This window comes from Salmo salar, chromosome ssa09 (assembly GCF_905237065.1).
Source record: "Salmo salar chromosome ssa09, Ssal_v3.1, whole genome shotgun sequence".
NCBI lineage: Eukaryota > Metazoa > Chordata > Actinopteri > Salmoniformes > Salmonidae > Salmo > Salmo salar.
In genome coordinates, this window is record NC_059450.1 from 4,300,616 (window position 1) to 4,422,511 (window position 121,896).

The 121,896-nt window shown below is 41.3% G+C and overlaps 2 protein-coding genes across 2 annotated transcripts in view; one reads left to right on the forward strand and one right to left on the reverse strand.

Annotated features, from left to right (window-relative positions):
- The window catches only part of pcare1 (photoreceptor cilium actin regulator 1), a 15,966-nt gene extending 7,445 nt beyond the window's left edge, over positions 1–8,521 (reverse strand). Inside the window, exon 1 of the mRNA XM_014209997.2 lies at positions 4,813–8,521. Within this exon, the coding sequence (XP_014065472.2) occupies positions 4,813–8,138 (3,326 nt within the window). The 5' untranslated portion in view covers positions 8,139–8,521. The remainder of the gene's footprint in view (positions 1–4,812) is intronic.
- A 22,678-nt stretch (positions 8,522–31,199) lies between these two features.
- LOC106610599 (CAP-Gly domain-containing linker protein 4-like) lies at positions 31,200–121,678 on the forward strand. The gene is given in 16 exon segments (XM_014209995.2): positions 31,200–31,736; positions 44,167–44,319; positions 49,430–49,569; positions 50,563–50,656; positions 50,848–51,009; positions 51,742–51,860; positions 58,634–58,876; positions 59,731–59,866; positions 60,171–60,302; positions 75,754–75,924; positions 76,326–76,460; positions 96,670–96,793; positions 111,527–111,591; positions 111,843–111,918; positions 119,106–119,159; positions 119,161–121,678. Coding segments are annotated over 15 exon segments (2,118 nt in total). The 5' UTR covers positions 31,200–31,736; positions 44,167–44,180; the 3' UTR covers positions 119,489–121,678.
- Positions 121,679–121,896: the final 218 nt, after the last annotated feature.

Genomic DNA, 121,896 nt, shown 5'->3' on the forward strand with positions numbered 1-121,896 from the left:
GGTTAAATACACTGCTCATTTTTATATATATGTTTTGTTACGGTATTATACAATACAACTAATAGCAATGTACTAAATTGTTGTAAATCGCAATGCACTCTTGGTGATTTTTGCCGTAATTTGTAAATGATACCGTAAATTCCAATTAAATGTTGGTTTAACAGTACATTCATGTATTTGAAATGGTACTGCAATTCCACCCCACAGAATACAGTACCTTACCATATTTTTGTAGCGGCAAAAACCTTTTTACCACATGGTGCATGGTATTGTTGTTTCTGTCTCATCTACATATTTTGAGGCGTGCCTTGTAAGACACTGCATTTGTTGCATCCGTAAGTGAGACTACTGTACCAATTGATATGTGGTTGTAGGTCCCCAACAATAAAATGTGTATAGGGGACGGATTGAAGTGGCAGCAAGCCTACAACCTTTAATGGTTGAGTATTTCCCATGTCCTTGGTCTATTTTACCCTGTACTCACTGCAAGTTTGGAAACCTTTGCCAGGGCCTCCATAAGAGCAAGAGATATTAAAGAACACCTTCCTAATATTGAGTTGCAGCTCTTTCTGCCCTCAGAAAAGCTTCAATTTGTAGGGGCATGGACTAGAAGTTGTCAAAAGTGTTCTGCAGGGATGCAGGCCCATGTTGACTCCAATGTTTCACACAGATGTGTCAAGATAACTGGCGGTCCTTTGGGTGGTGGACCATTCTTGATATACACGGGAAACTGTTGAGTGTGCAAAACCCAGCAGCTTGGCAGTTCTTGACACACTCAAACTGATGTGCCTGGCACCTACTACTGTAAAATACCCTGTTCAAAGGCACTTAACTCTTTTGACTTGCCCATTCACCCTCTGAATGGCACACATACACAATCCATGTCTCAATTGTCTCAAGGCTTAAAAATACTTATTTAAGCTATCTCCTCCCCTTCATCTACACTGATTGGATTTAACAGGATCATAGTTTTCACATGGATTCACTTGGTCATTCTATGTCATGGAAAGACCAAGTGTTCCTAATGTTTTGTACACTCAGTATACATATTTGATATGCTGTAATATGAAAATGTATTACCTAGCAGCCAACCTGCTTGCACCAATCCCATGCAGTTACAGGTAAATACTGTAAAATACAAAGTCCACCTTCTCTCAATGAATTTCATTCATTCATTTATTCATTACAATTACCGTTAAAACATTACAGTTCGAGTTTTGATACCATACAACGATTACAGTAACATGCTGTAAATGTATGTACTGTAAATATTGTAAATTACTGTACATTTTCAGCATTATACTGGCAGCAGAGTTGCAAGCAAATTACTGTAATTATATAATACAGCTGTGTTGCTGTAATGATTACAGTAGGCTCATTAACTAACTAATAATGCAGCACTCTTTCTTACTGTAAAACATTTTACAACATCCCTGCTGTAAAGCAAAATTACAGTATTTACCTGGTAACTCAGTTGGCAGTTTAACACTGTAAATTTACAGGGAAAGTTTTACAGTGTAGGGACAGTGTAAGTTGAGACATAGTTGTATTTTTTTGTCAATGTACTTCTTCAGTGTCATTCTGCCAATTTTTTCCATCCCTTGCTGGTGCTCGAATGGACTTCCCTTCTCACTTCTTTGACTGCTCTTTCAAGAACCTCCAGGGGGACTAGACCCCTGCTTGTTTTATCATCAGATAAATGAACACAATTTTAGTCTCTAAGGCATGATGATGTCTGCTCTGTAACAATAAAAATGCACTTGAGGTCATTTGTATGACAAATTGCAAAACAAAGTCTAAGCATATTTTGCATAAAACTGACTAAATGTAATCACCATTTGTGTGGAATATGAAGGAGCCATTGGTTCAACTTGCCCCTGGCCAAATGGCACAATTAACCCAAAGCAAACATTTTGACTCCAGTATATTAGCAAACACAGCTACAGTACAAGGATACACTTTCATGCTAAGTTTAGGACCAAATATTGTAGCTTATAGAGACCCCAACTGGTGTATAAAACAATCTACTTTGGTTTAGATTCAAGCTTCATGAAATGAATAACACAAATTCATTTGACTTTGTAAAAATATTTTTGGGGACCTAACTTGCTTACCACTTTTCCATGTGGTTTCTTCCTTCAGACTCCATGAAATGATGACCTCTTCCTAAATATTTGGTCACATAATTAATTTTGTTTCCTAGAAACAAGGGGTGGCTCCAGGGCTGGCACTAGCCTTTAGGCAGCCCTAAGCAAGATTTGGTTGGGAGGCTCCTCCACCTCATGGGCAAAACATATTAGTGCCCCATCTCTTGACGGCGGAGATACGTTTTAAAGTACATTTCCTGCAATCCTACACATTTTGCCATGGGGAGTAGAGAAAATGTTGCAGCCCAAATGAAAAAACTGCTTACTATAGAACACTACAGTACTTACTATACAATTTTGTAGTAAACTATAGTATACTGTAGAATACTCTACTACACACTGTAATATCCTCGATCATGTGTAATACTTGAATGTTGTAGTATACTGTAGAATATTATAGTAAATACTACACTATTATCCGATAAAAATATCACTGTCGCAATTACTACAGTAATGTCCTCTAAAACACAACACTTTTTTAACTATAGTAAATACTGCAGAATTTAATTTCCATATACCATGCCCGCTCCTCTTGTGCCACCCATAAGTGAGAAACCTACAGTATAGACCATATTTTGTGTCTCCTACAGGTTATAGAAAGAGCAGAAGCTCGGAATTATCCGTTCAGACCCCAATCCTACCTACATACCTACAAGTTATGGAAAATGTGCTCTTTAGTATTTCTCAATTGGGTTTCCTCAAGGAGAAAGCCTCCACTTCTATGTCAAAAATATTAAAAACAAAAACACTATAGTAAATTACATCAGTCTGAAAAACACTACAGTAAATACTACAGTATACTCTTATCATCAGAAACACTATATTAATTACTATAGTATATATACTAACTATAGTATACTATAGTTTTCATTTCATGCGATGCTACTCATTTTGCCATGGGGCAGAGAAAAATCTTTGAAGTTTTAAAGCAAATTTCCTACAATTCTACACATTTTGCCAAGACGTGTTAATGATATCTGAGTGTGAATGACTAACAATATCAATGGGGCCCCCTGGAGGTTAGGGAGCCTGGGCACCTAACTTGCATGCCCGGTTGGTATTCGGCCATAATTACTAAAAGTTTAGTTAGCTGCCGAGCTGACATTTTAATTTAGTGACTGTCGGTGATTGACACAACAAGAGAAAAAGTGCTGATGCACAACCCCATTTAAAAATGGCATCTTGTGTATTCTACTATTCTAACTCTCAACAGTAAGTTGAGACCTCGACTAAGTTCCTAAAAATAAATAATTTTTGCCCGGGGGCCCTGTGCGACCGCTTATGTCGTTTATGCCTGGAGCCGGCCCTGGGTGGCTCAACTAACCCTTGGCATGACTTACCCCACTCTCCCCTACAAATTTATGTCAGTTATTTTAGTAAAATTAACTAATCTAACTTCTTCAAGCCTGAAAACACAAAACACTGCACTTTGGAGAAGTGTAGATAGTTGTTTTCCAACTATTTATAAATTTTATGATTTGGTTACCAAAAGGAGAAGACTGATGTGACCTGAAACCTTGGCAGTAGTTTTCAAGTGTCTTGTAATTGTATCACCTATATTGGTCATAGATTTCAAATGACGTTCATGCTGGTAGTCAAACCATAATGGTTATGTATAATCTTATCAAGCATAATTTCCTCTCAAGTGGTTTTATATCAATAGCTCAACAAAACCATCAGGCTTCAAAAAAATGAAATATGTGCTCAAAGGTTTACATTTACGTCATTTTGCAGACGCTCTTATCCAGAGCGACTTACAAATTGGTGCATACAATAGTACATCTATATCTTTTTTTGGGGGGGGGGTTAGAAGGATTACTATATCCTATCCCAGGTATTCCTTAAAGAGGTGGGGTTTCAGGTGTTTACACCATGACAAGTGTGTGAATCCATTACATTTTTCCACTAATATTCGTCTCTGAATCTGGGTGACATTAAACACCAAAAAAGTACAAATTGATTTCATAAAAAGAGAAAATACCATTGAGATTATTAAATAATTTCTCCAATAGTATTTTCAACTTCAGTGATAAGATAAAAGAATGTTACATTTCAAGCATGAATGCAGTTGTCATTTTATGTAACCCATAACAACTTGTGTTGATGAAAACCCGAAAGTAGAAACCTGTCTAACATGCCCCACAATTAGTGAACTTAATTTCAGAGGTCATGCATTTTAATATTTGTGATTTGTAATAATAGATTTAGTCAAGCATAGAGCACATAGTCTTATGGCTATTGTGAAATGAATCAAGTCAATATAATACTTGAATGGAGCTGACTATTTTTAAATAGAGGGCTACATGATGCACATGCCTTGTTCTTTCATTTGCAGTTTTTACTAAAACAGGATGATAATTGCCTCATGAAGACAGCCAATTCTTGGTTCATATTGTTTCTCTATTAGCGATCCATTACTGTGCCACAGCAGAGAGGGAGTTTTGACTACAAGGAGAGTGACGGGGCTTTTTCCTTCATTGAGGAAAACAAATACTCATTGCAATATCCTAAATCATAGACATATCCTTCCTTCGATAAATATGCCTGTGAACACATCAATTCATGAATTGAAAGATATTAGAGCATACGACTAGTGGGAGCATACAACTTTATTATTGGACTTTGAAAGAGAGAGATTTAGTTAGAGGGAAACATTGACACTCACCCTTGTGTGCTGATGGCTGGCTCACTCCCACAAGTCTCTGCGAATGAGACGATGGTTGCCCTAGTCGGCAGGCTTAGACTGGGCCTCTGGTCTGAGTGGCTGCGTCGGATGAAAGGCTGTGGCCCTCGCACGGACATAGGGAGCCTGCCACGATCTCCCCAAGGACGTGGGACAACATGGCCACCGGTGGAGGCCCAAGTCTGTGGGGGGCGGGGTACGGGACAAGGATGGGCCTTAAACATTGAGGGCGAGGCCGGGCAGAAAACAGAGCGAGCGTTACTGATTAACTGAGAGATAGCTGAAGCCCCTGGGGTGGAGTCCTCGCTGTTGTTCTCTCGTCTCCATCTTTGTACCCTAGGGGACGTTGGTGGTGAGGGTGCCTTGAAAGAATGTGTGGAGCCAGAAGAGCTGGAGTTTGCTGGAGTTACTTGTCTTGAGGCAGGTGGGCTTGGGAGTCTTCTCTGAAGTGGTGGTGGGGTGGGAAGTTTGCGAATGACCGGAGGGCTAGTTGAAGATGGAAGCGTAGACAGCGTTCTGAAGGTGGGGGGACTGGGGAATCTTCGATGCAAGCCGGTTGGGGTTGAAGGTGTGGAAGGCAGTATTCGAGCTCTAGATACAGGCAGGGTGGCAGGAGGTTGGATACTGACGGTTGAAGTGGGAGGCACTGTCTTAAAGGGGCTGTCATCGCTTTGTCTACATCCCGATGCAGCTCGATTGGAAGAGGGCCCCCTGGGCACAGCCTGACCTTTCTCCATCGGAGACTCTGAGGAGTGCCGCAAGTGGATTACTTTTCTGGCTTGCTTGTAGAGAGTGGCCTCCTCTGTCTCTGGGTTTACCTCCAGCTGAGGCTCATGGTGGCTAACCCTGGAACTAGCAGAGGTATCCTGCCGTACAGTCTGGGCAGGGGGCATGTTGCTCGAGCCCTGGGGCAGGTTGCCTCTGCTGGGTAGCAATGTCACAGACTGCATGGAAGCACGCAGCTTCTGAGATGCCATAGCCCTCTTGGGAATAGGGGATCGGCCCCTACTTGCAACCCCATCATCTACGTCGCTTACTGTGAGGCTTTGTGCACCTTCAAAGGAATTGTCCATCAGGACCTCAAGAGGAGGGGGTGGCAGACTTTGTACGTCTATGTCATCTGTCCTACAACTGCTGACCCCACTGCTCAGTATGGCCTCGATGTCACCTACTCCAGGCATAACAGGGACCCCACACTTTCGAACACTTTTGATTGGCCCTAACATTTTGGAGGCCTCTTGTTTGGGCTCTTCCACCCCCTGGCTGAAGGTGTCAATCAGCCTTTTGACAGAATTCCTTCCCCGGTACAACCCTGAGGACAGACGAGGTGACAGTGGAGGGCTAGGAGGTGGAGTGGCTTTCAACAGCCCCTTGGTGGTTTTCTTGTCTTTCTTTTCTTTTTCCTCCGCCATGTCCTTTCTTGCCCCCTGTTTCCAGGAGCTACGCTTAGTAAGCCCTGCCTTGTCCTGAATTGGAAAAGTGTTGTTGTTCTTCCGCAGGGTGGATTGTAGACATTTGGATGCCAGGGACTTTGTAGTATATCCTGGGTTCTGTTTAGTGGGACCTGTCTTGGCATTCCCTTCCATCCTGCCTTTGCTCATCCTCTCTAGCCTCTGACTCAGATCCCTCTGTGTCCTCTCTAGTTCAAGCAATGTTGGATCTTCACCTTTGCTGCGGAGGGATTCTACAGACTGTGAACGGCCCTCTTTGGAAACAGGGGTCTTTTTAATTGCTGCTGTTTGGGGCCTTTTTGGTGATCGTTCCTCCCCCTCTGTCCACTGGCGCCTGCTGGTCTTGGGGCTGTCTGTTGGTTTAGTTTTGGCACTGTCACATTGTGAGTGAACAAATCTAATCCGACCACTTATGGCATCTTTCATTTTCAGGGTCATTTCCACATTTTGAGGGTTCTCTATGCGCCTGGGTGCCAGGCGACTAGGTTGCTGGTTAGGATGAGATGGTGAGGAGCTAGATTGCTTCCTGTTACCTTCTCCCTCCTCATCATCATTGTCATCCTCCTCACCATCATCTAAAAAGGAAGATCCTAATAGTGACTCTGTGTCTTTCTGCTCTTTACCCATTCTGGTGCAGGCCGAGTCTATGGAGTTTAGGGAGTTGCTTGGACTCACTTTCTTGGTAAACATTCGCCTTGGTGCCCCTTGCCGGACTAGGGTAGCATTGCTGCCAATAGGACTGTAAGGAGTGGTATGGTTGGTCGCAGTGTACTCACAACTTTCACGGTGAATTCTTTCAGACCCAGCTAGAGACTCGCTCTCGGCCCCAATTCCACTGTCCTCACTGAACAATGCAGAGTCCTCTGGTCCGGTCGTACGGAGTGAGGCAGCCTCAATGCGAGTCAGCAACTGCATCAGTCTTGTCTCCACATTACGCTTAGCTTTTAATTTCTCCTCCAGCAGCTCAGAGACAGAGATGAAGTACTCAGCCGCCTCCTCTAAGGCAGAGTCCCCAATGCCACCCACAGACTGGCCCACATTTTGCATCCTTTGAGTGGTATACTGAAGTAGCTGCTGCAAGAGGTCTGGTGATGACCCAGCATTGGTGGATCCAGACGTGAGGCGGGGGAAACTGGATAGGTTTTTCATTGGGTTTGGCCAGGCGAGATGCTCCCCATTGTCCTTCAGAAGCCTTTCACCCTCGTCTGCCATTTCCTCCAGCCCTCGGTTGATTTCCTCGTAGCGCATAGCCATGAAGGTCACCATTGGCTGCACAGACACCTGGGTTTGGGTCGCCTGGTCCAGGAGCCGCAGCAGAATCTCATATTTGCTGATGCTTGGGTTTAAATAGGCATACACAGCCTGGTGGGCTTTCACTAAAGGTTCCGGAAAATCAACTTTCTGCTCCACAAGGGGAGATTTGTTCTCCTTCTCTTTCTTTTTGGTCGGTTTGATTCCTTTGCCATTTTTCTTTGGTTTTCGTCCACCCTTTTTGTCAGCCATGTCTTGCCTATCTCCTTGTTTCTCTTTTACATGTGACCCTGCCTCTTGAGTCCCCACTTTTTTGTCAAGGATGACCCCCTCTGGAACCAACTCGGTAAGGGAGGGTCTCTTTTTCTGTGGGGTTGAAGGTGCTTCCTTCTGAACAGAGTAGTTCTGACCAGCCAGTCTACTCTCCCCACTTCCCCTCTCCCAAGTCTCTCCATCTGTGTCTCCTGTTCCGGAGGAGCCTCCACTCCCTCCATCATCAGACTGGGACTTCCCTTGACTCTCTTGGCCCCCTGGTAGTAGTGTCCTTCCCCTCCTAAAGGTGGCCTGACCCGGAAAATTGTTACCTTTAGACGGGGAACAGCCCATTGCGGCAGCTCAATTTAAGTTGATTTCCTCAGTGAACAAGAGCGCTGTGAAACTCCCACAAAGACGGAGGGGAAATAACCTCCACAAATGAAAGAGAAAAATAGCCAAGGTCCTTAGCTATCAGCTGCACCTGTCATCTTCAGATGGCTCCAATCCGTGACAGAGTTGTTGATACTGGCAGGTTCTTTATCCTTGCAAAAAAGAAGACAAACAACACAAAACAGAGACAAATCCATTCAAAAGTGTCCTATTTTCTTGCCTATCGTATGATAGGCAAAAACAAAATATCTGCATATCCATTTTCATGTTTTCTGTTAATACCCTTTGCATAACATCAACATCTTACAGCTTGTCCTATGGAACAACATCCCTGTGTACTTGTAGAGGACAAGGAGCTGAAAGGATTAGAGAGGCTTTCAGTGAACTCCTCAGTGTGCACATGGTACGTTAAAGCAAAGAAAAAAATCACACTTGTAAGACCTTAAGCTCATTACGCTAATCAGGGCTGCTTTCAGGTGGCTTTTTATAGAACAGACAACAATATCTCACTGTTTAGTGCCCTAGCCAAACCCAAAGGATACTGTAAATACAGTATACTGCTCAAGTAAAATGGACTGGATGCTCAAAATCAACTCATATATTAATATTGTTATTTCAATACAACAGATGAACAAATGTCACGACTTCTACCGAGGTTGATGCCCCTCCTTGTTCGGGTGGTGTTCGGCGATCGACGTCACCGGTCTTCTAGCCACCATTGATCAGTTTTTCATTTTCCATTGGTTTTGTCTGGTCTCTTTACACACCTGTTTCATATCCCAGTAATTATATGTTGTGTATTTAACCCTCTGCTTCCCCTCATTTCTCTGTCGGTGATTGCTTGTTATGTTATCTACGTGTTGTTTATGTATCTGTGTGCGGCGGGGTATTGTTTACCCGGATTATTTTCTACGTGGGTTTTGGAGTTAGTTTTGAAAATAAATACTCCATTTTTTAACCACTCTGTTTTCTCCTGCGCCTGACTTCCCTGCCACCTACATACACAGACTATGACAACAAATAGTGGGTTTTTCAACTGAACTCAACCTGAACGGCTTTGCTCATGCACATTATGTAATCCAAAGTATACTTGCAATCAATAGCTGGTTATTCTACACTCTCAGAAAAAAAAGTTGTGGTTAGGGTACAGCATTGTTCTCTGGGGTACAAAAATATCATTTTACCTTCAGTGGTACACACAATGATATCACATGGTACTGTTTGGGACCTTTTAGGGTACATGCGCAGATAATCTAGTATAATAATTTTTATATAAAGGTACACTCATCATACACTCGCAACAAAATGGGAATGGTGACGCTACATTTCTGTTTAACAGGGTAGATGTATGGATTAGTGGGGGAGTGACTTTCAGTTAGTTCTTTCTGGCCACCCGTTAGTTGAAGTGTTGTACCAGTTTAAGTGATCTATGGTTATGTTAATATTTTTTTTGCATGTCTGCTTTATAAGCAGGTTGGTATTTAATGAGCTTACTATTGTACTAGAGCAGTGGTTCCCAAACTTTTTATAGTCCCGTACCCCTTCAAACATTCAACCTCCAGCTGCATACCCCCTCTAGCATCAGGGTTAGCGCACTCTCAAATGTTGTTTTTTGCCATCATTGTAAGCCTGCCACACACACACACTATTCAATACATTTATTGAACATAATGAGTGTGAGTTTTTGTCACAACCAGGCTCGTGGGAAGTGACAAAGAGCTCTTAAAGGACCAGGGCACCAATAATAATAATCAATAATTTTGCTCTTTATTTAACCATCTTACATATAAAACCTTATTGTTCATCGAAAATTGTGAATAACTCACCACAGGTTAATGAGAAGGGTGTGCTTGAAAGGATGCACATAACGCCGCAATGTTGGGTTGTATTGGAGAAAGTCTCAGTCTTAAATCATTTTCTAGTGAGGGCAGAGAATCTACTCTCACGTAGGTACATGGTTGCAAAGGGCATCAGTGTCTTAACAGCGCGATTTGCCAAGGCAGGATACTCTGAGCGCAGCCCAATCCAGAAATCTGGCAATGGCTTCTGCTTAAATTCCATTTTCACAGAACCGCTTGTTGCAATTTCGATGAGGCTCTCTTGTTCAGATATCGGTAAGTGGACTGGAGGCAGGGCATGAAAGGAATAATGAATCCAGTTGTTTGTGTCATCCGTTTCGGGAAAGTACCTGCGTAATTGCGCACCCAACTCATTCAGGTGCTTCGCTATATCACGTTTGACATTGTCTATAAGTTTTTGTTCATTTGCACACAAAAGAATTATGCAATGATGGAAAGACCTGTGTGTTGTCCTTGTTAATGCAGACAGAGAAGAGCTCCAACTTTTTAATCATAGCCTCAATGTTGTCCCGCAAATTGAATATAGTTGCGGAGAGTCCCTGTAATCCTAGATTCAGATTATTCAGGCGAGAAAAAACATCACCCAGATAGGCCAGTCGTGTGAGAAACTGAAGTGAAAATTATGGTCAGTAAAGAAAACTTTAATCTCGTCTCTCAATTTAAAAAAAAACGTGTCAAAACTTTTCCCCTTGATAACCAGCGCACTTCTGTATGTTGTAAAAGCGTTACATGGTCGCTGCCCATATCATTGCATAGTGCAGAAAATACACGAGACTTCAGGGGCCTTGCTTTAACAAAGTTAACCATTTTCACTGTGGTGTCCAAAACGTCTTTCAAGCTGTCAGGCTGTCAGGCATTCCCTTGGCAGCAAGAGCCTCTCGGTGGATGCTGCAGTGTACCCAAGTGGTGTCGGGAGCAACTGCTTGCACGCGCGTTAATACTCCACTACGTCTCCCTGTCATGGCTTTTGCGCGATCTGTACAGATATCAACATGAGCAGCAGCTGCGTTTGGCTACATATGATCAGCAGCTGCGTTTGGCTACATATGGACCGTTGGTGGAATTCCCGCGAGAGAGTAACGGTTAATGTGATTGGATGTTCATTATTTGACTGGGCTACCTGTGTTTGACATTGTGTTGTTATTTCGCTGAACACTAGATGGTTGAATTTTATTTTTGGCAGTGAAATGAGGCTACTCAGGTGAGAAAAAAACCTCACCCAAATGTATAGCCCCATTGGAAAATATAAATGGACTGTTTGAAAATATGAAGAAAATACACACACTACCGTTCAAACGTTTGGGGTTACTTAGACATTTCCATGTTTTTGAAAGAAAAGTAAAAAAATGTGTCCATTGAAATAACATCAAATTGATCAGAAATACAGTGTAGGCATTGTTAATGTTGTAAGTGACTATTGTAGTTGGAAGCCTCACACAGGAAGCGGCGCAGGTCCTAATCCAGGCACTTGTCATCTCCCGTCTGGATTACTGCAACTCGCTGTTGGCTGGGCTCCCTGCCTGTGCCATTAAACCCCTACAACTCATCCAGAACGCCGCAGCCCGTCTGGTGTTCAACCTTCCCAAGTTCTCTCACGTCACCCCGCTCCTCCGCTTTCTCCACTGGCTTCCAGTTGAAGCTCGCATCCGCTACAAGACCATGGTGATTGCCTACGGAGCTGTGAAGGGAACGGCACCTCCATACCTTCAGGCTCTGATCAGGCCCTACACCCAAACAAGGGCACTGCGTTCATCCACCTCTGGCCTGCTGGCCCCCCTACCTCTGAGGAAGCACAGTTCCTGCTCAGCCCAGTCAAAACTGTTCGCTGCTCTGGCACCCCAATGGTGGAACAAGCTCCCTCACGACGCCAGGACAGCGGAGTCAGTCACCACCTTCCGGAGACACCTGAAACCCCACCTCTTTAAGGAATACCTAGGATAGGATAAAGTAATCCTTCTAACCCCCCCTTAAAAGATTTGATGCACTATTGTAAAGTGGTTGTTCCACTAGATATCATAAGGTGAATGCACCAATTTGTAAGTCGCTCTGGATAAGAGCGTCTGCTAAATGACTTAAATGTAAATGTAAATGAAACGGCAGATTTTTTATGGAATATCTACATAGGCATTCGGAAGCCCATTATCAGCAACCATCATTCCTGTGTTCCAATGGCACGTTGTGTTAGCTAATCCAAGTTTATTATTTTAAAAGGCTAATTGATCATTAGAAAAACATTTTGCAATTATGTAAGCACAGCTGAAAACTGTTGTCCTGATTAAAGAAGCAATAAAACTGGCCTTTATTTGTGGGTTCGATTACAGGCTAAAAATGGCCAAAAACAAAGACTTTCTTCTGAAACTCATCAGTCTATTCTTATTCTGAGAAATGAAGGCTATTCTATGTGAGAAATTGCCAAAAAAACTGAAGATCTCGTACAATGCTGTGTACTACTCCCATCACAAAACAGCGCAAACTGTCTCTAATCAGAATAGAAAGAGGAGTGGGAGGCCCCAGTGCACAACTGAGCAAGAGGACAAGTACATTAGTGTCTAGTTTGAGAAACAGACACCTCATAAGTCCTCAACTGGCAGCTTCATTAAATAGTACCCGCAAAACACCAGTCTCAACGTCAACAGTGAAGAGGCGACTCCGGGATGCTGGCCTTCTTTTGCCCATCTTAGTCTTTTCTTTTTATTGGCCAGTCTGAGACATGGCTTTTTCTTTGCAACTCTGCCTAGAAGGCCAGCATCCCAGAGTCGCCTCTTCACTGTTGACGTTGAGACTGGTGTTTTGCGGGTACTATTTAATGAAGCTGCCAGTTGAGGACTTGTGAGGTGTCTGTGACCCCAAACTTTTGAACAGTAGTGTGTGTGTGTGTATATATATATATACACACACACACACACATTTGTGTTTTTAAATGTGAATCATATTTTTATTTGGCGTACCCCCGACGGAATTTCCAGTTTGGGAATACCTGTACTAGAGGAAGCTCTGCAGAGTGGTCACTAGCTGGCACAGCCACAAGGTCATACAATCTTTTGATTTTAAACCTAACCTTAACCAGACTGCTAACCCAAATGCCTAACCCTAACCTTAAATTATGACTAAATTATGTTGATCATTTTAGTTCATATACATGTTTACGGTCAGTTCTGCCTCCAGGGCAAGACTTTTGAAAATAAACGTCAACCTGCTCTTTATAATGCCTTACATAAGAATGTGACAATGAAGAGCTGTAAATAATATTGTAGTGAGCTTTGGTGTGGACCTCTTGGTGTAATGGTTAAGGTGGTGGCTTGACAATTGCTGGACCCAGGTTCAATTCCTGGTCGGGGTTCCCCTTGAATTTGCTCCACTGGTGTCAGAAGAGGGATGGCAGAGAGATTGGTAAGTGTTAGGGACCTGATTTTGAGAAGAGATATATTTTTGCCACTTACAAGGGACCTACGGCTTTGTCACTGTGATGGTACTATAAAAAGGCCAATTTGTACCTTTTCTAAAGGTACGCTTTTGTACCTGTGGACTCTATGATACACTATTGACTATTTTAAGGTACGAAACGCAAGAGGACACCTATGTATCGATACTTAATGGTACAATGCACATACCTTACAGGGCACCACTACAGTGACCCCACTATCACAGCCAATAAACTGTTTTAAAGTCACCATTGGCCTCTGAATGGTTTCGTTCCTCTCCGGCAACTGAGTTAGCAAGGACGCCTGTACCTTTGTATAATAACCTAAAGTGATACTGGCAAGAGCAGTGTGCGGGTCTTTATTTTCTTTAAGATTTCATCTAATTATTCCCACGCAAGCTGACTCAGATGTTCGAGTGCTTTTCCTATTTTGAAATACAATTATCAGATCAAATGTATATCTACTACGTAAAAGGCCCAAATCCATGGGTGAAGTCATTGTGCTTGCTGAAGTTAGGGACTTTGTTATTAAGGATGTCGATGCTGAAGACATGTATGGCCATGATCTGGTGTTACATGCAGTTTTCTTATTACTTCTTGTTTACAGTTTTCACCAGCCTTGTCATTAGGCGTACCTCTTGTTTTACCTTACATAATAAACATAAAGAAGCCACCAAATATATATTGTTATCCTAGCTTAAGTTCAAGTTTAAGTCTTTTAAATCTTTGTTGAAGACCATTTTAGTTCACCTTCAGAGGGTCACCTTACCAAACCTCTTAATGATCAGACACTTTTTTTCAATTTTCACCTAAAATGACATACCCAAATCTAACTGCCTGTAGCTCAGACCCTGAATCTTAAAACCATTTGAAAGGACTTTGAAACACTTTGAAGTTTGTGGAAATGTGAAAGGAATGTAGGAAAATATAACACATTAGATCTGGTAAAAGATAAGAAAAAATCCACTTTTTTGTATTTTTTTGATACCATCATCTTTGAAATACAAGAGAAAAGCCATAATGTATTATTCCAGCCAGGTGAAATTTAGATTTTGGCCACTAGATGGCAGCAGTGTATGTGCAAAGTTTTAGACTGATCCAATTAATCATTTCATTTCTGTTCAAATCTGCCTAATTTGTTTATTAATAACTGTTCATGTTCAAAACTGTGCACGCGCCTCAAACAAAAGCATGGTATTCTTTCACTGTAATCGCTACTGTAAATTGGACAGTGAGGTTAGATTAACAAGAATTTAAGCTTTCTGCCAATATCAGATATGTCTATGTCCTGGGAAATGTTCTTGTTACTTACAACCTCATGCTAATCGCATTAGCCTATGTTAGCTCAAACCTCCCGTGGGGGACCCACCGATCCTAAAGAAGCTTTTTTAGGCTCACTGCAGTAAATATACCCACACTTCCCAAGAAGCTCTATTAATAGTGGGCCAGAAAGGGGAACACCTTTCAATTTTATTCTCTTCTATTGCCTGGTCGACTGTACTTCAGCCTCACTTGGATCAATATATTACACAAAAGGTAACAGGAGAAGAGATAAGAGGGTAGAAAAAAGTGATGAAAAAGCGTGTGCGCGCAAGGAAGCCTACAAACCTGACTCAGTTACACCAGCTCTGTCAGGAGGAATGGGCCACAATTCACCCAACTTATTGTAAGAAGCTTATGAAAGGCTACCCAAAATGTTTGACCCAAGTTAACCTCTTACATCTAGACGTTCCGCTAGCGGAACACCTGCTCCAATATCCAATGATAGGCGTGGCGCGAATTACAAATTCCTCAAAAAACCCAAAACTTCAATTTTTCAAACATATGACTATTTTACACCATTTTAAAGACAAGACTCTCCTTTATCTAACCACATTGTCCGATTTCAAAAAGGCTTTACAGCGAAAGCAAAACATTAGATTATGTCAGCAGAGTACCCAGCCAGAAATAATCAGACACCCATTTTTCAAGCTAGCATATAATGTCACAAAAAACAAAACCACAGCTAAATGCAGCACTAACCTTTGATGATCTTCATCAGATGACACGCCTAGGACATTATGTTATACAATACATGCATGTTTTGTTCAATCAAGTTCATATTTATATCAAAAACCAGCTTTTTACATTAGCATGTGACGTTCAGAACTAGCATTCCCACCGAACACTTCCGGTGAATTTACTAAATTACTCACGATAAACGTTCACAAAAAACATAATTATTTTAAGAATTATAGATACAGAACTCCTTTGTGCAATCGAGGTGTCCGATTTTAAAATAGCTTTTCGGTGAAAGCACATTTTGCAATATTCTGAGTAGATAGCCCAGCCATCACGGCTAGCTATTTTGACACCCACCAAGTTTGACCCTCACCAAACTCCGATTTACTATTAGAAAAGTTTGATTACCGTTGCTGTTCTTCGTCAGAATGCACTCCCAGGACTTCTACTTCAATAACAAATGTTGGTTTGGTTCAAAATAATCCATAGTTATATCCAAATAGCGCCGTTTTGTTCGTGCGTTCAAGACACTATCCAAGGGTGACGAAGGGTTACGCGCCCGACGCGTTTCGTGACAAAAAAATTGTAAATATTACATTACCGTACTTCGAAGCACGTCAACCGCTGTTTAAAAACAATTTTTATGCCATTTTCTCGTAAAAAAAGCGATAATATTCCGACCGGGAGTGGTTGTTTTCGTTCAAAGAGAGAGAAAGTAAACATGGAGTCGACTCCTGCACGAGCCTCAGTCTCATAGTACTCTGACCGGCCACTATCCAAACGCGCTAATGTTTTTCAGCCAGGGCCTGCAAAGCCACGATTCAGCTTTTTGCCACCTTCTGAGAGCCCATGGGAGTCGTAGGAAGTGTCACGTAACAGCAGAGATCCCCTGTTTTGGAAAGAGATAATCAAGAAGGCCAAGAAATGGTCAGACTGGGTACTTCCTGTACAGAATCTTCTCAGGTTTTGGCCTGCCAAATGAGTTCTGTTATACTCACAGACACCATTCAAACAGTTTTAGAAACTTTGGAGTGTTTTCTATCCAAAGCTAATAATTATATACATATTCTAGTTTCTGGGCAGGAGTAATAATCAGATTAAATCGGGTACGTTTTTTTATCCGGCCGTGAAAATACTGCCCCCTATCCATAACAGGTTAAACAATTTAACGGCAATGCTACCAAATACTAATTGAGTGTATGTAAACTTCTGACCCACTGGGAATGTGATGAAAGAAATAAAAGCTGAAATAAATCACTCTACTATTATTCTGACATTTGACATTCTTAAAATAAAGTGGTGATCCTAACTGACCTAAGACAGGGAATTTTTACGAGGATAAATGTCAGGAATTGTGAAAAACTGAGTTTAAATGTATTTGGCTACGGTGTATCTAAACTTCTGACTTCAACTGTAATATGAATACCATTGTAAAGCACAATTTCTCACGTTTCCAGCAAAATCAATGACGAGACCTTCATGCTGCCTGTCTCTGCATGATTGAAGAAGGCAGTGAGCTCCATCGGGTCTTTTTAAAAATGGCAGATGGGGAAGCGAAACCTACTGCGTGATATGGAAAGGGGGAGATAAGCCGTGTTGGGCTCTGTCCAACTTATCACCTCTAAAATGTAAATAAAACACTATAAAGAGATTATATAATGTTTCATTACATACCTATTTGAAGGTTTGTGTTGAATTTGAATCGGGTTTTTAGGGCGGCGCTAAAGTTAACAGCGGCTGATGATGTCTTGCAGTGATGATGCAAAAAATGAATGCATTCAGTTGTACAATTGACAAGGTAACCCCCTTACCCTGTCCTTTTCTTGTTTGTAACCTGCGAGAGAAGCGCTACACCTGGTGGAGAGGCTGTACCACACAGAATTAGTTGCATAATGCATGCTGTACGTTACGGCATGACACGTCACAATTTAACCTGTTATGGCTAGGGGGCAGTATTTTCACGGCTGGATAAAAAACGTACCCGATTTAATCTGGTTACCACTCCTACCCAGTAACTAGAATATGCATATACTTATTACATATGGATAGAAAACACCCTAAAGTTTCTAAAACTGTTTGAATGGTGTCTGTGAGTATAACAGAACTCATATGGCAATCAAAAACCTGAGAAGATTTCATGCAGGAAGTGGCCTGTCTGACAAGGTGTCGTTCTTCTTGTCTCTGTTTATTGAAGAGTGAGGATCTTAGCTGTCCCGTGACACTTCCTACGGCTGCCATAGGGTCTCAGAAGGCGGCAAAAAGCTGAATCGTGGCTTTGCAGGCTCTGGCTGAAACAAAGTAGCGCGTTTGGGTAGTGGCTGGTTTACAGTACTGTGAGACTCAGGCTCGTGCCCGCGTCGACCGAAAGCTCTGTTTACTTTTCTCTGTTTAGCTAAAAGGAGATTCCCGGTCGGAGTATTATCGCTTTTTTACATGAAAAATGGCATAAAAATGGATTTTAAACAGCGGTTGACATGCTTCGAAGTACGGTAATGGAATATTTAGATTTTTTTTGTCACGAATTGCGCCATGCGCGCGACCCTGATTTACCATTTCAGATAGTGTCTGGGACGCACGAACAAAACGCCGCTATTCGGATATAACGATGGATTATTTTGGACCAAACCAACATTTGTTATTGAAGTAGCAGTCCTGGGAGTGCATTCTGACGAAGACAACAAAAGGTAATCAAACTTTTATAATAGTAAACCTGATATTGGTGAGTGCTAAACTTGCCGGGTGTCTAAATAGCTAGCCCGTGATGCCTGGGCTATGTACTTAGAATATTGCAAAATGTGCTTTCACCAAAAAGCTATTTTAAAATCGGACATATCGAGTGCATAGAGGAGTTCTGTATCTATAATTCTTAAAATAATTGTTATGCTTTTTGTGAACGTTTATCGTGAGTAATTTAGTAAAATGTTAGCAAATTCCTCCGGAAGTATGCTAGTTCTGAACGTCACATGCTAATGTAAAAAGCTGGTTTTTGATATAAATATGAACTTGATTGAACAAAACATGCATGTATTGTATAACATAATGTCCTAGGTGTGTTATCTGATGAAGATCATCAAAGGTTAGTGCTGCATTTAGCTGTCTTCTGGGTTTTTGTGACATTATATGCTAGCTTGAAAAATGGGTGTCTGATTATTTCTGGCTTGGTACTCTGCTGACATAATCTAATGTTTTGCTTTCGCTGTAAAGCCTTTTTGAAATCGGAGAGTGTGGTTAGATAAAGGAGAGTCTTGTCTTTAAAATGCTGTGAAATAGTCATATGTTTGAAAAATGGAAGTTTTTGTATTTTTGAGGAGTTTGTATTTCGCGCCACGCCCATCATTGGATATTGGAGCAGGTGTTCCGCTAGCGGAACGTCTAGATGTAAGAGGATAACGTATATCGTCAGAGGGGTGAGTTTTAAAAAAAACTTTTCTCCAATACTATTGGGCCATTACCATGTCAATCAACGCTTGAATAGAAACATAGTTCATGTCGTGGAAATATTCGGTCAATCATATTTCACAAATACCGGAGCATGTGAGTTCAAATAGACTTTTTATTACTTCATAACAAAAGCCGAGCTGGTTCATGAATACAACTGCCTTCCAGTCTTGGCACACACGTTTTATACATTATTCCACCTTACGTCATACTCATAGTAACTCCTCTTAATGGCTCATCCCCTCTGGCATTTAGCCACCGTTATCATATTGCCTTGCACTAAGTTTCATATTAGGGCATGGAACCCATAGAGCTACAGAAATAGGTTCATGCATGTAGGACAACAGTAACAGACCATGGCACTCTACAGGAATAACCAGACATGTCATCCTGCTAACTCCTCTGAAAGGGACACCCCTGTTCTGGAAAAGACCCAGGTGCATGTCTAATGGTGTCTAATGACCCAGAGCACATATAGAGTGCACTAGTCTTGCTGGCTCCTTCTGAAATAAATAATTGCCACATATGTATTAAAAAAGTCACAATATTCACACCCCGGATTTTTATGCCAACACAGTCGTTACAGTCCCATTAGTTTTCATTACAGCCTCATTTGAAGGCCGCGGTTGTGCAAATTTGTACAGAATGGGGTTAGTCACTGTGAGCTAACTTGCTAGCTAACTGTCAGGTTTGTCTGTCAGGCTAGCTAGAAAAGTTGTGTGGCTGCACTGGTGAAACGTCAAGCTGTCACTTTCACTACCGAACATTAGCCATACAGTCAACCAGCTAACTAGCCACGAAATAGAGATTAGAGGAATTTGTATATATCTGTCGGAATATATTAAACACTAAACTATTCCACCTTTTTGTGAGACATGATGTCCTCTAGAAACCATGAAAAAACAGGTATGTGAATCCTAGGACGAAGAATGGGAATGAAAAAGCTAGAGTAAGAAATACCATTTATTTACAAAAATAGACTTGATTTACAAAACAGATTTTTAAAGAGTTGATTGTCTGTTTTTTGGTACATATAATAATATTATTATTATTATTATAGGAAAATTGTGTATGACTGATTTAATATTTTGGAATGGCCCACGCCTGTGTCTGACAGACCATGTAGGCGCAATTAGCCAAACTTTGTTAGACACTGAAACCATTAATTTCCACTCTGATTCCTGATCATGCCGACAACACCAAATGGGAATTATGTGATAACTATGCCATGTTTTTGTATGAGGTGAGGTCAAGTAACTAATGCACAGTATGCACTTTCAGAAGGGGAGCGTGGTATAGAGAAAGCTAGTTGAATAATAGAGCTTCTTTTCACATCAGTCAAAGTAATAACATTAGCATCATCAGATACACTTGCAGTTTTCAGGGCTGTGCTTGTACAATAAATGCCTATAAGAATACTTAAATAATAGCATAATAGTAGAAAAGTAGAAAATTGCAAACAAATAGAAGTAGAAAAAGTGCAGCATTTCAGGGATGTGTGCCCATGGCTGTTCCTGGCAGTTCAAACTTTGCTAATGACATATACACTCTCAATAAAAAGGTTTAAAATTGTACTTCAGAGTACAAACGTACAGTATGTCACTGTGGTGGTACCCTGTAGGTATGCCCATTGTACCTTTTAGTTATAGGTACTTAACTGTACCTTTGCAGTTCGTACCTTAAAAGAGCCAATAGTGTACATTCGTGGACGAGATAGTACCTTTCTTTCATGTAGCCCACAGGTACAAAAGCACACCTTTTAGAAAAGGTACACATTTGCCTTTTTAAGGTACCACCACAGTGACAAATCCATTTGTTCCTTTTAAGTGGCAAAAATGTACCTCTAAAAAGGTTTTGGGGTGTTGTTTTAACACCGTGAACTGTAAAGTCTTATTTGAATATTTCCCAGGGTGCCTTTCAAGTGAATTTTAGAGTTACCAGTACCAACCATGACTGTGTTTGCTAGTGACAGAGACATGGTTGGTGCATTCAATGGCTTTCAGTCCTATAGCCTTCACCAGGTAGGTGAATAAGTGAGTACTATCATTGAAACTCTTTATGACAATAAATTACATATATCATAAGGCCATAATTTTACAGCCTAGTTTTACCATAACACAGTGGTCTGAAACTTCTGGTTTGCAGGTTACATCAGGCAAGTCACATTATGCTGGCTTGCAAAGTAATATGTCATTCTTATTGGAATCCAGACAGTTAGGCTATCCAAAAATTATAACTTTTAATCACCCACAACCTGCATTCAGAATGACTGCCAATGTAGGGACTATGTATAAATGACTACCAAACATAGGTGGAAATCCCAGGGGACCCCCCCCCCATCCTGGGAAAAATATGGTTTGTCCCCCCCCAATATATCACTGTAAACATAACTATGTAATTTCAATAATATTAATAATACGCAATGAAAGCACTTGTGCTGATTAGAGACACTTAATAGCGCGTTTTTAAGTTTCAAAAGATTGTGACCCCCGCCCTTTGCCTCACAATGGTTTGATCCACTGCCAGCTCCTTAGCTGGCAAGGTAACAGAGGCTTCGTATCTACTGTCTGAAAGGCACTCAATGCACGTAACTGACGTGAGGTTCATCCAGTCAATCGCGCCATAGCAATGTTTTGTTTTATGTTGGCAGGGTTCACACACACACTAGCTGAATTTGCCGAGCTAGCGCGCAAACTAAAGCAAACATTAACTATCAAGCTAGCTAGTACCTATTCCATTTATGTGGCCGTCATCAAAGATGGAATCTTTGCTATCGTCAGTTTATTCCAAGATCAGCATGCAGCTGTAGTGCTTCAAAGTCCCTGTGATAAGGTTAGCGATAAACTGAAGTCCAAACTGAACAGAACTGGGTTAGCGATAAGGTTAGCGATAAACTGAAGTCCAAACTGAACAGAACTGCACTCGCTTCTACCATTGTCTTAAATATATTTAATGGTCTCGTTGCAAAAGCTAAATTGTCGCTAGGGAACTTTATTTTATTTTATTTCACCTTTATTTAACCAGGTAGCAAAGATTATAGCAAACACCACAGAAACGGAATTGGTGCTTGCTAGCTTTGCAAATTCAGCTATTGGTGGAAGCCAGCCAATATGAAACAAACTATTAAAATTACAAAAGGTTGCAGCATATGTTGTGTAAATGGTGAATTCATACAGCTGTCAACTCTTGTCACTGCAATCCGTTTCACATTTGCTAGCTACCTTTTAGATCGAAGCCCATATAGAATGATAGAAGACAAGATGATAGAAGCCCATCTCCTACTGTAAATAACCTACACACTACGTGTGTGTGTAGCCAGCCAGCCAGGAAGAAAAATGGCAGAAAAAAGACGGACAGCAGAGTATTTTTCACTACACCAAAACGCAAAGTAAGAACCCCAGTGGCCTAATATCTCAAAGACTAGTTGATAAAATGTTCATAAGAAAGAAGTGAAATGCTAATGGAAGTGTTTCACAATGATGTCATTAGGCAGAGCAGGCAACAGATGGCACACAGGCAGCAGAGTTGGGGGCAGGGACAGGGAGTCTCAGGTAAGTTTGTTGTGTCTTTGTTTGGCAACATTATGAAAGGTTCTCAATTTGTTTAACTTGTAAAATAGGGACATAATTGGAAAATGCCATGGATACCCCCACTCTCAACTTAAACTGGTGACTGAACTAAGATTTGTTTATGGCAATGGTATTGCTGTTGTGATTAATTGTGTAGTTTTGGGTACCGGTAGTTAGGAGTACGGCAAACACCTTATTTATTTGATAGGAGACAGACTGTGAGTCAGTGAGGGTGGTGAAAGGGAAAGAGCCAGGGAGAGAGACTTCAGAGGACAGTGTCACAGCCACGGCAGGACCAGGTGTCACCCTTGTTGCCAGCAGCACAAGTATAGAGGACAGTGGCACAGCATTGTCCAGTTACCTCAGTGATGGCACAAACCATATCAGCCACACCCACAATTTATAGAACTGCAAACTCTTGCCAACAGAGTGTTGACGTTTCAAGAGAGATGGTTTCACGATTTCCCCTGGCTACATTATAATCCATCAATAAAAGGAGTGTTGTGTTTTCACTGTAGCCAAGGGTTTTCAAGCCAGCCATCTTTTGGCCAAAGAGCAGATGCTGCCTTCATTGGAACTGGAGAAAAGCCATTGAAAAATTCACAGCACATCAAACTGCCAAACCCACCGCCACTTTGTAACTGTAACAGCTCACCAGCTAAATCCAATCGGTGTCCAGTTATCCAGCTCGTGTGGTAAACAGCAGGAGGCATTGCTTGATGAAAATTGTTAGTTCTGTGCGGCATGTAGGATGACAGTGGGAATTTATACCAGCTTTTGAAACTTAGGGCAGAAGAGGTTGATCCCATTTTACTGAAGAGGTTAACAGAGCGTACCACAATGTACACAGGCCCCAAAGCACAGAATGAAATTCTGAACATCATGGCCAATACAGTCATTCGAGGCATTGCAGCTGAGATTAGGTCTCTTCCGACTGTACAATTTTCAGTAATTGTCGATGGTACTCAAGATGTCTCTGGTGCTGAACAGGAGAGTGTTAGCCTGCGTTATGTTGACCATGACCTTGTCCCTCACGAGGAGTTTATTGGGCTATACGGGGCGTCGGAGACAACAGGCGAGGGCATTGCGAAAGTGGCAACTGATGTGTTGTTGAGGCTCAATTTGCCCATGTCTGGCTTACGTGGGCAGAGTTACAATGGTGCCTCAAACATGGCAGGAAAATACACAGGTGCACAGGCAATTGTGAGGAGGCAGCAGCCATTAGCCCTCTATGTGCATTGTGGAGCACACTGTGTAAATCTGATTTCACAGGCTGGCTGCACAGCCTCCCCACTGATCCGGGATTCCCTTTCTTGGGTCCATCAGTTAGGTGTCCTCTATGGCCAATCAGGAAAGTTTAAGAGCATGTTTGAATCAATTGCCACGTCCAAAGATACAAATCTGACCACCCTGAAACCCCTATGTCCAACAAGGTGGACTGTGCGGAATACTGCTATTAGAGCTGTGCTAGGGCAGTATGAGCGGGTACTAAGTAGCCTAGAGGAGATGGCAAAAACTGCATCCAAGACAGCTTCAACTGCCAGTGGCTTATTCGAGCACTTCAGCAAAAGTACGACTGTGTTGGGCCTCACACTTGCCTCTGCTGTTCTTGGAGAGCTTGAACGTTTAAACATTTCACTGCAGAAGAAAACTCAGGCTGTCTCTGGTATGCAGGCTGCAGTCGAGTGTGTGCGGTCATCTCTTACGGGCAAGAGAAATGACGAAAGCTACCTTGCACTGTATGAGAAAGCAACAACATTGATTGACTCTATTGAATCCATTAAGACGCACTCAAGACGATTTGCTGGCAAAGCAGTGGATCACTATAGGGCAGAATTTTTTTAAGTGTTGAATGGTGTGGAGGTTTAGTTTGGTGACCGTTTTGACCAGGACAGTCTAAACGTCCTGCAAAAGTTGGAACGAGCGCTTCTCACGGGGGAGTTGGATGAGTCTCTAGATCAGTACCCAGAGTTGAACATAGAGAGGGATCTGCACAGAAAGAGAATCTTTCACAGCAAATACCCCTGTAGCAGCAGTGGAGAGGCAGCAGAGGTCCTCAGGAGGCTTCCAGTGGAGGTGCGGGGGTTGTTTGACCAAGTTGAGGTGCTGATCAGAATTTTGTTTGTGGTGCCTGTGTCTTCATGTGAGGCTGAGAGGAGTTTCAGTGCAGGTTAAAGACTTGGCTACGGGCTCGTATGGGCCAAGAGAGACTGAACGGCGTAGTTGTCTGTTATGTACATAAAGACAGGCTGGACAGTCTCAAGAGGGAAAATATCTGCCAGCAATTTGCTGGATCCATTGAAACCCGCAAACATATGTTTGGTTCTTTTGTTCAGTAGTGTGTATAGCAGTGGTTCTCAACCTTTTTTGGGGTACTGGAACCCATGCATATTTTGAGGCAAGGCAGGCAAGGTTTTGAGCGGTCCTCAGAGACCTCCACCCCCTCTATATTATATGTAAAGTTACTGGAAACCTTGTGGTACTGAATACGTTTATTACACTTTTTTATTTCACGGACCACTTGCAATTACACCATGGACCCCTAGGGGTCCATGGACCCCTGTTTGAGAACCCCTGGTGTATAGTATGATATTTGTTATTTTGTTTAGTAGTTTTCAGTTTTTAGTACATGACAGTACACTTACTGATTATTTATTTCATGTTATTTTATTTAAAATTGCATACTTTGTCTGACGTACTTGTCCATAGCTGCTGTTTGAAGAGTTGAGACACTGACTGAAGGATATTTTGGTTGATTTATTTGGGTTATTCATTGAAGTAGTTATTTTGCTTTTAGAACTGTACTTATTTTTAGCTTTTTGTTCTTGTAAAGCTATTGTAGTAGACTCAGGCAAGTGGCACATATTTAATGACTATATAAACGTATCAGAAAAAGTCAAATGAAAATGTCAATTCAATACGGAGACCAACTTTGTGATGGTTCTCAATGGAGATTATTTTAGACGAGATCACACCATGTTCATTGTATTTACCAAAACTGCACCCATACAGTGTACAGTACCATTTCCACTTACTGGCCTTTCTAGGTATTGCTGGTTGTAAATACAAATACCTACATACATACTAGACTGATAAAGAACACTGCTATAACTATTATTAGTGGTATTATTATAATGATTTAAACAAGTTGGGACAACCCTTCAGTTAACTACTGTACCTATCAATTATCCAGTAGTAGTGATTATGGTTCCTCAATATACATTTAACATATTACAACGTAGGCTATGTGTCACAGCACTACTTTTGGTGTAGTCCCCCTCAGGAATTGCTCTTGAGAAAATGTCATGTAATTGTCCCCTCCAAAGTTGATATCAGATTTTCACCCCTGCTACCAAAACCATCTATACGGGAAGAACCACAACCATCGCTGTAATGGGTACAATAAATCCAACTACTAACAGATTTGACATATATGTACAGTTGAAGTCGGAAGTTTACATACAGCTTAGCCAAATACATTTAATATCAGTTTTCACAATTCCTGACATTTAATCAGAGTAAAAATTCCCTGTTTTAGGTCAGTTTGGATCAACACTTTATTTTAAGAATGTGAAATGTCAGAATAATAGTAGAGAGAATTATTTATTTCAGCTTTTATTTCTTTCATCACATTCCCAGTGGGTCAAAAGTTACATACTCAATTAGTATTTGGTAGCATTGCCATTAAATTGTTTAACTTGGGTCAAACATTTTGGGTAGCCTTCCACAAACTTCCCACAATAAGTTGGGTGAATTTTGGCCCCTTTCTCCTGACAGAGCTGGTGAAACTGAGTCAGGTTGTAGGCCTCCTTGCACGCACACACCTTTTCAGTCCTGCCCACAAATGTTCTATAGGATTGAGGTCAGGGCTTTGTTGGGATGGTGTTATTCGGCTTGCAAGCCTCCCCCTTTATCCTCCAAACACAACGATGGTTATTATGGCCAAATAGTTCTATTTTTGTTTCATCAGACCAGAGGACATTTCTCCAAAAAGTACAATCTTTGTCCTCATGTGAAGTTGCAAACCATAGTCTGGCTTTTTTTATGGCAGTTTTGGAGCATCCTTGCTGAGCGGCCTTTCAGGTTATGTCGCTATAGGACTCGTTTTACTGTGGATATAGAAACTATTGTACCAGTTTCCTCCAGCATCTTCACAAGGTCCTTTGCTGTTGTTCTGGGATTGATTTGCACTTTTCGCACGTCAGAACGCGTCTCCTTCCTGAGCGGTATGACGGCTGTGTGGGTCCATGGTGTTTATACTTGCGTACTTTTGTTTGTACAGATGAACGTGGTACCTTCAGGCATTTGGAAATTGCTCCTAAGGATGAACCAGACTTGTGGAGGTTGTCGTGGAAATGCAGTACTGAGAGAGACTTAGTCTTGGTAATTTCTTCAAACAATCATCTTCATTTTATATCGATTAATTATTGCAATAATGAGACCGTCAGCCCACCAGTCTTGACTGTTAGGCTGAGAGTCTAGCCTTTACAGACGATGCACAGTTTTTATATAGCTGATACCAAGATTGCTTATTCAGTAATTTCTAAATTTCCCATAAGCCACCTTGGTTATCTACACAGGATGGTCTTTTACTTAGTTTCCCAGATGCCAGGAAGATGAGACAATGAGGCATTGTTCTTATCTCTTCCAGGCTCTCTCTATCTCGAGTCACACACACCACATCTTGTCTATAGAATGCTATCTTTTAGGTTTTTATCACCAACACAAATCAATTGTCAGCTTCAAGCTATCTCTAGTAGAAGCCATGTCCTCAACATCCAGACAAGCTGCAGGGTTCTAGAGTGGAGACCATAAAACACAGCATTAGCAGGACAGAAATATCTTACTGTTCGTTAAGTAAATAATTGTTAAATATCCAACAAATAAGGTGAATACATCATTTTTCCCTCACAATGTCTACAATTTCTTTCCTGAGGTCTGGGCTGATTTCTTTGGATTTTCCCATGATGTCAAGCAAAGAGGCACTGAGTTTGAAGGTAGGCCTTGAAATACATCCACAGGTACACCTCCAATTGACTCAAATGATGTCTAATAGCCTATCAGAAGCTTCTAAAGCCATGACATCAGTTTCTGGAATTTTCCAAGCTGTTTAAAGGCACAGTCAACTTAGTGTATGTAAACCTCTGACCCACTGGAATTGTGATGCAGTGAATTATAAGTGAAATAATCTGTCTGTAAACAATTGTTGGAAAAATTACTTGTGTCATGCACAAAGTAGATGTCCTAACCGACTTACCAAAAACTATAGTTTGTTAACAAGAAATTGGTGGAGTGGTTGAAAAACGAGTTTTAATGACTCCAACCTAAGTGTATGTAAACTTCCGACTTCAACTGTATATATTCTTAATCCATTCCTTACTTAGATTTATGTGTATTTTGAGTATATGTTGTGAAACTGTTAGTTATTACTTGTTAGATATTACTGCACTGTCGGAGCTAGAAGCACAAGCATTTCGCTACACCCGCAATAACATCTGCTAAATACGTGTGAACATAAAGTATTTCTTTACTTTATGAAAAGCCATCTGACCATAACTGTTCTGGTAGTTTTGTTAATTGTTTTGAGTGCATGGGATTTCCCCACAATTTGCCAAACCAAATGAGAAGATTGTAACAAATTTGCATTTAACCACATTCAGGCTCCCTTTTTCATTTCTTTTGTGTGTGGCGTGTTTTGTAAACTACCAGAAAGCCTTTGGTTTAGGTCCACCAGGTTTTTTTTAAGGAATTGTGTGATGTTGGTTTCTTATTTTAATCACATGGACCTCAACCTTTTTATCCCCTTTTACTGGGGTTTCGTCCAACACCGTCTTCTTGATGAATTCTGCCATACTGGTACTGGCGTCTGCCTGCAAAACAAAATAACATTACAATGCAATGTTCCAATGCATTAACCCCATACAGAAACCAGCTACCTGCATTACCCCCTGGACCGAAACTAACCCTGACAACCTGTACCTCCCTACTCCCTGTGAAGGGAGGCCTTCCCGAGGTGTGAGCCTTGTCTGAAAGAGTGAATTAGAACAGAAAGGGGTGGAACTGGCACAGAGGGTAAATTCATGTAATTTTTTAAATTGATGGTATTAACAATCTTGGGGAATACATAACCCGTTTAACAACTCATCTATGGAAATGTACCTGGACTTCACAAGTATAGACAACTGAAAAACTTGACTTGAGCCTATGTTGTCATTGATGTGGATACTAACCCATAGACCCTTTTATCTTTCCATTACTTCAGAATACATTTGTTAAAACAGTAGAATGTTATAAGGAGATAAAAACTTAATGGTATAATGATATATTTTTTTAAGGATTTAAAAAACTTACCACATAGGAATGTTTTGTCTTGGGGTACTCTCTGTATGTGCAGGTTTCTCTTTGAGTCCTTGCCACAAAGACTGGATCACCTAGTCATCTAGGTGATCACTGAGAGGTGGAGCCTTTGCCTACTTTACCACAGGGCCTGTGGTGAAGTAAGCAAAGGCTTCACCCCTCAGATCATAAAATGTGTTCTGTGCCACAGGTGCCCACGAAGAGGGACTCCAGGCTGCTAAATGAGAATAAACTGGGAAGTTCTGATGTGCTTATTTCTAGAAAGTGAATTGAACTCTCAAATGAATACACAAAACACTGAACACTGGTTTTCTTTTTAAAAAACAGTGGACAAGACAATAGTCTGTAGACTATGGGCTATTCATGTTACATTTGCAACAGGTTGGATCGGAGGCTTGAGTATAAAACGGATTATACACTAAACACATTCAGTCTCAGTAGCAAGTTGACAGAAGTTTGCTACGACGGGTTTGTGTCACATCACACGTATAGTATTTTTTTTCTTTGGTTACGCGCTGCTAATTTATGTGATAGCGTCTCGGAAAACATTCTGCGGTTTGATTGGTTTGACGCTGAAAATAATGCTGCGCAGTGCTAGGCTTGAATGTACAACGACCCAGGGTAGCTTAAAGGAACAGCTACAATCGGTACGTTCAGACTTTACCATCTTCCATGGAGCCTGAAAGAACCGGAGAACGCAAAACGGAAGTGCGCATTTTGGAACTTAAGTTGCCTGTGAACAACAATAGCGGAATCAGCGGTTCGCCTTCAAAATAAAAGTCTCAATTGAAACTGATACAAACGGGAAAAAGTATCGAATGTTATTTCTCGCTGTTAAAGTCCCGTAATTAAAGCTACGACACTAATATTTGTGAAACATCTTTACAGTTGTATTCTCTGAGTGTCAGTGAGTAAGCTGATCCCTCATTTAATGGACCCCAAATCAGCTTTAAACATTAAAATATGAATGTCCAATACGCACAATAGGCTGAATAGTGAGGGGATTTCGCACAGTTGAAGTTCCGCAATAAGAGCTACAACGCTAATATTTGTGTAAACTCTTTAGAATTGTTATCTGTGGGTGTCACAGAGTAAAACGATACTCCATTTCATGGACCCAAGATCCATACCTAAGGTTGTACATTGCAATATAATTATGCCCCAATGCAATTCTGAAGTCTAATACATCCACAGTGTGATTTCAACAGATTTTCAAAAAAAAAAATGGTGTGAAATCAAGTAATTATTGTCTTTTGTTGAATTTATATAAAGTAAAATAAAGAGGTTGTTTGTTTAATTCCCCTGTCCCGTAGCCCAGGCAAGTAATTCATAAACTTAATCTCACTCAGAAAAAAACATCACACAATATTTGTCCATGCTACTATTTCGTTTGCAAAAGTTGGGGGTTGTATAAACCTACCTGTGCAACAATGAATCATTTTACAAATGCCATATCTCCCGTGCCATTAGACTAGCTAGCCAAAGAATGAACGTGAAACTAATCATTTACCATGGAAACACTTAAAATTATATTCATTCATTAAAACCCCATAGAGCTGTCAATTTAATCTAGAGACGTCTCAATCCGCCTATGGCAACCTTCTGCATCTGCGGTGGAAGGTGGCCGAGCTACCATGGTGCTTGTCAGATCATGAGACATCTTTCTCACGAAAACATCTGTTGCGTCCGAACGGTTTGGCCTACAAACTAATATGACCACTCTATGAAAAAATTAGACTCATGAACACAACTCCTCTGAAGGTAAACTGTACAGTTTTAAACAATTTATGGAAGTATGGAGGTAGTTTTGTGCCTATCCAAAAAGGGGTTAAATATGTGTAAAAAAAAAAACGATATATATTTCCTGAGCTTTCTTATATCTCCTAGATATAGGACAGACACTTCAAAACCTTATTCCTTATTATCTATTTTTTTAATGTCTTTTTTGACTGAATGAATGAATGTGTTATTCAGTGCTTTTCTATGGGCTATAGTAGTAAAGGCCAAATTCAATATTTTATCAAATATTTTATTTATATAAATTTTTATACCTAAAGGGGTCCTACATTTCAAAATCAAATAGATACATGATCCATCGCCTCCTGAGTGGCGCAGTGTGCCACTAGAGATTCTGAGTTCGAGTCCAGGCTCTGTTGCAGCCGGCCGCGACCGGGAGACCCATGGGGCGGTGCACAATTGGCCCAGCGTGTCCTTGTCCCATTACGCACTAGCGAATCCTGTGGCGGCCAGGCGCAGTGCATGCTGACACGGTAGCCAGGTGCACGGTGTTTCCTCTGACACATTGGTGCAGCTGGTTTCCGGGTTAAGGGGGCATTGTGTCAAGAAGCAGTGTGGCTTGGTTGGGTTGGGTTGTGTTTCGGAGGGCGCACAGCTCTCGATCTTCACCTCTCCTTAGTCTGTACGGGAGTTGCAGCAATGAGACAAGACTGTAACTACCAATTGGATACCACAAAATTGGGGAGAAAACAGGTTAAAAAACAAAAATAAATAAAAATGATACATGATCCATTGTATGACCATCTTAAAACAATTCCATATGTCAGTTTAAGGCCCTCAAATCTGGGGATTATCATGTAATAAATCTCCTAGCTGTTGTTAGGCACGAGGTGGAGTTATCATGATAAATCCTGGGTTCTCATGCCTTATTGCTGAAACAAATCTTGTTTTAGCCTTATCAAGTACAATTGTTGCTTGATTCCATAATTTGTATCGGTTTGCATTCGTTTCAATGGGGGACTTTTATTTGGAAGCCGAATCGCAGATTCCACTATTGTTTCTCACAACACGTCAACATTAACATCGAGTTGAGGAATTTTGTTTCATCATCATGAGCATCCTGGACCAAACACAGAGACAGATTGCTCACCGGTTACTTTTTCCATAGGAAGACCAGGTACTGTAAGTCGTTCTCTCTAAAGTGTTTGACATTGCACCAATAGCTAGAGTGGCAAATTGGTACGAGGTTGTGGTTTGTTGTTGTTTTTATGCGCAGCAAGCTTGGCCTGATCAGCTCTGGCCATTCATGCAGGTGTGTAGCTAGCTGAGCGTAAGTTAACGTTACCCTTTCATATCATTGTCATCCATTTAACATTTTGAGTAAGTTTCATAATTTACTCGTGAATGACACCGTAGCTAGTATCTGCGAAAATGAACAGCAGTGTATGTGAATGGGTAACTCTTGTGTAGTTAGCGTCAACTACTGATGCAGAGCTTGTCTGCATGAAATTGACTTATTAAGCTAGCAACCCGGTCTAGTCGAAATATTGTTTTCGATTAGACCGGGTTGAATCTGACTATTGAGTCTTCTAGTTGATAAAATGCATATGATATTTACAGCTCACGCTTCAGCAGGATCCCTTGTGCTGGTTTGTGATAGTAAATTAACAAGATTATCATGTCTCTTGCTGCTGCTAGCTAACTAGCGGGAAATGACAAAACACCCAAATAGGCTATACAGGGCTTTTGGTAATTGTATAGATGGCCTGGTTAATAGTCAAAAAGCTATCCCACTTTGGAGTCCCTATTGCTAACTGCTGCCACAATGACATGTTAATTTCTGAGGGACAGATATAGAGTTCAGATATGGGCTCCCGAATGGCACAGCGGTCTAAGGCACTGCAACTCAGTGGTAGAGGCATCACTACAGACCCTGGTTCGATTCCAGGCTGTATCACAACTGGCTGTGATTGGGAGTTCCATAGGGCGGCGCACAATTGCCCCAGCGTCGTTATGGTTTGGCCGAGGTAGGCCGTATTGTAAATAAGAATTTGTTCTTAACTGACTTGCCTAGTGAACTTAAGATACAATAATAAAATTCCGAAAGGACAATGTAGTGCAGGACCATGTGACCTGGAATGTTTTATTTACTGGCCATTTGAAAAATGTAAAGACCCATATGCATTGGGGAGTCCACCCACGTTGCTCAGAATGACATAAATCATATTTAGATTATGGTAATTCATTTGAACAGAACACAACTCCTGTTATGAAGCAACCAATAAATGTAATTTTCAAGCATTTAACAAAATGCAATTCAGGGGAAAACTCCATTCTAAACATTGCACCTGGTGAGAGTTGTTTAATATGTGACAGAACAGAGAATCTCATTTAGAAACCTCGAAAGAGGGGGAATCTAAAGATGCAACAACTAGGATGGGTTGCTAATATGATGAGGATTGTGCCTTTGGTTTCTTCTGGACAATGAAAGAAATGTGATGAAAACCAATAGAACAGGAGAGAAATGGCATATGAGGAGTAAATAGAAAAACATTTGGCATATGAGGAGTAAATAGAAAAACATTTGGCATATGAGGAGTAAATAGAAAAACATTTGGCATATGAGGAGTAAATAGAAAAACATTTGGCATATGAGGAGTAAATACAAATACATTTGGCATATGAGGAGTAAATAGAAATACATTTGCCAAAACAATATAATTACTCCTGTCTATACATAAATAAAATATTTCACCAGAAAGCATGACTTGGCCACAGAGGAGTCCATTTTTATTTTATATAGCTGTGGATTGTTTCATATCATGCCAATGTGGGAAGCCCACAATTTGGGCAGCAATAGGCCTAGCTGATTGAGTTGCAGCTGTCAGTGAAAAGCATCTAAAATATGTGTGAAGATAATGTCTTAAGTATACTTAAAAATGTTGAGACAAGAAGGAGGGGAGTTTGGCGAAAATATAGGCTAGTCTCTCTCCAGAATGGCTCAGCTGTCAATCAATCAATCAAAGTGATTTATAAATCCCATTTTACATCAGCCGTTGTCTCAAAGTGCTATACAGAAACTCAGCCGAAAACCCCAAACAGCAAGCAATGCAGATGTAGAAGCACGGGCGCTAGGAAAAACTCCCTAGAAAGGCAGGAACCTAGGAAGAAACCTACAGAGGAACCAGGCCCTGAGGGGTGGCCAGTCCTCTGTGCCGGGTGGAGATAACAGTATATGGCCAAGATGTTCAAACGTTCATAGATGACCTGCAGGGTCAAATAATAATAATAATAATAATAATAATAATAATAATAATCACAGTGGTTGTAGAGGGTACAACAGGTCAGCACCTCAGGAGTAAATGTCAGTTGGTTTTTCATAGCCGAGCATTCAGAGTTGGAGACAGCAGGTGTGGTAGAGAGAGCGAGTTGAAAACAGCAGGTCCAGGACAAGGTAGCACGTCCGGTGAACAGGCCGCAGGCAGAACAGTTGAAACTGGAGCAGCAGCACGACCAGGTGGACTGGGGACAGCAAGGAGTCATCAGGCCAGGTAGTCCTGAGGCATGGTCCTAGGGCTCAGGTCCTCAGAGAGAGAGAAAGAAAGAGAGAGAATCAGAGAACACATACTTAAATTCACACAGGACACCGGATAAGAATGGATTAATACTCCAGATATAACAGACTGATCCAAGCATAAATACTGCATAAATAAATACTGGAGGCTGAGACAGGAGGGGTCGGGAGACACTGTGGCCCCCGTCCGACGATATCCCTGGACAGGGCCAACCAGGCAGGATATAACCCCACCCACTTTGCCAAAGCACAGACCCCACCACTAGAGGGATATTTTCAAACCACCAACTTACTACCCTGGGACAAGGCCGAAGATCTCCCCGTGCGGGGCGCAAACCCGGACAGGAAGATCATGTCAGTGACTCAACCCACTCAAGTGACGCACCCCTCCTAGGGACGGCATGGAAGAGCACCAGTATTTATTTAACTTTTATTTAACTAGGCAAGTCAGTTAAGAACAAATTCTTATTTACAATGACAGCCTACCGGGGAACAGTGGACTCTCAGAGGACTGGCCACCCCTCAGAGCCTGGTTCCTCTCTAGGTTTCTTCCTAGGTTCCTGCCTTGTTCAGGGGCAGAACGACAGATTTCTACCTTGTCAGCTCAGGGATTCAATTTAGCAACTTTTCAGTTACTGGCCCAACGCTCTAACCACTAGGCTACCTGCCACCCAGTAAGCCAGTGATTCAGCCCCCGTAATAGGGTTAGAGGCAGAGACAGCAAGGGCGGTTCGTTCCTCCTGTGCCTTTCCGTTCACCTTCACACCCCTGGGCCAGACTACACTCAATCATAGGACCTACTGAAGAGACGAGTCTTCAATAAAGACTTAAAGGTTGAGACAGCGTCTGCTTCTCTCACATGGATAGGCAGACCATTCCATGAAAATGGAGTTCTATAGGAGAAACCCCTGCCTCCAGCTGTTTAGAAATTCTAGGGACAATAAGGAGGCCTGCGTCTTGTGACCGTAGCGTACGTGTAGGTATGTACGGTAGGACCAAATCAGAAAGATAGGTAGGAGCAAGCCCGTGTCATGCTTTGTAGGTTAGCAGTAAAACCTTGAAATCAGCCCTAGCCTTAACAGGAAGCCAATTTAGAGAGGCTAGCACTGGAGTAATATAATAAAAGAAAATGCCAATTCTTTCACATTCATTGTTTTCATTGTGTGAATTGTGTTCCCTTTGATTGTTTATTTTTATTAGTTCCCCATGAGATATATCATCGATACTAAACAAATGTAATGGGGAAAAGAGTAGCTCAAGTGAAGACACATAGAAAGGGAGGCGGACAGGCTGAGTAGAGAGAGAAATGCAATTGAAAGAAACTGAATTTTCATATTTTTTACAGTTTTTATTTTTGTCGGCTTTATGTATTTTGACTTATTTGAAGATGGAAGTTATAGGTCTACTGCTGCATTGGCCTATGAGTTCCATGCGCTCATTTCTTTAGCCGCCAATGGATCACAGTTTATCAATGTGTCCATATGGCAGAGGCTGGTGCTCTCGCATTAGTTTAATTTTAACTTGTAGATTTTTATCATTTTAATTCAGATTTTTATGATTAACCATGTGACAATGATTTTGAGAAACAAAAACATTATTATTGAAATAAAACTGTTCCACGAAAGTGTGCATATGAAAATCATAACTGGCATGCAGATCGGTAGAAATCGTATGATAAATTGTAACCTTTCCCAAACTTGAAACTTACGCTCCGCCTTTGAAGTCTTTATAAAAGAATTGCCTCCACGTTTAAATGGTGGGATTTGCCTATAGGCTACTTTGAAGCAAGGTAAGACATGCCTCATAATATGAAGTAAAACAGTCAGGTTTCAAACAATTAAGTAGGGCTGTGTTTTCAAAATGCATACTGCCTCCAGCTCACATTGTAAAGTGGTGGTGACGCTCCGATAGCCTGTTGCCTGCACTTTAATTGTGAATGGGAGGCGCTCTTCAATTAGTCTACCGGTTGAGAAAAAAAATATTAGGCCAAGCTCTTTTTAAGTGTGCACCAAAAATGTTTTTAACATGGGATTGCATTTAGAATTGTTTGTCAATGAATGGGCTTATAAAAGCACATATTTTACTCTAACTGCAACCAGCTGAGGAGCTGCAGGAGAAATCCAGCTCAAAAGGCTCTGTATGCTGTGCGTGTGATTAGTTGTGTTAGATATTCATCATGTAGCTTAACAAAAATACACACACACCAATTTAATTTCACTTTATTATGCAACTTAACCTATAGACCGTTAATCATGATGGTCAAATGTATTTCCATCAATGAATAAAAAGCATTATTTTGAAATGGGATTTTTTTTCTCTCAGTAATTTTTTGGGGCAACAGTTTTATCAACTTAAATTTTTTTTCTAATCAGCCAAAAGCCGGGAATCCCAGTTTTGTGTTTGTGTGTGTGTAACCGCTCTTTTGTTGGTTTTGACCTAGCCCATCAGTGTTTCTGTGTGTAGTCTATCTCCCTAGGCAGAGGGGTGGCCTCCCTCATTAACAATGATCTGACCTAGGGCTTTCTGAGACTAGTGTGTGGTTGTGTGTGTCTTTATTTACCTGGCATCAAAGAGGACAGGTGGCAGTGGAAAAGGTCTCCCTTTCTCTCTCAGTAGGGCTAGGCAGGATGTGTGGTTACCCAGGTGGTGCCACCTGGCTGTTGTAGGCATTTCCATTGGCACCAATAAAGAACCTATACTAGGAGAGTAGTTGAGTTAAACTCGTGTGTGTTGATATGTAGCCTTTTATAGCTTTTAAGTAGATTCTACCTGAAACAATACAACAAAGACCTCTTAACCTCTGTGACGCAGGCGTTGCGCTAGCGACCCAATTTCACCGGACAACATCCGGTGAAATTGCAGAGTGCCAAATTCAAAATACAGAAATAGTCATAATAAACATTCATAAAAAATACAAGTCTTATACTTCAGTTTAAAGATGAACTTCTTGTTAATCCAGCCGCTTTGTCAGATTTCAAAAAGGCTTCACGGCGAAAGCATACCATGCAATTATCTGAGGACAGCACCCCGTTTACAAAAGCATACAAACATTTTACAACCAAGTAAAGGAATTCCAAAAGTCAGAAATAGCGATAAAATTAATCACTTACCTTTGAAGATTTTCATATGGTTGCAGTCACAAGAGTCCCAGCTACACAATAAATGTTTGTTTTGTTTATATCCCAAAACCTCTATTTTGTTGGCACGTTTTGTTTAGTAATCCACTGGCTCAAAGGCAGTCAAAACATGCAGACGAATACATCCTAATAGTACCGGTAATTAATCCTCAGGTTGTCAATTGTCTAAATAATCGATAATATTTCAACCGGACAATAGCGTAAACTATTGAGATTACAGTAAACCGATAATCTCATAGATAACCTCACCTGAATACCATATTCATAATGTATCAAATATTATAGAAATATTATAGAAATAGAAAGGAAAAACAACGAAGGGCGCGCACTCGGACACGTGCGCAAACCAGCTCTGCTTGATTCTACAGTCCACTGACAGAAAGGTCTCATTCTTCTTCATTTTTCAGAAAACAAGCCTGAAACAATGTCTAAAGACTGTTGACATCTAGTGGAAGCCATAGGAACTGCAATCTGGGTCCTAACCCATTATATAATCTACAGGCATTCAATTGAAAACTACCCACATCAAAAAAATCCCACTTCCTGGATGGATTTTCCTCAGGTTTTTCCTGTCATGTCAGTTCTGTTATACTCACAGACATTATTTTTAACAGTTTTGGAAACCTTATAGTGTTTTCTACCCAAATCTACCAATTATATGCATATCCTAGCTTCTGGGTCTGAGTAACAGGCAGTTTACTTTGGGCACGCCATAAGAAGTTTTAAGCCACTGGGCCCCTGAGCTGAATGTGAAATGGGGCTTTACACCTTTATGTAATATGTTGGCTAAATAGGTGACGCTTAGGCTACTCCAATGGAGAACGTGCATAAAGATGGCAGAATTCAGATATGATGTCATAGTTTTAGCACTGTCCACTGAGTTTGTAAACTAATAAATCAGCACAATCTACCTTTTTCGGTTTTTCAAATTGCCGGCCTCTTGAAGCAAAAATGTTGAACATATAACATATACATATAAAAATAACAAAATTGTAATGGAGAGCAATGTTCAATACACTGAAGTTAGCAAAACAAGGAATTTGTGGTAAGTGCACGGGGGCCGTCATCTTTATGCACCTCCGCTATTATTCCAACCTTTTTTGGCAGTCAGTGTGGATGATGTTGGTCAACAATAATTGTTTCCAAAAAGGCTCAAACGTAAGCCTGAACCTGAATAATGTCTCTAGTAAATAACTTATTGGACATTGACTTGTACTTGTTTCATGGAGTGTGCAGTGTGTGTTCATGTTAACAAGCAAATCCACATGTATGTCTGTTTGAAAAATCCACTTATGAATTTGCATGCTCGTAATATGTTTCATAATCTTTGGCCCCAATAGCAGTCTGTCTGTGAAATGAGCACTTAATGTAATTGCAAGCTAAAGCTATCTCCTAGGCCTAATGGATAGCTTCAACAGTGCAGTAGAACGTCATGCAAATTAACAAGAAATGACATAAACGTCCAATTAACAATCCAGGGCCTTCAGAAAGTGCCTTCAGAAAGTATTTACACCCCTTGAGTTTTTACACATTTTGTTGTTACAGCCTGAATTAAATATTTATTACATTGCGCTAATACTCCATAATGTCAAAGTGGAATTGTATTTTTCAAAATGTTTACAAATTAATAAAAAATGAAAAGCTGAAATGTCTTGAGTCAAGTATTCAACCCATTTCTTATGGCAAGCCTAAATAAGTTCAGGAGTTAAACATGTGCTTATCAAGTCATAAGATGTGTAGACTCACTATGTTGGTTTGCAATAATAGTATTTAAACATTATTCTTTTTTATGACTATCTCATCTCTGTACCCCACACATACAATTATCTGGAAGGTTCCTCAGTCAAGCAGTGAATTTTAAACACAGATTCATCCACAAAGATCAGCAATGTTTTCCAATGCCTCTCAAAGAAGGGCACCTATTGGTAGATGGTTAAAAACATAAAAGCAGACATCTCTTGTGGAAATTCTTACAGGGACACTGTCAATATCTTATTATCCTAATATCCAAATTTCAACTTACTCAAAGTCCATCTTAAATTAATAATTGTTTGTTATCAGCGCGCTGGAGAGGTTCCAACCAACTCAATGCACCAAGTACACATGTCGATCAGGAGTTCCTGATATGACACAGAAAGTAATATTTGCATGATTTAGCTTATTCATTATTTGTTTGCTATAATTCATGTGACTGACCAATACTGGTTCATGCATGTGGCAGACCAATACCTCACGAGGCTTCTTCTCTCCAAGCTGAGACCTTGAAACTGAGATCATTCTCAAAACAAGGGTTTGGGCATACTGCCAAATTGCAGATACTACAGTGAGGATTTCTTCCAGGTGTTCAATCAGTCACTTCCATGAACACAAATGGGTTATTAGAAAAGCACAAACAGAACACATTGTTTTTTTGAAAAGCACAAACATAAACATTTCCATCACACACCCCTTTGAGCAAGATCAAGTAATTTATTAGACTTGGGATGGTGTATCAATACACCCAGTCGCTACAAAGATACAGGTGTCCTTCCTAACTCAGTTGCCGGAGAGGAAGGAAACCCCTCAGGGATTTCACCATGAGGCCAATGGTGACTTTAACGCTTTAGAACCCATAGCGGCCGTCAATGGCCTGTCTTTACATTACTATAGCGGCCGCAAACAGCCTTGTTTTACTCACAATAATATGTTTGTTAAAATCGCAAAATTAACTTGCTAACAACCTGTTGTCATATTCACGTGGCTGTTGTCATCAACCATTAACCAGAAACGGGGTATGCTGTCATTTGACTAAAAATGACGGCGCCAAAGCGGCTATGACTTTTCACTGTGGAAAAGTGATACCGTTTCGGGCACGTTCTTGCACTTTTAAAAGCGATGATGTCGAGGTGAGTGAACACCTACTCGTGGAATAGAAACACCATAATATTAATCACGTTAATTAAGCAGGTAATAGTCAAAAGTTTGGACACACCTACTCATTCAAGGGTTTTTCTTTATTTGTACTATTTTCTACATTGTAGAATAATAGAATACATTGACACTTTGAAATAACACAGGGAATCATGTTGTAACCAAAAAAGTGTTAAACAAATCAAAATAATATTTCATAATTGAGATTCTTCAAATTGCCATCCTTTGCCTTGCACACACTTGGCATTCTCTCAACCAGCTTCACCTGGAATGTTTTCCAATAGTTTTGCAGGAGTTCCTACATGCTGAGCACTTGTTGACTGCTTTTCCTTCGCTCTGCTGTCCAACTCATCCCAAACCATCTCAATTGGGTTGAGGTCGGGTGATTGTGGAGGCCAGGTCATCTGATGCAGCACTCCATCACTCTCCTTCTTTGTCAAATAACTTTAATGCAGGGAAACTTAATTCAGTTTTACCTCATTTCTATCAGCATGTTAAATGCGCAACCAGAGGGAAAACAGAAGCTCACCCTCCATTTGGCAAATCTGACCATAATTCTATCCGCTGATTCCGCTTACAAGCAAAAATTAAAGCAGGAAGAACCAGTGACTCGGTCTATTAAAAAAAGTGGTCAGATGAAGCACGTTATAAACTACAGGACTGTTTTGCTAGCACAGACTGGAATATGTTCCGGGATTCTTCCGATGGCATTGAGGAGTACACCACATCAGTCACTGGCTTTATCAATAAGTACATCGATCCGACAGTGACTGTACGTACATACCCCAACCAGAAGTCATGGATTACAGGCAACATTCGCACTGAGCTAAAGGGTAGAGCTACCGCTTTCAGGGTGCGGGACTTTAACCCGGAAGCTTATAAGAAATCCTGCTATGCCCTCCGACAAACCATCAAACAGGCAAAGCGCCAATAAGGACTAAGATCGAATCGTACTACACTCCTGCTACGACGCTCGTCGGATGTGGCAGGGCCTGCAAACTATTACAGACTACAAAGGGAAGGAGAGCAGCGAGCTGCCCAGTGACACAAGCCTAGCAGATGAGCTAAATCACTTCTATGCTTGCTTCGAGGTAAGCAACGAGCATCAGCTGTTCGGGCGACTGTGTGACCACGCTCTCCGTAGCTGATGTGAGTGAGACCTTTAAACAGATCAACATTCACAAGCCGCTGGGCCAGATGGATTACCAGGACGTGTGCTGAACAACTGGCAGGTAGCCACGTCCGTAGCCATGAAGTGCTTTGAAAGGCTGGTAATGGCTCACATTAACACCATTATCCCAGAAACCCTAGACCCACTCCAATTTGCATCCTGCTCAAACAGATCCACAGATGATGCAGTCTCTATTGCACTCCACACTGCCTTTTCCCACCTGGACAAAAGGAACACCTATGTGAGAATGCTATTTATTGACTACAGCTCAGCATTCAACACCATAGTGCCCTCATCACTAAGCTAAGGATCCTGGGACTAAACACCTCCCTCTGCAACTGGATCCTGGACTTCCTGACTGGCTGCCCCCAGGTGGTGAGGGTAGGTAGCAACACATCTGCCACGCTGATCCTCAACACGGGAGCCCCTCAGGGGTGCGTGCTCAGTCCCCTCCTGTACTCCCTTGTTCACCCACGACTGCATGGCCAGGCACGACTCCAACACCATCATTAAGTTTGCAGACGACACAACGGTGGCCTGATCAACGACAAGACAGCCTATAGGGAGGAGGTCAGAGACCTGGCCGGGTGGTGCCAGAATAACAACCTATCCCTCAACATAATCAAGACAAAGGAGATGATTGTGGACTGCAAGAGAAGGACCGAGCACGACCCATTCTCATCGACAGGGCTTTAGTGGAGCAGGTTGAGCTTCAAGTTCCTTGCTGTCCACATCACCAACAAATTAGAATGGTCCAAACACAAGACAGTCGAAGAGGGCACGACAAACCTATTCTCACTCAGGAGACTGAAAAGAGTTGGCATGGGTCCTCAGATCCTCAAAAGTTTCTACGGCTGCAACATTGAGAGCGTCCTGACTTGTTGCATCACTGCCTGGTACTGGAACTGCTCGGCCTCCGACCGCAAGGCACTACAGAGGGTGGTGCGTACGGCCCAGTACATCACTGGGGCTAAGCTGCCTGCCATCCAAGACCTCTACACCAGGCGGTGTCAGAGGAAGGTCCTAAAATTGTCAAAGACCTCAGCCACACCAGTCATAGACTGTTCTCTCTGCTACCGCATGGCAAGCGGTACCGGAGCGCCGAGTCTAGGACCAAAATGCTTCTCAACAGCTTTTACCTCCAAGCCATAAGACCCGAGAACAGGTAATCAAATGGCTACCCGGACTATTTGCTTTGTCCCCCCCACCCCACGCCAACCCCTTTCTTTTACGCTGCCTCTACTCTCTGTTTATCATCTATGCATAGTCACTTTTAACTGTACATTCATGTACATTTTACCTCAATTAGCATGACTAACCGGTGCCCCCGCACATTGACTCTGTACCAGTACCACCTGTATATATCCTCGCTACTGTTATTTTCACTGTCATTTTACTGTTTTTTATTTTTATTTCTTTACTTATCTATTGTTTACCTAATACCTATTTATTTTTTTAACTTAAATTTCACTGTTGGTTACGGCTTGTAAGTAAGCATTTCACTGTAACCTGTTGTATTTGCCGCACGTGACAAGTAAACGTATATTTCATATCAAATTATACCATGCCAGGTTGGACAGGATTGGTGCATTGTCCATTTTCAATGTGGATGCTACAATGATTATGGATAGTCAAATCAAATTTTATTTGTCACATGCGCCGAATACAATAGTTGTTGGCCTTACCGTGAAATGCTTACTTACAAGGCCTAAACCAACAATGCAGTTCAAGAAAGGGTTAATAAAATAATTCCAAAATAAACCTCAAGTGAAAAAAACCAAATCAATCAAAAACTAACACAATACATAACAATAACGAGGCTACAGGGGGTACTGGTACCGAGTCAATGTGCGGGGGTACAGGTTAATCAAGGTAATTTGTAAAGTGCCCTTGTAAAGTAGTCCTGAAATGAGTCATGATGAGTAAGAAAATTACAGAAGGACACATCATACCCCCAAGACATGCTAACCTCCCCTGTTATTGTAATGGTGAGAGGTTAGCATGTCTTGGGGGTATGCTAACTTTCTCACATGTGATTATTCCCCATTCATTCAGTACTATCTGTAATTCATGAATCAAGCATCCTCATTAATCTAAGAACATAGATTAACAGCTACTTGGAGCTCACAGTATGTGCAGTTGGTTGGAGACAGCACTAATAAATGGGTCTGCTCTACACCAGGGCTTACATATCCCTATTTTACACAATTAATTCTGTTGAAACCGGAATTGTTGTATGATAGTACACAGTACCTCTTTTTTTATTTTAGTCAGTTGGAAAATACACTGTAGTTATACAACCACATTTTCTAACATGGTTTTTAATCCAACACAACAACCACAGAATGTGTAGTGGTTGAACATTTCCGCTAAGTAATTTTTTTAGAAGACAGGTGTGGCCCAAAATCCATGCAGTGGTGTTGGACTTGGACCAAGTGACCTTTTAAAACCTTTAAGAATGCCTGTTAGAAAAGTAATTGTGCATATGAGACCTTTTTATTTGCATGCCGTTGCCATCCATTTTCTCATTTATGTTCTGCTTTGATAGCAATGATGATGAAATGGTACTAGGCTAGATGGATTCTGATGGTAAGATCTGAGCTAATGTCTGGGCTTTAGCTCAGGGGGCTATCAGTTTTATCACAATCAGTCACAATGTAGCATGTAGGCCAATGGTGTTTTTTCTTCTGGTCTGACAAGTCATCTGTACTGTAAAGCACATGTGGTAACTGCTGATGTAGCCTAAAACTTTTGATTGATTGGTAGATTATCATGACCTGTATTTATTACTCTGCTCTTGTCTGTGTGTCTATAGGCCCTGGGCGGGAGATGACCAAAGAGGATGTCCCAGTGCCAGAGTCTTCAGAGGGGGACTCTGACCTGGGCCGTCACAGCACATTGTCCCACAGTGGTGTAGCACGCCCCACCATCCACCAGGTGGCCTCGGCCCCCATGCCCACTGACTGCGGTAAGGAAACACAACATCACATGAAACTCAGATCTATGTGTATTGAAAGATTAAAGTGCATTTGAAACATTTCATTAGGCCTACACGTAAAAAAAAATGTAATGCACACACTCAAGGCATACAAATGTCAGACACACACACACACACACACACACACACACACACACACACACTACATACATCCTTTGATTGTTAATATAATCCTTAAAATCTACTGAGCTGACAAATATGAATGGATCCATTAAAACAAAAACTATAAGTCTGACATATACTGTACATCTGAAAAATGGCTGGATTCAGCTTGCTGTGGTGATTTCAATGGTGTGTAATATACTGCCATCCAGGTGACATAAGTGGTACTACACCACCTTGTTTCATAAGTGTGCTTTGTAAATTTTCATTGGCTCAGAGAGGCTCATGTGATGTCAACAGCTATAGACAAACTTCTGTGTGAGGTAGAGTGAACTGCAAGGTACCATTGAATGAGTCTCGACCGGTGCAATCCAAAATATGTATTTTGTCTCTAGGGCTCTCCAGACTTCTTAAAAGGCAAAATCAAAGAAAATGTTTCTATAAATATATATTTTTACAATAACTCAACTTCATACAGCGGTTTCTCCTTTAAAAGTTGCAGTGTACTGTGTACTGCGGTGCAGCTTGCATGGTGCCGCAGAATTCTATGGCACGTTATTTAAGTGTGAACCGCTAGTACCATTAACCTCTCTGGGCTAGGCGGGACGAAATCGTCCCACCTACGCAACAGCCAGTGTAATCCCGTGGCGCGATTTTCAAATACCTTAGAAATGCTATTACTTCAATTTCTCAAACATATGACTATTTTACAGCATTTTAAAGACAAGACTCTCGTTAATCTAACCACACTGTCCGATTTCAAAAAGGGTTTACAACGAAAGCAAAACATTAGATTATGTCAGCAGAGTACCCAGCCAGAAATAATCAGACACCCATTTTTCAAGCTAGCATATAATGTCACAAAAACCCAGAAGACAGCTAAATGCAGCACTAACCTTTGATGATCTTCATCAGATGACACACCTAGGACATTATGTTATACAATACATGCATGTTTTGTTCAATCAAGTTCATATTTATATCAAAAACCAGCTTTTCACATTAGCATGTGACATTCAGAACTAGCAAACCTCCGGTGAATATACTAAATTACTCACGATAAACGTTCACAAAAAACAATTATAACAATTATTTTAAGAATTATAGATACAGAACTCCTTTGTGCAATCGAGGTGTCCGATTTTAAAATAGCTTTTCGGTGAAAGCACATTTTGCAATATTCTGAGTACATAGCCCAGCCATCAAGGCTAGCTATTTAGACACCCGCCAAGTTTAGCCCTGACCAAACTCCGATTTACTATTACAAAAGTTTGATTACCTTTTGATGTTCTTCGTCAGAATGCACTCCCAGGACTGCTACTTCAATAACAAATGTTGGTTTGGTCCAAAATAATCCATCGTTATATCCAAATAGCGGCGTTTTGTTCGTGCGTTCAAGACACTATCCGAAGTGTAAATAAGGGTCACGAGCATGGCGCAATTTGTGACAAAAAAATTCTAAATATTCCATTACCGTACTTCGAAGCATGTCAACCGCTGTTTAAAATCAATTATTATGCAATTTTTCTCGTAAAAAAGCGATAATATTCCGACCGGGAATCTGCGTTTAGGTAAACAGAGGAAAGAAAACAAAGCATTCGGTCGACGCGGGAACGCGCCTGAGTCTCACAGTACTGTGACCAGCCACTACCCAAACGCGCTACTTTTTTTCAACCAGAGCCTGCAAAGCCACGATTCAGCTTTTTGCCGCCTTCTGAGAGCCCATGGGAGCCGTAGGAAGTGTCACGTAACAGCAGAGATCCTCTGTAATGGATAGAGATAATCAAGAAGGGGAAGAAATTGTCAGACAGGCCACTTCCTGCATGGAATCTTCTCAGGTTTTGGCCTGCCATATGAGTTCTGTTATACTCACAGACACCATTCAAACAGTTTTAGAAACTTTAGGGTGTTTTCTATCCAGTTACTGGGCAGGAGTAGTAACCAGATTAAATCGGGTACGTTTTTTATCCAGCCGTGTCAATAAACCCAAAACACAGTGAAATGAAGCACGAACGTTTGACGATCTTCATCAGATGACACTCCTAGGACATTATGTTACACAATACATGTATGTTTTGTTCGATAAAGTTCATATTTATATCCAAAAACAGCATTTTACATTGGCGCATGATATTCAGAAAATGCATTCCCACCAAAACGGCCGGTGAATGTGCACATCAATTTACCAAAATACTCATCATAAACGTTGACGAAAAACATAACAATTTTTTAAAGAATTATAGATAGACTACTCCTTTATGCAACCGCTGTGTCAGATTTTAAAATAGCTTTACGGAGAAAGCACATTTTTCATAATTCTGAGTACATAGCTCAGCCATCACGGCGAGCTATTCAGACACCCGCCAAATTCGGGGAAACCTAAACTCAGAATTAGTAATAGAAATATTGTATTACCCTTGCTGATCTTCGTCAGAATGCACTCCCAGGACTGCTACTTCCACAAGAAATGTTGTTTTTGTTCGAAATAATCCATATTTATGTCCAAATACCTACGTTTTGTTCATGCGTACAGATCACTTATCCAAAGGCATAACGCGCAGAACGAGAGACGAAAAGTCAAAATGTTCCATTACTTAGAAGCATGTCAAACGTTGCTTAAAATCAATCTTTATGGTATCTTTAACGTAAAATTGCAATAATATTCCAACTGGACAATAGCATATTCATTCAAGAAGAAAAAGGAGGGGCGCTCGCGGGACCGAGCATATCCAATCCCTTTGTTTCCAGGCAGACCACTCAGTAACTGAGCTCCTATTATCTGCCCAGTGACAGGAAAATGCTCAAACCACTTTCTAAAGGCTTTAGACAGCCAATGGAAGCCTTAGGAAGTGCAACGTCACCCCACAGACACTGGAGCTTCGATAGAGAATCAAAAGAAGAACTACTATTCTCAGACTTTTCACTTCCTGCTTGGATTTTTCTCAGGTTTTTGCCTGCCATATGAGTTCTGTTATACTCACAGACACCATTCAAACAGTTTTAGAAACTTCAGAGTGTTTTCTATCCAAATCTACTAATAATATGCATATTCTAGTTTCTGGGCCAGAGTAGTAACCTGTTTAAATTGATTATGTTTTTCATCCGGCTGTGAAAATACTGCCCCCTAGCCCAGACAGGTTAAAGGAGGAACCACTGTAGTATACGTAGTATAACAGTATTAGACAAATCAGTGTTTCCCTTAGGAAAGCTTGGTAGTGGGTGTGGCCATCGACGCCATCTCCGACCCTTTAGAGGCACTTCTCTTAGCCGCAGAGACAGTTTTGCAGTTTACAAGCCAATTCCCTGCAATTCTACACGTTTTGCCACGTTTTTAAAGCACATTTCCAGTAATTCTAAACATTTTGCCATGGCTTATGCCGTGTTCTTATGCTATCTGAGTGACTCAAACATTAACAAAATCAATGGAGGCCCCATGCCATGCCATTTCTTTAATTTTAGATTCTCCCTGAATGTCTAGTTTTTGCCGATGTTGGTCCAGACGGATGCATGTGACACGGGACTAGGGGCCGTTCTGTCCCAGATACACGATGGGGAGGAGCACCCCGTCATGTACATAAGCCGAAAGCTAATACCTAGAGAGAAAAAGTACTCGATTGTTGAGAAAGAGTGTCTAGCGGTGAAGTGGGTGCTAGACACTCAAGTATCACCTGTTAGGCACCCAGTTCACCCTGGTCACTGACCATGCTCCCCTGGTCTGGATAGCCAGGGGAAGGGACACAAATGATCGGGTCACCAGGTGGTTCTTGTCCCTTCAACGCTTCTCTTTTTCTGTTGTGCACAGGTCAGGGGCGACGCATGGAAATGCGGATGCCCTATCGAGAAGGGAGACATACGTCAAATACTTATTTCCCTCATTAAAATGCAAATCAGTTTATAACATTTTTGACTTGTGTTTTTCTGGATTCTTTGGTTGTTATTCTGTCTCTCACTGTTCAAATAAACCTACCATTAAAATTATAGACTGATAATTTCTTTGTCAGTGGGCAAACGTACATATCTCATTAATTTACAAATCCCAAAATTGATGTAGAAAATGCAGATTGCCCCTGTTGTAAATTTAAATTCCAGGCAAGAAATTGTTTTGAGCGGTGTGTGTGTGGCTTGATTTCGGCGACACGATAACTCAGATTCCAGACAAGGTCCCTAATTTTCTACATTTACATTACAATTTAGTCGTTTAACAGAAGCTCTTATTTAGAGCGACTTTGTCAGTGTTTTCAACTAAGGTTGATAAGACAACCACATATCAAAGCCATTGCAATTAAAACCTTACTTGCCGCAGTCAGTGGTAGTAAGAAAACACCAGTGCAAGTAAGTGATGGTGGCATCATGGCTCTTTTCTCATCCACCCACGTTCTTCTGTGATTCAGATGTCACAGTTGGTTAGAGCATGGTGCTTGCAACACCGTTCACCAGAGCACAACGTTGTGGGATGTTCAGATAGAACTATATTGTGTAGTACGAAGCCGTCTGGCATTGATATGTTGAATAAGGAATCACATCTGCTCTATTCGTGTCATTTCATATCGCCTTGGTTGTAGGTTTCACTTATTGTATGCACACATACAGTATACTGAATACATGTTATTTGCGAGCAGACCTGGGTTTAAATATTAATCGAAATCATTACTATATTTTTAGCATTTGTTGTACCCTGTCTTGAGTGGCAGATGGGCGGGGTTTGCAGTTTTGCGACTTTTCTATCGCTTCCATTTTGCCAGACATCCTCTATCAAGCCCAGATGAAGTATTTGAAATTATTTTAAATACTATTTGAACCCAGGGTGTATTCATTAACGCACACAGTTGCGAACCGTAACAAAATCTAGCATATCTTATTAGACAAGTTCAGGTTAGTCTCTCCCCGTTTCGGCCATTTGCTTTAATTTGGTTCCTAGTGAATACACCCCAGGTCTGATTTAAATTGTCTCTGTTTTTGCTCTCGTTCCCTCCTCCAGAGTTCTCCTTCTTTGACCCCGAGGAGCCCCAATGCAGGGAGGTGCTGTTTGAGTCCAGCACCACGGTACCGGAGCTGTTCGCCGTACTCAGGCAGTGGGTGCCCCAGGTCCAGAAGAATATCAGCCTGATCGGCAATGAGGTGACCCTTATTCCTCCATTACACCTGTCTGTGTCCCAAATGTCACCGTCTTCCCCATTTAGTGCCCTTAGGGCTCTGGTCAGAAGTAGTGCACTATATCAAGGGCATAGGGTGACATTTGGGACGTATACTTAATATCTCTCTAGGTTAGTTCATTAAGATAACCCATTTGTTCAACCTCCTGGGGTTGTAGACAAAGAGACAACACAAATGACATTGTCAATGATGACACTAATGCCTGATTCACACTATGGGGCTGACCCATACTGTGCTGGTGTCAATATTTTCTTTTCACATTGTCCGTGCGTAACTAGGCCAAGCCAGTACGTCTCGTTTTGGCTTTGCTCGATTTGGGTCTATAGTTTGAATCCGGCATCAGTCAGCCACACTCAGACATATATTTTATATTTTACACAAAAACATTCGTTTGGATGATAAAATAACTATTCAGTGTAGCTAATCACCTGTGGAAAACATTTTTCTTTATTTAAATACTGCAACATACTATACAGTACAATGAGCTCTGATCTTAATTGAACTCAAACATAATCTCTCTCCTCCCCGTGTCTTAGTGCTCAGTGTTGTGCCAGGCTTCCCCCACCCCCCCATTTTTTTTATTACTTTCTCTAGATAGTGTGCAACTGGATAATTGACCTCCTGAGAAAGGGAACAACTCTGCCTCTGTCCTTAGGGAAATTTAGGGTTTAGGCAGGTGGACATTTCTCTATGAATTCCAAAGCTTACAACTTGCTTCATTGATAACATAGCACTGCAAAAAAAAACAAGACCTTCTTACGAATGACTTCCCACAACGAAAGTGATAGCCATCTTTGTTTGGGTTTTCAGCTTCTGAAGTTAGCATCGGTTCAGTGCTGTAAAATTCCTTGGTCTCAGACATTTCTAGGTTATCATGGCTATTATTAGATCTGTGTTCCACATAGCTAACTGACTATTTAGACATAGCAGTGATGCTTATCGTTGCGCCACTGTTAGATCCTAAAGAGAGGCTGTGGTGTGAATGACCGAGATGGCTTGACCGACATGAGCCTCCTGCACTACTGCTGCAAGGCGGGGGCACCCGGCATAGGTGAGTAGAGGGTAGTGTATGTAGGTGTGTGCATGCATGTGATTGAGTGTCTTGTTTGTCTGTCTCTCTCTCTCTGTCTGTGTCTCTGTCTCTCTGTCTGTGAGAAATATTGTTTGAAAGGCTTAAAGTCTGCCCTGACATTGTGTACTGTAGTGTTCTGGCAGCCATTGACCGTCTGTCTGTCCCCTCAGGTGACGCAGACATGGCGGCCAGCTTCGCCCAGCAACTCCTATCCCTGGGGGCGGAGCCTGGTCTGCGGTCGCGGTGGACCAACATGAGTGCCCTGCACTACGCCGCCTACTTCGATGTGCCCCAGCTCATCCGGGTGGTTCTGCACGCCTCCCAGCCCGGGGGTGAGGAAAGTGAAGATGGGGGAGAGAGGGGAGGAGGAGTAGGTGGTGGGGGGGGGGATAGGGGATAAGAGAGGGGAGACAAAAATAAGAGGAAAGACACTGTGGGCAGGATAGATAAACTGGAGAGAATGCTATGAAGGGAAAGAAACTTGCTACCAACACTGTCATTTGATACTTTGTCCCTTGCAACCACACTCACATGATCTCAAAGAATAAGGATTCAAGCTTCCAGTTTTCAGAATAGGACACTCATACAGTATGTGCAAAGGGGGTACTTGTGTAAGCAAATATGCTGAATAATCTGTAGGCAAAAGAAACGCACACCTGTTTAGGCGAGGTGCTGGCTAGCGGAGTAGAAAACATGAAAAAGAAAGGAGAGCCTCACACTCTAGGAGCTCAGATGCAATAATTTTATAACCAATGTTTCGACAGACTGTGTTCGTCAAGGTATAATGACAAACACTGAGCTCCTAGAGTGTGAGACTCTTACATTCTTTTTCGAATATACTGAATAAACTGACACAAACAGTAAATGGACAACACTTACTGTTGCCTGTTCAAATAAAGAATAACTAAATACAATTTGCTGACTTTCAGCATGTCACACCTCTCTCATTAAACTTTTTGTCTTCTTGTGATGATGAAGCATTGAGATATAAAGTACATTTCTGCAAAAGCAGACAATTAAGTGTTATTTAATCTAATTTGATTGGATCTATGAACTTGTTTCAGAGGTAGACACCACCTGCAGTGACTTTGACTTCGGCACGGCCCTGCACATTGCCGCCTCCAACCTGTGCTCCTCTGCAGTCAAGTGTCTGCTAGAACTGGGAGCTAACCCCACCTTCAGGGTATGTTCCTCAAATTGCCCTTCCCCATGGATAAACACTTAGGGTGGATTTCCCAGACACTTTCAACAGAACCTTAATCGCTCTGTGCTGTTCATTTGCCTGGGAAATGTGGTGTCAATGGGTACCTTTTACTTCCTGTAACATAATTCAACTCAGTTGGTAGCTACCTGGTACCACCTACCTGACCAGTTTAGAGGCTGTTCAGCTGTCTGTCCTCACATTTGACTAATGTAAAACACAACTCAAGACCACTTTACTACCATTTTACCATAAACACAGTGCTGGCTTGATTTATAGGAGTGGGTTCTATTTAAATACACACTCACACACACAAATACACACACGTAAACAAACGCACACAAAAGTCTGCATTTCTACATATGGATGTTCTCCATTGCACTCATGCATAATCAAAGTAAATTAATATACACACCACACACAGTCACATATACCGTCACACCTCCTTTCCACTCATTCCCCGCTCTCGAAATTATACCCCTCAGGAATGTGCAATCCTTGTGACACAAAGACGCCGACGAGCAGATGTGTGTTTCTTCGCCACTGAAGATGTCACACATCCCTCCTATGCTCGACTTGCGCTTCTTCGCTTTACCCTCCCCAACTCTCTCATTCAGTTCTCTCCCGCAGGTTTTTCCTGCAAATTAACAGCACTAATTTATCTCCTAAACAAATTTTACACCCCCCCGGTGCGTGGGGAGAGGAACGCAACACCAGATTAATTTTTATTATTGATATTATTTACCCCTGCTAAAAAGCCCGCTGTGTCTCGAACAACCTGTGAGTCCTGTTTAAGCGTGTAAGGCCCAGAGGGGGAACAAGTAAAGAGTCTCTGTGGCTCAGTCTTTAGCTAACGAGAAATGTTCCTTAAACATTTTGGTTGGTTCTCAGGTAGAGGTAACGGTGCGAGGGAATGTTCAAGGCAATATGTTTGCGGAAACATTTTGTCAAGGTCAAATGAAAACGGTTGATTGATTGCACTCTTTCAGATGCCCAGCCCATACGCTGCTGACACTACTTGTATAGTATAAATAATAATAGATTTGTTTTATATAGCACTTTTCATTACAAGTAGAATCTCAGTCATTTTGATCTGGCAGTTCTTCGTTGATGGCCTTCCACAGCTTTAGATGGTAGGCAGTTCGAAAAAGTCGTATCTTGAGCGGAGGGAGCATATATGGAACAGCCAGGCTGGGAGGTTGAAACATCTGACAAACAGGCCACCGAGTTCTTCATCGGGTACCTTGTCGTCTTCGATGTTCGCAGTCCCTCTTCTGTAGGTAGGCTGGATCGTCCACTACTGAAATGTAGCACCCCCTGGGTGATGTTTCGGCGACTGTAAAAGCATAAGTAAGACCATCACGCCTCAGCAGTAATCTGGAGAAGCCCCCTATGAGGCGAGCCTCTGCATCCCCTCACACCGCAGTCCACTTCCCTCTAGGAACCGGGGCAGGTGGCCAAAACACTGATGCTGTTAATCTGGTGTTGCATCATTAAAATCATATTAGCTAGCTATATTAGCTTGCCAAGCAAAACAAAACAGACTTGCCATAATCAGTCCTGCAATTCTGTGGATCACCACCAGATATTTCAGTTAATCTCTCAACAACTTATCAAAAAACAAAAAAAAGTTAATAAAAAAATGCAGTAGAAAACACTTTGCAGAGATGTAGGCGGAGGATATACGTTCTCACCCCCTCCCACTCTACTGTCCTGTCCCGATAAATCTTATTTGAAGAAAAGCTCCTGTGTTAGTCCTCCACACTGCCATCCCCTCTGTTTGATTCAGTTAGACTTGTGACTCACCACTGCACATTGTTAATCAGAGAGATGTGCAATAAGTAATACTGCTGGAGGGAGCAGGAGAGGTGATGGGAGTTCATTCATGTTGTGAAAGGCACAGGTTTGGTAATTCTGAAGTTCGTAATCATCTCTCCAAGCCTGATCACAATCTGTCAATTAGAAAGATAGAGTTCATCAAGAAGTGTAGCTTCATGTGTATACTTCCAATAACATTCCCGAGGAGGATGATGAGAATGACAATGATTGTTAACTGTACGTTGTAGTTCTGCCTATTTTTGGGGGGGTGGGAGCGTGGAGCTTATCCTTCCTCTGTAGTTTCAAGTTTTTTTTCATGTGCACAAGTGCAGTGTAATACCTTTGTTGTTCTTTCTCAACAATGCAGTAATCAATATCAGTTGTACTATAAAAAATAAAGTCAAGCAGAACAAAAGCAAACAATAAATATAAATAAGAAGAACACAAGAAAGTAAGTAAGCTATATACATTTTCAGTTCCATGGTCAGTGCCAATACCATATTAATAATGTGCAGGGATACTGGAGTGATAGAGGTAGAAATGTATAGGGGTAAGCTGACTCGGCATCAGGATGTATGACAGAGTAGCAGAAGCGTGTATCAGTGTGTGTTGATGTGTGTAGAGTCAGTATGAATTTGTGTGTGTGAGCAAATTAATTGTTTGTGTGTTGGAGTGTCAGTGTTTGGGAGTGAGTGTTCATAGAGACAGTGCAAAAATATAAACAAACTGAAAGGGTCAATGCAGATAGTCCATGTAGCCATTTTGGTAGATATTTAGCAGTCTTATGGCTTGAGGGTAGAAGCTGTTCAGGATCCTGTTGGTGTCAGACTTGTTGCCCCGGTACCGCTTGCTCTGTGGAAGCAGAGAGAACAGTCTATGGGCGGCTGGAGTTTAGAAAAATGTTCTGGGCCTTCCTTTCACACCGCCTGATATAGAGGTCCTGGATGGTGGGGAGCACAGCTCCAGTGATGTACTGGGCTGTCCTCACCACCCTCTAGCACCATGCGATTTTAGGGCGATACAGTTGCCATACCAAGCAGTGATGCAGCCAGTCAAGATGCTCTCAATGGTGCAGCTGTAGAACTTTTTAAGGATTTGAGGGCCCATGGCAAATCTTTTCAACCTCTTGAGGGGGAAGAGGCACTGTCGCGTCTTCTTCACGACTAATTGCGTGTGTGTGGACCATTTTAAGTCCTTAGTGATTTGGACACAGGAACTTGAAGCTCTTGACCCGCTCCATTGCAGATCCGTCGATGAAGATAATCGTGAATGTGCCTGCCAGCTGTTCTGCACATATTCTGAGAATGAGCCCTGCGATACTTTCCGTCCCTGCTGCCTTACGCGTGTTAACCTCATTAAAATCCTTACTCACGTCGACCTCGCAGAGCTACATCACCCAGTCCCCTTGTGCACAGCTCAAGAGTTTAGCATTTTTTTTAAAGCATGCATAAAATGCATTGAGTTCATCTGGTAGAAAGGCATCATTGGACAGATTACGGCTGGGTCTTCCTTTGTAATCTGTAATGCACTGTAGCCCCTGCCACCTGCGTCAAGCGTCAAAGCCTGTGTAGTAGGATTCAACCTTGTTCATATATTGTCCTTTTGCTTGTTTGATAGCTCTGCAGAGGGCGTAGCAGGACTTCTCGTACTTGTTTGTGTCCTCAGCCGTAGCCTCTGTGTTTGCTGTGCTAGCCCTGTGTGCGGTAGCCCTAACCTTTATTTTAGCACCAACCTCTGTGTTAATCTGGGGCTTTTGATTGGGGGAACAACGTCGGCGATGCATTTCCTAGTGAAGCCGGTGACGCAGGTGGCTAGCTCGTCGACGCTATCGGCAGAGTCCTGGAATACATTCCAGTCAGCGCTAGTAAAGCACTCTCCGATTCGGATGACCATTTCTCAACGGAGCATAGCTGTAACTGTGCCCATGAGAGGCACGCTATTTGAACAGGCTGATGTTACCAAATGTGTAATGATTTTTGATTTACATGGTCTATTTGAGTAACCCCGTTCTTGCTCTATAATATGTTTTTCTTTTTTTTTTATACACCTCTGTAAGTCGAAAATAGTCATGAGATGACATAACAGTATATTGATTTGATGGAGACCGTCACAAGCCACCGCGCTTGAGTAAAAATGAAAGAAACAGCATCGTTCACCCGCACAGTTATTAGGCTTACCTTGAATTTCAATTTCAGATATTCAAAGTTTTTGTGTCACATTTACCATTTGGCCTCAGTTGACGCAGTACACTAAACAGGCATTCGTTTGGAATACCAATGTCTTTGATGTGCTTTGAATTGCCCCTCATCTTAGACAAAATGCTTTCTCATATAGGCTCACTCTGAGGCTTTTTGTCTCTGTAGCTCTGCAAAGTGTATGCTGAGGGCTTTGCTTCAGCGGCTCCCTGATTTAACTCAGACATTTACTTTGAAATTGACCATGCTCCCTCGTCCAGTGTTGTCCATATTTGCATTCGAATGGATTTGCCTCTATCATTCTGCATCATTGGATGTTTTATTTCATCACATGAGGGCAGCAGAGTGCTACTGTATCTGTGAATGGATTCTGCTCCTTACACAACTAATTTCGAGGACAAAACTGATGTGTGATTTGGCACAGTGTAAAGGCTATACTTTTCAACCTCTCTCGAAAACAAGACTTGGTCTCCAAGGAGTACAAAGATCCAAGACTGACAGTGCTAGAGGGCATACACATGAATCGCCAGCTTAACACGTAAGCATGAAAGGGAAGCAGGGCAAAAATACATTGCTGTCTTTCTTTATTCCTAATTGACCTAGTTGTTACTAAGTCTTTGAGCTGTCATCCTTAAATTCACTGAGCTGTCAAGAAACGTACTGTTGATATAAGTAGAACATTTTGTCTGCTCCTTTTTCTCTTACATTTTTTGAAGGAGAATGCATTATACTTTTATTCAGACAACAAGGAAAGGGTTAAGGTGAAGGAGCAGGTAAAGACATAGGACAGGATGTGGTTTGAACTCCTGCCTCTGGGGATAATGTGTAGTCCGGAGTCAGAGAGAAGTGGTAGCACTGCTATCTGCTCTGTTTTTTGTATTGACTTTTGGCTAATTACACCAGTTTCTAATTTCTAGGTTGGTTGTTTTTCAGGGGGTTTGTTATAGCTCGGTCATTGGCACAGATCACCAGCCAGTCGAGATCTGATGCGATGCAGATTTCACAAAGTGAGTGACCGATTTGCTGGCTCTCAAAACTGATTACTTCTAGTGTGTGCGTGAACACGTTTGTTGACCTCTGTAGCTCTTCGTCATTGCAAGAGTGACTTTTATAACATTTTAAAAACATGTTTTTGTTTTGTCATTATGGGGTATTGTGTGTAGATTGAGGGGAAAAAACAATTTAATCAATTTTAGAATAAGGCTGTAATGTAACAAAATGTAGAAAAATGCAAGGGGTCTGAATAATTTCCGAATGCTCTGTATACATGCCAAGCTTTTCAGAATACGCTAATTGTTTCCAAGCTTTACTCTCAAGAATTAGAAAAGTCAGACGGTCAGAAAGTTTCTGTTGAAGTAGAGATACAGGCCTTTCAAAGTTAGCATCTCCCTATAATCACAGGCAAACTCCAGGATTTCCTGTACATGAGTGGCAATTGAAAACGTGTCTGCTAATGCTAGTAGTGCATTATCAACTACAGTTGAAGTCGGAAGTTTACATACAGCTTAGCCAAATACATTTAAACTCAGTTTTTCACAATTCCTGACATTTAATCCTAGTAAAAATTCCGTGTTTTAGGTCAGTTAGGATCACCACTTTATTTTAAGAATGTGAAATGTCAGAATAGTAGTAGTAGTAGAGATTTATTTCAGCTTTTATTTATTTCATCACAATTCCAGTGGGTCAGAAGTTTACATACACTAAGTTGACTGTGTAATGCTCAACATTAACACCCTTGGCCTGACTTTAAATATATTCCAGCTCACACATACAGTGCCTTCAAAGTATTCACACCCATTGACTTTTTCCACATTTTGTTGTGTTTCAAAGTGGGATTAAAATTAATTTAATTAGCCTTATTTGTCAACGATCTACACAAAATACTCAGTCAAATTGGAGGAAACATTTGTAAATAATAAAAATATAACTTAAGTATTCATCCCCTGAGTCAATACATGTTAGAATCACCTTTGGTAGTGAAATGTTGAAAAAGTCAAGGGGTGTGAATACTTTCTGAAGGCACACACAGGCGCACACACACACATACTCTTCTATCTCCAAAGACCTTAATGCACGAAGGATATGCTTTTGTACAACAACATGATAAATTACTTACATAACATTCATATCATATCGACAGACATTACACATGTACACACAAGTCAATCAGAAGCGTGTCCATTAGCACAGTGTGAAAGGCAGGCTCTTGCAGAGAGCTCCTTTGACAATTCATAAAGAACCACTCGCCCCTCCAGAGGGGTGGGTGAGCGAGGTCCCAATTACTTCAGCAGCACCAATTCAAACGCCCTCCCTCAGCTATTACACCTCTGAAGCCATCTCTCCTCTGACACCTCAGTGCTCTGACTGTCTCTCTGACAGTTATGAGGATCTCTGAGGCTTAGCCATTTCACTGAACCCCCAGGGTGTGTGCCCGCATCAATGTACTGCACATGAAACACTGATAGGGTGTGTTTTTGTTGGTAATGGTGGTAATCAAGTCCAAACTTGAGCTTTCCAGACCTAAGTAGAACCACCAGTCTCATGAATTGACATTGTTGTTAACTTTTTGGGAGGCTCGTTTTTGCTCTATTACTACGGACAGCTGCTATTTTATAAATCAGCTGGGGATAAATCAGTCTACTTCAGTGTTGACTTTCTCTGCTATTCTTTTCTCCCTGTATTTCTCCCTCTCTCTGTACCTTCATTTATTTTCCTCTTCTTGCCCCATCTCTCTTCCCCCAGAACGAGAGGGGCCAGTGTCCGGCCGACGTGGTGTCCGAGCCCTTGGACATGCTCTTGGAGATGGCGGACGCCGCCGCCCTGGCCAAGGAGCTGCGCAGCCTGCTGAGGGAGGCCCTTCCCCGGCCCTGCGCCCCCCTGACCCTCCCTGCCCAAGCACCATCAGGCCTCTCCGACAAGGCTCGGCTCCAGCTCATCACCATGGGCATCCAGCTGGGCAACCGCGTGGTCATCGCTGGTCAGAAGGTAAGCGGCTAGTTCCATAGCCATCAATGAAGGGTCTCAAATCCACAGACTGTCATGGGTTGATTGTCCATAACTGTGGTAGAAAAAAAAGGAGCCGTCTGCTTATTTCAGTGAAATTAACAGCTCATCTGCCAAGCCAATTCCCTTCTACTGATTGTAACTTTTAACCATATAGCACTCTGTGAAAGATCATGACTCTCTAGCCCCAGGAAAATGTCTATGAGAACACCATCTTTGGTGGTCAAGAATGTTTTTCTTCTTAAGACAAGTGTAGGAAAAGTAATGGATGAAAAATAATAGAAAAAGGTGTAACGGTGAATTTAATGGCTTGTAATTTGTGTTGTGTTCCTGCCTGAAGACACCCTCATTCCTACACGCACCCACTCCTAACACAGCTTCTGAGTGCGTGCGTGTGCATGCACACAGACAGACAGGGCCCCCTCAAAGAATAAGCTATTAATGAATTCCCGCGCCATACTGAGAGCGAAAAACGCCGGGCGTTGAGTTCCCCCAGATTGGCTAATCAAAACCCTATTTTCTCCCTGCTGCTCTGGCGAGCCAGGCGCTTTGATCTCTATTTTCTTTTAATTCATTTTTGTCCCTTCTACGTGTTATAGATTTGGACGCATCAAAACACGCTTGAGTTGCCACGGTTCTTGATAGAGGGGCCCGCCCTTACCTAAATGCGCAGCCGTGCTCTCCCAAGGATGGGCAGATAGAGGATGAAATAACCATATTGAGAGAGAGTCCCCCCCTCACCCAATTTTTTTTACTGACTGTTTATCTTTAGGAGTAGGGCCCTGCTTGTTGGCTCTATAGCTGTTTAATGTATGTGTGCGTGTGTGCGTATTCAGGTGGGCACTCTACAGTTCTGCGGCAGCACCGAGTTCGCCGGCGGTCTTTGGGCCGGCGTGGAACTTGACCAAGCGGAAGGGAAGAACGACGGATCCGTCGCTGGAGTCCAGTACTTTTCCTGCCGCCTCAAACACGGTATGTCCGCTACAACTCCGACTGACAGTACTCCCTAAGCATTAATCAATCTAGTCGCTGCGGATCATCATAGACTCAATCGATATCCTCCATCCGAAGCTATTAGGACCTATCGAACAAGTCGGTTGCTCAATGGCGTCTCACTATGGCAATAGCTATTCTCCTCATGTGAGTTGAGTGAATTCGACATCTCAAATGGCTGCCCCAATCTGGTGTTTGGCCCATTTTGACCTCTTGCTCTCTTCATTACTTTTAGCAATCTCTTTTTCTATCTCTTCTCACATTCTCCAACTCCCCCTGACAGGGATCTTTGCACCCCTGTCCAAGATCAGCAAACCCTCAGAGCGATGCAAAGCCAGCCCCCAGAGAAGTGCCACCCCCATACGGCCCACTCAGCGCATCAACCTGTCGCGCGTCACCTCCAAGATCAACACAGGTAACAGTTTCTCTGACAGGGACTTCAAATATTTGTGCCACGTCAGTGGATGGATGGATAGGCTACAGGGTAAAGGATAGTTAGGCCTATAGTCCCTAGGGCCACAAAGACAAATGGACCTACCTGTGATGGAAAGCTCCCATCGTTATGAAAGCATAAAGGAACTCCTGAGCCTGAAGGGTTGAGTTAGGGAGGTAGGGAGCGGAGTCGGGAAGGTGGGAGAAGATGGAGAATGGCATAAAGGGAGGAGAGCCATTTTCCACTTCACCATTTATCTCATTACACCCCCTCCAGGACGTGTTTTCTGGAGACCTATACACATTAATGCATTATTAGAGGCCACACATCACAGAAACACACACCTTGCCACCTCTCCCTCCTTAATGACATTAGTTTTGGATGCAATGTCTCAGCCCACTCCCACCTCAATATGCTTCCACTGGCTGAGACATAACTCTGAAATGATCCACTCTGGGCGGGGGGTGTACTCTATAACACAAAGCCATGATTCAGACCGTAATGGTCATGAAAACCATAGCTTCTCCAGCTCCCTGCTGCTCGGGGGTGGCTAGAAGAGGGGCCAATGACGAAGTCACAAACCCCATGAAAAGCGAGGAGACCTATCTCCGCTAACCAGATTTCCGCGGATGCCCGACGGAAAGGCGCAATGCCACCTCTGATGTTTGTGACTCGATCTTTCCCCCACCTCACCTGGGAATGAGTAGGTTTATCTGTTTGTCGGAGCTCTCCGGGGCACAAGTCAAGTTCTCTCCCAAGCCTTGATTGGATTGTCTTGTCGTGGTGGCCTGCCTTTTTAGACCTCTTTCGCTGCTTAATGTAGACACATGCTTACGGAGAGCTGCCCATGGTGATGAGGCTTCTTCAGAGGAAAGATGGCAAGCCAAAAGGGTTTGGGTCTCATCCTCTGGTGCTATTGCTTCTCACTGTCTTTGCTAGCTTGTTGTTGTTGATAATAACCATCTTGACTAGGTCTGTGGCGGTCATGAAATTTTGTCAGGCGGTTATTGTCATGCAAAAGTCTGTCAGTCTCATGGTAATTGACCGTTAATTAACATAAACACATTTAGCATCTCCAGGCCTCCACGCATACAAGCCTTTGGAACATCTACATTTAAAAAAAGTATAATAAATAAATTGAATAAACTGTACACCATCACAATAAATCCATGATTTAGTTTAGGCAGGTATAAAGAAACGGTATGATATGATTTTTTTCACCTTAGTTTATTTAGTAAATATTTTCTTAACTCTTTTCTTGGGGGGGTACCAGTACAGAGTCAATGTACAATTTTCCCAATATTTTGGGCCTTTCTCTGACACCGCCTAGTATATACAGTTAAAGTCGGAAGTTTACATACACTTAGGTTGGAGTCGTTAAAACTCATTTTTTGAATTGCGTTGTTTGTTAAGGGCTTGTAAGTTAGCATTTCACAGTAAGGTCTACTACACCTGTTGTATTCGGCGCATGTGACCTTTAAAAAGTGATTTTATTCGATTTTTTTTTAAATATATTTTTTTAAAGCTCTGGTTAAAGATCAAGCTTTCACGTAATTTTGAGTACTCGGTTACTCATGTCCATCCCTACCAAGTACCTGTTAAATACTTGTAGTTTACATGCAGTTTTATCCCCCTTCACTTTGGATGAAAAAGAAAGACTAGCATCACATTGAAAGGCTCTGGACTTTCTTGCAATGAGTATCTATTCAGACATTAGTCAACCACTCAGCTTCACCATTCAACCATTTAGCATCAGACACCTGAAGGCTGAACTATGAGAAGAGGACCATTGTGGTGAAATAATTTCCTTTTGGATAACAATGAATGGCCGCTTCCGCTGTCCTTGGAGGCGGGTCCGGTTTTGATTGGGCCTCTTGCGTGGGAGTGACCTCTCATTCGCACTTTGTTGGAATCTCTCTGAGGGCCTTGGTGACCAGTGCTGCTTTTCAATATGTCTATTTTTGTACTCCCACGCTCTCTATAGTCCCCTTCACTGCAATGTCACGCTGTCTTTCATTACATTTGCATCACCAACTCTCTCTTTTGCTTATTTTTCTGGGACTTCCGCTCCTTCTTTCTCCTCGTCTTGTTGGCAACCTTCCCGCTTTTCCTCAGTTTTTCTTATTTTTGTCTCCATTTCACTATCCTGTCCCCGTCAACTTTTCCTTCTAATTTTTCTTTTTTTGTTTCCTTTTCGCACTCTTGTCCCTGTCAAATTCTCATGTTCTCATTTTCTCTGTCAGATTTTGTCCCTTTATTTATGAATGTGCCTCTTTTTGTCTACGTGTGGAGAAAAGGTTCTCCATCCACCCCAAAATCACCTGATAAACCAAAAAGCTGCCCAGTTCCTGAACAGGGCACAGATGACACCCCTGAGGCCAAGACAGGTACTATGGTCAAATTGGAATGGCCTGTCTCGCACTGTGTATGGGAAGTATGAATTCCTCCCAGAATGGGTTCCAAAGGGTTATCATACACTACCAGTCAAACATTTGTACACACCCACTCATTCAAGGGTTTTTCTTCATTGTGTATATATACTGCTCAAAAAAATAAAGGGAACACTTAAACAACACATCCTAGATCTGAATGAAAGAAATAATCTTATTAAATACTTTTTTCCTTACATAGTTGAATGTGCTGACAACAAAATCACACAAAAATAATCAATGGAAATCCAATTTATCAACCCATGGAGGTCTGGATTTGGAGTCACACTCAAAATTAAAGTGGAGAACCACACTACAGGCTGATCCAATTTTGATGTAATATCCTTAAAACAAGTCAAAATGAGGCTCAGCAGTGTGTGTGGCCTCCATGTGCCTGTATGACCTCCCTACAACGCCTGGGCATGCTCCTGATGAGGTGGTGGATGATCTCCTGAGGGATCTCCTCCCAGACCTGGACTAAAGCATCCGCCAACTCCTGGACAGTCTGTGGTGCAACATGGCGTTGGTGGATGGAGCGAGACATGATGTCCCAGATGTACTCAATTGGATTCAGGTCTGGGGAACAGGCGGGCCAGTCCATAGCATCAATGCCTTCCTCTTGCAGGAACTGCTGACACACTCCAGCCACATGAGGTCTAGCATTGTCTTGCATTAGGAGGAACCCAGGGCCAACCACACCAGCATATGGTCTCACAAGGGGTCTGAGGATCTCATCTCGGTACCTAATGGCAGTCAGGCTACCTCTGGCGAGCACATGGAGGCCTGTGCGGCCCCCCATAGAAATGCCACCCCACACCATGACTGACCCACCGCCAAACCGGTCATGCTGGAGGATGTTGCAGGCAGCAGAACGTTCTCCACGGCATCTCCAGACTCTGTCACGTCTGTCACGTGCTCAGTGTGAACCTGCTTTCATCTGTGAAGAGCACAGGGCGCCAGTGGCGAATTTGCCAATCTTGGTGTTCTCTGGCAAATGCCAAACGTCCTGCACGGTGTTGGGCTGTAAGCACAACCCCCACCTGTGGACGTCGGGCCCTCATACCACCCTCATGGAGTCTGTTTCTGACCGTTTGAGCAGACACGTGCACATTTGTGGCCTGCTGGAGGTCATTTTGCAGGGCTCTGGCAGTGCTTCTCCTGCTCCTCCTTGCACAAAGGCGGAGGTAGCGGTCCTGCTGCTGGATTGTTGCCCTCCTACGGCCTCCTCCACGTCTCCTGATGTACTGGCCTGTCTCCTGGTAGCGCCTCCATGCTCTGGACACTACGCTGACAGACACAGCAAACCTTCTTGCCACAGCTTGCATTGATGTGCCATCCTGGATGAGCTGCACTACCTGAGCCACTTGTGTGGGTTGTATACTCCGTCTCATGCTACCACTAGAGTGAAAACACCGCCAGCATTCAAAAGTGACCAAAACATTAGCCAGGAAGCATAGGAACTGAGAAGTGGTCTGTGGTCCCCACCTGCAGAACCACTTCTTTATTGGGGGTGTCTTGATAATTGCCTATAATTTCCACCTGTTGTCTATTCCATTTGCACAACAGCATGTGACATTTATTGTCAATCAATGTTGCTTCCTAAGTGGACAGTTTGATTTCACAGAAGTGTGATTGACTTGGAGTTACTTTGTGTTGTTTAAGTGTTCCCTTTATTTTTTGGAGCAGTGTATTTTAGATTAGTCAAAGTAGCCACCCTTTGCCTTGTTGACAGCTTTGCACATTCATTCTTGGCATTCTCTCAGCCAAGCTGGAATGCTCTTCCAACAGTCTTGAAGGAGTTCCCACACTGGCTGCTTTTCCTTCACTCTGCATACCAACTAATCCCAAACCATCTCAATTGGGTTGAAATCAGGTGATTGTGGAGGCCAGGTCATTTGATGCAACACTCCATCACACTCCTTCTTGGTCAAATTGCCCTTACACAGCCTGGAGGTGTGTTTTGGGTCATTGTCCTGTTGAAAAACAAATGATACTCCCACTAAATGCAAACCAGATGGGATGGCGTATCGCTGCAGAATGCTGTGGTGGCCATGATGGTTAAGTGTGCCTTGAATTCTAAATAAATCACCGCCAGTGTCACCAGCAAAGCATCATAACACCACCTCCTCCATGCTTCATTGTGGGAACAACATATGCAGAGATAATCCGTTCACCTGCTCTGCATCTCAAACAAATCTCTTCTTCTTATTGTTGTCCTTTAGTAGTGGTTTCTTTGCAGAAATTCGACCATGAAGGCCTGTCTCATTTGAACCGTTGATGTTGAGATGTGTGTGTTACTTGAACTCTGAAGCATTTATTTGGGCTGCAATTTCTGAGGCTGGTAACTCTAATGAACATATCCTCTGCAGCAGAGTTAACTCTGGATCTTCCCAGAGTGTTACTGCACTTCAAGAAACTTTCAAAGTTCTTACATTTTCCACATTGACTGACCTTCATGTCTTAAAGTAATGTTGGACTGTTATGTCTTTTTGCTTATTTGAGCTGTTCTTGCCATATGGACTTGGTCTTTTACCAAATAGGGCTATCTTCTGTATACCACCCCTACCTTGTCACACCACAACTGATTGGCTCAAACGCATTAAGGAAAGAAATTCCACAAATTAACTTTTAAGAAGACACACCTGTTTATTGAAATGCATTCCAGGTGACTATCTCATGAAGCTGGTTGAGAGAATGGACACACCTACTCATTCAAGGGTTTGGCAAACTTTTGACTGGTACTGTATGTTAATCATGTTATGGAAGTGAAGAGCTACTTTAACCTCTATGGGCTAGGTGGGACGCTTGCGTGGGACGCTACTCAACAGCCAGTGTAATCCCGTGGCGCGTTATTCAAATACCTCAAAAATGCAAAAACTTCAATTTTTCAAACATATGACTATTTTACACCATTTTAAAGACAAGACTCTCATTAATCTAACCACACTGTCCGATTTCAAAAAGGCTTTACAACGAAAGCAAAACATTAGATTATGTCAGCAGAGTACCCAGCCAGAAATAATCAGACACCCATTTTTCAAGCTAGCATATAATGTCACAAAAACCCAAACCACAGCTAAATGTAGCACTAACCTTTGATGATCTTCATCAGATGACAACCCTAGGACATTATGTTATACAATACATGCATGTTTTGTTCAATCAAGTTCATATTTATATCAAAAACCAGCTTTTTACATTAGCATGTGACTAGCATGTGACTAGCATTCCCACCGAACACTGCCGGTGAATTTACTAAATTACTCACGATAAACGTTCACAAAAAGCATAACAATTATTTTAAGAATTATAGATACAGAACTCCTCTATGCACTCGATATGTCCGATTTTAAAATAGCTTTTTGGTGAAAGCACATTTTGCAATATTCTCAGTAGATAGCCCGGCATCACAGGGCTAGCTATTTAGACACCCAGCAAGTTTAGCACTCACCAAAGTCAGATTTACTATAAGAAAAATGTTATTACCTTTGCTATCTTCGTCAGAATGCGCTCCCAGGACTTCTACTTCAATAACAAATGTTGGTTTGGTCCCAAATAATCCATTGTTATATCCAAATAGCGCCGTTTTGTTCGTGCTTCAAAACACTATCCGAAAGGGTAAATAAGGGTGACGAGCATGGCGCAATTCATGACAAAAAAATTCGAAATATTCCATTACCGTACTTCGAAGCATGTCAACCGCTGTTTAAAATCAATTTTTATGCCATTTTTCTCATAAAAAAGCGATAATATTCCGACCGGGAATCTGCGTTTAGGTAAACAGACGAAAGAAAATAAAGCATGGGGTCGACTCGGGCACACGCCTAAGCCCATAGTACTCTGATCGGCCACTTGCCAAACGCGATAATGTGTTTCAGCCAGAGGCTGCCTCGATATCGTTCAGCTTTTTCCCAGGCTCTGAGAGCCTATGGGAGCCGTAGGAAGTGTCACGTTATAGCAAAAAAAAGAGCCAAGATGAAACACAAATTGTCAGACAGGCCACTTCCTGCATGGAATCTTCTCAGGTTTTGGCCTGCCATATGAGTTCTGTTATACTCACAGACACCATTCAAACAGTTTTAGAAATGTTAGAGTTTTCTATCCAAATCTACTAATTATATGCATATTCTAGTTTCTGGGCAGGAGTAGTAACCAGATTAAATCGGGTACGTTTTTTTATCCGGCCGTGAAAATACTGCCCCCTATCCCAAAGAAGTTAAGGGGACAGTTAACTTTTTTTGGCTTATTTTGTGCTTCGACAAACCAGCTACCCTGGGTAAAAAAGTTAAGTCGGCTCAATCACAGACACCAACTGATATTGGAGTCAGTATTATAATCCCGCCTACGTTTGTCCCTCAAGTCGCCATATGTTCCAGCACTAGTGCAAAGTATACCTTCATACTGAACCTACCATCCCTGTCAACCTTCCCAGCAGCTCAACGCAGGCCTTTGTGGTGAGCATCACACTAAAAACACAAGATACCTAAAGAAAGCAATGCCAAAAGGCTTCTCATAACTATCAGATATCCTGGATTTGTCAGATAGAAGTCTAGACTTCAGAAACTGCTCTGCTGCAATGAATACGTAATTAGACCAAAGCAGGCAGACGTAATCAACAATTTTACATCTTGTCTGCTGACACTCAATACATCTGCTTACATCTTCCATTTAGACGTTTTGGAATAGAATCACTTACTTTCCCCCTGGAATCTAGTTCATAGTTTGGAACATAATCTATCCCTTTTTCCTTCAAATGTTTTGATGCGCATTTAAACAATTAGTCCCTCTTACTTTTGCAATTATTTAGCTATTGGCCTGTTAAGGTCTGCAAAAGTTAAAGCTTACTGACGTCCAGCCCTTCCATCTTATTCCTTTAAGTTTGGGGAAATTCTAATTTTGGCAGTAGTTAGACCTAAGACAGGGTTGTCCGCTCTCACCGCATAAAATTGAAAAAATGTCGATCCATTTACTCTCTTAAGGATTGGACCCTTGTTTTCTAATTCTGCCTAAAATGATATACCCAGATCGAACTGCCTGTTGCTCAGGACCTGAAACAAGGATATGCATATATACTATTGATACCGTTTTGAAAGGAAACACTTTGAAGTTTGTCGAAATGTGAAATTAATGTAGGAGAATATAACACATTAGATCTGGTAAAAGATAATACAAACAAAAAAACATGTGTTTTGAAATTATTTTTTGTTTGATCATCTTTGAAATGCAAGAGAAAGGTCATATATTAAGATAGGATCCTAGGTGTAATGTAGATGTTGTCCACAAGATGGAAGCAATGTGTGTGCAACATTTCAGACTGATCCAGTGAAGGATTACATCACTACACAATATATTGTATTAAGTCTGCCAGGAATTTGCCCAAAGGTGCCAAATTGGTAAACGTATACATTTTCAAGTACATAACTATGGTAATACATTTTGTTTTTAGTTTTCACTCTCCCAGGATGTCATACATGATGTATCATTAGCTTCCCTACAGAAAATACCCCAACCTTCACACATGGCTGGGTGGGTTGGGTGTGGAGTCAGAGACAGCAGTGGGGTCAAACTGTAGAACCAAGTTCCTACATTCTAATATAAAAATTGATTTTATCAAACAAAACTATGCTACTTGTAGAAAAAAAAGAGGAGGAAGGGAAGCACTGTTAATGTAGACAATAATAGATTTTGGTACAGAATGTGCTCTTTGGTAAAAGGGGTATATTGGTTATCAAAAAGGAGGACCAAGGCATTATTCATATAATTAATGAAAATATTTGTATAGCATGTTCAAAGTTTAAAAAATCCGACGCGTTTCGACTGCATGGCCTTTGTCAGGGAGTACACAGAAATTATAATACAATGTCCTCTTTTGAACAGCTTTTTCCAATCAGCCCTAATTTGAAGAGGGAGTGGTTACAAAATAGATTGGACAACACCTAGTAAGCAATACTGTACACATTAAAAAGTGAAAGACTGTAGATATGTTACCAAAAAATTCAACTCCAAGCTAGAAGCATGAAAACGCCTAGAAAGGTAGTGTAATCTTAAATATGACTGGGAGACGTGTCAAGAATAAGAAAGCAACATATTCCATAGTACACTAGAACACAGCAAACATGAACAACAACAGTCTAAATATAGCTAAGGGCAATAGAGCAAAATGTACACTAGATGACAACAAATGGACCTATCACGACCCTACAGGAAAGGGGAGAAATCCATATCTTCATTTAAACCACGGTACTTAGTGGCCTGTAGTTTGTAAATCTAAACACTTTCCCTTTGGTTTAGCTGTTTAAGACAGTCCCCTTTTTCTAATTGAGGCCGGAACATGATCAATACCCATAGCTTGTAGGGAGGCAGGGTTGTCATTGTGTAAGGACTTGTAGCGCCTTGCCATGGGGTAGTCTTCATTGCCTACATCTATGGCATACTTGAGTTCCACCTTCTGTCTACCAAAATCTACTATTGTGTACCTTAGCAGTGTGGTGGTTAATTTCTTTACTATCAAATAAGGAAAGACAAACTTTACACACAAGTCAGAGTTATACTTAAACTACATCTTTAATAATAAGAGCTTTGCAATAGCAATGACTTTCAACGATTCACCATTTCTAATGATCCGTTGAGAGTGACAACACAATGGCTACTGAGATCTTTTATAGCAAATATCCACCTCCAAGTCGACATAACAAACCACAGATATTAGGAACAGTTCACAAAGTGAGACTTTATAAATGAGAAAGGAGTATACCGTAGCCAGATAGCATTCCCTATAAATTATTGTTCAGTTTGGTCCCTAAGACGAGGTTGCTATCTTGTTCCTGTTACTCCTAGCACAAAAACACCAACTCTTCCAATGGCATAAATCAATTGTCAACTCTAGATACTCCCATCTCAAGTAAAACCCCTTCATGGCCCCACTCCTGGACAAGCTCACTGAGAGGAGTGAGCCTCTAGGTCATACACTATCCCAGGATAAGTGCAACATCAGAGGGGACATACAATGGTTCCAGACACTGCCATACACCTTCCCCCAATGCCAAAGGAGGGAGTGACTTGTGCACAGACATTGTGGAGACAAGTATGGTTCCCCACGCCATCCCTTCACATGGTTTAAGAATAGGTAAAGACACATTCACATATGAAGACAATGTTCCATCCTGTCCTCTTCCCTTTCTGATATTCTGCATAGCTCCAGAGACATGTAAAAGACAAGCCTGACCTCTCCCCTCCCTGGGCCCCAGGTGACTGAGCCCCAGCTGAGGGAAGAAGTGCAACTGCCAACACCAGAGTCCGAAGGGATACATTCTAATAACAAGTATATCACATAAGCATATTATGCAAATAAGATATCTTAATTATCGATGTTACCCAACTAATTCTGATTCATCCACCACAGCAGCGCTTCCCTTCCTCCTCTTTTTTTCTACAAGTTAATCATAGCACTTGGGTCATGTGTAGGGGAAGCAGCTCCACAGTAATGTTTTCTGTGTTTTGGGAACATTTTACAACTCATACTATGGATTTCACCCAAGAGACTACAAGATTTTCCTATTCCCATGAAGAGGGTCAAAGGGTTATTACCACTACCTCAATGCAAGATGAGATGACAGCCACAGAGAATACTGGAATGGACTTAAACAAGGCTTACGGAGACTTGCAACAGCTAATGGAAAAAGACACCAAACTTGACCTCAATTCTATTACCTTGTCTGACTATTGGAGGAAAGGCCTAATCCCCAGAGGACTCCATACTATGAAGTTTCCAGCTAATGGAGCACAAGGTAAAACTGAATTTAGAGATAAATGGGAGGCTATTCTCAACAGGTGTTCTTTTGACCTAATGCTACTTCTAATAAAAGCATTTAAAAAGGACAGACAAGTAGTCCAAACAGAAATTGAATTAGTAAAAATGGAAAGTCACAGAACACTCAGAGGCCAGCTCCTCCCAAGATTTTTTAGACCATGAAGAGGAGCCACGCAGGTTCCTCATCAAGAGAGGGAGAGGACGCGGAAGCGGCCAACACGGAGGGGGGAGGAACTCAAGACAAGCCAACCACACAGAGCAGGACCAGAACAAGGCTGTGATCAACATTTCTGGAGAACCCCTTTCTGATGATTGTGTTAACGGTCTTGTCTAAAGGACTGTCCTTTGCACCCATATACTCAACTAACTAATTCATTCAATTCAAAGATTGACCTATTTCGTTTCTACAGGAATCTACATCTGAAGGCCTGGTACAAGCAAAACATCTATCCAACTACAGACACCAGTGTCTCAGGTCAGGTAGTTTCTGTGCCCTCAAAAACACCTTTTAAGCCCAAGTCCACCTTTTGTCCCATCGTCCAGAATGCCACACTAAATACACTTGCCAAGAAGGTGAATTGATATGGAGAATCTGTTTAAGGGTAAAATTGACTCTAACCAAACACAACGTAATCTTTCTAAGACAGAGGAATGCAGTTCAATCATTGTCCAAAAATTGACGGATTGTGGTTAAAAAAGCAGACAAAGATGGTGATACAGTAGTGTGGAGTAAAGACAAATGTGACAGAAGCCTACCGTCAATTAGACAATGATGAATTCTATCAATCTCTTACCTTCAACCCCTACATAGGACCTAAAAACTCAATTGAGAAGGATCCTCACAGAAGCTAACGAGATTGGCTACATTTCAGACAAGGCGTTCAAATTTATTTTCAATGACAGTCTGCGTATGGGTTCTTTTTATCTTCTTCCAAAAGTCCACAAGAATCTTAAACCACCCAGGCAGACCAGTCATTAGTGGTAATGAAAGTCTGACAGAACCCATCTCTAAGTACATTGATTACTTTAAGCCTTTCTTGCCATCACTCCCATCTTCAAGATACCACAGATGTGTTCAATTGAACAATATAGGTACAGCTTCCTTTTTAGTCACCATGGATGTGGAGTCTATACACCACCATTGAACATGAACAAGGATTGGCAGGTATGCACCATTTCTTGAGTACCCGGCCTGAGACTGAGATGCCTCCTACATAATTAATTGTCTCACTGACTGAATGGACTTAATAATAACATCTTTGTCTTTCAGGACCGTATTTTTAAACAAGTCAAAGGATGTGCCATGGGAGCATGCTACAGCCCTTCCTACGCTGGTTTGTACTTGGGTAAATGGGAAAATGACTTCATTTTGGATCCTTCTAATAACCAGTTCTTTTACCGGATTATATGGTTGGGACGCTATATTGATCATGTTTGCCTGTTCTGGTCCGGCTCAGAGTATTAACTTATTTCCGTCCACCAATAACTTAACAGCATTAACCCTAAAATCAAACTAACTATGGAGTACAGCAAGGATAACATTCATTTTTTGGACTTTGACAAACATGTCAAAGGTTGTTTGAACACATCAATCTTTAGGAAGCCTACAGATGGGAATACCATTCTGAGGGTAGACAGCTTTCACCCCAAAAGGCTAAAAGAGAACATTCCATATGGCCAATTCCAGAAAGTCAGCAGAATTTGTGATCTGGAAACAGACTACAGTGTCAAATCTGCTGAATTGGAGAATCGCTTCTTGAATCGTGTCCTGAAATATACAGGTATATGGGCCAGACGACTTGACAGAGAGAACTTATTGCGTAGGGGAGTGCCTCGTGATACGTCAGAGAGATTGTACTTTGTTACAAAATACAGCACCGAAGCAGAGATCATTAAAAATAATTGGGGAATCATCCAAAGCGATACGCTACTACGCCAAGTCTTCCCAGAGCCACCAGTCATAAGCTTTAACCTCTCTAGGCTAGGCGGGACGAATTCGTCCCACCTACGTAACAGCCACTGCTATCCTGTGGCGTGATTTTCAAAACCTTAAAAATCCTATTACTTCAATTTCTCAAACATATGACTATTTTACAGCCATTTAAAGACAAGACTCTCGTTAATCTAACCACACTGTCCGATTTCAAAAAGGCTTTACAACGAAAGCAAAACATTAGATTATGTCAGCAGAGTACCAAGCCAGAAATAATCAGACACCCATTTTTCAAGCCAGCATATAATGTCACCAAAACCCAGAAGACAGCTAAATGCAGCACTCACCTTTGATGATCTTCATCAGATGACAACCCTAGGACATTATGTTATACAATACATGCATGTTTTGTTCAATCAAGTTCATATTTATATCAAAAACCAGCTTTTTACATTAGCATGTGACGTTCAGAACTAGCATACCCCCCGCAAACTTCCGGGGAATTCGCTAACATTTTACTAAATTACTCACGATAAACGTTCACAAAAAGCATAACAATTATTTTAAGAATTATAGATACAGACCTCCTCTATGCACTCGATATGTCCGATTTTAAAATAGCTTTTTGGTGAAAGCACATTTTGCAATATTCTAAGTACATAGCCCAGGCATCACGGGCTCGCTATTTAGACACCCGGCAAGTTTAGCACTCACCATAATCATATTTACTATTATAAAAGTTTGATTACCTTTTGTTGTCTTCGTCAGAATACACACCCAGGACTGCTACTTCAATAACAAATGTTGGTTTGGTCCAAAATAATCCATCGTTATATCCGAATAGCGGCGTTTTGTTCGTATGCGTTCCAGACACTATCCGAAATAGTAAAGAAGTGTCGCGCGCATGGCGCAATTCGTGACAATAAAATTCTAAGTATTCCATTACTGTACTTTGAAGCATGTCAACCGCTGTTTAAAATCAATTTTTACGACATTTTTCTCGTAGAAAAGCGATAATATTCCGACAGGGAATCTCCTTTTCGGCAAACAGAGGAAAAAATCCCAAAGGCGGGGGCGGTCGGGGTCACGCGCATAAGCCAGTGTCCCTTGATCGGCCACTTGAGAAAGGCGATAATGTGTTTCAGCCTGGGGCTGGAATGACGACATTCTGTTTTTTCCCGGGCTCTGAGCGCCTATGGACGACGTGGGAAGTGTCACGTTAGAGCAGAGATCCTTAGTAAATGATAGAGATGGAAAACAAGTTCAAGAAATGGTCAGACAGGCCACTTCCTGTAAAGGAATCTCTCAGGTTTTGACCTGCCATTTGAGTTCTGTTATACTCACAGACACCATTCAAACAGTTTTAGAAAATTTAGGGTGTTTTCTATCCATATGTAATAAGTATATGCATATTCTAGTTACTGGGTAGGAGTGGTAACCAGATTAAATCGGGTATGTTTTTTATCCAGCCGTGTCAATACTGCCCCCTATCCTAAACAGGTTAAGAGATGTCCTACCCTAAATGACAAATTAGTCCACAGCTATCTTCCTGGTGACTCTCCAAAAACGTTGCTAGACCACAAACCCAGGGGCTCTTTTAAATGCAACCTTTGCATAAATATTTCACAGAAAAAGTATTTTGTTGACACAGCTTCTAAAATATCAAGTCAAGCATTTAATTAACTGCAAAACCACTCATGTCATCTGCAGATTGGAAATGTCCACAGTGCAAGGTGTTCTACATTGGACGGCCAAAGAGATGCCTTCAAGACCGCTTAGCGGAACACAAGTACGCCATACGGGTAGGCAATAAAGACTACCCCATGGCAAGGCACTACAATTCCTTACACCATGGCAACCCTGCCTCCCTACAAGCTATGGGTATTGATCATGTTCCGGCCTCAATTAGAAAAGAGGACCGTCTTAAACAGCTAAACCAATGGGAACGTTTTTGGATTTACAAAATACAGGCCACTAAGTACCGTGGATTAAATTAAGATATGGATTTCTCACCTTTCCTGCGGAGTCGTGATAGATCCATTTCCTGTCATCTAGTGGACATTTTGCTCTATTGCCCTCAGCTATGTTTAGACTGTTGTTGTCCATGCTTGCTGTGTTCTAGTGTACTATGGAATAGATGGCTCTCCTATTCTTGGCACTTTTCCCAGTCATATGTAAGGTTAGAACTACCTTTCTAGGCATTTTGATGCTTCTAGCTTGGAGCTGAATTTTTTTGATAACATATCTACAGTATTTCACTTTTTAATGTGTAAAGTATTGCTTACTAGGTGTTGTCCAATCAATTTTGTAACCACTCCCTCTTCAAATTGGGGTTGATTTGGACAAATCTGTTCAAAAGGGGACATTGTATTATCATTTCTTTGTACTCCCTGACAGTCATGCAGTCGCAATGAGTCAGATTTTTTTAACCTTTGTTTCCGTTGAACATGCCATACAAATAAAGGCATTTTAATTAATTGTATGAAGAGTGCCTTAGTCCTCCTTTCTTTTTGAAAACTACATTAATTTTATCTCTGGGACCCTCAGGATGACAAATCAGAGCAAGATTACTGAATGTAAGTACATTTTTTACCTTCAGAGGTGAATGTATCAAACCAGTTGCTGTGATAAAATGCTTTATTGTTGTGCACTATCCTCAAACAATAGTATGGTATTTTTTTCCCACTGTAATAGAACTGTAAATTGGACAGTGCAGTTCGATTAATATCAATTTAAGTTTTCTGCCCATATAAGACATGTCTATGTTCCGGAAAGTTGGCTGTTGTTTACAATGTTATTCTAGTCACATTATTGCATATTGAGCCACAACCGTACTGGTTTAGGGATAACGATAAAATTGAAACAATGTCGATCCATTTAAGCAGGCTCTGAATTGCGCACTATGTAGAGTGCTTCATGGGCCCCAGGGAATGATATGGATCTCATGGCAGACATGATAGAAATGGATGGTTCGGTATTAAGATTGTAGGCACACACCCTGCTGTGTGATTTAGGGTGTAGAGAAAGAGAACTTCCTCTGTATGTGTCTTGCAAGCTTCGGTTGGAAGCTTGAAGCACTGCTTAATGAAAGTGGTGTGCAGTGACTGATTTGTGGTAGTTTTCCTCAAGGCCTTTCCACATTCATCTAAACACTGTCTTCTGATCGCATATCTTGTTTTTCCCATTTATATTTTGCTTATGGTGAATTATTTTCTTTTACCTCTTCGCTAACTCTGTCCACTCCTTATTTTCCTCCCCCAGGTGCTCTCTCTCGTTCCCTCTCTTCCTCTTCATCCTCCATGGACTCCAGACATGACCTGGCTGTGCAACCTCAGCCGTTGCAACGGCCTCCCGCAAGGCAGCGGCGGGGACGGCTTCAACCCAGCTCCAAAACCATGCCCCCTCCGACCCGGTCTAATCCCAGCCTCATTGGTACTGCACTCTCGTGTCATAGTTTCAAACCAATGAAATCCACCTACGTTGCTTTGCGTGATATCCATGTACCTTATATGGTGGAACCAGTTTAAAGTCGTAGAGAAGCCTTTATTTCGCTCTCTGATCAGATTATTAGTTAGTTACATTGACAATTGAGAGTCACATTGATTAGTGAGCTCTTGAGCAGTATAGATGATAATTACTTTAGTATTGACCTTGAGGCCATGGTAATGTTGAGAGCTGAAATGACTAATACTATTATTTGGAAGGTGCTTGAATAATAAGTCATTATTATGATGGTGGCATTAGTGAACATGATGGTGATTATATTAATGGCTTTCCTGATGTTACAGCTGCTTACAAAAACATTAATATTCTCTCCCCCTCCCATGTTCCAGTACCCCGGAGCCGGACTCCCTCGGCCAGTAGCTCCGTGTGTGACGGGCCCGAGGTGCGCCTAGGGGAGAGGGTGTTGGTGGTGGGCCAGAGAACAGGGGTGGTCCGCTTCTACGGCAAGACCAACTTTGCCCCAGGTCAGATCACTGTCTATACCCCAAACATCTTTTGCAGTAATTACAGCTGCAAGTCTCTTGGGGTATGTCTCTATAAGCTTGGCACATCTAGCCACTGGGATTTTTACCCATTCTTCAAGGCAAAACTGCTCCAGCTCCTTCAAGTTGGATGGGTTCTGCTGGTGTACAGCAATCTATAAGTCGTACCACAGATTCTCAATTGGATTGAGGTCTAGGCTTTGACTAGGCCATTCCAAGACATTTAAATGTTTCCCCTTAAACCACCCATGTGTTGCTTTAGCAGTATGCTTAGGGTCATTGTCCTGCTGGAAGGTGAACGTCCGCCCCAGTCTCAAATCTCTGGAAGACTGAAACAGGTTTCCCTCAAGAATTTCCCTGTATTTAGCTCCATCCATCATTCCTTCAATTCTGACCAGTTTCCCAGTCCCTGTCAATGGAAAAACATCCCCACAGCATGATGCTGCCACCAGCATGCTTCACTGTGGGGATGGTGTTCTAGGGGTGATGAGAGGTGTTGGGTTTGACAAAAAGCTCAATTTTAATCTCATCTGACCAGAGTACCTTCTTCCATATGTTTGGGGAGTCTCCCACATGCCTTTTGGCGAACACCAAACATGTTTGCTTATTATTTTCTGGACACTCTTCTGTAAACCCCTGCTCTGTGGAGTGTATGGCTTAAAGTGGTCCTAGGGCCGCCCACCAAAAATCACAGACCATATCTTGGCAGGTTTGTTGTTGTGCCATATTCTTTCCATTTTTTAAATAATGGATTTAATGGTGCTCCTCGTGGGATGTTCAAAGTTTCAGATATTTTTTCATAACCCAAACCTGATCTGTACTTCTCCACAACTTTGTCCCTGACCTGTTTGAAGAGCTCCTTGCTTAGTGGTGTTGCAGACTCTGGGGCCTTTCAGAACAGGTGTATATATACTGAGATCATGTGACAGATCATGTGACACTTAGATTGCACACAGGTGGACTTTATTTAACTAATTATGTGTCTTCTGAAGGTAATTGGTTGCACCAGATCTTATTTAGGGGCTTCATAGCAAAAGGGGTGAATACATATGCATCCACCACTTTTCCATTTTTTTATTTTCATTTCACTTCACCAATTTGGACTGTTTTGTGTATGTCCATTACATGAAATCCAAATAAAAATCAATTTTAATTACAGGTTGTAATGCAACAAAATAGGAAAACCGCCAAGGGGGTGAATACTTTTGCAAGGCACTGTACCCAACCTTTTTTTGATATACTCAGAGGACCGTTATTAGCATGTTTTAACCACTCTAACATTTCAGTAGATTATCAGACACTCAACAAGAAGGTCTGATTTCATCTTTACTGAAACAGGATCCAAGTGGTGTATATATAAAGGTCCAGTCCATTAAAAAAATTGGAGACATCTTACACTTCTGTGTTGTGATGCAAAATGCGTAGCACATAGAATAAAAAGGTATTGTCGAATATTATTCATCCTAATCAGACAGGTTTTTTACATGGACGATATTTTGGAGATAATATAAGTACTGGAAACAATAGAACACTAATGAAAATCTGGAAAACCAGGCCTGGTATTCATAGCTCACATTGAAAAGGCTTTTGATAAAGTACTACTGGAATTTATATATAAATATCTGGAATTTTTCAATTTTTGAGAATCTCTTATAAAATGGGTTAAAGTTATGTATAGTAAATAATGGCTACTTCTCAAAGTATCGGAGTAAAACAAGGTTGTCCACTATCGGCATATCTATTTATTATTGCCATTGAAATGTTAGTTGTTTAAATCCAGCAGATCCAACAATAATATCAAAGGGTTAGATATCCAGGGCCATTAAAACATTGTACGCTGATGTTGTCTTTTTAAATCCATAATTTGGATCCCTCGTAGATGATATACTTTTTCTAACCTCTCTGGATTACAACCAAATTATGATAAGATAACTATATTATGTATTCGATCACAAAAAAATACAACTTTTACATTAACGTGTAGTTTACCAATAAAATGATCTTTATGGTGATGTGGACATACTCGGTATACATATCCCGAAAGAGAGAAATTATCTTAATAGAAAGGTAGCAAAGATAGATAAGATCTTGCTACCTTGGAAAGGAAAATACCTGTCTGCCTATGGAAAAATCACCCTGATTACCTCTTTAGTCATGTCCCAGTTTACCTATTTGCTTATGGTCTTGCCTACACCTGTTTTATTAATTATATGAGCAAAAATATTAAATTTTATTTGGAATGGCAAGGCAGACAACATTTAAAGGTGCCTGTTTTTAGAATATGAATTTGGAGAGCTGAAATTCATAAATATTAAAGCAGTAGACTTCTCACTGAAGACGTCAGTCATACAAAAGTTATACTTAAATCCGAACTGGTTCTCTAGCAAATTAATAAGAATGTCTCACCCCATGTTCAAGAAAGGCCTTTTTCTCTTCAGTTTATAACCTCTCACTTTCAGTTATTTGAAAATGAAATAATCTCCAAAATATTGCTATTTTAAAAACAAGCCACAGAAAGTTGGTTGCAATATCAGTTTAGTCCACCAGAAAACACAGAACAAATAATGCAACAAATATTGGGCTTAAACTCCAAAAAGGTATAATCTTTGTAAAGGATATCATAAATAGGACTTGTCAAGTTATGTCACACATGCAGCTAACCAAAATATGGAAATGTCTGCTCTACCCAAAATTACAACCAACTAATTGCAGCATTACTGCAAATATGGAAGAGGGAAAAAGTAAGGAACTTCTCTGCCGGCCCTGCATTAAAGACCAAAATTAGTTAAATAAAATAGTGTTGAATGAAAAAAGTATATTAGTTTAATAATGTGTCCCTGAAAAAAGGGGTGGTCAAAATCAAAAGTAACAGTCAGTATCTGTTGTGGCCACCAGCTGCATTAAGTACTGCAGTGCATCTCCTCCTCATGGACTGTGCCAGATTTGCCAGTGCTTGCTGTGAGATGTTACCCCAGTCTTCTAACAAGGCACCTGCAAGTTCCCGGACATTTCTGGGGGGAATGGCCCTAGCCTTCACCCCCCGATCCAACAGGTCCCAGACGTGCTCAATGGGATTGAGATCTGGGCTCATCGCTGGCCATGGAAGAACACTGACATTCCTGTCTTGCATGAAATCACGCACAGAACGAGCAGTATGGCTGGTGGCATTGTCATGCTGGAGGGTTATGTCAGGATGAGCCTGCAGGAAGGTTACCACATGAGGGAGGAGGATGTCTTCCCTGTAACGCACAGCGTTGAGATTGCCTGCAATGACAACAAGCTCAGTCCGATGATGCTGTGACACACCGCCCCAGACCATGACGGACCCTCCACCTCCAAATCAATCCCGCTCCAAAGTAAGGGCCTCGGTGTAACGCTCATTCCTTCGACGATAAACGCGAATACGACCATCACCCCTGGTGAGACAAAACCACGACTTGTCAGTGAAGAGCACTTTTTGCCAGTCCTGTCTGGTCCAGCGACGGTGGGTTTGTGCCCATAGGCGACATTGTTGCTGTTGATGTCTGGTGAGGACCTGCTTTAAAACAGGCCTACAATCCCTCAGTCCAGCCTCTCTCAGCCTATTGCGGACAGTCTGAGCACTGATGGAGGGATTGTGCGTTCCTGGTGTAACTCAGGCAGTTGTTGTTGCCATCCTGTACCTGTGCTGCAGGTGTGATGTTCGGATGTACTGATCACATGCAGATGTTGTTACACGTGGTCTTCCACTGCGAGGACGATCAGCTGTCCGCACTGTCTTAGGCGTCTCACTGTATGGACATTGCAGTTTATTGCCCTGGCCGCATCTGCAGTCCTCATGCCTCCTTGCAGCATGCCTAAGGCATGTTCACGCAGATGAGCAGGGGCCCTGGGCATCTTTCGTTTAGTGTTTTTCAGAGTCAGTAGAAAGGCCTCTTTAGTGTTCTAAGTTTTCATAACTGTGACCTTAATTGCCTACCCTCTGTAAGCTGTTAGTGTCTTCATGACCGTTCCACACGTGCATGTTCATTAATTGTTTATGGTTCATTGAACAAGCAATTGAACAATGCCGAGAGTGTGCAAAGCTATCATCAAGGCAAAGGGTGGCTACTTAGAAGAATCTCAAATATAAAATATATTTTGATTTGTTTTAACACTTTTTTTGGTTAGTACATGATTCCATATGTGCGATTTCATAGTTTTGATGTCTTCACTATTATTCTACAATGTAGAAAATAGTAAAAATAGAGAAAAACCTTTGAATGAGTAGGTGTTCTAAAACTTTTGACCGGTAGTGTATATTTACAAAACAATATGTGAGGGGTTGGAAATGATGCAGACCATTACATTGATGGAAGCTACAATCTATCTGCAATATTAAAAAGCGTTCTGAAATTCTACTGGCAAACGCTTACCTACATACACAAATCTATGGGGCCAGAAGATTAAATCCTTTACGTCATTTTTATTTTGTGCGAACTGCCACCAAAAGGAAAGACATTGGGCATGGGTGTGGTTATCGCATAATTACAATACATTGAGCTCCAATAGTATTGGGACAGTTACACATTTTTGGTTTTAGCTCTGTACCCCCACACTTTGGATTTTAAGTGATACAATGATGTTATAGTGCAGACTGACAGATTTAATTTGAAGGTATTTTCATCCATATTGGGTGAACTGTTTAGAAACTAAAGCACTTGTTATACATAGTCTCTCCATTTTATTGGACCACAAGTATTGTGACAAATTCACTTCTGTGTATTAAAGTAGTTACAAGTTTAGTTTTGGTCCCATATTCCAAATATAACTTCGACACTTCAACATTCATGTGAATACGACCATGATTACAGATAATCCTGAATAATATCTAAATAATTATGAGTAAAAAAGTTAGATGCACAAATATCATACCCCCCACAAAATGCTAACCTCTTGGGGGTATGATATTTGTGTGTATTTATTATACTAAAGGTGAGGACGCTGTTGATTTTATGTGCTTTTTACATTTACTTAACTTTTCACTGCATTTGTGGATACCTTCAGTAACATACTAAGAATATTCTTAAAAAATTTGGGGTAGGTGCAAACTAAGAAAAAATAATTACCAGCGTAAGTAATTTTAATGCAATTTTATGACTTCAACTATAAGGTGCTTTTTTTTTTTTAGCTCTGCCGCTGAGAAACTACAGCAAGCAGACTTGTAGTTGTTTTGTTTGGAGCACAGCCCTGCATCCCCGCCATCATACAATCACTGTTGTTGTTTACGCAATCCAACATTTTTCCATTATACATCGCAATCTGGGTCAGGTGGGGATAATTTCAAAGCTTGTTATGTTGCCAACATGACTAGCTAAATTATAAAATACGATCTTACGGTGTTAGGGTTTTACAAGGCAATTGAGAAAACGGGTTAAAGTTCTCCGTCACTACGACGAATTTCAGTTATATGGGTTTAGATCCACAATAAAAATCTCCTGGGGATAGGGGTTCTACGAAATATATTCCCAAATAAATGTATTCTCAAATACTTTATTTTCTTTCATGCATGATTATTGCTGACACTGATGTTCAGATGAAGGGAATTAAATAGTCTGTAATGCGCTCCATCGCGGTGCTCAATTCAAACAGCGGTGTGTAAGCCTACTGTAGCTGCTGGCAAAATAATTCAAAGCCTCTACTTTTTCACTCAGTATGTAACTTTCCAGTGCTACTATTCTTGCCATGTATTGTTATTAAAACTAAATCAGAAATCCCCATAGTACAATAGTTTACCTATTTACCTAGTCGGCTTGTTCTATGCGAGAGTCATGTGGAAGTAGGAGTGCTGAGGGTGCTGCAGCACCCCCTGATAAATCAGAATTTAAAAAAATATTATAAAAAATGTGTAATAAGTATAACAGATGTTCACAAAATTAGTGCACTGGGCCTTTATTACTCCTGTATGAGCAGACCAAAATAGTTGTCAGTAGCATGGGGAGAAAAAAGTCTCACAGCATATCCAACCATTGTAATTTAGGTACAAAATGAAAAGAGGAGATGACAATTAGGCATTACAGGTAACATAGTATGATGTTCATTATAATTTACTTAATTCATTTTAGCAATGTTGCTTTCAAAAAGGTTGCTGTTGTTCCCATAGAGCAACCATGTACTGTCTATGTATAATTGACCCTGGATAAGCTAAAGACTGGACTAACACAGCTAACCTTTTATGTCAATAATATGCTATTTTTGTAAACAATTTGCTTCCTTCATAATCCTGAGAGAAATTGAACTAGATAGTAGCTAGGTTAACTAACTTTTCTCAAAACAAACCTCATTCTGGCTAGCTACTTCATTTCATGCTTGCTAGCTTGTACACAGCCAAATATCACTCCAGAAACACAATGGGTAAATGGCGTTCTAAAATGTTTCATGGTGGACACAAACGAGGGCGATAGTGCAGGGGTTGAGGAGGAGGACGTTGAAGAACGAGTGAGAAGATGGAAGTGGATATGGAGCTTGACGTAAAGCAACTGATGGATGGTTGGGCAGTGGGTATGGAGCTCGAGATAAAACAACAGAAAAGGACACAAAATAGATGTTTCCGCAGTGATGATTTTTCATGACCACAGTTCCCGCTCACATTTTAAGGCCCGCCTTCCCACACCCATGATTTGTTGGAAGAGTTGGCTGTCTGAAGAAGACCCAACTTAGACTTTTTTTTTTTTTTTTTCATTTTGTCGTCATTGCCAAAAGAATGTAATTGAAATCAGACCCTTGACACTAATGCCTGCGGTCTGGTTTTTGGGACTATTTTGGGATTACACCCATGAGCAATCCCCAGGGTTAAATTCGCTACTGTATGGAGTATCATCAGACATAATATTAAGCATCATAGTACTGTGTATTTGTTTTCTCACTTGTTTGTACTTCTGTTGGCATGCAAAGGCCATGCCAAGGCATTTCCTACAAGCTGCCTTAATCAGGGTTAACAATTTGTAATTTAAACATGTTCACCAAGTCAGAAACAAACATAGCTGGTTTTCAAAGGATTGTCATGTTTGCAAGTTTATGGCAAGTTGTTGAAAGTATATTGAAGTCATGCTCTTAACACATGTTCTTTACATAGGGATTGCAGTTGCATTGGACATTTCCATTAGCATTGAGTAATAGTGACAGCAGCATCACTTGACCTCCCCATTAGCAATATGGATTATGCAATGTATACAGTCGTATGAAAAAGTTTGGGCACCACTGACAATATCCATGATTTCCATTTATAAATAATTGGGTGTTTTGGATCAGCAATTTCATTTTGATCTATCAAATAACTGATGGACACAGTAATATTTCAGTAGTGAAATGAGGTTTATTGGATTAACAGAAAATGTGCAATATGCATCAAAACAAAATTAGACAGGTGCATAAATTTGGGCACCCCAATAGAAAAATCACATCAATATTTAGTTTTTTTTTTGCTAAAATAACAGCCTCTAGACGCTTCCTATAGCCTCTAATGAGTGTCTGGATTCTGGATGAAGGTATTTTGGACCATTCCTCCTTACAAAACATCTCCAGTTCAGTTAGGTTTGATGGTTGCCGAGCATGGACAGCCCGCTTCAAATCATCCCACAGATTCTCAATGATATTCAGGTCTGGAGACTGGGATGGCCATTCCAGAACATTGTACTTGTTCCTCTGCATAAATGCCCGGGTAGATTTTGAGCAGTGTTTTGGGTCGTTGTCTTGTTGAAATAGCCAGCCCCAGCGTAACTTCAACTTTGTGACTGATTCTTCAACATTATTCCCAAGAATCTGCTGATATTGAGTGGAATCCATGCGACCCTCAACTTTAACAAGATTCCCAGCACTGGCCACACAGCCCCACAGCATGATGGAACCCCCACCAAATTTTACTGTGGGTAGCAAGTGTTTTTCTTGGAATGCTGTGTTCTTTTGCCGCCATGCATAATGTCCCTTGTTATGACCAAATAACTCAATCTTTGTTTCATCAGTCCACAGCACCTTATTTCAAAATGAAGCTGGCTTGTCCAAATGTGCGTTTGCATACCTCAAGCGACTCTGTTTGTGGCGTGTGTGTAGAAAAGGCTTCTTCCGCATTACTCTCCCATACAGCTTCTCCTTGTGCAAAGTGCACTGAATTGTTGAACGATGCACAGTGACTCCATCTGCAGCAAGATGATGTTGTAGGTCTTTGGAGGTGGTCTGTGGGCTGTTTTTGAACGTTCTCACTATCCTTTGCCTCTCCGATATTTTACTTGGCCTGCCTCTTCTGTCCTTAACAAGAACTGTGCCTGTGGTCTTCCATTTCCTCGCTATGTTCCTCACAGTGGACGCTTACATCTCTGCGATAGCTTTTTGTAGCCTTCCTCTAAACCATAATGTTGAACAATCTTTGTTATCAGGTCATTTGAGAGTTGTTTTGAGGCCCCCATGTTGCCACTCTTCAGAGGAGAGTCAAAGAGAACAACAACTTGCAATTGGCCACCTTAAATACATTTTCTCATGATTGGATGCACTTGTCTATGAAGTTCAAGGCTTAATGAGCTCACCAAACCAATTGTGTGTTCCAATTAATCAGTGCTAAGTAGTTACAGGTATTCAAATCAACAGAATGACAAGGGTGCCCAAATTTTTGCATAGCCTATTTTTCACATCTGATTTAATTTCATACAACTTAATATTGCTACACTAAAAATCTTTGTCTGGACAATACCCCAGTACTCAGCTTTTATTAGAAAATGAATGGCATGCCACTGTGATCATTTTCTGTGACGACAGAGTAAATTATTATGCAGCCTCAGAGGGGTGCCCAAATCTTTTCATACGACTGTACATGATACGTAATATGCAGTGCCTACTGAAAGTCTACACACCCCTTGCAGTCTTCACATTTTGCTGCCTTATAATTAAATCTAAAAAGTATTATGTTAAAAAAAATCCTACAGATCTACCCAACCTTCTAAATTTTAAAAGTCAAAGATAATTCTAGAACATTTTCCTAATAAATACTTTTTTTCCCTACTCGATGTCTTAGTGATGGAAGCAACTTTGCAAGCCATTACAGCTGTGAATAATTTTGAATAAGATTCTACCAAACTCTATGCAAACTTCCTGTTATTGGTAATGGATAGAGGTTAGTATGTCTTGGGCGTATGATCTTTGACCCTATAACTTTCTCACTCATAATTATTTATGATTCACTCAGGATTATCTGTAATCATGGTAAAATCCACATTAATGTAAGAGTATTTAGAAACATTAAATTCTTATTTATAATAAAAGTGACTCCAAAATAACAGTACATTATTTACCATAAATTTCTATTGGGCACAAGAAAATCTGAAACACAACCAAAACGAACCGCAAATGAATCCAACAAAGGACCAAAACAAATGAATCCAACAAAGTAGTCACAAACTTGATGTAGTCAATCCGTGCTAGGAATATGGGACCAAGTACTAAACTTGTGACTACTTTATTTTATAAGAATCGTTAGGGGTGTCAACAATTTTGACTCCTACCTTATTGAGGAAAATAAGTATTACTTGTTTAAAAAATCTATTTCACTGAGCAATTGTATTAGTATAAAATATAATTTCAGATATTTTTTGACCCAACAATCTGCATTCGGAAAGTAGTCAGACCCCTTGACTTTTTATGTTACAGCCTTGTTCTAAAATATTATTCAGCCTTGTTCTTTTTCCTCATCAATCTACACACAATACCCAATAATGACAAAGTGAAAACAGGTTTTTAGAAATGTTAGCAAATGTATAACATTTTTTAAACAGAAATACCTTATTTACATACGTTTTAAGACTCGAAATTGAGCTCAGGTGCCTCCTGTTTCCATTGATCATCCTTGAGATGTTTCTAAGACTTGGACTACACCTGTGGTAAATTCAATTGATTGGACATGATTTGGAAAGGCACACACCTGTCTATATAAATCCCACAGTTGACAGTGCATGTCAGAGCAAAAACCAGGCCATGAGGTTGAAGGAATTGCCGTAAAGCTCCGAGACAGGATTGTGTCAAGGCACAGATCTGGGAAAGGGTACCAAAAAATGTGTCTAGCATTGAAGGTCCCCAAGAACACACTGGCCTCAATCATTCTTAAATGGAAGAAGTTTGGAACCACCAAGACTTCCTAGAGCTGTCCCCCCCAGCCAAACTGAGCAATCGGGGGAGAAGGGCCTTGGCAAGTAAGGTAACCAAGAACCCGATGGTCACTCTGATACGGTTCCTGTGTGGAGATGGGAGAAACTTCCAGAAGGACAACCATCTCTGCAGCGCTCCACAAATGAGGCCTTTATGGTAGAGTGGCCAGACGGAAGCCACTCCTCAGTAAAAGGCGCATGACAGACCGCTTGGAGTTTGCCAAAAGACACCTAAAGGACTCTCAGACCATGAGGAACAAGATTATCTGGTCTGATGAAACCAAGATTGAACTCTTTGGCCTGAATGCTCAGTTTCATGTCTCGAGGAAACCTGGCACCATCCCTATGGTGAAGCATGGTGGTGACAGCATCATGCTGTCGGGATGTTTTTCAGTGGCAGGGACTGTGAGACTAGTCAGGATCGAGGGAAAGATGAACGGAGGAAAGTACAGAGAGATCCTTGATGAAAACCTGTTCGAGTGCTCAGGACCTCAGACTGGGGCGAAGGTTCACCTTCCAACAGGACAACGACCCTAAGCACACAGCCAAAACAACACAGGAGTGGCTTCGGGACAAGTCTCTGAATGTCCTTGAGTGGCCCAGCCAGAGCTCAGACTTGAACGTGATCGAACATCTCTGGAGAGACCTGAAAATAGCTGTGCTGCAATGCTCCCAATCCAATCTGACAGAGCTTGAGAGGATCTGAAGAGAAAAATGGGAGAAACTCACCAAATACAGGTGTGCCAAGCTTGTAGCGTCATACCCAAAAAGACTCAAGGCTGTAATCGCTGCCAAATTGGTATCAATAAAGTACTGAGTAAAGGGTCTGAATACTTAAGTAAATCTCATATTTCAGTATTTTCTTTTTTTATATACATTTGCAAATTGTGAAAAAATTGTTTTTGCTTTGTCATTATGGGGTATTGTGTGTAGATTGATGAGGAAAAAAACGATTTAATCCATTTTAGAATAAGGCTGTAACATGACAACATTTTGAAAAAGTCAAGGGGTCTGAATACTTTCCAAATGCACTGTAGCTCAGTATTTGAACAATTTATTTTATACAGTCATTATTGCTTATCTTTATTGAGGTTGTCTATAATTTCAGACCCCACTGTATATCATATACGTAAATATAGCTATGATTGTATTTTCTCTACTAGTGTTATAAACTCTCCACCGGAGAAAATGTTTGGTATCACTTTTCTTGAAGTGTTATTGGAACACTACACTGCAGTATCAATCCTTTAGATACACAAAAGCCAGAACTAGTTGGGTACTATTAAGTGACAAGTGTAGGCTTTGGGCAGGTCTGTCTGTCATTCGGAACAACTTCGGTGCCACAAACACAGTTTTGTCTTCGCTTCATTCAGTCATTTTCAAGGTGCTGTTGAAGGGCCATTCATTAAAAAAAAAATATTTCACCTTTATTTAACCAGGTATGCCAGTTGAGAAGAAGTTCTCATTTACAACTGCGACCTGGTCAAGATAAAGCAAAGCAGTGAGACAAAAACAACAACACAGAGGTACACATTCACTTATAATTCACTGTATCACAATTCCAGTGGGTCAGAAGCTTATGTACACTTAGTTGACTGTGCCTTTAAACAGCTTGGAAAATTCCAGAAAATGATGTCATGGCTTTAGAAGCTTCTGATAGGCTAATTGACATAATTTGAGTCAATTGGAGGTGTACCTGTGGATGTATTTCAAGGCCTACCTTCAAACTCAGTGCCTCTTTGCTTGACATCATGGGGAAATCAAAAGAAATCAGCCAAGACCTCAGAAAGAAAATTGTAGACCTCCACAAGTCTGTTTCATCCTTGGGAGCAATTTGCAAACGCCTGAAGGTACCACGTTCATCTGTACAAACAATAGTACTCAAGTATAAACACCATGGGACCACGCAGCTGTCATACCGCTCAGGAAGGAGACCCGTTCTGTCTCCTAGAGATTAACGTACTTTGGTGCGAAAAGTGCAAATCAATCCCAGAACAACAGCAAAGGACCTTGTGAAGATGCTGGAGGAAACCGGTACAAACGTATCTATAGCCACAGTAAAAGGAGTCCTATATCGACATAACCTGAAAGGCCGCTCAGCAAGGAAGAAGCCACTGCTCCAAAACCGCCATAAAAAAGCCAGACTATGGTTTATAAATGCACATGGGAACAAAGATCGTACTTTTTGGAGAAATGTTCTCTGGTCTGATGAAACAAAAATAGAACGGTTTGGCCAGAATGACCATCGTTATGTTTGGAGGAAAAAGGGGGATGCTTGCAAGCCGAAGAACACCATCCCAACCGTGAAGCACGGGGGTGGCAGCATCATGTTGTGGGGGTGCTTTGCTGCAGGAGGGACTAGTGCGCTTCACAAAATAGATGTCCTCATGAGGAAGGAAAATTATGTGGATAAATTGAAGCAACATCTCAAGACATCAGTCAGGAAGTTAAAGCTTGGTCGCAAATGACCCCAAGCATACTTCCAAAGTTGTGGCAAAGAGGCTTAAGGACAACAAAGTCAAGATATTGGAGTGGCCATCACAAAGCCCTGACCTCAATCCTGTAGAACATTTGTGGGCAGAACTGAAAAAGCATGTGTGAGCAAGGAGGCCTACAACCTGACTCAGTTACACCAGCTCTGTCAGGAGGAATGGGTCAGAATTCACCCAACTTATTGTGGGAAGCTTGTGGAAGGCTACCTGAAACGTTTGACCCAAGTTAAACAATTTAAAGGCAATGCTACCAAATACTAATTGAGTGTATGTAAACTTCTGACCCACTGGAATGTGATGAAAGAAATAAAAGCTGAAATATATTATTCTCTCTACTGTCATTCTGACATTTCACATTTTTTAAATAAAGTGGTGATCCTACCTGACCTAAGACGGGGAATTTTTACTAGGATTAAATGTCAGGAATTGTGAAAAACGGAGTTTAAATGTATTTGGCTAAGGTGTATGTAAACTTCCGTCTTCAACTGTACATCCCTCCCTACCTTGTAGGCTTACCCAGTATCGAAAGCTTGACAATCGCCGAATGTCATTAGCAATGGCAATTTTAGCATGTAAATCTTGGTGGGGCAAACTCAACCAATATTTTTTTAAATATTTTTTTGCCTGTAAATCCACTGCACAGCATTGTATTTTTTCATTATGCCTATGTGGTCTTAAAGGAAAGGAAAATACAATCACGAGCATCCACTTTTTTATGCAATACACCGACGCACAGACAGCACATTGCGCACACCAAACAACCCTTGCAATATCAACTGGAATTACATGGGTCTATTAAGTCAAATCAAAATCCAACTTTGTCACATGCGCCGAATACAACAAGTGTATACTTTACTGTGAAATGCTTACTTACAAGCCCTTAACCAACAGTGCAGTTCAAGAAGAAGAAAATATTTACCAAGTAGACTAAAATAAAAAGTAATAATAAAAAGTAACACAATAAGAATAACAATAACGAGGCTATATACAGGGGGCACCGATACAGAGTCAGTGTGCGGGGGTACGGGCTAGATCAGGTTATCTGTACATGTAGGTGGGGGCGAATTGACTATGCATAGATAACAAACAAACAGTGAGTAGCAGCAGTGTACAAAAGGGGGGGGGGCAATGTAAATTGTCTGGTGGCGATTTTTATGAATTGTTTAGCAGGCTTTTGGCTTAGGGGTAGAAGCTGTTGAGGAGCCGTTTGGTCCTATACTTGGCACTCTGGTACTGCTTGCCGTGCGGTGGCAGAGAAAACAGTCTATAACTCGGGTGACTGGAGTCTCTGACAATTTTATGGGCTTTCCTCTGACACCGCTATTATGTAGGTCCTGGATGGCACTGGGCCGTTCGCACTACCCTCTGTAGCGCCTTACGGTCAGATGCCGAGCAGTTGCCATACCAGGTGGTGATGCAACCGGTCAGGATGCTCTCTGGTGCAGCTGTAGAACCGTTTGAGGATCTGGGGACCCATGCCAAATCTTTTCAGTCTCCTGAGGGGGAAAAGGTTTTGTTGTGCCCTCTTCACAACTGTCTTGGTATTTTTGGACCATGATAGTTCTTTGGTGATGTTGAAAAAAACATTTGAATGAGAAGAGACTGTCACTGGCAAACATGGTTTAAAACCTGTTGGGGCTAGGGGGCAGTATTGAGAATTTTGAAAAAAATATGTGCCCATTTTTAACTGCCTCCTACACCAACTCAGAAGCTAGAATATGCATATTATTGTTCAGGTTTGGATAGAAAACACTCTGAATTTTCTAAAACTGTTTGAATGGTGTCTGTAAGTATAACAGAACTCAGTCAAAACCCTGAGACAAATTCTGACAGGAAGTGGATACCTGATGTGTTGAATTACCTTTAAGCCTATGCCATTGAAACACACAGGGGCTTATTAATTGTTGAGCACTTCCTATGGCTTCCACTAGATGTCACCAGTCTTTACAAAGTGTTTTGAGTCTTATACTGTGAGATCTGACCGAACAAGAGCCTTGGAACAGTGGTGGCCGATTAGACTCTGGCGCGCGAGTTCATGTTGGGTACTCTCGTTCCAATACGTTTTAAAAGAGAATGCAATCGTCCGCCTTGAATATTATTCATGTTCTGGTTAAAAAAGGCACTAATGATTTATGCTATACAACGTTTGACATGTTTGAACGAACGTAAATATTTTTTCCCCCTCGTTTATGAAGACAAGTCCGGCGGGCATAGATCATGTGCTAACAACACGGAGCTTTTTGGACATAAATTATGAGCTTTTTTGAACAAAACTGCATTTGTTATGGACCTGGGATTCCTGGAAGTGACATCTGATGAAGAGAATCAAAGGTAATGGATTATTTACATAGTATTTTCGATTTTAGATCTCTCCAACATGGCGGTTAGTCTGTATCGCAAAGCGTATTTTTCTGGGCGCAGTGCTCAGATTATTGCAAAGTGTGATTTCCCAGTAAGGTTATTTTTAAATCTGGCAATCCGGTTGCGTTCAAGAGATGTAAATCTATAATTCTTTGAATGACAATATAATATTTTACCAATGTTTTCGAATAGTAATTATTTAATATGTTGTGCTGATTGACTGGCGGTTATTGGAGGGAAACGATTTCCTCAACATCAACGGCATAGTAAAATGCTGTTTTTGGATATAAATATGAACTTGATAGAACAAAGAATGCATGTATTGTCTAACATAATGTCCTAGGAGTGTCATCTGATGGAGATTGTCAAAGGTTAGTGCATAATTTTAGCTGGTTTTCTGCTTTTGGTGACGCCTGTCTTTGAATTGACAAAACATTACACACAGCTATTGTCAATGTACTCTCCTAACATAATCTAACTTTATGCTTTCGCGTAAAGCCTTTTTGAAATCGGACAACGTGGTTAGATTAAGGAGATGTTTATCTTTCAAAGGGTGTAAGATAGTTGTATGTTTGAGAAATTTGAATTATGACATTTAATTGTTTTCAAATTTGGCGCTCTTGATATTTCACCTGTTGTTGATAGGGTGTACCAGGGGTGGGACGCTTGCGTCCCACATAGCCCATAGAGGTTGTTTAAAGACCCAAACAACATTATTTAGTTTCCCCTCCTCGTGAAGAAAAGCACATGAGCTATATATAAAGTAAGCAAAACATTGAAATCATTCCAACATTGTCTAAAATGATTAATACGATACTGTACTAATGAGAGAGACCTATATAAGCAATATAACAATTGGAATGTACAATATATGGCATAAGGGAACGATGAGCGTATGAGGCAAGCAGTAATTTCTATTAAAATATTAATGTGCGAGTAATCGATATAACTACTTGTTCAGCACTTTTGAAATGTGCAGGGACAGAATTCAGATGATGGGCCGTTCTTACTGTGTTCTCCCTGTACACCAAGTCAGAACCGTAGGATAAATGAAGGGGGCATATAAGCAGACAATGAAACCTCTTGCGATATTTGATGATTAGATTTCTCTATAACAGGTTATAGGCCGCATGTGCACCACCAAGTCAGAACAGTAGGTGAAATTAAGAGGGGTAAATAGACCAAGTTATTAAGGTGAGTTACATAAAATCTTACTACACAACATATAGTCATGGCCAAAAGTTTTGGGAATGACACAAATATGAATTTTCACAAAGTCTGCTGCCTCAGTTTGTATGATGGTAATTTGCATATACTCCAGAATGTTATGAAGAGTGATCAGATGAATTGCAATTAATTGCAAAGTCCCTCTTTGCCACTCTTTCATAGTTTTGAAGTCTTCTATTATTATACAATGTAGAAAATAATAAAAGTAAAGAAAAACCCTGGAATGAGTAGGTGTGTCCAAACTTTTGACTGCTACTGTATATACTGTGCATTCAAAGTATTCAGACCCTTGACTTTTTCAACATTTTGTTAGGTTACAGCCTTATTCTAAAATGGATTTGGAAGAAGAAAAAAAACGTCCATATCAATCTACACACAATACCCCATGATGACGAAGCAAAAACAGTTTTTTTAGACATTTTAGCAAATTTCCACTGATCATCCTTAATATGTTTCTACAACTTCATTGGATTCCACCTGTGGTAAATTCAATTGATTGGACATGATTTGGAAAGGCACACAACTGTCAACAGTAGCAGTCAAAAGTTTGGACACACCTACTCATTCAAGGGTTTTTCTACATTGTAGAATAATAGCGAAGACATAAACTATGAAATAACACATGGAATCATTTAGTAACCAAAAGTGTTAAACAAATCAAAATATATTTTACATTCTTTAAAGTAGCCAGCCTTTGCCTTGATGACAGCTTTGCACACTCTTGGCATTCTCTCAACCAGCTTCACCTGGAATGCTTTTCTTTGCAATTTGTCACATGGAATAGCCTTCGTTTCTCAGAAAAATGATAGACTGACGTGTTTCAGAAGAAAGTTATTTGTTACTGGCTATTTTGAGCCTGTAATCAAACCCACAAATGCTGATGCTCCAGATACTCAACTAGTCTAAAGAAGGACAGTTTATTGCTTCTTTAATCAGCACGACAATTTTCAGCTGTGCTAACATAATTGCTAAATAGTTTTCTAATGATCAATTAGCCTTTTAAAATGAGAAACTTGGATTAGCTAACACAGTGTGCCATTGGAACGCAGGAGTGATGGTTGCTGATAATGGGCCTCTGTACGCCTATGTAGATATTCCATTAAAAATCATCCGTTTCCAGCTGCAATAGTCGTTTACAACATTAACAATGTCTTCTCTGTATTTCTGATCAATTTGATGTTATTTTAACCTGTTAGGGCTAGGGGGCAGTATTGACACAGCCGGATAAAAAACGTACCCGATTTAATCTGGTTACTACTCCTGCCCAGTAACTAGAATATGCATATAATTATTGGCTTTGGATAGAAAACACCCTAAAGTTTCTAAAACTGTTTGAATGGTGTCTGTGAGTATAACAGAACTCATATGGCAGGCCAAAACCTGAGAAGATTTCAAGCAGGAAGTGGCCTGTCTGAGAAGTAGTGTTTCATCTTGGCTCTTTTTATTGAAGACTCAGGATCTGTGCAATAACGTGACACTTCCTACGGCTTCCATAGGCTCTCAGAGCCCGGGAAAAAGCTGAACGATATCGAGGCAGGCTCTGGCTGAAACACTTTATCGCTTTTGGCAAGTGGCCACTCAGAGTACTATGGGCTTAGGCGCGTGCCCGCGTCGACCGAATGCTTTCTTTTCCTTTGTCTGTTTACCTAAACGCAGATTCCCGGTCGGAATATTATCGCTTTTTTATGAGAAAAATGGCATAAAAATGGATTTTAAACAGCGGTTGACATGCTTCGAAGTACGGTAATGGAATATTTAGAATTTTTTTGTCACGAATTGCGCCATGCTCGCCACCCTTATTTACCCTTTAGGATAGTGTCTTGAACGCACAAACAAAGCGCCGCTATTTGGATATAACGATGGATTATTTTGGACCAAACCAACATTTGTTATTGAAGTAGAAGTCCTGGGAGTGCAGTCTGACGAAGACAACAAAGATAATAACATTTTTCTTATAGTAAATCTGACTTTGATGAGTGCTAAACTTGCTGGGTGTCTAAATAGCTAGCCCTGTGATGCCGGGCTATCTACTGAGAATATTGCAAAATGTGCTTTCACCGAAAAGCTATTTTAAAATCGGACATATCGAGTGCATAGAGGAGTTCTGTATCTATAATTCTTAAAATAATTGTTGTGCTTTTTGTGAACGTTTATCGTGAGTAATTTAGTAAATTCACCGGCAGTGTTCGGTGGGAATGCTAGTCACATGCTAGTCACATGCTAATGTAAAAAGCTGGTTTTTGGATATAAATATGAACTTGATTGAACAAAACATGCATGTATTGTATAACATAATGTCCTAGGATTGTCATCTGATGAAGATCATCAAAGGTTAGTGCTACATTTAGCTGTGGTTTGGGTTTATGTGACATTATATGCTAGCTTGAAAAATGGGTGTCTGATTATTTCTGTCTGGGTACTCTGCTGACATAATCTAATGTTTTGCTTTCGTTGTAAAGCCTTTTTGAAATCGGACAGTGTGGTTAGATTAACGAGAGTCTTATCTTTAAAATGGTGTAAAATAGTCATATTTTTGAAAAATTGAAGTAATAGCATTTCTAAGGTATTTGAATAACGCGCCACAGGATTCAACTGACTGTTGAGTAGGTGGGACTCCCATAGAGGTTAATGGAATAATTTTTTGCTTTTCTTTCAAAAACAAGGACATTTCGAAGTGACCCCAAACGTTTGTATTTTGATTTGCATGACACTTTTTTTGGGTTGCTACATGATTCCATTTGTTATTTCATAGTTCTGATGTCTTCGCTATTATTCAACAATGTAAAAAAAAATATAAAAAAATAAAGGAAAGCCCTGGAATGGGTAGATGTGTCCTAACTTTTGACTGAGATATATATATATATATATATATATATATATATTTTTTTTTTGGTGTGTGTGATTTTGTTGTCCGCACATTTAACTATGTAAAGAAAAAAGTATTTAATAAGATTATTTATTTCATTCAGATCGAGGATGTGTTGTTTAAGTGTGTGTGTGTGTATGTGTATATGTGTATATATATATATATATATAGAAGATAAGCTTAGGCCTAACCCCAGAGTGATAGAGATATGCCGGTGGCATGTTACGACACCGATGGCTACTGCGTCTGTAATACATATATAGACATACAAAGGAAGGTCATTCGTTCATTTTCAATCCAAATTTTTTGTATAAAGCATTGTAGTAGTTTCTCTGGTAGGCCGGAAGCGGTCTTCCTCAGCTCAAGTTCAGCTGTCGGAGCCAGTTGGTGCTCAGGGGCAAACTGCCTTCATATCATAGGCCTGCTAAAGTTTAATAATAGCCACACCATATCAAACCTTCACAAACATTTCTAAACTTTTTATTAGGGTTATATCAGAAGGAAGTTAAGCCATTGTTTGTAGGGAAGATACGAGTAGAAGAGCAATTGTAAACCAGGGAAAAACGCGCTACTCTCCCCAACTCTCCCCCCCAGTAAATTCCCATCGGTCCTTAACGTCATTCATTGGAATGCATCAAGCTGCTGAATCTTGTAGTAGACAGTTGTTTAAGAATGTGACTACATTGGTTATTGTAGACACAGCGTGCAAGAGTTTCTTCTACATGAATGCACTTACCCTTGTTTTGCATTGTGATATTTGCAATCAAGTATTGAATGCAAATATTGAAGGGGTGGCAGTAGCCTAGTGGTTAGAGCGTTGGGCCATTAACCGAAAGGTTGCTGGATCGAATCTCCGAAGCTGACAAGTTAAAAATCTGTCATTCTGCCCCTGAACAAGGCAGTTTAACCCACTGTTAACCGGTAGGCTGTCATTGTAAATAAGAATTTGTTCTTAACTGACTTGCCAAGCAAAATAAAAAAAAATGGATGGCCTTGAGAAGCTGCTTGATGGCCTCGAGAAGCTGGTCTTGAGAAACTGCTCTAATCATGGTTTGACTTTGACCGTCTGTCCACCTCTTTTTCCATCTGTCCCTCAGGGTTCTGGCTGGGGATCGAGCTGGACAAGCCCAGCGGGAAGAACGACGGCTCGGTTGGCGGGGTGAACTACTTCAGCTGTCCTCCCAAACATGGTGTCTTTGCCCCTCCATCGCGTGTAGAGAGGTAAGTACATACCCCTCTGAGCTACTCCATTTTATATTTGTAAACAACAAACAAAAAAATCTGGAAGAAGTGTCTTTAATTATTTCTCACATTTAGAAATAGGTTTAGAGAAAAAAATGTACCTCTTACATCTAGATGTTCCGCTAGCGAAACGCCTCGCAAATATCCAATGATAGAGCGTGGCGCGAATTACAAACACCTCAAAAATCCCCAAACTTCAATTTTTCAAACATATGACTATTTTACACCATTTTAAAGACAAGACTCTCCTTTATCTAACCACATTGTCCGATTTCAAAAAGGCTTTACAACGAAAGCAAAACATTAGATTATGTCAGGATTGACATAATTTGAGTCAATTGGAGGTGTACCTGTGGATGTATTTCAAGGCCTACCTTCAAACTCAGTGCCTTTTTGCTTGACATCATGGGAAAATCAAAAGAAAGCAGCGCAAAACTGAAAGCACGTACCACCGCATTTAATCATGGCAAGGTGACTGGGAATATGGCCGAATACAAACACTGTAGTTATTTCCTCCGTAAGGCAATCAAACAAGCAAAGTGTCAGTATAGAGACAAAGTGGAGTCGCAATTCAACGGCTCAGACACGAGACGTACGTGGCAGGGTCTACGGACAATCACGGATTACAAAAAGAAAACCAGCCATGTCGCAGACATCGACGTCTTGCTTCCAGACAAATTAAACAACTTCTTTGTGTGCTTTGAGGACAATACAGTGCCACAGACACGAACCGCTACCAACGACTGTGGGCTCTCCTTCTCCGTGGCCGAGGTGAGTAAAACATTTAAACGTGTTAAGGACGCAGCATCACTAGCCGCGTCCTCAGAGCATGCGCAGACCAGCTGGCTGGTGTGTTTACGGACATATTCTCTCCCTATCCCAGACTGCTGTCCCCACATGCTTCAAGATGGCCACCATATCACCTTCACCCTACCTGTCACCCTAGACCCACTTCAATTTGCTTACCACCCCAATAGGTCCACAGACGATGCAATCGCCATCACAATGCACACTGCCCTATCCGATCTGGACAAGAGGAATACTTATGTAAGAATGCTGTTCATTGACTACAGCTCAGCATTCAACACCGTTGTACCCTCCAAACTCATCATTAAGCTCGAGTCCCCGCCCTGTGCAACTGGGTCCTGGACTTCTTGACGGGCCATCCCCAGGTGGTGAAGGTAGGAAACAACATCTCTACTCTGCTGATCCTCAACACTGGGGCTCCTCAAGGGTGCGTTCTCAGCCCCCTCCTGTACTCCCTGTTCACCCATGACTGCATGGCCATGCACGCCTCCAACTCAATCATCAAGTTTGCAGATGACACAACATTGGTAGGCTTAATTACCAACAACGACGAGACAGCCTACAGGGAGTAGGTGATGGCCCTCAGAGTGTGGTGTCAGGAAAATAACCTGTCACTCAATATCAGCAAAATAAAAGAGATGATCATGGACTTCAGGAAACAGCTGAGGCAGCACCCCCCTATCCACACCGACAGGACAGCAGTGGAGAAGGTGGAAGGTTTTAAGCTTCTCAGTGTACATATCACCGACAAAATGAAATGGTCCACGCACAGAGACAGTGTGGTGAAGAAGGCGCAACAGCACCTCTTCAATCTCAGGAGGCTGAAAAAATGTGGCTTGTCACCAAAAACCCTCACTAACTTTTAGAGGTGCACAATCGAGAGCATACTGTCGGGCTGTATCACTGCCTGGTACGGCAACTGCACCGCCCACAACCGCAGGGCTCTTCAGAGTGTGGTGCGGTCTGCATAACGCATCACCGGGGGCAAACTACCACCCTTGCCACTGCCTGTTCACCCCGCGTCCATCCAGAAGGCGAGGTCCGTACAGATGCATCAAAGCTGGGACCGAGAGATTGAAAAACAGCTTCTATCTCAAGGCCATCAGATTGTTAAACAGCCACCACGGGTGGAGGGTGGATCAACAACATTGTAGTTACTCCACATTTCTAACCTGATTGACAGTGTGAAAAGAAGAAAGCCTGTACATAATAAAAGATATTCCAAAACATGCATCCTGTTTGCAACAAGGAACTAAAGTAATGCTGGCATAAATGTGGCAAAGCAATTAACTTTTTGTCCTGAATACAAAGTGTTATGTTTGAGGCACAGAGGTGGCTGCCTCATGTGATGGGTACGCTTGTAATCATTAAGGACAAGGGAGCTTTTCCAGGATAAAAAAGAAACAGAATGGAGCTAAGCACAGGCCAAATCCTAGAGTAAAACCTTGTTCATTGTGCTTTCCTGGGAGATGAATTTACCTTTCAGCAGAACAATAACCTAAAACACAAGGCCAAATCTATACTGGAGGTGCTTACCAAGAAGACAATGAATGTTCCTAAGTTACAGTTTTGACATAAATCTACTTGAAAATCTATGGCAAGACCTGAACATTGTTGTCTTGCAATGATCAATAACCAAGTTGACAGAGCTTGAAGAATTTTGAAAGGAAGAATGGGCAAATGTTGCACAATCCAGGTGTGGAGAGCTCTTACAGACTTACCCAGAAAGACACACAGCTGTAATCGCTGCCAAAGGTGCTTCTACAAAGTATTGACTCAGAGGTGTGAATACTTATGTAAATGAGATATTTCTGTATTTCATTTTCATACATTTGCTTACATTTCTAAAAACAGGATTTTACTTTGTCATTATGGGGTTTTGTGTGTAGATGGGTGAGGAAAAAACATATATTTAATCCATTTTGAATTCTGGCTGTAACACAACAAAATGTAGAAGGAAATTAATCATTTCTGAAGACACTGTAATCCATAGAAGGCTTTTGGAACCTCTAACCCTGGCAATTTGACTGTTAAACTCATGGGTACCCTAGCAATGGCTGCCAGTCTTGACTTGAATGGGAACTACCATCTATGAATTATATCTCTATGCTTGGTTAGTTTGTTTGCCTATCGCAAATTTCAAAATACAATCCTGCGAGAAATGTACCGTTTGGAAAGCAAATGCTGTCCTTACTAAATGTGTAATGTGATGTTTTTATGTACAAAACCTGTTTAATAAAATATTTAATCAATCGTCTTCCTCAAATGAAGGGGATGATGACAATCTTTGCGAGAGGGAGGGAATCTGATTTTGTTGGTCCTCAACTCGTGGTTCAGACGAATAATTCAGGATACATGGAGTTAGCCCTGAGTTAGCCTGCCCCGGAGCAGGTTAGTTCTGAAGGCTTCATTGCCATAGAAAGTAACCTGGCCACTGTCATGGTACTGGTTATTCCAGGTTGAACTCAGAGTTGACCACAGTTACCTCGCTAACTCGTCAAACATGATTCGTAGTATAGGGCTCAGGATGAAGCCCCCTCTGTTGCCGTCTCCTCTGTCCCACCGGCTATAGCACTGTGCTCCCAGTTCACCCCCAACAAGCTGATCGCTGTGTCTGTGAATGCATCCCCACACAAACACACACACACAGGAGACATAACACTAAAACAATTAACAAACCAATCAATAATTAGGAATTGATGATTCATCATAATGAGATGGTACAACACCCGATGTCACAGGAAGGCTAGATCGATCATCATGGACAATAACCACCCGAGCCACTGCCTGTTCACGCCGCTATCATCCAGAAGGTGAGGTCAGTACAGGTGCATCAAAGCTGGGACAGAAGCTGTTTTTCAGTCTTTCAATCTCAAGGACATCAGACTGTCAAATAGCCATCACTAGCACATTAGAGGCTGCTGCCCTATATACATAGACTTGCAATCACTGGCAACTTTAATAAATGGAACACTAGTCACTTTAATAATGTTTACATATTTTGCATTACTCATCTCATATGTATATACTGTATTCTATTCTACTGTATCTTAGTCTATGCCAGTCTGACATTGCTCATTCATATATTTATATATTCTTAATTCCATTCCTTTACTTAGATTTGTGTGTATTGCTGTGAAATTGTTAGATATTACTTGTTAGATATTACTGCACTGTCGGAGCTAGAAACACAAGCATTTCGCTACACCCGCATTAACAAACTATAGTTTTGGCAAGTCGGTTAGGACATCTACGTTGTGCATGACACAAGTAATTTTTCCAACAATTGTTTACAGACATAATTTCACTTGTATCACAATTCCAGTGGGTCAGAAGTTTACATACACTAAGTTGACTGTGCCTTTAAACAGCTTTGAAAATCCCAGAAAATTATGTCATGGCTTTAGAAGCTTCTGATAGGCTAATTGACATCATTTGAGTCAATTGGAGGTGTACCTGTGGATGTATTTCAAGGCCTACCTACAAACTAAGTGCCTCTTTGCTTGACATCATGGGAAAATCAAAAGAAATCAGCCCAGACCTCAGGAAAACAATTGTAGACCTCCACAAGTCTGTTTCATCCTGGGGAGCAATTTCCAAATGCCTGAAGGTACCACGTTCATTTGCACAAACAAAAGTACGCAAGTATAAACACCATGGGACCACGCAGCCGTCATACCACTGAGGAAGGAGATGTATTCTGTCTCCTAGAGATGAACGTACTTTGGTACGAAAAGTGCAAATCAATCCCAGAACAGCAGCAAAGTACCTTGTGAAGATGCTGGAGGAAACCGGTACAAACGTATATATATCCACAGTAAAACAAGTCCTATATCGACATAACCTGAAAGGCCACTCAGCAAGGAAGAAGCCACTGCTCCAAAACTGCCCTAAAAAAAGTCAGACTACAGTTTGCAACTGCACATGGGGACAAAGATCTGACTTTTCGGAGAAATGTCCTCTAGTCTGATGAAACAAACTGCTTGGCCATAATGACAATCATTATGTTTGGAGGAAAAGGGGGGAGGCTTGCAAGCCGAAGAACACCATCCCAACCGTGAAGCACGGGGATGGGAGCAACATGTTGTGGGGGTGCTTTGCTGCAGGAGGGACTGGTGCACTTCACAAAATAGATGGCCTCAAGACGTCATTCAGGAAGTTAAAGCTTGGTCGCAAATGGGTCTTCCAAATTGACAATGACCCCAATCATACTTCCAAAGTTGTGGCAAAATAGCTTAAGGACAACAAAGTCAAGGTATTGGAGTGGCCATCACAAAGCCCTGACCACAATCCTACAGAGAGTTTGTGGGCAGAACTGGAAAAGCAAGTGCGAGCAAGGAGGCCTACAAACCTGACTACACCAGCTCTGTCAAGAGTAATGGGACAAAATTCACCCAACGTTTTGTGGGAGGCTTGTGGAAGGCTCCCCGAAACGTTAGACCCAAGTTAAACAATTTAACCTCTCTGGGGTATGTGGGACGGTAGCGTCCCACTCGCCAACAGCCAGTGAAATAGCAGAGCGCCAAATTCAAAACAACAAAAATCTCATAATTCAAATTTCTCACACATACAAGTATTATACACCATTTTAAAGATAACCTTCTCGTTAATCAAACCACAGTGTGTGATTTCAAAAAGGCTTTACGGCGAAAGCATAGCATTAGATTGTGTTTGGACAGCACCTAGACAAGAAAAACCACACTGCCATTTTCCAAGCGATGAGAGGCGTCACAAAAAACAGAAATACAGCTAAAATTAATCACTAACCTTTGATGATCTTCATCAGATGGCACTCATAGGACTTCATGTTACACAATACATTTATGTTTTGCTCGATAAAGTTCATATTTATATCCAAAAACCCCATTTTTACATTTGCGTGTAATGTTCAGAAATGTTTTGCCTCCAAAACTACCGGTGAATGAACACATCAATTTACAGAAATACTCATCATAAACATTGATAAAATATACAACTGTTATGAATAGAATTATAGATACACTTCTCCTTAACCTGTTAGGGCTAGGGGGCAGCATTGACACGGCTGGATAAAAAACATACCCGATTTAATCTGGTTACCACTCCTACTCAGTAACTAGAATATGCATATACTTATTACATATGGATAGAAAACACCCTACATTTTCTGAAACTGTTTGAATGGTGTCTGTGAGTATAACAGAACTCAAATGGCAGGTCAAAACCTGAGAGATTCCTTTACAGGAAGTGGCCTGTCTGACCATTTGTTGAACTTCTTTTCCATCTCTATCATTTACTAAGGATCTCTGCTCTAACGTGACACTTCCCACGTCGTCCATAGGCGCTCAGAGCCCGGGAAAAAACAGAATGTCGTCATTCCAGCCCCAGGCTGAAACACATTATCGCCTTTCTCAAGTGGCCCATCAAGAGACACTATCTTATGCGCGTGACCCCGACCGCCCCCGCCTTTGGGATTTTTTCCTCTGTTTGCCGAAAAGGAGATTCCCTGTCGGAATATTATCGCTTTTCTACGAGAAAAATGTCGTAAAAATTGATTTTAAACAGCGATTGACATGCTTCAAGTACGGTAATGGAATACTTAGAATTTTATTGTCACGAATTGCGCCAAGCGCGTGACACTTCTTTACTATTTCGGATAGTGTCTGGAACGCACGAACAAAACGCCGCTATTCGGATATAACGATGGATTATTTTGGACCAAACCAACATTTGTTATTGAAGTAGCTGTCCTGGGTGTGTATTCTGACGAAGACAACAAAAGGTAATGAAATTTTTATAATAGTAAATATGATTATGGTGAGTGCTAAACTTGCCGGGTGTCTAAATAAGCGAGCCCGTGATGCCTGGGCTATGTACTTAGAATATTGCAAAATGTGCTTTCACCAAAAAGCTATTTTAAAATCGGACATATCGAGTGCATAGAGGAGGTCTGTATCTATAATTCTTAAAATAATTGTTATGCTTTTTGTGAACGTTTATCGTGAGTAATTTAGTAAAATGTTAGCGAATTCCCCGGAAGTTTGCGGGGGTATGCTAGTTCTGAACGTCACATGCTAATGTAAAAAGCTGGTTTTTGATATAAATATGAACTTGATTGAACAAAACATGCATGTATTGTATAACATAATGTCCTAGGGTTGTCATCTGATGAAGATCATCAAAGGTGAGTGCTGCATTTAGCTGTCTTCTGGGTTTTGGTGACATTATATGCTGGCTTGAAAAATGGGTGTCTGATTATTTCTGGCTTGGTACTCTGCTGACATAATCTAATGTTTTGCTTTCGTTGTAAAGCCTTTTTGAAATCGGACAGTGTGGTTAGATTAACGAGAGTCTTATCTTTAAATGGCTGTAAAATAGTCATATGTTTGAGAAATTGAAGTAATAGGATTTTTAAGGTTTTGAAAATCGCGCCACAGGATAGCCGTGGCTGTTACGTAGGTGGGACGAATTCGTCCCGCCTAGCCTAGAGAGGTTAATGCAACCGCCCTGTCAGATTTCAAAAAAGCTTTACGGCGAAAGCACACTTTGCAATAATCTGAGTACAACGCTTAGACACCAAAACAAGCCATACAGATACCCGCCGTGTTGTGGAGTCAACAAAAGTCAGAAATAGCATTAGAAATATTCACTTACCGTTGATGATCTTCATCGGAATGCACTCCCAGGAATCCCAGTTCCACAATAAATGTTAGTTTTGTTCGATAAAGTTAATCTTTATGTCCAAATACCTTCGCGCGTTAGGTTCACTATTCCAAATGCAGAAGGCGCACGCACTAAAGTCCAGGCGAAAAGTAAAAAAAGTTATATTACAGTTTGTAGAAACATGTCAAACGATGTGTAGAATCAATCTTTAGGATGATTTTATCATAAATCTTCAAAAATATTCCAACCGGGCAATTCCTTTGTCTTCATAAAGGAAAGAGAACTGAGCTCGTGCTCATGGCCACACGTACCTAAAATAATGGCCGACTGCCAGACACCTAACTGAAACCGCTCTTATTCGCTCCCCATTCACAGTAGAAGCCTGAAACAACGTTCTAAAGACGGTTGACATCTAGTGGAAGCCTTAGGAAGTGCAATATGACCCCATAGACACTGTATATTGGATAGGCAATCACTTGAAAGACTACAAACCTCAGATTTCCACACTTCCCGGTTGGATTTCTTCTCAGGTTTTTGCCTGCCATATGAGTTCTGTTATACTCACAGACATCATTCAAACAGTTTTAGAAACTTCGGAGTGTTTTCTATCCAAATCTACTAATTATATGCATATTCTAGGTTTTGGGCCTGAGTAGCAGGCAGTTTACTCTTGGCACGCTTTTCATCTGGACGTGAAAATACTGCCCCCTACCCCGATGAAGTTAAAGGCAATGCTACCAAATACTAATTGAGTGCATGTAAACTTCTGACCCACTGGAAATGTGATGAAAGATATATCTGAAATAAATCATTCTCTCTACTATTATTCTGACATTTCACATTCTTAAAATAAAGTGGTAATCCAAACTGACCTAAAACAGGGAATTTTTACTAGGATTAAATGTCGCGAATTGTGAAAAACTGTTTACATACACCTTGCCAAATGCATTTAAATGTCTGACTTCAAATGTATATGTCTGTTACCCAAAATAAATTCAATCAAAGCAACAATATATTTTCTTATTGAGGTGCTTTACAATTGAAGTGTCCTGGCTGCATATCAGTTCAAAATTTAGATGAATTCAGGGTGTACTGTATTGTAACGACCTCTGCGCAGCTGGAGGTGGCTTCAAGGTCTGCCGATTAAGTACCACTACATGGTAGACTCGGACAAAGTTCTGGCAGTGTCAGAATTGTTTTGCCTTTATTGTGTAGTGTGGCTGGTGTTACGAGCCGATCCCAGTGACTGACCGATAGGAACACGGGCGGCACCGAGTATGCACACAATAATATGATTATTGTGAATAGTCAGATTAGTATAATAGTTTGATTCTGAGTTCGGACATATAACGTCGGTATGTGAAAACAATTTCTTCGATGCATAGGCCTACTTTTAGTTTTTCCGAACTCACTTCACTTGTATATAAGCATAGAGAGAGAGGCTTGCGCTGCTGGCACAAGCGCAGATCAAATACATTGCTGCAGTTGACGTAGCCTATGTTGGCTGACGTAGCCTCGCAATCCACTCGCAGAATGTGACGACAGAACTGAACAAAATCATATCTGTCCAGATTGATATCAAGATTTTAATTTGGTGACATCGCGCAGTGTGACGTGATAATTGTAAAAAGTCTGAATCCGATATACAGTCTGCAAAGGCCTTTAGCGTCACAGAGATAGTTTTACTGTAGCGTGAGGTAATAAAGATAGATGGAGACATGCTTACCTCTATTGTGTCTTGCTGTACACCTCTTTCTTCCATGTTTTGTTTTTCTTTTCTGATGCCAGTTCCTGAGGTTTCATTCAACTCCATTGAACAAGAAGGCAGACCGGTCCAGTATATTACCCTCCAGCAGTCTCTAATAATGGTCACATTGTTGGACCATACACTACTGTTATACAGTATGCTACATTAGCTTGTAACACTGTTCACTACATTAGACTAACACTGACAATAATAAAGGGGCTGAAGTCTCATCACATATTACAGTACACTCCATTAGGCCCCATTAACTTCCATTAGCCTGTGTGTGTGTGTTGCAGCTGTAAATGAGGCTAGTCAGTGGACATGCCCGGTCTGGGTGTTCTACCACCAGCACAGTTTGTCCTGATCATTGATAGCCATGAGAGTGTTGTCAGGCTCATTATACACAGTCTTCACACTGGGGGAGAGGAGACAGGGATGGTTCGGGCTCTGGGTGGGCCACTCCTGCATTGGCTTGGCTGTGTGCTTAGGGTCATTGTCCTGTTGGAAGGTGAACCTTCCTGTTGGAAGGTGAACCCTCCAGTCTGAGGTCCTGAATGCCCTGGAGCAGGTTTTCATCAAGGATCTCTCTCTACTTTGTTTCATTCATCTTTCCCTCGATCCTGACTAATTTCCCAGTCCCTGCCACTGAAAAACATCCCCACAGCATGACGCTGCCAGCACGATGCTTCACCGTAGGGATAGTTCCAGGTTTCCTCCAGACGTGACACTTGGCATTCAGCTCAGAGTTCAATCTTGGTTTCATCAGACCAGATTATCTTGTTTCTCATGGTCTGAGGGTCTTTAGGTGCCCAAGTAAATGCCAATAGAAAAAAAGCTAAAACAAACAAATGCTAGTATTCTGCCATTCCAGGTGCAATGTTTAACCTGACTTAGTTAGCTGAAGTTGCCTATCTAGCTAGCAAGTGACAAGAACGTTATCCAGCCTGCTAAACAACCTTTTTGTTTAGAATGGGTTGGCTGAAAATGTCCCAAAAATGAAGTGTGCCGGTAGGTGTGTGTTGTGATGGTTCTGAATTGTCATATACACTACGTGACCAAAAGTATGTGAACATCTGCTCGTCGAACATCTCATTCCAAAATCATGGGCATTAATATGGAGTTGGTATCCCTTTTGATGCTATATCAGCCTCCACTCTTCAGGAAAGGCTTTCCACAAGATGTTGGAACATTGCTGCGGGGACTTGCTTCCATTCAGCCACAAGACCATTAGTGAGGTCAGACACTGATTTTGGGCGATCAGTTCCAATTCATCCCAAAGATGGGGTTGAGGTTCGGACTGTGCGCAGGCCAGTTCAGTCCTTCCACAAACCATTTCTGTATGGACCTCGCTTTGTGCAGGGGGGCATTGTCATGCTGAAATAGGAAAGGTTCTTCCCCAAACTGTTGCCATAAAGTTGGAAGCACAGATCGTCTAGAATGTCATTGTTTGCTATAGCGCTAAGATTTACCTTCACTGGAACTAAGGGGCCTAGCCCAAACCATGTTAAAACCTGTTTGGGATAGGGGTTCCGCTAGCGGAACGTTTCGACAACATCCGGTGAAACTGCAGAGCGCAAAATTAATTGATTTGTTTTACAAATATTTAACTTTCATACATTCACAAGTGCAATACACCAAATTAAACTTATCTTCTTGTTAATCTAGCCACCGTGTCAGATTTCAAAAAGGCTTTACGGCGAAAGCAAACCATGCGATTATCTGAGGATGGCACCCCATCAAACAAGCACATGAGAATCACATTTCAACCCGCCAGGCGCGACACAAAACTCAGAAATAACGATATAATTCATGCCTTACCTTTAGAAGAGCTTCTTCTGTTGGCACTCCAATATGTCCCATAAACATCACAAATGGTCCTTTTTGTTCGGTTAATTCCGTCGTTATATCTCCAAGATGTCCATTTATTTGGCGCATTTGATTGAGAAAAACACCGGTTCCAACTCGCCCAGCATGACTACAAAAATATCTAATAAATTACCTGTAAACGCTGTCCAAACATTATCAAACAACTTTCCTAATCCAACTTTAGGTATTTTAAAACGTAAATGATCGCTAAAATTTAAGATGGGATAAACTGTGTTCAATACCGGATAAAAGCAATGTGAAGCGCATGACCTGGAGCGCGCATCAAACAGTATAGTTCACTCGGCTGGACCCTCGTTCTGAAAAGCCTTACTTCTTCATTTCTCTAAAGAAAAACATCAACCAATTTCTGAAGACTGTTGACATCTTGTGGAAGCAATAGGAAACTGCAACCAAGTGCCACAGAAATCTAGGTTCCATGGAAAACCAATGGAAAACAGAGTCAACTGAAAAAAAGTTTTTCCTGGATGGTTTGTCCTCGGGGTTTCGCCTGCCAAATAAGTTCTGTTATACTCACAGACATTATTTTTAACAGTTTTAGAAGCTTTAGAGTGTTTTCTATCCAAATCTACCAATTAGCTTCTGGGCCTGAGTAGCAGGCAGTTTTCTTTGGGCACGCTTTTCATCCGGATGTGAAAATACTGCCCCCTATCCCAAACAAGTTAAACAGCCCTAGATCGTTATTCCTCCTCCACCAAAGTTTACAGTTGGCACTATGCATTGGGGCAGGTAGTGTTTTCCTTGCATCTGTCAAACCCAGATTTGTCCGTTGCACTGCCTGATGGTGAAGCGTGATTCATCACTCCAGAGAACGCATTTCCACTGCTCTAGAGTCCAACGGCGACGTGCTTTACACCACTCCGGCCGACGCTTGGCATTGCGCATGGTGATCTTAGGCTTGTGTGCGGCTGCTCGGCCATGGAAACACATTTCATGAAGCTCCCGACGAACAGTTCTTGTGCTGAGGTTGCTTCTAGAGGCAGTATGGAACTTGGTAGTGAGTGTTGTAACCGAGGACAGACAATTTTCAACACTCACCGGTCCCGTTCTGTGTGCTTGTGTGGCCTACCACTTCGCGGCTGAGCCGTTGGTGTTGCTCCTAGAGGTTCACAATAATAGCACTTACAGTTAACCGGGTCAGCATTAGCAGAAATTTGACAAACTGAGTTGTTGGAAAGGTGGTATCCTATGACGGTGCCACGTTGAAAGTCACTGAGCTCTTCAGTAAGGCCATTCTACTGACAATGTTTGTCTGTGGAGATTGCATGGCGGTGTGCTCAATTTTATACACCTGTCAGCGACAGGTGTGGCTGAAATAGCTCAATACACTAATTTGAAGGGGTGTCCACATACTTTTTGTGTAAAAATTGTGTAGCTAGCAACAATGACAAGAAGCTGCCTTATGGGGAATTGAAGATGACTCGTTTCTTCTCATTGTATCTTGTTATTCATACCATGTCTTGCTTTGAGTGCTTTGACTGATGTCATGTCTATGCTAATATGAAAAAAATGATCTAGCTAGCTAAACAACAACTGTAACAATGTATTTGAGCGACAACAATTGCTCATTGTGCAAATGTATTTGTTTTCAATATTTGGAGACTAAATATAGTTTACATATTGTCAACATTTTAAGCCAACCCGGTCTGTTTTGCCACATAGTTGCACACGTGTCAGTTTTGTTGCTAAACAACCAACTTGTTTTTAGCAACTATGCAAAAAGAATTAACGACTGAGTCGAGTCTGTAGCAACATGACCAAAAGAACTAACAACCAGAATTTTAGCCGGATTATGTATTTTGGTGGAATAATTAAGTTGTATGAATTTACTTATCAAAATAAAGATTTGTATTGAATTTATAGTTATTTTAATATGTTGGTAACCGTTTTATAAAAGCAAGGCACGTGAGGCATTCACATTTACCTTTGACTATATTCAGAAAAAACATAATGGGGGAAGTTAGGTACTGTGGTAAATGTATTCATTTTATGCAAATGTTTGCTAATCATTATGCAATTGTAAGACCTTTTAACAGTGCTCTAGTGTCTGTAGCATAAACTGTTAAAGAGCTGTACCATTTTGAAAACCAAACATTGACAGTCATGTTTTATGCAATTTCAACTAGTTATAATGCATAGTAATAATGTTTGGTGGCAAGACTTGTGCTATTAATACAAAAAAACGGTTTAATTTCAATGTCTTTTGTCTGAAGCCAAAAAATACATCAATTTCAAAAGCTAATTTGACCTATGCACTAACAAGGCTTTTCAGTATCAGCAGCTTGACTACTACTAGAATTCTGTAGCTTTATTGATCTACTGTACTTCAACAACAGATGTACTCACATTGGATGGGTTGATTAGGATTCAAATCTTCTCTCAATCAGCCTAATACATACTCTTAGAGTAGGTTTACCCCATTAATGTACTTGGTAATGTAAACATGTTTTTTCATGCAAGACATCATCCCGTTCCACTCATTTAAACATTATGGGGAGGTTTTCCTGGACACAGAGTCAAGGAAGTTGATTCATTTGAGTGAAGTTTATTTTAAAGGTAGACGGCACTATACATACATACATCAAGAAAAGGGGAAAGTAAGTCTTATTTGTTGAGATGGAGTTAATGAGGTAATTTATTTTTAAGTTGATCCATTTGGTTACAGTACTTTTTTTATTTTTTATCTCGTTTCTTCTCTCCGTCTACCCCCTTACATTTTTTTTTCCTCTCCCAGCTCCACACCTGCAATCATCTTCTTTCTCTTTTTTTCTTACCCTACTTTTACTGTGTGATGAGGAGAGTGTTTTCTGAAAGGACTGGACTCCTTTTGTCATTCTTCCCCTCTTTTTTTCCTAATTAACCTGCGGGGCAAGTGGGACGCTCTGCTAAATCGAGGCTTGGGCTAATAGAAATCTTCCTCTCGCATTCTCTCCATCACCGAGGAGCCAGAACAGCCACTCTTTCGCTCTCTCCTTCTTGCTGTCTTTCTCTTCCTGTCAGCAGCTATCAGGACCTATTAGATAACAAACAGTGAGGCGTTACTTTTTTCTTCACATTTTTTCTGCTTTCTTTCACTCCCCCCTCCTCTCCTTTTCTGCTTTCCTAACAAGATAAGGCTGTTTTTTTGCTAAATTCTTCACTTCGCCTGCCTATGTGGTAATGGTTTTCAAAGCTCCAGTTATCACTGACACACAGCGGCAAACACATCCACCAAGTTGGACAGGCACCTTGTGCTGGGATACCACATTTTTATTTTATTTGTGTCTATTTGAGAGTTGATGGATAGAGGGTGAACGGTTCTGGGTCAATTCCATCTCGACTCATTCCATTCCGGAAATTGATGGATAATCAATGGTTTAATTGGAGAAATAGCTCATTATTTTAAATTACGACTTTTTTCCTGCCCTATTCTTTTAGTGAATTTCAATTCATTCCCTGTGTAGTGAATATGCTAGATTTGAAATGGAATTGACCTCAACCTTGTACTGTAAGAGAAAGAGCTGCCGATTTTGTAGGGTGTTATTGAAGAAGGCTACTGTTTCTGGAACTCAGTAAGGGCTTTAACGATTGTGTGTCTTAGACTTAGGCTTTAGTGTAAATGTTTTTTAATTTTATTTAACATTTTTCCACAGGATCCATGGCTCTATGGATTGTCTTTCAGAGCTGTCCTCCTCACGTCTCAACCGTCCTTTTGCCAGTGAGTTTTTGGCCTTGGTTTTTCCTTATTTATTCAAATATTCATGCAAACGCTGAATAAACTTAATTAACGATGATAACATTTTAATGATGGAATATGCAGTTGTCTTCGTGTCACAATTATTTCGGTACCCTTCACTGTGTGTGTGTGTGTGTCCTTCTTTGTATTTGTTTATGTTAATGTGTGTATGTGTACTACATATTTGTGAATCTGTCTATGTGTATTCACACACGTGTCTGTCATTCATTCAGGAATCAGACGCAGCTTCAGCACGTCGACGGCCATCGCTGCCCAGAAGGAGCAGAGCCAGAAGAGTCCCGTCAACAGGTAGCCATTTTCTCATAAGCACTCTCCTCCACATTCCACGTGTCTGCATTTCTCCTCCCTGACCGTTTTCAGCTTTCTCCCTAATCCCACCACCACTGGGGGTAAAATCAATAGTGGTCAGCAAAAATTATAGTTTTGGGGAATTGCCCATGCTCGATAGCAGGGTTGTAATGAGTATGAAAGCAATCCAAGATCAATCCCTCTCCTTCACGTTCCTCTCCCTCTCTCGTTTTACATCTTTCTCTCACCCCTCCCATTCCTTTCCTTCCTCCCTTTGCCACTCTCTACATTCTTCCCCATCCATTGTCTCACTTTCTCATTACGCCCTCCTATCACTATTTTTACTCTCCTTTCTCCATCCCCTGATTTCTACTCATATCTTTCTCACACTGCGCTATTTCACCCTCTTTCTCTACCCTTTTACTCCTTCTCTTGCTTGCTGCCTTACTCTCTCTCTCTCTCTCTCTCTCTCTCAATCTCTCTCCCTCTACACTCACCCTTCTGTCCCTCTCTCTCTCTCCACCTCTAACCCCATTCATCCATCTCACTCTTAATTCAATTTCAATTTAAGGGGCTTTATTGGCATGGGAAACATGTTTACATTGCCAAAGCAAGTGAAAAAGATCAAATAAAATAAATGAAATAAACAACAAAAAATCAACAGTAAACATTACACTCACAAAAGTTACAAAAGAATAAAGACATTTCAAAATGTCATTATGTCAGTATACAGTGTTGTAATGATGTGGAAATGTGACTGACCGTCTTATGTAGCAAAATCTGATGAATAAAAAAAACATTGGATAAAAGTAGAGACTCACAGCTACAAAATTGTGTATCATACACTGCATTTTTGAGGAACAATGGGAAAGTAATTCTGCTTTGAAAGTTGATAAACTTGTAAACCCACTTTTGAGAAAAGGGCCTTTGAATGTTTTGGTACTTATTGGAGAGCTCTCCTTTGTCCTTTGTGCATGACATGTGTAAATATTTGTATGAACATAAGATTCAACAACTGAGGCATAAACTGAACAAGTTCCACAGACATGTGACTAACAGAAATAGAGTAAGGTGTCCCTGAACAAAGGGGGGGTCAAAATCAAAAGTAACAGTCAGTATGTGGTGTGGCCACCAGCTGCATTAAGTACTGCAGTGCATCTCCTCCTCATGGACTGCACCAGTTGTGCCAGTTCTTGCTGTGAGATGTTACCCCAGTCTTCCACCAAGGCACCTGCAAGTTCCTGGAGATTTCTGGGGGGAATGGCCCTAGCCCTCACCCTCCGATCCAACAGGTCCCAGACGTCCTCAATGGGATTGAGATCCGGGCTCTTCGCTGGCCATGGTGGAACACTGACATACTTCCCTTGCTGGAAATCACGCACAGAACAAGCAGTATGGCTGGTGGCATTGTCATGCTGGAGGGTCATGTCAGGATGAGCCTGATGGAAGGGTACCACATGAGGGAGGAGGATGTCTTCCCTGTAATGCACAGCGTTGAGATTGCCTGCAATGACAATAAGCTCAGTCCGATGATGCTGTGACACACCGCCCCAGACCATGATGGACCCTCCACCTCCAAATCGATCCCGCTCCAGAGTACAGGCCTCGGTGAAATGCTCATTCCTTCGACAATTAACGCGAATACGACCATCACCCCTGGTGAGACAAAACCGTGACTCATCAGTGAAGAGCACTTTTTGCCAGTCCTGTTTGGTCCAGCGACGGTGGGTTTGTGCCCATAGGCGACGTTGTTGCCGGTGATGTCTGGTGAGGACCTGCCTTACAACAGGCCTACAAGCCCTCAGTCCAGCCTCCCTCAGCCTATTGCGGACAGTCTGAGCACTGATGGAGGGATTGTGCGTTCCTGGTGTAACTCAGGCAGTTGTTGTTGCCATCCTGTACCTGTCCCGCAGGTGTGATGTTCAGATGTACCGATCCTGTGCAGGTGTTGTTACACGTGGTCTGCCACTGCGAGGACGATCAGCTGTCTGTCCTGTCTCCCTGTAGCGCTGTCTTAGGCGTCTCACAGTACGGACACTGCAATTTATTGCCCTGGCCACATCTGCAGTCCTCATGCCTCCTTGCAGCATGCCTAAGGCACATTCACACAGATGAACAGGGACCCTGGGCATCTTTCTTTTGGTGTTTTTCTGAGTCAGTAGAAAGGCGTCTTTAGTGTCCTAAGTTTTCATAACTGTGACCTTAATTGCCTACCGTCTGTAAGCTGTTAGTGTCTTACCGACCGTTCCACAGGTGCATGTTCATTAATTGTTTATGGTTCATTGAACAAGCATGGGAAACAGTGTTAAAACCCTTTGGAGGTCTGGATTTGGAGTCACACTCAAAATTAAAGTGGAAAACCACACTACAGGCTGATCCAACTTTTATATAAATGTATAATTTATAAATGTATAATTTATATAAATATATATATATATATATATATATATCAATATATATATATATATATATATATATATATATATTAGATATAGTATATATATATATATATATAATATAAATATATATAAATATAAATATGTATTTATATATATTTATATTTATATTATATATATGTACTATATCTAATATATATATTTTTATTTATTTATATATATATTTATATTTATTTATATACACACACACACACACACACACTTGAAGTCAGAAGTTTATGTCTGGTGGGGTATCTATGTCTGTTTGAAGTGTATGCAAATACAGTAATACACACAGTAATACAGTAATACACACACACACACACACACAGTGGGGGGGGAAAGTATTTGATCCCCTGCTGATTTTGTAGGTTTGCCCACTGACAAAGAAAGGATCCGTCTATAATTTTAATGGTAGGTTTATTTGAACAGTGAGAGACAGAATAACAACAAAAATATCCAGAAAAAACACGTCAGAAATTTTATAAATTGATTTGCATTTTAATGAGGGAAATAAGTATTTGAACCCCTTCTCAATCAGAAAGATTTCTGGCTCCCAGGTGTCTTTTATACAGGTAACGAGCTGAGATTAGGAGCACACTCTTAAAGGGAGTGCTCCTAACCGCAGCTTGTTACCTGTAAAAAAGACACCTGTCCACAGAAGCAATCAATCAATCAGATTCCAAACTCTCCACCATGGCCAAGACCAAAGAGCTCTCCAAGGATGTCAGTGACAAGATTGTAGACCTACACAAGGCTGAAATGGGCTACAAGACCATTGCCAAGCAGCTTGATGAGAAGGTGACAACATTTGGTGTGATTATTCGCAAATGGAAGAAACACAAAAGAACTGTAAATATCCTTCTGCCTGGGGCTCCATGCAAGTTCTCAACTCGTGGAGTTGCAATGATCATGAGAAGGCTGAGGAATCAGCCCAGAACTACACGGGAGGATCTTGTCAATGATCTCAATGCAGCTGGAACCATACTCATCAAGAAAACAATTGGTAACACACTACGCCGTGAAGGACTGAAATCCTGCAGCGCCCGCAAGGTCCCCCTGCTCAAGAATACATATACATGCCCGTCTGAAGTTTGCCAATGAACATCTGAATGACTCAGAGGACAACTGGGTGAAAGTGTTGTGGTCAGATGAGACCAAAATGGAGCTCTTTGACATCAACTCAACTCGCCGTGTTTGGAGGAGGAGGAATGCTGCCTATGACCCAGAGAACACCATCTCCACCGTCAAACATGGAGGTGGAAACATTATTCTTTGGGGGTGTTTTTCTGCTAAGGGGACAGGACAACTTCACCGCATCAAAGGGACGATGGACGGGGCCATGTACCGTAAAATCTTTGGTGAGAACCTCCTTCCCTCAGCCAGGGCATTGAAAATGGGTCGTGGATGGGTATTCCAGCATGACAATTACCCAAAACACACGGCCAAGGCAACAAAGGAGTGGCTCAAGAAGAAGCACATTAAGGTCCTGGAGTGGCCTAGCAAGTCTCCAGACCTTAATCCCGTAGAAAATCTGTGGAGGGAGCTGAAGGTTCGAGTTGCCAAACATCAGCCTCGAAACCTTAATGACTTGGAGAAGATCTGCAAAGAGGGGTGGGACAAAATCCCTCCTGAGATGTGTGCAAACCTGGTGGCCAACTACAAGAAATGTCTGACCTCTGTGATTGCCAACAAGGGTTTGCCACCAAGTACTAAGTCATGTTTTGCAGAGGGGTGAAGTACTTATTTCCCTCATTAAAATGCTAATCATTTTATAACATTTTTGACATGTTTTTCTGGATTTTTTTGTTGTTATTCTGTCTCTCACTGTTCAAATATACCTACTATTAAAATTATAGACTGATAATTTCTTTGTAAGTGGGCAAACGTACAAAATCAGCAGGGGATCAAATACTTTTTCCCCCCACTGTATATAGAAAACATCGGAAGTTTACGTACACTTAGGTTGGAGTTATTAAAACTCGTTTTTCAACCACTCCACAAATTTCTTGTTAACAAACTGTAGTTTTGGCAAATCGGTTAGGACATCTACTTTGTGCATGACACAAGTCATTTTTCCAACAGTTGTTTACAGACAGATTATTTCACTTATAATTCATTGTATCACAATTCCAGTGGGTCAGAAGTTTACATACACTAAGTTGACTGTGCATTTAAACAGCTTGGAAAATTCCAGAAAATGATGTCATGGCTTTAGAAGCTTCTTTAAAATAACATTTGAGTCAATTGGAGGTGTACCTGTGGATGTATTTCAAGGCCTACCTTCAAACTCAGTACCGTAATTTCCGGACAATTAAGCGCACCTGAATATAAGCCGCACCCACTGAATTAAAAAAAATATATTATTTTGAACATAAATAAGCCGCACATGTCTATAAGCCGCAGGTGCCTACCGGTACATTGAAACAAATTAACTTTACACAGGCTTTAACGAAACACGGCATTGTAACAAAAATAAATAGGCTTTAACGAAACACGGCTTGTAACAAAAAAATTTAAATTAGCAGTAAGCTTTAGTTGTCTTTTTGCACTGAGTCAATTCCTCACGCTGCTGTTTCCAACGTCTTATCATCGGCTCATTAAGACCAAGCTCCCGTGCAGCAGCTCTATTTCCTTTTCCAACAGCCAGATCAATCGCCTTCAACTTGAAAGCTGCATCATATGCATTTCTCCGTGTCTTTGCCATGATGAGGGTGACAAAATGACTACCGTAATCAGAATGATGGGAAGTTTGAGAGCGCTCGATTTAATCTAAACAGAAAACAAAAAAGTTGTTTGACCTTAACCCGTTCGGCAATTTCATTGGTCTAATGAAAGCTTCATGCCGCCAAAAAACTGAGCACGTCACAGAATAGGGTTTTTTTTTTTTAAAAAGGAAAGCGGGAAAAATCCATATATTAGCCGCGTCATTGTTTAAGCCACAAGGTTCAAAGCCTGGGAAAAAAGTTGCGGCTTATAGTCCGGAATTTACGGTACCTTTTTGCTTGACATCATGGAAAAATCAGAAGAAATCAGCCAGGACCTAAGAAAAAAATTGTAGACTTCCACAAGTTTGGTTCATCCTTGGGAGCAATTTCCAAATGCCTGAAGGTACCACGTTCATCTGTACAAACAATTGTACACAAGTATAAACACCATGGGACCACGCAGCCATCATACCGCTCAGGAAGAAGACGCATTCTGTCTCCTAGAGATTAATGTACTTTGGTGTGAAAAGTGCAAATCAATCCCAGAACAACAACAAAGGACCTTGTGAAGATGCTGGAGGAAAAGGGTACAAAAGTATCTATATCCACAGTAAAACGAGTCCCATATCGACATAACCTGAAAGGCCGCTCAGCAAGGAAGAAGTCACTGCTCCAAAACCGGCATAAAAACTGTTTGGCCATAATGACCATTGTTATGTTTGGAGGAAAAAAGGGGAGGCTTGCAAGCCGAAGAACACCATCCCAACAATGAAGCACGGGTGTGGCAGCATCATGTTGTGAGGGTCCTTTGCTGCATGAGGGACTGGTGCACTTCACAAAACAGATGGCATCATTAGGATGGAAAATTATGTGGATATATTGAAGCAAGACATCAGTCAGGAAGTTAAAGCTTGGTCACAAATGGGTCTTCCAAATGGACAATGACCCCAAGCATACTTCCAAAGTTGTGGCAAAGAGGCTTAAGGACAACAAAGTCAAGGTATTGGAGTGGCTATCACAAAGCCCTGACCTCAATCCCATAGAAACTATGTGGGCAGAACTGAAAAGGTGTGTGCGAGCAAAGGAGGCCTACAAACCTGACTCAGTTACACCAGCTCTGTCAGGAGGAATGGGACAAAATTCACCCAACTTATTGTGGGAAGCTTGTGGAAGACTACCTGAAACATATGACCCAAGTTAAACAATTTAAAGGCAATGCTACCAAATACTAATAAATTGTATGTAAACTTCTGACCCACTGAGAATGTGATGAAAGAAATAAAAGCTGAAATAAATCATTCTCTCTACTATTATTCTGACATTTCACATTATTAAAATAAAGTGGTGATCCTAACTGACCCAAGACATGGAATTTTACTTGGATTAAATGTCAGGAATTGTGAAAAACTGAGTTTAAATGTATTTGGCTAAGCTGTATGTAAACTTCCGACTTCAACTGAACATCCCTGTATAACAAAATCACCTAGAAATTGTCTTTTACTCTTTGGCTTCAGAAGTAGCTTCAGACTGGATATTACTCACTCTGTTTTGTGTAGGATGGTATTTCCATGTTCCGCTGTGTTTCTTCTGCAGGATTTGGTTTGTTAGAAGTTTTTTTCTTGATTGTCCTTGGTAGTATTAGTCCATCTAGGTATTTTTGTCCAAAATTAAGGTTTTAGGTACGTAATTTTGATTTGTATTGAAGGTTTTAATGTTGACGTTACTATGCTCTACATTTACATTTAAGTCATTTAGCAGACGCTCTTATCCAGAGCGACTTACAAATTGGTGGATTCACCTTATGATATCCAGTGGAACAACCACTTTACAATAGTGCATCTAAATCTTTTAAGGGGGGGGGGTTAGAAGGATTACTTTATCCTATCCCAGGTATTCCTTAAAGAGGTCCTTGCAAATGTTTTAAATATTTTATCTACATTTATTCAACTCTAATTCTATCTTTTTTTGCAAAAGAACTCAGGAGTCCATGAGCTCACTCTTTCTCTCTTGCTCCCTCTCTCTTTATCTCTCCCTCTCCCCTCAGGTCACGTTCCAACTCCCACCGTCGGCGCTGGAGCACCCTGAGTGGTGGCTGGGGTCCGAGGTGGAACAGGAAGCTCCGGAGGAACCACTGCCACCACCACCACCTCCTCTGGCTCGGACGCCTCAGTGCGCCTCCACCTGGGCATGCAAGTGCTGCTGAGCAGCGCGAACGAGATGGCTCTGATCCGCTACGTGGGCCAGGCTGACTTCGCCCCAGGCCTGTGGCTAGGGCTGGAGCTGCGCACCGCCAAGGGTAAGAATGATGGCCAGGTGGGCGGCCGCCGCTACTTCACGTGCCGCCCGGACTACGGCGTACTGGTGAGGCCCAGCCGTGTCACCTATCGCGGCATTAATGGTGCCCGGCTCGTGGACGAGAACAGCTGAGGACACTAGGACCCAGGGGGTTGGGTTAGGTGGGTGGGAAAGCAGTAGAGCGAGCATATTGGAGAAAAGTTTCTGTATGTTGTTTTTTTAATTTTTGGGGTGGGGTTGTTTAGTGATTTTGCTTTGTTTGTTTTTTCTTGGGTGTTGTGTTTGTTTCTTTTGCTCCTTGAAATGTCCCCCAAAAACAACACTACCTAATTAGTTATTATTATATACATTTAAGAAATGTTTTATTTTAAGATGTATGTTAAGGTGGTGTGGCCAGCCTACATTTTAACTACACATCAGCTAGTTTGCCCTATTTACTTGCTGATTTACCTGTTTTGTTTTACCTGTTTACTTTCTGTTTTACCTGTCTACTCTACCCGTTGACCATCAATGGACACTAGAAAACTAGAAATTACTTTTCAAATTGAGACTGCTAGAGTTGTCATGCTATTGAACATACTGTAGGTATGAGGCAACATAAGCTTTGATTGTCATAGATTGGTTTGGTAGGGTGAAATAAAATAATTTTCAGAAATATTTATACTTATAATTATACTGTGTGATATGATTTAATTGATGGAAATGCACTTGATTTATGGAAGATATGTATAAATCAGATACAGTAAATTAATACTTCCATTCTTCCGTAAGCCCCCTCACTGTACTGTATGTAGAGATTTGAACTGATATCAAAGCTAACCTGGTCAGCAACTCAGCTAAGCACCTTAATGCAAGACAATGTCCTGGTACAGAGGTACTAAAATATCCCCGGATTTGAGCACTTTGGAGTAAATGGATAAGGCTGTTTGTAATGATAATGCAGGGTTATCTGGGATCACTGCTGACTGTCCTAATGGAGCGAGAATGTGCACAGTGTTTGGCCAACACTGAATTTGCAGTCACTGCCAACTTGTGCTGAATTGCTAATTGACCATCATCTCCTACACCCTAGGCACTGCTGTGGATCTGAGCGGATTGGATGGGTGGAAGCAAGATGGTAATAGCTTCACCTTGCCTTCTGATTGGCTGGGTAGAAATATTGCTTATACCAATCAATCTGTTTCAGATCTACAGGAGTGCATAAAGGAGATGAGCTAGGGGTTGATTTGGAATTCAGCCATTAATGCTATGGCACCACTTGAGTACTGGTATAGTGCTGTCAAGTGATGCCAATTTATACAAATATGGTCCTACACTGACGTGACACTTATTGGACTATTGATGTATGCTACCTACTTTTGGTCAGATTGGACACCCCACTGGCTGTGTGACATAAGATTTGTCTAAAGATAATTTCCATCAGCACGACTGCTAATGACGTCTATTATGTCGTCCTTATGACAAAATGCTTTGTGAAAGCTGATTTACGTGAAGCGCATTCCAAAGTTATATACCGATAAAGATTACAGTCTTGACAAGTCAGCAGGCAACAAGCTATTGATTGTATCTGTGCAGAAAAAAAGAGACCTTATTTAACAAAAGCTCCATGCGCCACCCAATTAAAAAGGTAGAACGCAACAGTAGCTCGGATGCTGAATGTGATGTACCATTGATCGGTCTGGTTGGGCCCTATGCAATTGAAATGTGTTGGCAGGACGAATCATGGTTGCCTGAGATATTCACCTGAGGTTTGGAGATGAAAGAAGCTAGGTGGTATGAATGCTAATTCAACTGCTCTTCTCTTATCTGCAGTCAGTTCTGTTATTTCTGTAACAGTTATTGTAGTAACAGCCAGGTCTGTTACGGTCATTGTTGTCACATTTCTGTAAGAGTCATTCCCTTAACAGTCAGTTCTGTTAGTCATTCGTATGACATTTCTATAACAGTCATGCAACAGTAATTTCTGTTATGGTCATTGCTGTAACATTTCTGAAAACAGTCTTTGCCATAAGAGCCAGTTGTGTAACAGTCATCAGTCGCCTTTACAGTCAATTCTGTAACAATGTTACTTAGTACGGTTGGGTTTTATAATGACGTCTTAGACGATACATTATCGGAAAGCCCGAGTTAAAATGCACTTGAATGTCATTGGTTGCATGTGTGTGTGTGTGCAGCAAACGGTTTTGTTTTTATTTCTGGTCATGTCCCTTGTGTACATTTGGAATAATTTGTGTGTGTAGTGAAAGGGTTTCAGTGTGGAATAGTGGCACATAGTGTAAAAATGGTATTTGTAAAATGAATAAAGATTCTATTCTAATTTCACCGTTAGTTTCTCTCCGTCTTTTGGATGCCTGTGCGCCAAACCTCCCATGTGGGCGGACTGTCTATTAGCAAATGCCTGAATGACTTAGCAAACTTTCCATCCCGGTTTGCAGTGCATTCAGAAAGTATTCAAACCCCTTGACTTTTTCCACATTTTGTTACATTACAGCCTTATTCTATTTTTGCAACTGTTTAAAAAAATTAAAACTGAAATATCA